Here is a 144,179-nt window from a genome sequence, read left to right as displayed (position 1 = left end):
AAGTGGTGATTTAATGGTATATCGTTTTTTCTCATAATTGGGGATATTTACAAGGAAATGTCATAGAGTGGCGCCGCACGCAATTTAACAGCGCCGCGTCATTTAAAAAGTGCAGGTATGCGCTGTTTTTACACTCCTGTGTTTCCCCTTGTGCTGACACTGAAAAAAGCTGCCTAGCGCCAACACAGACACCCTTGCACCATAGTGCAAGGGTGCTTACATTGCAGGAACAATTCCCTGCAATGCAGGCACCCTTGCACCATGGTGCGCGGGTATTTGTGTAGCAGGGAATTATTATTTATATGCAGGAAGGGACACCTTCCTGCACATAAGCAATCTTTAAAGGGGATCTGCTCCTTCTATGTGTGCTGCAGAATGCAGAACACTTAGGAAGAGCAAAAACAAGGAGAAATAAAAGTACTTCTCCTCTTTGCACCATTCTAACGCCTGCTATTCAGTGGCGTTAGTTTTTTGCGCTGCCTCAGATATACAGATCCTTGCCCGCTACGGGCAGAACGGCCATGGCAGATACTTGTGTGAAAGGAGATGATATTTACACAATGCCGTTAAGTGAGTTAGCGCCGCTTTGTAAATACCGAGCAGGGCACTGGGCACCGGAACGTCGGAAAAAGTGAAGTTCCAGTGAAGCAATGCCCTTGTAAATATGCCCCAATCTCTCCTTATTTGCTTCTGAAACATACATGACACATACAGCTAGATTCATCAAGCTTAATTGCACTCGCAAAGGGACAGATTCTGAGAATCTAGCCCTTTGCGAGTGCAATTTTTGCATTTGGGATTCATCATCCCAAATGCAAAATTTGCTAATAAAGAATTCGCACGTTTGCGTGGAATTGCATTTAAGGAATCTCTATTTGAGATTCCTTAAATGCAATTCATGAACCATTTTGAAATTGCGAAATCGCAAATTAGGACCGCTATTTACCACGAAGTCAAACCTCGTGGTAAATAGCTAAAGCTTAGAAAAATGCATTTAAATGCATTTTTCTAAGTTGCATGTTACACACACACATGTCCTTTGGACATGTGTGTGCGCAACACCTGTGTAAATTTGCATTTCAGGGGTGCTACAGGGTGTCCTTTGGACACCCCTGGCACCCTTGAAATCGCATCCTTATTTGCGATTAGCAAATTGCTAAATTTCAGATTAGCAATTTGCTAATCGCAAATAAGGAATGTGTAGGAATCGCAATTTATTTAGCAATTCCTACATGAATCCCGTTTTGCAAGTCCTTAATAGCGATTCCTTATGAATCGCTATTAAAGACTCGCAAAACGGCCCTTTCATGAATCTAGCTGATTATCCTCAAAGAATGACATACAATTTTGAAACTAAACCTTGCGTGCTTTTTAAATGTGTGTCATTACTAACCAAGATTTTGTGAACTATATGTTCACAATGCGGAGCCTTAAAATTTGCTAGAATAATGTTTCGAAATTGAAGGCACATGACTGTAAAAACTAACCTTCCAGCGACAAGGACACGCTTGCCGCACTGTAGCCACCCATCTATACTTGTTCTGCTGTTTTAGGGCTTGAAATTGGACATTAAAGGTCAGGTGAATAAAGAAAATGCATTGAACATATCAGTGCATTTGAGAGCTGTCGGGTAGTCCTGTAAAAAGCCTGCCCTATATTATTATGTTATTTCAGCACAATTGCTAGGGTTAATTAGATTTCCGACCCTTGCAATTTTAAGTGTCCCGGATGACTGGCTTCCAGCTGATAATTTTGTGAGAGAACAGAGTAGCACAAATAGACGGCGAGGAAATAAAATCTTCACATTCAATCTTCCTACCACTGAGAACTTGTCTGAAATTTAATTACAAATCAAAATGTCCACAGGTTCAGATCTGTAATGAAGCACTTTGCAAAACCGAAATGTCAAGTACAGAAAAGAACATTTTGCAAGGAGTATTTTTGCTACTGCAAAGACTTGAGACTTTATTTAAAGAAACTGACAGAGAAGAAAATGGTATGTAATATGCACACAGATGTAATTGATTCACCAAAATCAGACTCATGATTCTTCGAGAGCCTTACTGTGTGTAAAAGTTTCAAAATATTTCCTCCTAAGTCAAATTTAGGAAATGATCCTGATGATCCTCGCTCTGCTACCATGAATGCGCCTTGTATATCTGCTGTGGCTGGTTCGTTTTCATGGAGCACAGGCCTGAATTTTGATACAGACACTTCACTAAAATATTAATGCAATAGTCCTGTGGGACACTCTGAGCCTGAATTCACATAGATTGTTCTATGAGTAGGGTTGACTTCCACCAGTCATACTCCTAGATTACAGGAGTAAGAGGGCCATTTAAAGTTTGATGGAGCGGCTGGTCATTGGTGGTCCTCCTGACCTGCAGAACTTACGATTCCCCTGAGAGAGCGCAAACTGATTTAAATAAATGAGTACATCACACTTACCTGTAGTAAGCACAAATCATGAGGAGAAATGCCATGAGTGCTAATAGTATCTGCAATTATATTCTGAATGTATAGCTAATGTAGAGATTTAAGTAGAAGTGGAACTAATACAGAAATGTGTGACATTATATGACTTTATTAGACGTGATTATTTTTGAATCCATGTCGTGAAGCTGCTAAAACATAAGATGGTATGCGGTTAAACGCAGAACGTGGTAGGCCTCAGGGCCAGAGCTGGAGGGAAAGGGAAGGTGGTTCTTTTCACGACACAGATTGTATTAAGGTTTTTGGCCATTGCATTAATAGACCATGATTTATAGAAATGTTTACTTAATAATAGAATAAGAGTATTAACATGCTTTAATTAAATGAAGAAGTTGAATGTTATAATCATAATGAGAAATATTGTAGGCCTGAAATGTTTTAACGTTGATTTACACGTACATGTCTGGGCTGAGAAATGTTGCAAGCCTTTTTAGAAGTATATGAGAGTTGGGTTCTTGGCGGCAGATATCTGTCTGCAACAGGAAAGGGGGGATCCAATTATAAATGAATGAATAGAGGTCTGTTCAGTGGACGGCCCAGACATGGAGGAGGGTTCTGGAATGTTTAAGGGGTATCAGCGGGCCGGAGAAGAGCCTGAGAAGCAAGGTCAACTCTAACGTCTGAGGCCCAAGACAAAGCATCATGGAAAAAGCCAGAAGTTGCACCACGTGAGGGGCGTTCCACAAGGGGCGTCTCAAATGTTGTTGACTGTTTTGTATTAGGGACAGCACCCCTGGGTGGAGTTAGAGCAGAGACCTGAGGACCCCTAAGAGAGTGGATGGGTAGGCAGAGAGGGGTCATGACTGGAGAACTATAGGCTTTCACCAAGAGACTTAGAGTGAGTGACTTCCTTGGGGGTCATTCACTGCTGACACCTTTGTTAGGTTGGGATTTGGTTAAGTAGGGATACCATCTAGAACAGGGTAGGGACGCCTAACCTGTGTGTTTTTTCCTCCAACCTAAATGAAGGAGAGATATGCGTCTATGCTGATAGCTTTGCTATTCTTAGAACTTGTGTTAGTGATTTCTGTTGCTCGTCTGAGGGCTTTTCGAGAGCACATGTATGTAATTGGACCTGTGTATCTCGTGAATCTCATTCTGAGATGCCTGTATTTGCAGCTCATTATATCTTTACAATAAACTTTTGAAAACTAGAAGTTGTCCGTGATCTTTGAGAGTAGAGTCCTTTCTTGGGTGAACTAACTTGGAAATAGGTGCACTTTCTTTCCTTACAGACAGGCAATAAAGGTTCAGTCGACCAGATCGAGGTTTGGATCAATAGATATAAGGTATCGATCAAAATCTCGCCCTTTCAGTTGGTAGCAGAGGATGGTTGCCTTCTTGAGGACGGTGACCTAGGCCAGGTTAGCTTACCCCAAGGCCCCTAGAGATCGATGATTGGGAGAACAGCCCGCTGGAGAAGATCCGGATGACGTGAGACAGAAAAAAAAGCAGCAGTATCGGTCGAGAGTGAGTATAAAGGGTTATGCGTGTTAGATTGCGGTGTTTTGTATTGTATCTATGTTGTAATGTCTGGCGGAGCTGAATGTCTGTAGAGTGACTGTGGAACAGGTTGTGAGCGCGCGCAACCGGTGGAAATCTTAAGTTCAAGGAGAGCTTAAGTGGTTCGGGTGTATCGGACACCCAGAGTAATTGTCAACTAGTGTGAAGGGGGTCATGAGGTACCATTGATCACCCGAGAGACCGAGATAGGGGGAACGTAAGAGTGAGTGCGTGAGTAACGGACGCTGGTCGGAAGTTACTGTGTGTGTAAGCAACCTATCAGAGAGACGATAAGACATCTCGTCAGTTGAGTTGACAATTACAGATAGACTGTGGACGTACAGTCGAGAGAAGTGACCGCTTGGTCGGAAGTAGTCATTTTTCGGTGTATGAATGGGACGCATGCATAACCGGGAGACGAGTTGAGAAAGGAGGGGTGCTGCTGCGAAGCGGAGAAAAGAGACGTCAGGTGGTGTCGCGCAGTGATTGGCCGACCGGAGAAAGGCCGCGCTGTGATAGGCCAGCTAGCGAAGACGTCAGAACAGGGTCGCGACGTGATTGGCCGACAGGAGAAAGACCGCGCTGTGATAGGCCAAGCTAGCAAAGCCGCGACAGGATTGGTGGATTGTCATCAGGAAGTAAACAGAGTAGCGAGGCTGGATTTTGTGCGCATAATTATGAAGTGTTTTAAATGGTTGAAAGCGTTGTTTAAGAAAGAGAAGCGGGGATCGTATGAAGGGGAAGAAGCCCCGCCGGAGGGTACGCCAGCTCGTTATATGGCAGTAAATGTTGGGTTGCATACGATCCTTTGGATATCAGAGTGGAGTAAGATTACTGAAGGAAATGAGGAACTGACGTTCCCGAAGTACGGGACGTTCAGATTAGAGGTGTTACATCGATTAAAATCAGTCATGACCTCAATGAGACCCTTGCCTAGACCAACCCAGTTTGAAGCTCTTGATGCATGGCTTAGGGCAGCGCATGAAAAGAATATGAACAGACGACAAGAAAGGGTGAAACGATCGGTAAGGGCAGTGCAGGATGCCAGGTGGGATGCGGATGCTAAAAGATGGAGAGTGCATAACATGGAAATAAATAAACTGTACCCAGTGTTAGAGGCGCCAGTAAATAAAAGCCCCATAGAAGAAGATGATGAGAGCGAAACAGAGGATAGCCTGATAAACAGATTATTGACAGACAGGCCACCCCCGTATAATAAGGAAAGGGGAGAGGTCGAGAATACTGAAGGAGAAAAGGGGGGCAATGCAGGAGAGCATAGACCGCTTCCCAGTTCAGAGTGGGATCCTGAGCCAAAGAAAGAGCTGTCCCAGCCTAGTCATGTGCAACAGGTAGTCGGGAGGTTTGTGGTACAAAGAGCGCCGGAAACGGAAAGCGCCACATCCTACCCATTACCAGATGCACTACAGGTACCTGTTACCATAGGTCCTATAATATCGATATATGACCAAGAAAGAGCAAGAGGGGAGGAACGGGTACGGAAGGACAGAGAAAGAGCAGAGAAGGCAAGGAGGAACGATACCACTAATTCCCCAAGTCAGATGCCGATACCCAGAGAGTGGAGTACACCGATGCACACAGCAGGGGACCCGGGAGGAGATCCTGGGGGCCCTAGATGGCCGATGGATCTGAGGGGATCGGGACGAAAATCCTTTCAAGAGCTAAATGAGTACATGAAGCAGTGGGATGAGGCAGTGAAGGCTCAAAAGTGCATCAATGCTGCGGAAGCAGAAAGGGAAAGTCAGGACAGCAGAGCACGGACTCACTGCGGGGCTGGAGAGAGTAGCCCGGAGTGGGACTGTAGAGGGAGTAGGGGAGTCACCCATTGGGCCCGGAGTGGAGGTAGAACAGACCTGGAAAACGGGGGCCCCGGGAGTGAAGGGGTGGCGCGCCCAATACTCAGTGAAGGGGAGAGGAGAGCGCAAGAGTACAGAAACAGCTTTAAATGTCCACACTGTGTGCCCGGCACCAGAGAACTGAATGAGAGTTGTGAGAGGTCGCACCATAGTCCCTGTGATGACGGCAATGAGCGCAGCCCAGGGAACATGGGGAACCAGGAAGGATCGTATCGGATACTGAGCGATACGAGGCAAAGGGAGTGTAGCGACCAGAGGGAAAATAACAGAGAGATGTGCGGTGAGAGGAGAGAAGAAGAAGAGAGTGGGCAGAGAGAGAGTGGGGGTAACAGGCCCGTGTTCCATCACCTTCCTAGATCGGATGGCCGAGCATGGGACCTGGAGAGATGGGAGCGAGGGAGACCACCCATTAACTCTCCCGAGCCCAAACGCAGAGCTAGAAGTTGGGATGGGAGGGAGACCAGTGAACCCCCTCCGAAAGACATGTTGCGAGCTGAGATAAAAGCCAAGAGACTCGATGTCTCCAGTTTAAGGTCAGACCTGGATGACATGGTAGATGGTACCCTGCCTTTAGAAAGAATGGAAATGTATGAACAGGATGAAATACTGTATATGGCAAAGGACATTACTCGAAAAGCGAGAGCAGTCCATGAGAAGTTAGTCGAACTAGCAGGCAAATATATGGTGGATCTGTCAAGAACCAAGGCATTACAGGGTAACCACAGGCTACATTACTCAGATCGAGACCTAGATGAGAGGAGAACGATTGGGCTGAAAACACACATAAGGGAACTGATTACTGGAATAAGGACATGGAGAGCACTAGATAAATGGGAAGAGAGGTGGTCTAAGAAAGGGACCGGCAGGAGAAGCATGATTGGTATGACACCAGGACAGCAGGGAATAGAAGCTTACCCTTTGCGTGAAGTTGCAAATGGGAACTATGTACATGTCCCTTGGAGTAGGGGAGATTTAGCTGCTTTTACCACCTCTTTCCCCAAGTTACGAGAGAACCCAGTGGAGTGGTACAAGCAAGTGGAGAGATTTGTAAAAATCTCAAAGGTCCTTTGGATAGATCTGAACACGCTGTTTGACATTGTAGTACCAGGCGATCTGTGGACAGCATGCAAGGTTAGCGCTGAGTGGCCCACAACGGAGCCAGAGAGAGATGCCAAGACTAATGGGCCGTCCGAGATTGTGATGGCAAAATTCGAGAGAGTGATGACTTGGCTGAAAGAGAAGGTGCCAATGCAAGACATAGATTGGGTCAGAATAGACCGAACAAGACAGGAACCCAAAGAGACAGTTCATGAATATTACGAGAGATTGCTGAAGGCGTTTAAACAGTATAGCGGCTTGGATGTAATGGATCCAAAAGACATAGGGCAATTCGTGTCCAAGATCGTCCTGGGACTGAGACCGGATATTAGTTTAATGATTCAGCAACACTCGATTTGTTGGCAAACTAAACCCCTAGATGAAATATTGAGATATGCCAGGTACTGCTGTGATGAGATAGACTCTAAGGCTAAGAAACTAAAAGAAAAGTTGATGGTGGTACAGATGCAGGCAGCAGGAAAGGGGGGACCACAGCAACAGCAGCAAGGGACAGGTACCGGAGGAAAGAAGCAGTACAGTCAGAACAAGGGTAATGAGGAGAGTTCCACCTTTAGACCTAGAATAGACATAGCTACCTTGAAGAAAACGACTAGGTGCCACCAGTGCAACGAGTTGGGGCATTGGAAACGCGAGTGCCCTTACAATGTAGAGATAGGCGAGCAAGAGATAGAGGAGGAAGAGGTCCAGAGCGCACCTATGAGAGGGGCGACGCAATACCAAGGAAAGGTGCTCAAAGGGGGGGGGGCTCCTCCCCGAGCCCAGTTCCCGCAACCTCCTCGAGTAGGGAGTATGGGTAAGACCTATAGACAAATGCCCCTGTTTGTGGAAGGTGAAGAGTGCTATTATGTGGACCCATTAACCGGACAGAGAGTGGAAAGAGAAGACTGCACCCTCGGGGCAGCCTTAGAGGTAGATCAGAGGGGACCCTATGTGGAAGCAGAAGTAGCAGGGTGCCCTACGACATTTCTGGTGGACACAGGAGCCACTAGATCCACGATCAGATCAGCTGCAGTTCCAGACCTGCCCATGTCTGGAGAGACCATACAGGTGGTAGGGGTCGCAAACAGGAGAATAACCAGCCAATTGACAGAACCGGTGCAGGTGAAAATAGGGAAGTACAGCGATGAGCACCAGTTTGTGGTTTGCGATTCAAGTCCTGTGTGTCTGCTAGGAAGAGACCTGTTGTGTAAATTGAATTGTACTATATATTGTACACCTCAGGGAGTGGAGGTATTGACCAATGATGATGATGCAGATTTCAAAGTTGCAAACTCTAGAATATGCGTGGAGCTGTACCCTACTTTGACAGTAGATGAGCTCCCCTGGGACTTGAGAGAGACAGTGGCACCAGAGGTATGGGATTTCACTGGGGAAGAGATTGGATTGGTCAAAGGGGTGGACCCAGTGAAAATTGTAGTGAAACCGCATGCTGAGTTCCCAAGAACACCCCAATACAAATTGACTCCAGAAACGATTGCAGGCATAAAACCCGTGATCGAGTCCATGATTAAACAGGGAATACTGAAAGAAATCGTGGGTAGTCCATGCAACTCCCCGATTATGGGTCTACAGAAACCAAATGGGAAATTTCGGATAGTGCAGGACCTTCGAAAGATTAATAACATAGTCGTTTCATGTTGTCCAGTGGTACCGAATCCATCAGTGATACTGTTTCAGATTCCATTCCAAGCAGAGTGGTTCACTGTGATCGATCTTTGCCAGGCTTTCTTTTCGATCCCTTTGGACGAAGATAGCCATTTTCTTTTCGCATTTAAACTGGAAAATCGCGTCCTAACATGGTGTCGTATCCCTCAGGGGTATACAGAGAGCCCATCGATCTTTAATCAGCTTTTGAAGAGAAATCTTGAAAGTCTAGTGCTGCCCCAGAAGTCAGTTCTGGTCCAGTACATAGACGACCTCCTTGTGGCGTCAGAAACAGAAGAAGCTTGCAGGGAAGACTCCATTGCTTTGTTAAATCACCTAGCTGCCAATGGGCACAAGGTATCCCCGGGAAAATTGCAGTACTGCCTGACAGAAGTGCAGTACTTGGGACACAGAATTGAGAAAGGCAAACGAAAAGTGTCACCAGACAGGATAGAGGCGATCATGAAAATGAATGCGCCTCAGACCCAGAGAGAGGTCAGGATGTTCCTAGGGATGGTGGGTTATTGCCGACAGTGGATCGTGAACTTTTCACTGAAAGCAAAGCCCTTGCAAAAACTGACGCACAAAGAGGTGAGTGATCCGGTACCATGGGACAAAGACTGTTTGATGGCGTTCCTACAGCTGAGAGAGGACCTGTGTCGTGCTCCGGCATTGGGAATGCCTGATTACAATAAACAATTTTTTCTTTACTGTTGTGAGAGAGAAGGTTGCACGTTGTCTGTGTTGGTCCAAATCCATGGGAATGCCCGTAGACCAGTTGCTTATTTCTCGGCTACTTTAGACCCAGTAGCCGCAGCGTTGCCCGGATGTCTCAAATCCGTTGCTGCAACGGGTGTCAGCATTGAGAGATGTGAAAATATCGTCATGGGGCACCCGTTAGAGGTGTGCGTGCCACATTCTGTTGAACTGTTGATGACCAGGACCAAAACACAGCATCTGACCAACAGCAGGCTCACGCGCTATGAGCAAGTTATTCTTGCTGCAGAGAACGTGACCCTCAAGAGATGCTCTGTTTTGAACCCTGCTACATTGATGCCACTTCCAAATGATATCGATGATGATGATGAATATACAGACCATGACTGTCTCGATGTGACTGAACTATGCACCAAACCCAGACCCGACATCGTAGATGAGCCACTGACCGACCCAGACGAAGTTTTCTTTGTCGATGGCTCATGTGTAAGAGACGAAGTTGGGCAGTTGAGAGCAGCGTATGCTGTTTGTACAATTGAAGGAGTTGTGGAAGCAGGGTGCCTGGAAGGAGTAAACTCCGCTCAGGTAGCCGAGATTATTGCCCTGACACGTGCTTGCTTAGCAGGCAATCAAATTCGAGTCACCATCTACACCGACAGCCAGTATGGGTATGGGGTAGTTCATGATTACGGGCAGTTATGGTCTCAAAGAGGGTTCATGACTTCTTCAGGCTCTCCCATTCGCAATGGAGAGTTTGTGCGCCTGTTGTTAGAAGCATTGCAATGTCCAGCAAGTATCGCAGTTGTAAAGTGCATCGCACATACCAAAAATGAGGACTTTGTTTCGAAAGGCAATAGATATGCTGATGAAGTTGCACGGTATTGCGCGGAACAAGGTTACTCTTTCACAGAGGTGGAAGTGGGTGGAATAAATGTAAGAACTGAATTAGCCATGATACTGGAAACTGTTGATACTTGGGATGAACTGTCAACCATGCAAGAAAATGCTCCTGATTCTGAAAAAGAAACATGGGAAAAGGCAGGATGTGTAATGGGTGAGACCCATTTTTGGGTCTCAGCAGACGGCAGAGCAGTGTTGCCCAATGAGATGGTGAGTCCAATGGCTAGACTCATACATGGTCCAGTGCACTTAGGGAGAGATGCTATGCTGAGAGTGTTTAGACAGACTTGGTACAACCCTAAGTTTAGAATAGCAGCAGAAGCAGTGTGCCAGCGTTGTGTGACCTGCCAGCAGCTGAACGTAGGAAAAAGAACACCAGTTGCACTAAGTCACATAGGAAGGTCTGGAGGTCCATTCAATCGAATGCAGATAGATTTCATTGAAATGCCAAGGTGCAACCGCCTCCGCTATGTCCTGGTGGTTGTTTGTGTGTTCTCCAGATGGGTTGAGGCATACCCTACACGTAGGTGCGACACCCTCACAGTGGCCAAGTTACTGCTCAGAGAACTCATTCCTCGCTTCGGGGTGCCGGCCTTTTTGGAATCAGATAGGGGAACACATTTTAACAGCGAGCTTGTGAAGATGATTTGTGTTGCGCTAAATATTGATCAAAAGCTGCATTGCAGTTACCGACCAGAAGCCTCAGGAATTGTGGAACAGATCAATGGAACGATCAAGTCCAGAATAGCTAAAGTCTGTTCCTCAACGACCCTGAGTTGGCCTGATGCCCTGCCATTAGTCCTCATGAGCCTTCGCAGTACCCCAGACAGAAGAACAGGGTTGTCACCACATGAGGTGTTAATGGGGAGAGCAATGAGGCTGCCATCTATTCCAGCTACTGCACTGTTAAATATCTCAGATGATATGATCCTGGACTATTGTAAGGGGCTGTCTGACGCAATGCGTTCTGTGTCTCTTCAGGTACAGGCTGCCGAGGTTCCAGCGTGCCAGGGCCCTTGCCATGACCTGTATCCTGGGGACTGGGTCCTGGTGAAGAAACATGTGAGAAGAAGCTGCTTGGATATTCGTTGGCGTGGGCCCTTCCAGGTCATCCTGATCACCAACACAGCTGTAAAGGTGGGAGGCCTGCCCAATTGGATCCACGCGTCACATACGAAAAGGGTTCCAGCACCTCGGGAAGAAACAGCTCCTCTCTCGGATAGGCGTCCAGTAGAGGACCGAGAAGCCATAGAGGGGGCTAGCCAAGCTGTAGAGGTGCCAGCGGAAGCAGGGAACGAGTCTGACCCAGCTGAGGACGGTCAGTACAACAGTGAAACAGACGACGCTACAGAAGGAGAAAGCAGTTGGGAGTACGAGTCTGACCCTGACAGGTCTGAAAGAGAGCGAGAACAGACCAGAAGGAGAAGGAATAGAAGGGCACGTGGAGAAGCTAATTGGCCGCAAAGAAGGAGCTCTAGCCTGAGGTCAACTCCAGAGTTAACCCTTCCTCCGATATCAGAAGACTCAGACCCAGAAGAAGGTGCTCAGGGCGCTGAAGCACCGGACCGAAGAAGGTCAAGAAGAGTGCGTGTGCCTAACAGAAGATACTCCACACCTGAGTGGACATATCTGGCGACAAATGTCTGTGAAACCGGAGACAGGGAGGATCCGAGCGGTGGTGGTGTCCAGTTCTGAGCCCATTATCACCGTGGAAATACGACTGTTGGTACCCGGTGTCGAACAAGAAGGGTCACTAACATTCATGCTCCCCAGACCTCCCCGCCTCAGCAAGTTAAAACATATGTTTCTTACAGAATTGCAATTCCCCGACTTTGGTACAACGATAACAGCACATGAAGAGCACAATCTTCGCTTGGAAATACTGAACTATGCTATTGAAGCCGCAACCACAAATCTGATAGTAGATTGTTAAAGGACTTTGTAAATAAAGCAAGCCGAAAAAAGAAGATTACCTAGCGCCCAGGAAGCAGTGAATTGTAGGGAACTTCCCTTGAGTTGATGGAGAAGGGCTAGGGTTGTCTTTTTGAACTGTTGAAGGACTTTTGCGAAGAAGGTTGTCAGCCTCCAGGTGTGTGGATTCTAAAGACAAAAGGATTGAAAAGAGACTGTAAAGGAACGAGAGGAAAAGAACTTTTTGCAGAGATAAAGAGAGAACTATATAGTCTGACGAAATGGAGGCCGGCACCCCGAACCGCAGAGCTAAATGTATAATAGGTACACTAATAGTAGGAGTGATAATATTAATAGCTTTAGTGGTAACAATTTCTTATGTAAAGGGACATGAAGAAGAGGTAAAGGTAACTGATGTGAGTTCTGCAGGAACGCTTACACCCACTGTTGCTGGTGAGAAAAGGGAAAACACTCAAGAGAGAGCGTTATTGGCTGCAGAAGCCCGCAGGTTACATGTAGACGAGTCCCAAGGAGACTTTAGGTCAAATGCTTATGCTAAACTTTTGTATGAATACGTGGATGCCATGGAGGTTAAGGATTGCTATGTCTGCATGCAGTTGCCGGCATCTGTAGACGAGGGTATTAGATACCATCACCTCCCGCTGACATATGGCATTACATGTAGCTTATTGCTTAGTATATTTTATGAGAGAGATAGTTTTGAATACTATTTCTCTAATTATGATTCAGTGTTGCCAGAGGTCCCAAATTATAAGCAGATGAACAAATGGGACTACTGGAAGAGTGAAGACAGATTGGCCAAGTTCTTCATTCCTTGGATTACCTTAGATACTTCACATGCCCGTAGAAATAACCTGACATGCAAGGTGTCAGAAGTCGAGAAGAAGTTCATAGGGCAGGTGGATGATCGTTACAGGAGACAAAAGATTTTGAAAAAATCAGGACAAGGGAAAATAGATTGGACCGAGGAAGAGAAGTCACACAAGAGAAAGGGTAGTAGTGGTCCAATAGCTTTAGATAAAGCGCAGAGAGGAAAGTTATGTCTTCACCGAGCCAAAACGTATTATGAAAATGTATACGTGGGTGAAGTTGACTGTGAACATGCTTTTAATTTAGAGTACTACACTAAGGATTTCCTGAAGGGAATGCAAGTGATTCCAAATGTGTATTTTGTATGTGGAAGAAATGCTTACGTGAGACTACCTGACAACTGGTATGGATCATGTTACTTGGCAATTGTCTTCCCCAAAATATATCATGCACAAGACTTATTGATCATTGAGGGCCAGACATCATCGAGGGGAAGGAGAGATGTAGGTGATGCAGAAATGGTTGGAGATGTCTTTGGAGCTATGTTTCCTCTTTTGGGAATAATCCTTAATGATGTTAAAATTAGACGACTGGCAACAGTTGTCGACAGGTTGTCTGCCAGCACTGCTCAGTCCTTAATGCTGGTAGAAGGAGAGATGCAATCGATAAGGGCTATGGTTCTTCAAAATCGTCTTGCATTAGATGTCCTATTAGCAAAAGAGGGCGGAGTCTGTAAGGCTTTGAAGGTTCAGGAATGTTGCACTTATATTCCGGACCTTTCAAAACCCCTTGAGAAAGTTATTAAGAACATAACTAATATTCACAAGGAGATCGAAGACTTGAGTAGAGAAAATGTCTGGGAAAAGGTGGGCCACGGAATGAGTGCAGTTGGAGGGTGGTTTTCCACCTTAGGAAAAAGCTTTATATGGTATATTCTAAAGCCTATCATCATAATATTGATCTGTGGGATAATATTGTGGGGATTGGTGAGGGTATTCAAATGGTACAGAGCAAGAAGGTCAGAAAGGGCCCAAAGAGAGCAGCTGCAGAGATTGGCTGCCATACAAGATAATCAGTACAGGAGCCTGAGAGCTCTGGAAGCGCAGAGAATGCCAGCAATAACTGCAGTTTAAATGTTAGTGATGACCCCGAGAGGTCATCAAAGGGGGGAACTGAGAGAGCGCAAACTGATTTAAATAAATGAGTACATCACACTTACCTGTAGTAAGCACAAATCATGAGGAGAAATGCCATGAGTGCTAATAGTATCTGCAATTATATTCTGAATGTATAGCTAATGTAGAGATTTAAGTAGAAGTGGAACTAATACAGAAATGTGTGACATTATATGACTTTATTAGACGTGATTATTTTTGAATCCATGTCGTGAAGCTGCTAAAACATAAGATGGTATGCGGTTAAACGCAGAACGTGGTAGGCCTCAGGGCCAGAGCTGGAGGGAAAGGGAAGGTGGTTCTTTTCACGACACAGATTGTATTAAGGTTTTTGGCCATTGCATTAATAGACCATGATTTATAGAAATGTTTACTTAATAATAGAATAAGAGTATTAACATGCTTTAATTAAATGAAGAAGTTGAATGTTATAATCATAATGAGAAATATTGTAGGCCTGAAATGTTTTAACGTTGATTTACACGTACATGTCTGGGCTGAGAAATGTTGCAAGCCTTTTTAGAAGTATATGAGAGTTGGGTTCTTGGCGGCAGATATCTGTCTGCAACAGGAAAGGGGGGATCCAATTATAAATGAATGAATAGAGGTCTGTTCAGTGGACGGCCCAGACATGGAGGAGGGTTCTGGAATGTTTAAGGGGTATCAGCGGGCCGGAGAAGAGCCTGAGAAGCAAGGTCAACTCTAACGTCTGAGGCCCAAGACAAAGCATCATGGAAAAAGCCAGAAGTTGCACCACGTGAGGGGCGTTCCACAAGGGGCGTCTCAAATGTTGTTGACTGTTTTGTATTAGGGACAGCACCCCTGGGTGGAGTTAGAGCAGAGACCTGAGGACCCCTAAGAGAGTGGATGGGTAGGCAGAGAGGGGTCATGACTGGAGAACTATAGGCTTTCACCAAGAGACTTAGAGTGAGTGACTTCCTTGGGGGTCATTCACTGCTGACACCTTTGTTAGGTTGGGATTTGGTTAAGTAGGGATACCATCTAGAACAGGGTAGGGACGCCTAACCTGTGTGCTTTTTCCTCCAACCTAAATGAAGGAGAGATATGCGTCTATGCTGATAGCTTTGCTATTCTTAGAACTTGTGTTAGTGATTTCTGTTGCTCGTCTGAGGGCTTTTCGAGAGCACATGTATGTAATTGGACCTGTGTATCTCGTGAATCTCATTCTGAGATGCCTGTATTTGCAGCTCATTATATCTTTACAATAAACTTTTGAAAACTAGAAGTTGTCCGTGATCTTTGAGAGTAGAGTCCTTTCTTGGGTGAACTAACTTGGAAATAGGTGCACTTTCTTTCCTTACAGACAGGCAATAAAGGTTCAGTCGACCAGATCGAGGTTTGGATCAATAGATATAAGGTATCGATCAAAATCTCGCCCTTTCACCCCCATCATGTAAAGGTGGAGTAAGCACTGGCTTTACTAGTACCCTCAGCTGTCTACAACATTAGGATCCCTTGATGCAGAGATCCACCCACTTCTGGAAAACCAAGTCACAAAGGATAATTGCCTTTCCCTTTTGAGGGTGTGGCGACTTTGGGGCATATGTATCAAGCCCTTTTCCCGTTCGCAAACGGGCCGATTCGCATAATCCTCCCGTTTGCAAATGGGAAAAGGCCTTTTGGGATGTATCATCCCAAAAGGGCATCGCAAATTAGAGAATCGCAAAATTTGCGATTCTCTATTTTGCGATTGCATTTAAGGAATCACAAATTGCGATTCCTTAAATGCAATGTATGAAGCACAGAAAAAGTCCAATTTGGCCTTAAGAAATCGCAAATTACCACCAACTTCATGTTGGTGGTAATTTGCAATTTCTTTGAAAAGTTCACTTTTTTGCATTTTTCAAAGTGCCATGTGGCGCAGATACATGCCCTTAGGGCATGTATCTGCGTCACATGTGTACACATACATATTTCAGGGGTGCAACAGGGTATCCTTTTGACACCCTTGAAATTTCATTCTCAATTTTTGATTCTCTAATTGCGAATCGCAAATTGAGAATGTCTTCCCATTCATTGGTATGGGCCTTCTAGCCCATAGGAATGAATGGGATGGTTTTACTTAATTGCGAATCGCGATTTGCGATTTGCAATTAAGGAATAATAGGGAATCGCAATTATTATTGTGATTCCTACATACATAGAATTTTGTGATTCCTTAATAGCAATTCGCTAAAAATCGCTTTTAAGGAATCGCAAAAGGGCTTGCTCATACATATGCCCCTTTAACTCCATTGTCCTCCTTGGGACTGCAATGCAATTCATGGCATTCCCGGAAATGAAAATGTAAAATCTCCCTAATGCACAGAGAGAAACCTCCCTGCAAGTCGGAGACATTTTACGTTGCTTTTCAGCAACCAACAGGGTGGGCCAATACAAAACATTGAATACTGCTCAGCATTCACGTGTGAACAAAGTTCATCCACCGCACCTGCGGATGATCTTTTATCACATAGCTCCCTGTCAGGGAAGCCGGAAATATATTGGGCGGTCTAGAGGGCAGAGGACAGGGATTCCACTGACAATTTGGGCCTGCGGGTTACAAACCAAGCTCTGAATGAGATTCTGAGTCGCAGCAAAATCTTTACAACTCGCGCCCACCCCACAAATGCACCATTAAGATGATTCATTTAAAAGGTCATAAAACTGTGGAGTCCAATTCACAAAGTTATTTCTATGAGCAGTCACATTTTCTTACTGCCTTAGATGTGAATCACACCTGAATTTCAGGTCTGACTCCAGAGGATTTTGTGCAAGTAGTTGCTTCTGTTTTTTTTATACCTTTTTATTTAATCTTACATGCTATGCATGACGAATTTGAAACATAGATGAGACCACCTGTACATCTACCACAATTCACAGAATATACCATTGGTTCATGCCATGCACCACTATATCCAAGTATCACTCACAAAGTGAAACCAAACTTTCAGAATAATCAGGGTCACCAAGCATTGAAGACCACACCATGGGATCAAGTTTCCTTCCTCTATTTCATCCACCAATCCCACAATCCCACACCATCCCACACTCTACCATGTTTCCGAGGGAATTCTCAGGCCATTTTGATTGTACAACATATGTGCATACTCCCCTTCCATATAACTACTGAAGGAGGTGTGGATCTTCTTCATTCATGTTTACCAATCTGTAGTTCCAATCGTATCAATGCTTTTTGTACATGGGTAAAGCCCTCATAATGTTCTACATAGGTAAAGTCATTTTCGGTGTGATGTTTAGTACAGCCCCTAAAGTATCTCAGATATTGCACAAAAATGTTCTGGGGATTCTGCTGCTTCTTGTCATATGCAGAAGGTCTCCCTAAACTGTATCACATCTAAGGCAGTTGGGGGTGTCGCTTGTATTCACTCTCCATAAACAGTATGGAGTCCAGTAAATTCAGTGGAGATATTTGAACTGAGTCAGTATCTGGTTGAGATCGCTGCTTGAGGACCATCAACGCATATGTCCTTTCAGAATCCTCAAGGGGACCCACATCAGTTTCCCATTTGGTCTTCAGATCAGGGAAGGAGTGCGGTGTATGAATAACTAGTGTTTTGTTGATTGTGGAGGCCTATCCCTTTTAGGGTAGTTGGGATGTAGGTATTTTAGCTTCTAAAGGGTTAAAGATGCCTTAGGTCTGCGATATCAGGTGTTTAGGGTCTAAAGGGTTGCCTGAGTTGCACGTAGAATTAAGATTATTTAAGGCTAAAGTCAGTCTGCAATTCTTCAAAGGATTTCAGACAAGTGGGTTTAACGACTTTGCCTCAGGACTAAATCCCCAAGCAGTTCCACCCTTCAAAGCACTCCAGGGCATGGATCTGGGGCAATCAAGTGCCACACCACAGCAGAGTTTCTCCAGTGAGCTTCTTCTTCCACCCCAGTCATGTATGGGATACCCTCCATATCTTCAGTAAGGTCTCCATCAGATGGGACAACTTGGAGGGTCATTTTTTACTATATAAGTATTGTGGCGGGAGGTGTCAAAATTGAGCCATCACTCTAATCTATAAGGCGGGTTGTAAGTTGGAACATATTCAGTCGTTGATGAGCATAAAGTTTGATGTTCTATAGTAGGAGGCTATGTCAATCATTGCAATGCCCCCATCATATGTAGATATACAACATTTGGTATACACCACCTGGTGGGGACCCTGTATCAAATAACTATAGTGAAAATAGTGGTAAAAGATGCAATAATCGAGTCAGGTATAAAGAAGTGGTAATTCTGCACAATATATAGAATCTTGGGCAGGGTGATCATTTTCAACTGTGCCACCTTACCTAGTAAGGGCAGGCAAAATGTAGGTAAGTGCTGTTTATCTCTTTGAATGGGAGTCAGTAGTGGCACAGTGTTCATTGCCCTGGCCCTCGACAACATGTGGGTTGCATTTATCCTCAAATATTGAAAACCAGAGGTAGTGACAGTTAGGCCTACCAAAGCAGCCCATGCTAATGTAGTTTTGGGCCGTCTGATTGGAGAGAGCTGCATTTTGCTCCAGCTAACCCAAAGACAAAATAATCCCCAAAAGTGTCTAGAGTCTCCATTATTACAGGACTAGACATGTCTGGTTGGCCCACATATAGCAGGAGGCCATCTGCGTAAAGAGACACCTTATCCTCGTGGGTCTCTGACCATTCAAAATCCCCTTATATGAGCAACCTTCCTAAATAGATGTGGTAAGGACTCCGCAGCCAATGTTACAGCAGGGGTGATAGTAGACACCCCTGCCTTGTGCCTTTCTGAGGTACAAAGGAATAGGAAAGCATTCCCCCAACTTTGACCAGGGCTCCTGTGAGGTGCATAGGAGCTTAATGGTTGCAAGGTATATGGGTGCAAATCCTAGACGTCTCAGTTGGAAAACAAGTAATTTCAAAACACACTTTTTAGAAGTCTATTTGTAGTATGGCCAAGGGATCCGTGTAGCTGATCGCCCAATATAATGTAATTGTACCTACTGAGTATATTGTGCTGGATGGATTGGTTCGGCATGAACCCACTCTGATCTTTGTGCACTAAGTCAGAAATTCACAGAAGTCAGTAGTATGGCTAGAACCCTTGCTGGTATTTTGGTTGCACTATAGATTATGTGCACATTGGAGTGTTCTTATGTAGTTGTACAGGCTGTATATTAATGTAGGTGATGGATTTGTATTTAATCTTACCCACTATAATTTTATTGTCTGTTGGTGTATGACTTCATTGTGTGCTGGTGCATGACCCATTTTACTCCCCCTCTCTCATTGTTGCACTAACCCAGTTGGTGCAGTTGTCTCTATCCTGAGAAATACCCTCGGACCACTCTAACCAGTCTGTGCAACTACCTCAGTATATTATTTCCTCTTCCATCTCAGCTTTTGCATATACTACCACTCGCTTGAGCATCCATCTTTAAAGGCCCCTTCCTTCTCTCCCAATGCCTCCCTTGTTCCCACCCCTTTCATGGAAACATCCAATGCCATGTTGTTGAATGCCTTGCTAGCCCCCAAAGGAAATGACTTGTTTGTAATAAATTACCCCTCCAGCCTAACCAAAACTGCTAAGAGAAACCTCAAACATAACATTCTCCTCCTTAGGAAATAAATCCTTTTCACCGGGCCCTACATTTGCCACAACAAGGGTATCTTACTCAACAAACTCATCTTCTCCACCAAACGGCATGCCAAATGGAGGAATGTTCTCTCTTCCGCATATAACACCACCAGAACCAGAAAATCGATCATAGCCATATACTTACTATCTAGCCCTCTTTGCACTACCACAGCAATGCCACAATTTCCATCTACAACAACGGCCCCATACTCATTCAATCTTCAGAGCATAACCTGGAACTCTTCAGCAACCTCTTCTCCTACCTCAAGCACAAACTTGACATGGCCAATCCACTTCCTATCCTCTTGCCTGCCTCCTCTGACTCCCCCACTTTAGATAACCCCCCTCTCGCCTACTACTCTACCAGTCCACCATTCCTCCAACTCCCACCCCTCTTCCTGGGTGGCCATCCACCTGTCCCCAGACTCCACAGCTGCCCATAGCACCCCCCCACTACTGTCAGCTATCAGACTATGATATACTGAACCCTCAAGACTCCTTTAACCCTTTTCCTGCAGATCTCTCCCCACCCACCACCAAAATCGAGACTATTATCTCACACCCCTCCAGGTCATCCTGCCCCAAGTCTAGGGGCCAGATGTAGAAAGCCTAATTCCGGTCGGTAACGGCCGAAATTACCGAATTTCGGCCGTTACCGACCGGAATTAGGCTTTTCTGATGTAGGTGGCTAAATTGTAGGATTCGGTCATTTACCGAATCGGTAACTTAAGGATTCGGTAAATTACCGAATTCTTAACATACCGATTCGGTCAATTACCGAATCCTTAATGTAGAGAGCACTCAAGTGAGTGCTTTTTACATTTAAGGATTTGTTATTTACCACCAACTATTAGTTGGTGGTAAATTCCAAAAACCTTTTAAAAATAAATGTTGTGCTTTTTATTCAGTGCCCTGTGGCAGACATACATGCCCTTAGGGCATGTATGTCTGCCACATGAGCACCCATGCACTATTCAGGAGTGCAACAGGGTGTCAAAGTGACACCCTGCCACCCTTGAATGTCTTCCCCCTTTTACCGAATCGGTAAATCCCATTCATTCCTATGGGCCTGGAGGCCCATAGGGATGGGAAATACCAAATCAGTAAATACCGCTTCGGTATTTACCGAATCTTACTGATTCGGTAAAAAATACCTAATGATTACCTACATCCAATTTACCGATTCTAAAATACCGAATCGGTAAAATTCAGTATTTTAGAACTGGTAAAATAGGATTACCTACATCTGGCCCTAGGTCTATTAACGAATCAAACCTTACCAAAGGTCCCGTCTCTCACATGCCCTCTTATTCAGCCACCTTTAACACAACTCTGAAATGTGCATTACTAAACTGCTGCTCAGCTTTGAAACACGTGGCTGATATAGCTTGTCTTAGGCTCGACCAAGACGTTGACATACTCATGGAATCCAGGTTAAACGATTCCTCCGTTCCCGCCTTGGACATTTTGGTCCCCCACAGGTATGGCCTCATCAGATTAGATCGCCAGGATGTGGAGTGGCCTAGCCTGTATTTACAGAGCCTCTCTCTCTCGCTCTCGCTCTCTCTCTCTCTCTCTCTCTCTCTTTCTCACTCTCTCTTTCTCTCTCTCTCTCTCTCTCTCTCTCTCACTCGCTCTCTCTCTCTCTCTCTCTCTCTGTGAAACATTCTCAAACTTCATCTCTGTCCTCTTGTGAGTACCTTAAGATCAACATCTTCACCACCAGCAGCTCAAACTTCTCCCTCCGCATGTTCTATCACCCACTAGAGATAATTGCTCTTTCATTGAACAGGTCATGGACATTATCTTCTCTAACATTGATGATCATTCCAACTAGATCTTTCTTGGTGACTTCAACATTCATTGGAACAATACCAATGACCCGCTCACGAACTGTTTCAACTCCTTCCTCCAGAACCTCAACTTCATCCAAACCTGCAACAGGCCGACCCTTAAGATAGTAGGCAACATTGGCCTAATCATTGCTAACGAGAACACCTTACTACTTGACTCTATTCTCCCTTGCGATTGGATTGACCACCACTGCATCGCCTTCTTCCTAAATATGAAAGCAAACACCTCAAAGGGCTAACCAAAGAACTTCAAATACTGGATCTGTGACACTCACATTATTTACTCACTTTCTATACCTACTGTTAGTTATGCCTTGCTCCTGCCTTCCACCTTCGTTGATGCCCAAGACCTCACCGATCTATATTTTAATTCCATGTCAAGAAACATGGACACCATAGCCCCTAAGCAACTAAAGAGAATCCGGTCCAAATGATCCAACCCCTGGTTCAACAGTGATCGTAACGAAGAACGGTGACTCCTCAGACTTGCATGGAGACACAGGCCCTCCTTTGCCAACCTCAGACTCCTACTTCAAAGACGTAACACCTAAAATAGGCACGTTAGGAACCCGACAGCAGTTTTCTTTCAAAATCAACTTGACCCTGGTACTAATAGACCTAAGGAACTGTTTGAAATCATCAGAAACCTATCTACCTATAAGGGAGACCCTGCTTCCACAAGCAACAAAGCACACCCTAACTGAAACCTTTGCCTCCTTTTCACCAAGAAAACCTCGTTGATCAATAACCACATCCAGCCCACTCTCAATCTTCTTCTGCACCAACCTCTCCTACACACCTCCACAATGGATCATGATACTTGTCCGTTTAGCCGCCTCACCTCTCCAAAAAATGACGCCACCTGGTCTAACTTTTAAACCCTCAATGAGATTGGCGCTCTTAATCTGTTGACCTCCCTGAAATATTCTAATCACTTTATTGACTGCCTGAAAATACCCCTATCCATAAAAAATCCAACTCGACCAGTCCGATCTCAACAACTACTGCCAATTTTCCAACATCCCTACTCTAGCCAAACTCCTAGAAAATTGTGTGCACTTGCAGCTTCTCAATCACATTGACAATTTCAACTCCTAGACAATTGCCAATCTGGCTTCTGTTTGGGTCAGAGCACCAAAACCGCAATGGTTCACATTGTCGATGACGCCCTACACTCGCTTGACCAGAATGAATCGTGCTTCTTGATCCTTCTGGATCTGTCAGCAGCCTTTGACACCATCAACCATGTGAGCCTCCTAAACCTCTAGCACACAGGATGGGCCTATCTGGCAGTGAACTAAAATGGTTCTCCTACTTTCTACACAACAGGTCGCAGTGCTTCCTAGTTAATCACACTCTATCCGAGCAGGCTCCACTATCGCTGGGCATCCTCAGGGATCTATCCTCTCGAGACACTGTTCTACCTCGACATGGAGCCACTAATCGATATTCTCAAATGCTCCCACATCTCCTACCATATATATGCTCACGACAATCAACTCTACATGAGAATAATCTCCCTTGAGGACATCTACACCCTAAATAACACCCTAAAATTACTACAACAAATATTGACTTGAAAAGTTGAAATCGCCTCAAACTCAATGCCCTTAAAACGTAATTCTTATTGATCACTCCACCTACTACCACCTCTAACTACAAAGACCATCCCCCTCTTTTCTCTGCCCTGAACTGCTCCCCACACATCATCAATTCCACCAAATCATTAGGCATTACTTTAAACAAAGACCTCTGCAAACATATCAGCCATCACTAGAGGAGCTAACCATCAGTTGTATATCATGAGGAAACTAAAACCTTTTCTCCCCACAGCTGAATTTGCATCTATAAATCATGCACTTGTGCTTTCAAAGCTAGACTACTGCAGCGATACCATTGCAGGCCTCCTGAAACTTCACTTGCTCCTCTGAAGATTACTCTTAATGCAGCAGCTAGGCTCATTACGGTATTTTAAAAAAGTGATCACTTCACCCCTGACCTTCGAGCTCTGAATTGGCTACCAATTGAGGCCAGAATACATTTCAAAATTGTTTGCATGACTCATAAAGCACTCCACCACAACACCCCTGCCTACCTGTACGAGAAACTGACTCACTCAGTTGGTAACAGATTGTCCAAAAGTATGAGCTCCTTACTTCTCAAGCCCAAAAAAATTAAAGAAAACCTATAACCGACCCTTCTCTGGAATGGCCTCAAATATTTGGAACCCTCTCCCTACTGAGATAAGATGCAACCCATCCCCATCCTTCTTCAGGAAAGAAGTAAAAATCGTTCTATACATCAAAATCCTCTCACACTGAGGACTGGGCCATGCCCCGTTTCCTATTTAGACCCCTCCTTCCATTGTCCGCTTCATCTTGTCACACCATAACATGCTTGAGCCTTGGACCTAAGTTAAACTACACCCCCCACGTAAATCTATGCATCACTATATTGGGGAAAACTGTGCATTTACTCTCCCCACCCTTATCCCTTTTACAAGTACCTCAGATGTTTGTGTACCCTGTCTTTCATATCCCTCTTTGATTTACTGTTGCTTTGTATTTATTATTTACACTTTATGTAACTGGGGTACATGTTGCTATTTTCTTTACTTATCTCACTGCATTTTGTTTACTCTATTTTACCTTCATTATAAATAATTATCTACTCTCTTTGTACCTCATATTTTTGCTGTTGTACCTACTCTGTAAAGTGCTATGTTGTCATGAACACAAGTAAAAAGATGCCATGTTCCTACACTACCTTGGAGGAAAACTGTGCACCTACTCTCCCCACCAGGACAACTCCCTACCATAAAAACCTCCGAACTTTTGCATTCACATATCCTACTGTCTATCGGAGTCTTCTTTCTTATAATGTTGCCATGTATATTTATCTACGTTTTATGTATTTGCTGCTATTTTGTTTACATATCCCAGTGTATAGCATTTACTCTGTTTTCCTTGACCATATATTTGTATCTACTCTCTATATACCTCATGTTATGCTCTGTAAAGTGCTCTGAAACCTTCGAGTCAAGTTTGTGCTATATAAAATGCATAAACAAATAAAATGAAATAAACTAATACTGGGCCATGATAATACTGGGCCATGGCTCCGCAATGCCTTTTCGACTCTGGTGGAGGATGCATATCCATCCTAAATGTTACTTATTGGGTTAAATTTCTTATTACTTTGGTTTAGCCAATGTAACAATTTCCCAATGTTATTGCTATACTTGTATCAATGGAATTGGGAGGCCTGCCTCAATTTCTTGGCCTCGTGAAACTGAGTTTGTTGAAGTAAAAGTGTGACCATGCTAAGATTATGGAGAAGTGTATCGGATTTAGTCAGCTGTTAAGTATGTTGTGCCTCATGTATACCATCCTGCAGAATATCAAGTTTCTGCTTTTTTGTTTTGTTTTGTAAGTTCTCCTTTGAAATATTCCCACCCTTGACCACTGCCCAATACACCCCCTAAAGTATCTTTGGAGAGACAACAGAGCCATATTGTGTGGAAGTATCCCTGAGGCCTTTTCTGAGGTCTCTATTCGTAAGCCACAATGCATTAAGTCTCCACGGTGAAGGAGAACAGAGGAGTGCGTTATTCGTATTTGGTTTCCATGATGGCATGGTTGGACACTCCCCTTGCATGTAGAGTTGAGCTGACAATCTGGTTTGAATTGACATGTGGGAGAAGAAAGTAACTTTGGTGAGAAAAAGACCTGTGTGCCCCAGAAAAGAAACAGCTTCTGGATTATGCATACACCAAGCATTGCACAAGCCCAGGGCTGTTATAAAGGACTCAAGCAGAGTATGGGATGGGGCGATCACCAGCAGGGACCCAGCTCTGTAAGTGTCACATCTACAAGGCCATTGAAGTAACCTCCAATGATTGAAAGTCCTGGTGGAGCAGATAGAAGTAATTTACTCAGTTGGGAAAGGAATATTTGAATGAGTGGGGGTAGAGCATATACTGAGCAAATTACAATTGGAAGATCAAGTGAGTATCCACCAACAATATGTAGTGTCCCAGTCAATCAGATTTATCTTGTTTCACTTGTAAAGGTAGGTGTGCTTTGAGTAGTATTGCTGTCCCTCTGGGACCTCTTCGGAAATCTGTATTAGGGATCTAGTGAACACATACACCTGTAGGCATATACAGTCATTCCATTGTTAGTGGGTTTCATGAAGTAATATTACATCTATGTCAATTTGTTTAGCCCTCCTAATGACAGTTTCACATTTGATTTTGTTGAAGAGACTGTTGGGGTTGCAAGTGAGGCACTTGAGTGGGTTAGTTGTATCGTGCATGTGTGTGGTTCACAGCAGCGATGGAGGTGGTGTATACACATCATTGAAAAGGCATTCTGAAAGTGATGCCAGTCATATAACTGCCAACAAATAAACTAGACCAATTTCTCCACCACAAACAGTGAAGTACCTGTTGAACTTAACCTGGACTCCTGTCTCCCATCCTCATGGTCAAGATGGTGTGTGCATCACTGAGTTTATCCCAAAACAAGCCCCCCATGAAGCAGGTTATGCACAACCTGGTGTCTGTCAAAACTGTGATTACATGTCCCAGAAAGGAGTCAGACATTGTTTAGATGTTTTCTTAGGGTATACAATAGTTAATTAGTATGTGGCTCTTCCTTGGGCACAGATACACAGCTCATTCACTTCACAGTGCTTTTCTTGAACAGAGAAATATTATGCAACAAAGGAGCTGTGTAAAGTTGAAGCAGGAAATAAAGAGTGGAAGGGTATCCCAGTCCAATCCCCACCTCCTACTTCATTTCCAATGGTGGTGTGGGAGGGGTTGGTTGGAGCTAGGCTGCTCCACCCAATCTCTCCCCCACCTTCCTCCTGCTCTTCTCTGGAAAAAGTCTATCGCGTTTCTCCTCAATAACAGTGAGAAACCAAGGGCTGTAATTGCATATTAATCAGCCAGCCCAAAAGTGAGCACTGGGTCATGTCATTCAGGAGTCTGCTGGTGCCCAGAAGGGGTTTGTCTCTAGCACATTCCATCCCAACACCCCCACAAGAAAAGCAGTCAGGCAAAAAATTAAGAAACATATAAACGTGTTAAAGACGCCCTTACAACACCATTTCATGTTGCACATATATATCAATAGGCCATCAAAAGGGTTAAAGTGTTCTAAGAATTCTCCATACCTCTCATAAAATTGTACTAATCCTTGCTGGCATTGTGCTCCACCTGGATTATCACAGCAACCTATACACATGTGTTAAAGCCAGGGTAGATTAATCAATCACTTGATGGACTTCCCTGCTTGAGGCGATAGAACATTGACCTAGCCCACAACAGCCGGGGCACGTGCTAGTTCTACACTTCTCTGAACCCAGTTGGATCCCTCTGTCCATACATTCAGGACCCACTAAACTAGCCCATGGGGAACCCTTCTCTTTGCCTGCGGACCCCAACTGTGCAGTTTCTAAACTTACCTCGCTCACAGATGTGTCCCAGCAGGCAGTACCCGGGTGGCCAAAACAGTGGTGTGGACCAGCCCACCCCCGGGGTGTGATTCCTCCCCACCAGGACAGCAAGTCACAGTGGCCACTGATAGCCGTCAGTGATGAGAGCCAGGCCTCATCCCTCTCAGGGCTCTCTAACCTCTGTGACTTCTGAGGGGGGGGGGGCTGTAGTCCCAGGTGCTTGTCACCCATTGTCTACTCTTTGTCCTGACAGGTCAGTGATGGCCTCCTGACACTGGCCCACCAGCCCAGGGTCTGCACCCTGAGGCTGGACAGGAGACTGAGGTGGGCTCTCCCACATCCTTTCCTCCTCCCTGGGGCTCTGTACTCTCCAACATGGAGCGATACCCCCAGAAGACATACTGGTAGGGGCACTGCTAGCAGTTACCCTTCCATCCAGGTCAGGGGGACATCCTAAGCTTAGCGCTCCAACTAAGGGTCAGTACCCTGAGGCTGGATCTGTGCCTGGCAAGCTGGGACTTCCGGAGAAGTAACTCTACCCCTCTAAGGAAAATACATACCTCATTTGTTGTGTGAGGGTCTGCCGGGTGCAAGTCTTCAACTCCCTGTCAACCTAATAGTGCATGAAGACCTGCCAAGCCAGAAGTGGCCCCACCATGGTCAGTCATGGGGTGCTCTGACCTCAGAGCTGACAACCCCTGAGCCACTGGTCCTCCCACTGGGGACTGTCTCCCCCGCCCCTTTCTCTGGACACATGCACCCTCCCACTTGGATTGGTGCTTCCAGACACCAGAACTGGTGGGACGCTGACAACGTCTGCCCCAAGCTCTCCTGACACCATGGGATCCCTCTCAGTGGATGATCCCTCGGTACAGACTAGGCCCCACTCATAGAACCAACCAGGCTCTGGAACTGGGTTTCGGGCACCCTGGGACTCAGCCCACACTCACTCACTCTACTCAGAGACATGAAATGGGGCCCCTCACCCATCCCCCTACACTGGAACCTATCTGGGTCACTGCAAACTCCCCTACATCACCTGGTTGAGAAACACCTGTGCCACCTCCTTTAGGATCACTCCCAAAAGCCTCCTCAGACCATCTGGAATCCACCAAAGAGTCTGCCTTCAGTGCAAGCTCTCTGGGGTCAGAGACCAACACTCCACCAGGTGTTGGCATAGTTCTGGAAAACAGGGACTGAACCTATGCTCTCTAACAATTGATCACACAGCCCATTACAGGTGTTAACCAAGCTACCTTTCACCTCACAATCCAGTGCCTTGCAAACGTACCCCACATCACCGTCCTAAGACCGGTGAGACAGTGTCTGACTGTTTCTGTCACTCAGCCCACACTTTTCTGGGCGGTCCCCAAACTCACATACCAGGGCTTATACCATGGGAGAATCCCTCTCCCTGCACCGTTCATCTAGAGTTAGTAGAGTGTCCTTCCCACCACTAGGAATATGATCCGCTGTGCAAGTTCATCAAACCAACTCAGGGACCCTGCGCACCACATAGAGCTACCTCATAAACCTGAACCCCCTGGTGTGTGAAAACCCCTCCCATCCAGTCAGGCACCACATCTCTGGGTGTGTGTGTGTGTTTCTCCCTCAGATCTAGACATCACATTTTTGCTTCCACCATCTGAGCTGGACTCTGCCCTCATGGCTTCCACCTTCAGCCCAGCCAAGCTCAATTCCTAAGCAACACACATTTTCTTTTGCTTGGCTAAGGCACTCATGGCCTCAGCCCTCTCAACCTCCTCATAAACCTCTTTCAGCTACTGCTCACAAGCGAGACCTCACCTCTCTCTCTCTCTGTTTCTCTCACAGGGCCACTGCCCTCACTTTCAGTGAAGTCCTCCTCCTCAAAGTCATCTGGTAGTGTTGCCTTCCAGCGGGGCAGCTCATAGACAAATAAGGGTGTCTCAAAATCCACCCTGGACCTTCTCCTCACAGCCAGCTCCCTTTCCTTGCAGAAAACCTTTGGTTCCCTCGCTGTATAGATGAAAATGTGCTAGATGTAGAGTCCCATTCTGTCAAGACCTCACAGGTGAAACAACTTACCAGAGTCCCAGTATTAACACTAACTCCAGGAGGACACCAGAGAACACAAAAGGAAAAACCAGTAAGTGGTTGCATAATGGTCTGCACTCAATAGTAGTGTACACCAATTACTGTGGGTCAAGTACAAATACAAGTCCAAATCCTCACCGCTAACCACCAATGTTATAAATGGGGGTCTCTAGTTGGCGGTATGCACCTTGTCCAACTAGGGACCCTTGCTTCTAGTCAGGATAAGGGAGTTACATACTTTAGATAATACCCGCTCACACCCTTGGTAGTTTGGCACAAGCAGAATGGCTTATCCCAAAGGCAATGTGTTAAGTATTTGCACACAGACATACAGTAACACAATGAAAACACTACAAAAATACACCACTCCAGTTTAGATAAAAAAAAGTGTCATTATCTAAACCAAACAAGACCAAAAGGTAAAAAATCCACACAATGTAATATATGACTTTTAAAAGGTTTCAAGCAATTCTGTCCAAAGAAAACTATGGATGCATTACTTTTAAACTAAGGCAAAACAGCCACAGACAAGGGATGCATCAAAAAACATAATGATGTGTCAGTTCCTGAGTCCTTGGGGAGGCGATGCAACAGTTCTGCTGCACACAGGATAAGTGATGCATTGTGCATAGCAGACACAGCCTATTCAGGTGCTAGGGAAAACTATTATCTTTGTCAATCCTAATCTACAAACAGATCAGCTAACTCAAGAGAAGAAATTTGGAGGTAGATGCCTGGTTAGAAAGGGCTCCTCCCTCAGGAACACTTTCTCAATACAAAGTAGGGTGGGAGATGACTACCCTAAATTCAGGAAATGCCTAAAGATTCACCGTTGCACGTTGGCTTGTGGATCACTTACTTACTAATGCCTACTACCTAACCTGGGGCTAGATGTAGGTAAAAGGCATTTATCGATTCGTAAATACCGAATTTTACCGATTCGGTAATTACAAATCGGTAAATGCTATGCAAGGTATTTTTTCCGAATAATTTAACGAATCGGGAATATTCGGTAATTACCGAATTGGTATTTACTGATTTGGTAATTGCCATTGATTCCTATGGGCCTTGAGGCCCATAGGAACCAATGGCAATTTCCGAATCGGTAAATACCGATTCGGTAAAATTACCGAATTGACAAGGGGGGCAGGGTGTCACTTTCACACCCTGTTGCAACCCTGATTCAGGCTTGTGTGCCATGTGGCACACATACATGCCCTAAGGGCATGTATGTGTGTCACATGGCACAGGTGTACATGCACAGATGTGCATGTACACAGGAATTCGTTATTTACCATCAAATAGTATTTGATGGTAAATAACGAATTCTGAAGGGTCTGTGGCACTGTTTTCAGTGCCAGCTACATCACAAATTACCGATTCGGTAAATTTACAGATTCGGTAATTTACAGAATCGGTAAATTTACCGATTCTGTAACGTTACCGAATCGGTAATTTTAGGGCCCCCTACATCTGAAACTTCAAATACCGGTCGGTAACGGCCGAAATCGGCCGTTACCGACCGGTATTTGGTGTCCTACATCTGGCCCCTGGTGCCTTCAACCAGGACACTCCAGTCATCTCTGTCCTGGGCTGTTCTTTCAATCTGACTCCAGGTGTAACCCATCTCATGGCCTTCGGCTAGTCTAGTCACTTTTCACCATCCACACCCAGGTTGCCACAATTCCATCGCCTCTTCCAGCCTTCATTACCACAACGGGCATATTCGGAGGAGGGTGTTTCTTTGACATACTCCCTTTTACTGGGTTATCTTCAACCACCAGAATGTGCACAACTAGCCATATTTCGAATATTCTATTCCCCTTATGCAAACCTATTTTTAAAAGTGTCCTGAGGTCACCAAAAGGTCGACTGCATTGAAAAAAAACAAAATAAAATAAAGTAGCAGTGTCAGACAGAAAGGTATTTTTCAGATGGACATTAAACAAGCAAGACTGAATTTAAATTCTCAGGTATTCAGCAAATTTGTTCATTTCCTAATCCAGTGACAGCTCAGTGCCTACAAGAAAACATTAGATAGCCCCGGGGGCCCTTAGAATACAGTAAATAACGAGTTAGTAAATTGCAGGAAAAACAGTCAAGGGAAGCACCTTGCAAGGGCCTCTTGCCGTGTCCCTGTCCCTTTTGTTTGTTGGGTTTTTGCCCGCCAGCTCTTGTAAACACGATGCAGATGTCCGCCTTCTCTTCATCTTACATCCTGGCAAGGATTATTTTTCGGCTTTTCTGAGAGCAGGGTGAAGGTTAATTAGCTTTTGTGACCTGAAGAAGCTCGGAGAGAATCCCTGGCGAGTAACTAATTGCTGCTCGCTTCTCATTGCTGAGGGGACAAACTTCGGCAGAAATAATGGTGTTGTTGTACTTTGATTTAAAATTCCACACCTGCAAAAAAAACACAGGCTGCTTCACAGCAGCTGCCAGGGGCCATGTCCAACTAAACGTCGCTCAAATGAGAGACATTACTTCCGCAAAGAATGTTGTGCGCGCGACTCCCTCTTTGAGTTTGCTCAGTGCTCACCTTGCACTTTTCTCTTTTATCAATAAGGTATGAGTGACATTCCCACATTGAAAAGGAGACCCTCACTGAAAAACGACAAACAAACTATGTATGTGCAGTAGAGCACACATGGCAACACGTATACAATTTACATAATACAACCCTGGACACAAGTCCTAAAAAAAGAAATGGGGGGACCGACCAGGTTAGGCAGTGTGCAAGTGACATCATGACACGTGCCATCAAAGCACATGACGTCCGGACACGTGACATTCCATGTGACATCACAGGAAGTGACCTAATTGAAAGTGACATCACAAGAAGTGCCATCAGATACTAAGATCTCACACATATGTTTATCATGTATATCATGAGTACATTTAAGTGCACTTAACAAATGAGATTTGGAGTTGTAGTGTTCCAAGAAAGTGGCACAATCCTGACGCAAAATCTGGGTTTCAATGAATACATTTTTTAAAACCCTGCCACAAAGAAATTGGCAACAAGGAAAAGCATTGTAGTAGATCTGTTCTGCCTAATTGGTTGCAATGTCTGCATTTTAATATCTTTTATGGGGTTAGAGCATCTGATGCAGAAGTGTCCAGTAAATCTCAGGAAAAAATAATGATGAGATACATTTGGGGCTTAACGCATTTGTTGGAGAGATCTGTGTTTTGTATAGTACCTAATTACGGGGCCTATTAGGATGGCAGACGGACTTGCGTCCGTCCGCCACCCCCGAGGTGGAGGGACCGTCCGCAAGGGCAGCGGCGTTCCCTCCATGCCAATCAGGATGTGATCGCCACCCTGGCAGTCACATCCTGTATCTTTAACATTGCAGCGGGTGGTGCTTCAAGCAGCACCCGCCGCAATTTAAAAAATGCATGCATTGCATTTGCATGCGCAAAGCGGCAGGCACCGCGCGGTGCCTGCCGCTTTGTGCATGCAAATGCAGGGGGGTACCATAGGTACCCCCAATGTGCACCCCCCACCCCCAACACCCTGGGGGCTCACAACGGGCCCCCAAACACCAAAGACCACATGCTTTTCCACAGCGGAAAAGCCGCCGCGGAAAAGCATGTTTTCTGCCCCATCCGAATATGGCTGGCAGTGTCTGATAGACACCGCCACCATATTAGAGCTTTTCCGCCACGGTCGGAAGGTGACCGCGGCGGAAAAGCGGCGGACGGTCTTCCCGTCCGCCGATGACCCCCCAGCCATCCTAATCTGGCGGGGGTCTTTGTAGGCACCGCAGCGGTGAATCCTCATCCTCCGGGCCGGCGATTCACCGCAATCCTAATCGGCCCCTTAATTCAAAGTAGTATGGAAGATTAAGTTGTCTCCTGCAAAGCATAATCACCCACTGTTCATAGGGGAGGAGGGGTGTTTGGGGGTTGTGGAACCTCTATTTTGTTGCTACCTTCTTCGGGTTTGTTATTCTTGATATCGTAACTCCTATGGTGGGCATCTTATGCAATGTTGTGATCATAAATGTACCACATTCTGATAGAAGATAGATAGAAAAAGTTTATTGTTTCAGTTAATTAAAACCATAACACTACATTTTGTAAAATCAGGCACTACGAATAAAACTCTTAGTGTTTTCCTACATTTTGTTTCTCTAAACCATAAAACTTTCCGTTTCAAGTGCAAGAATTTTTTTAATTTAGTCATTTTAAAATACACAATGTACTATTTTAAAGCGGATCGGAAGCATTTGTTGGGCCATGTGAAGTGTTCCTCTCAATGTTCTGGTGTTGTTCTGTGTTGCGTTCGGGAGTAGACTCTACTACTGAATCACAGTAGTAGAGTAGGCACAAGGTTACATTTCAGTGCATGTGTATGAGCCAAAAGGAACTTTATTAGTTGGCAATTCAACGGGAGTGTCAGTTGGATCTAAGGTCACCATGATTGCCGATCTGCACATTCTTATACCACTGGAGTTCATGCCTTTTTTTTGGAAGATGTCTCGTGCATGGGATAATTCGGACAAATGCAGACAAGATGGATAAAGTCCTCCTTGCTACTCCCACATAGTCTGCAGTCTTTGGGCCCGTCGTGGAGCCAGGTTGGCTGGTACATGGTGGATGGGAATTTACCCAAACGTAGGGCCATTAGCTGTAATTTTCTGTGGACCGGAAATGTAATTGTTAAGTATGGAGCTGGAGTGAGTGATTTGTAATTGGATATTACCATCCAGGCATGTTTTCTCGTGCTAAAAGTGGTTTTGTCAGCTAGGAGCGAGTGGAATTTTGCTGATTTGTTTATGGCTGGCTTAAAGGCCGGGTAAGGCAGATTGGTTTCCCAGAGTTCTCTTGTGCAGGTGTCTGTTAAGACTTTCTTTAGGAATTGGTTGTATGGGGACTTTACATCATTTTCTATTTCGTCCTACAAGGCCTTATTCAGTTCCGAGGCTGCTATGTTCTGTTTCAAGCTGTACCAATGCTTGATAGTTGCATACTTCCTTCCCAGCGTTTCATTTAATACTCCAAATTCTAATCTGGTCTGCGCTGGTGAAGCTCCCTGATGAATTTGGAAGACTGATTTAAATATTGCCATCTGTACATTGTTAAGCAGATCCGCGTCTTTCCCATAGCGAGCTGTGCTGCCATATGATAGCGTAGGTAGCATTTTGGCTTTTATTGTTGCCAGTAGGGGTTTGTATGATTGCCCCTTAAGCTTTTTTGTTAGGGACCTGAAGGCGAACGATAAAGCGTTTGCGCTCTGGGAGATGTAGGCTTTTTGCTGCTGGTGATTGTGTCAATTATCAAAATAAAATCCCAAGTACTTGTAATTAGACACTGCTTCTATCTGTATCCGTCCAATTGGGTATGTTGATTGACCATCCATTGTCTGGTGATGAGCACTGTTTTGCTTTTTGTAGTGTTTATCTCCAAGTTGTTATTGGCTATAAATTCCGAGAATCCCACAAGTGACCTTTGAAGGCCGATCTTAGTTAGATTCATCAGTATGACGTCATCCGCTTGGATTAATGGGTTAGAGGTAAAGTGCCTAATTGGGTGGATGGGATGTAATCTTGTTGAGCCTTGGCACGAGGTCTGCCATGAAAAGATTGAAGAGATGAGGGGCCAGGACACAGTCTTGCTTGAGCCCTTTGCTGGTTTTAATCTTTCTTGATAGCCGTGCTCCGTTTCCCAGTTTTACTTCCATCCATGTGTTGGAGTATAAGAGCAATATTCATCTGAGTATTTTGTCCAGGATATTCCAGCTATGCAGTTTCCACCATAGGATATTGTGGTCTACGCTGTCAAAGGCCGCCTTTAAGCCTTTGTTTCCTTTGTGTATATTTGTCGGCTAACAGTGAGAGTGATAAAATGTTTGTCATTGTCCCACACCCTTTCCTGAAGGATGTTTGATTAGGCGGGATTCGTTTTGTACTATCGGACCAACTAATCAGATCTTCAAGGAGTAGTGATGCATAATACTTTGCCTCTACGTCCAGGAGAGCTATCAGTCTGTAGCTTGCTGGCGATGTTCTGTCTCCACCTTTGAAGACCGGTGAGATTATTGAGCCTTGCAAGCTTGATGGAATTTGATTTTCTCTCTCTGCCTCGTCAAACAGTTTTTCTAATCTTCCTCTCCAGACATCCGGGTCAGATTTAAAAACTGTTGGGGGGATGCCGTTTGGACCTGGGGCCCCACTGCCACGGCTCTTCCTAAGTATTCTTCTTTTGTCTTCCTCACTGAAGCCTGGGTGTCCGAGCGTGTCTGCTATCGTATAGCTCTCCGTTGATTGTGCCTCTTCTAAGCAGTGCAGTGTGGACCGTTGGCCCATATCTGGTGGTTGAACTGCAGTGCTTTCTTCTCTCAGGTAGGCTTCATCTGTGCAGAGCGTTATATGTCGTCCACAGGTTAGGGAGCTATTTGTTCTTTGTGTGGCCTTTTTGTTATTTATTTGCTGTTCAAAGCATGCTTTGGTCAAATCCTGCGTTCTCTGCCCCCATTCTAGATATTTCAGAGATATTGTGTCCGTAAATCTCTTTGTTATTAGTGCGACCCAGTCCGCTTCTTGGACATTTGATGTTATTGGGTTTGAGGGATGGTTTAGCCTGTTGATTGTTCTCCAAAATACACTTGAGTTGGTGTTCTTTGCCGTGCAGAGTAATTTTGCCCAAAAATCATCCATCGGAGTTCTTTTATATTCCCCCATTGCCTTATTGTATTTTTTCTTAAGATTCTGTCTTTGGTCCCAGTCTTTGGATGTCGTGGTTATTTTTTTTAGTGCTCTTGCATTTTTACTTATCTTTAGCTTGAGTTTGACCAGAACGTTCGGGTGTGGCATATTGTGTATTGAGGCCCTTGTTTTTTTATGAGAAACGGACATAATTGTTGTTAAGTCTTCCGTGAAACTCTCCCATTTTTGAATCTGGTTACCTGTGATTGTTTCACTTCCTATGTTATATTCCCTGAATTTTTACCTGAAGGTCTACAACGTTGTCCATTGTCCAATTCAATCATTTCAGGTTAGATGAGAGGGAACTATCTTCGAATGTCTTACTGTTTCAGTGTTTAATAGACTTTAAATTGAAGTAAATGTGCTGATTAGAATGATCACTTTTTGTTGTGAATTCAATTGAAAATTGCTGTACAAAGGACAATAATGGAAGTGATACTGCTGTGTAGTCAAGACTTGTTTTTGTCGACCCTCCCAGATGAGTATACTGTGGAGGTTTATCGCCTGGAGTTCTCCCATTAAGGATCAGTAGGCCCAAACATTCCAAGGTTGTTACCAGATGTTGCCCTGCTGGATCATAGCGCTCTGTTTTGAGTTGATATTGTGGTGTCATGTTCCAGAATTCATTGTCTGCAGCTAGCTTTTCGTCCTCATCTGGGGTGTGGATTAAATTTGAGTTGAAATCACCTGTTAAGATGACTTCCCAGGTAGGGTTGTTATTTCGAATGCCGTTGATTGTAGTTACTAGCTGGTTTAACTGGGCTTGCTTCTCTTTCACATAAGGATGTACACAAATGTTCACTAGTAATACAGGGGCTGCTCTGCCGGGAAGAGCCAGTTTTATTAATTGCATGTTTGACCCGTGCGGGGCTATTTGCTCTGATCTGATGTTAATGTCTGTCGCACTGTAAACTGATAGCCCCCTTTTTAGACAGCCATACTTGCAGTTGTTTTTGCTGGAGTGCTGAAGTGCGTGTACCCAATAAGTGGTAGCTCGTCTAATGCCCATGTCTCTTGGTGGGCAATAATGTCACATGATGCCCAATTACGGAGGGGCCAGCAGTCTTCTAGCCATTTCCTGGCACCGGCTATGTTCCATGATAATAAATGGAGGATGTCTTGGATGTTATGTGTTGGTAGATTTTGGCAGGGTCAGTTGTCTTTCTCTTAGCGTTCAAGCTAGCCAGCGCCAGTAGTCCACATCATCTTTTGTTTTCCTAAATTGTCCACAATATGTTTTGCCGGTGGTGAGCTGTGCCCTCTTGTATTCCGGAGTACTGAGTGTGCCTGCTCTTTTTTGTCTGGCATGCATGTCGCTTTGCCCTTCATCAGCGATGGTTCCCTGAGTGGACCTGGGTAGCGTGGTTTTCCCGGTCTTGAGAGTCTTATGCCCCATGTGTCGAATATTTTCCTTGAGGTCATTTTATTAGCTGTGTAATCTCCTCCATTCGCCATGTCGTAAGTGTTTGTTCCAGTGTGTTGTTTTCTTGCTTACAGAATTCCACTGAAAGTAAATCCACTGAGGTTAGGTGTTGTAACCCTGGATGTTGGCAAAGAGTTTAAGTATATTGCCACTGTTTAGAATGTCATGCATCCCCTGTGTTTCATATTCTGGAGTAAATAGCAGTTGTTTGAGATGTTGTTCGTCCTTCCTAGTCCAGCTTCCGGCACTTGTTTCTAGTTCAGTCCTACAGTCGGTGCTAACTTCGTGATGTGGCCCCAACGAGGTACATGTTTATGTTACGTGCTTTTCACTTGTCCATTTGTTGCTTGATTCAGCGTGTTGAGATGTCAATGGCCATTTGGGCTGATTATTCTCTTTTCCAGGGTCCCTGTTGGTGTTGCATTCAATCGGGGAATCCCTCGTATGGACTGCCTCTGAGCCTCCCCCGTGGAAGGCTTCCCCCTTGTTGTTAATATTTACACTTCAGCCTCCAAGATGTAGTAGCATCTTTATATCAGCGGTAGGGGGTGGGCTCCTGTCTGCCCCAACTGGGAGTTTCCGGATGTCATTTTGTGATGTTAGTTGTTTCCTCTTGGTTATTACCTGGGTTTTTTCAAACTGGATTTGGTCATTGTTCCCTCGTACCATACTTTGTGTCTTGCTTTGTCGGGGGTTTGATGTTTCTTTGCCTTGTGCAATACATGTTGTCCCTTCGGTCCGCTTTTCCAGTTTGGCGTTAGGTTTAGGCCCATACAGCATAGATTTTGTATTTTGCCCTTCCTTTTTATGTTGTGGGCTTACCTCAGAACTGCGTGGACGACCTGTGTGTTCGCTTTTTTGGAGGGTGCCCGCGTTTCCTTTGCGGGAGCTCTGTTGGTTTGATTTATGGTTTCTCTGTGTAGCGCAGCCCGCGCTCATCTTAGGGCTTGCTGCTCTATCCCTTCTTTCTCCTTTGGACTCAGCTGCGTTGTTCGTAAAGTGGTGATTTTCTTCCTTTAGGAGTAAATCATCCCTTCCTTTTTTTACTAGAGACTGCTTTTTTGGTGACTCGATCGATAGGTCCATTGGGTCCTCAGATGATCTTGTAGTGTTTAGTGTGCGACCCTTTTTTTTAGCTGTAGTGACTATGGGGAACATTTTCACCCCTTGCTCCGTGTTCCCTGCGGTTTGTTTATTCCTTGCTTTCCTTTCACGTTTTTTTTTTTACGTCTAGTTAATGTAGTTTGATTGTTTAGGACTGGTATGTTTGGCGTGGGACCTGCTTTTTCAGGGTTCTTCACTTTTTGCTTTTCTTTATCTGACTTTTTGAGTGGAGTACATTGTGTATTATTGTCAACTACTTTGTGCTTGGAGTGAAGCGCGCTTGATTCTCTGAATGCCAGTATTTGTTCTATAAGGTTAGGAAGGAGGCTCAGTTTGTCTATAATTGGGCCACAGGAACAGGGACTTTGTTCCAGTGTGTATTTTGATTGGGCTGTTATTATCACTTAATTATGAAATAGTGCTCTGATATGTGTATGTTATAACATGTGCCAACTGAAAATGTAATAAAATATTTTTTTTTTAAACAATTGTATCCTGCAAAGCTTATTATGTAACATGCAGATCACAGATTTTTATTTTATGTAGATAGGTAAGTGGATTACTGCTTTGAACACAGAGATCCTTTTGTTACTTGCAGCTAATACATTGTAATCCTTCTAGTAGACCACAGTGAGCTATGAAGGGTATTTGACTCCTACAGCTTGTAACACTGACTGTCTCATGTAACACATCTTCTACATTGATTTATACACTTACATGATTTATTTGGAATAGATAATGTGTATGTTATGTAAAGCGCTCAACACTCTGTATTGGGATGAGTAGCACTATAAAAAAAGAATATTGCTATTTAAATTGGTATTTGTCTAAATACTGGAACAGAACAAACCATCTGACATTCTTACAGTGCATGCACTTATATACAAGAAAGTAAAAAGCATGCATCTCTTAAGTACCTGTGAAAAGATAACAAGCTGTGTGCTTTTGTTTCCTCAGCAGTGTGTTTGCATTTGTGATGTTCCAGGACGCCTCCAGTCCATACTCGATCAAAAAGAGGCCTGATGGCCCCTTAACTTCTGTCTTTATCTTGCCCAGCTGGAGGTGAAAAAAAACCTTCCTTTCCGCCTGCACGTTGCTGCTGGAAATCAAACGCAGACAACGTGCAGGCGCTACTGAACATGTCACAGCGTCTCAAAATTACACTTGGACAAGTTCAACATATTTCTGTGGAGCCCAACTTCTTAGCAGGGTGGCCAGCGTCCAACCTGTGAAAATAGTGGGTGGACACTGTGTACCCACGTGTACCCCTGGCTCGGGCCCTGATCCCTAGGGGGCACTGGGTATTTCCCACCTGGATGCGCGCCAATGCACAGTCCTCCCAAGACGTACAGCATAGGGGCTTTGTTTTGCACAGACAAACCTAGAGACGGCAGGAGACAGCCAGAAGGAGGAGGACCGTCCAGACACGGCGAGAACGCACCAGGTTAGCCGCTGCAGTGGCCCGCTAGGGTGGGTGGCAGAGGGAAACTCCTCCATGCTGTGAAATCTGAATTTTATGCTGAACTCCACATTCCCAGCGAAGTGCGGAGTTGGCAAAAGTCCGCTGGCATGGCGGAGATCACCACCCGCCCTTAGATTAGATGTGATGTGGTCCATGCATTGTTCGTCACAAGACTGGCTCAACCCAGTGAGTAGCAAAAGATGTGTATTTTGGTTAAATCTCAGACAATGGAGTTTTGTTCTATTGTGAGGCACTGATAATTAGGGAGAGAGTCAGCAGCCACAACAAAAAGAGTTACGAGGGATCATTACAAATTCCACACCAGTTACCAAGGTACCAGTTCATTACCAAGTTAATGAGAGCTGTAGCCTCCTACGTCAGGGAGAGAGGAGAGAGGAGGATCATGTATCTGGACAATATAATCATTATGTCCCAATGCAGATCCACATTTTGCTGGACTTGTCCTTTTTTGTTTTTTTTTGTTGGGGTTTCATATATCGCAAAATAGACCCGAAGGTATCAGAGTGCCCTACTGGAGCAGCAATTGCATTACAGATGGACACATTCATTTTTGTTAGGCACGGGGATATTGAGTGATTTGCCCAGAATCACAGGATGTTGAGTGTACCTGTCGAGACTCGAACCCAGTTCCTCAGGTCTGAGGTTGACCACTCTAGCCATTAGGCCATGTCACTCTTGGAAGATTTCGGATTCATTGTCAATGGGGAGAAATCTGTCTTAATTCCTTCCTGGTCCCTAGAATTTTTGGGTTTCTCTATAGATACTGTAAAAAATGAATGCTACTTTTACCTCTAAGGAAGATTTTTGAGATCTGGAAAGAGATAAGGTTTGTCCTCAGTAGGAGTATTTTTAACATTACGGGAATTGACCAGACTACTAGATCTTCTTTCTTCATCTATCCAGGCAACTTTCCGGAGCCCATTGCATTATCGGGCTTTGCAGAGAATAAAAGCAAAGGCCCTTCAAGAAAGCCTATGGTATGGCCACAAAGTTTACCTGGATGAGGAAGCCAGATCAGAATTGTCTTGGTAGTTGGAGAATCTAGATGCCTGGAACGGCAGGAAGATATTTGGATGTTCCCCAGACTTTATCCTCATGTCGGATGCCAACTTGATATGCTGGGGTGCACGCTTTTTTCCTTCCAGCTCTACCAGGTCTTCTGCAAAACGCAGATGGGGTTAAACATCCTTTGGTGTTGATAGGGACTTTGAACCTTCTTGCTTTCAAAGTATCAGGAGATCTAGAGAAAAGTCAGTCCTTCGACAAAGGCTGATGAGCACTTACAGGGGTCCTGGGCTCCTGCTACACATTGTAGATACAGTGGAATCTGCAAGTCATGGATTCATTGGTGCTTGGATAGGGATCTGGATCCTGTGGAGGCTCCTATACATCTGATGGTTAATTTCCTTATGGAACAGTTTGATAGAGGGCTTAGCTATAGAACATTAAACTGTTATAGATCGGCAATACATCCAGGGCATTGTTTAGATAATGGCAGGTCTGTAGGAAAGAATGTTTTGATCTGGATTGTGCTTCAAAGCATCAGATTGAGGTAAGCAACAGGGTTTATGAAGCCTTTGGTGTTACCTTTGAGATAAACTGAAGTATGAAGTCTATGTCTAATTCCATATTTTATCCTGCCTTTAATTCTTGCAAAAAGATCTGTGTTGTGAATTGCATGGAGTAGGACTCCAGAATAAGTGAATTCAGACCGGATGGGTCTGATCAAATTCTTCATTTTTTTGTTAAACCTTTCAAGGTGGTTCCCACAGCTACAATTGCAAGGTGGATAAAATACATTATGCAACAGACTCGTTTACAGAAGATTCGTGCACATTTACTGAGAGGTGCAATGGCTAGTCAATTCTTTTTCAGGGGTACCCGATTGAAGGATATTCTGAAAGTTGCTGATTGGTCCAATTTCCACATTTGCATGGTTGAGGGGCTACCAGCATGCATAATGGTAGCCCCCAATCTTGTAAATGAAATAGCGATTCTCCAAATTTCATGACAAGTGAATCTGAATTTCATTAACGACACAGGGGCTGACATTATCCCTCACTCCTGCCCTGTTTATAGGCATAAATAATAATAATGAATAAAATATAATTAATAAAATCATAGCAAAGGTATTTATTGTACTGGAAAATGTTATTGAAATATTTGACAGGGATTAAAATTCTCTGTATTTTGATTACATTGTAATGTGTTTTTTTACATGAACATTGTTTGTTTCTGGTTAATATAACTTTTAATGGAACACTAATCTTTTCCTTTTATTCTAGAAAATACCCAGCATTTTGGTAAATTTATGGAGAGATCATTCCTTTTCAAGTTCAAGAGGATTTGTTTCTTCATTTAAGGGGATTTATTCCTTCATTCAGTTTGATGGACGTTCCATTTGGTATTTAAAAGAGGTATTCACTGCATGGACTTTTTATGTGTGCTGCCTATTCTACTCTAGAATGTTTTCTTTCTGATGTATAATACTTTCAAGTGCTGCATGGAGTAACATTAAAGGAATAATGCATAACCTAATATAGATCACATAGAAAACATTCCAGAAAAAAATAGTCAGCACACATAAGAAGTCCATGCAGTGAGTATTCTGCCTCTTTTAAATGCTGCTCCTCACAGATAAGTAATCCCCATTTGTTGTTGCTCTGATTAATGTATCTTCATGGATAATGCTTTCCTGTTTAGAGCTTAAGTATTTGGGCCAGTATGACCTGAGTATTTAGACTAATAAGACTTTTTGCTAAAGTGCTGTGTAGCCTTTTTTATTTTCCTTTTTTTATTTCATTCGTCATCACTGGTTCAAATTTACGGAAACACCTTGTTTCCTTTTGTTTACTGCGTCCTTTAGGATCTTTTGTGGCATTGATTCGGGACATGCTTTGTATGTCAGTGAAAATAATGGAGCAAGCCTGCTTCACTGTTTGAACTGCAGCCTACCTGCTCTCACTGCAGTGTGATACCCTCGCTCTGAGTGTAACAAAAAGCAGGCCCGGACTGGCCGTTGCGGGCACCGGGCAATCCCCCGGTCGGCCGCAAGGGTGGGGGCCGGTGTTGGGCCCTGGGGGCCGTTTTTGTTACAGAGCCGGTTTTGCAGCATAGCTGCAAAATCGGCCCTGTAACAATATTGGCCGAAAAGCGGCCCTGGCAAAGCGCTCGGCCCACGAGGGGGGGCCGGCCGAGCACTTTGCCAGGGCCGGTTTTGGTTCCCAGTCCGGCCCTGACAAAAAGGAAGGGTTTTGGAGTAAAGGGAAAATGGGCGCTCAGCTACTGTAAACGCAAGGTAAATAGGAATATAAATAGTAGGTGTTGGTGCACGTAGGCCAGGGGATAAGCCCTATAACCCCTCAAATGCGTGTGTTCCCAGAACAAACGTTACATACAAAAAACAAGATACCTATTGCGCACAACAAGAGAGTTACAAAGTAAATAATTTTCTATTTCACTAATCCGTGTCACAGTGGACACATGTTTCAAAAATTATATATGTATAGCTGTCAGAGAAACCACAATGTCTTAAGAGAACATCTTCTTTTAATGTCTTTTGCAGCCAGCTGACACGTGTTTCGTCACATAGCAATATGACTCCTCAGGGCTGTAAAGTTCAGGTGAAAAAAAGGGAAAGGTCGCTAAGCCGGTGATACTTCCAACCCGGCCGGGCTCTAGACCAGGTGAAGCGTGTGAGTCACGGTAGGCGACTCCAGGTTCCGATCATGAAACTCGGGTGCGAGTACTTGCTGGTTCAGTTCAAATTCCAGTGGTAAGAAAATGTTATCAATATTGGCGGTGGGGAGAATGGAGCTCAATAAAGCTAGCAAAAGGTGTATCCGCCAGGGGAATTCCACTGGCAGGCGCTAGAAGGGACGAAGGAGCGGGTGCGCTCCCTTCGATGAGTATCCGGATAGTGTTTCTTCCGGTTGTTAGCGAACTGCCAAAATGCCGAGCGGGATCCCGTGTTCCACATAAAGGTGGACTTGCAAGGCCCGAGTGTTCCACCTTTCACTCCCGTGATTGGGGACAGCGCCATTAGCGCCTGTCTTCCGGGTAACCTGGACAGGCTGCTATCCTTGGTAGGCCACATTGACTTGGATCTCATACTGCCCAAACAATTCATATACACTACTGAAGTAACATTGTCCATCTTTAACAATGCAGCTCTGCCTTGCAAACAATGTCTGAAACTCAGAAGGGCATAGAGACCTGCTGCCACTTTTAGATAATTTAAGTGATGCAGACTCTCCACATGTGACCACAAGCCACCAGTATCTTAAGCACCCAGGCATGCAACCAAACCTAAATCAAATATTAGTATACCGTTGTGAGGTGGTTCAGCTCCTGAGAAATTATCGCTGACTGTAATGCAGGTCCCTTGAGAAGCATGCTCTTTTGAGAGCAGTTGCCCTCACTCAACCGAAGGTGACATGCTTGCCTGGCAGGCCCAGCGAGTGGGCTCTTTGTCAGAGATCTTTTATTAAATATGCAGTTTGAGCACTGTAGGACAGAGGATGGTGTGTCCTACAATATGAGAAGATAGGTGAATGCGGTGAGAATAAAATCAACTGTCAACCAAATGTCATCAAAACATTTAATGTGAGATCCCTTGTTGATGTTGAGCTTAAAACAAAGGCAGGAAAACTGAGGATATAATGGTACCTGTCCCTGTAAGTGAGAGTGTAAGTCGGTCACTCCCAGACTAACTACTGCGCTATGATCTATGGAACAGGTCACCCTGTTTCATGCCTCAGGTAGCCATGGAGCAGTCTGTTGGCATTACATCAGGACCAAAAATAAATGATATGACCTAATGTTCTCGATAGAGTGTGGAGCTCTATTACTCAAAGCCCCACACTGTATGTGGATGATAAGGTGCCACTTGATATCTTACCACTGCTGTGGAGTGCTACACTAATACAGCCCTCGGTTTTGGATACCTCCTGAATATTAGGGCAGATCGACCTGCCGGGATACGAGGATGCCGGCAGAGCGTGACTTGTCTCTGTATGCCAGGCTCTCCTAGCACCTACCCCTGACCTCACCTATGCAGGGCATAAATATCTGTTGGGAACTCTAGATAATGCATGTGATCAGCCGCGGCCGCTGCAGGTAAGAGCAGTGGGGCCGGCTGGGGGTGGATTTCGAGAGAGGACCACAAGGGAAAATTCAATAAATAATTTTCCCTCGTGTTTGTCTCTCGAAATCATCCTTGGCCAGCCCCAAGCCCCAGCGATCTAACCTGTAGCGGCCGCGGCTGTATGTGATGCACTCTCTCCACATGTGACCACTTTCCACTAGTATCTTGAACACCCAGAAGTGCAAAGAGCCTGTCGAGCTGGCATCTGACTCAAGGATAAATTATGGGGAACATCCAAATATCGTCCTGCCATTCCAGGAGTCTAGATTCTCCAACCACCAAGACGATTCTGATCTGGCTCCCTCGTCGGGCAAACTTTGTCTCCATTTCATAGGCCTTCCCGAACGGCCTTTGTTTTTATCCTCTGCAAGGCCCGATAATGCAATGAGCCCGGGGAAATTGCCTGGATAGATAAAGAAAGAAGACCTAGTTGGCTGGCCAATTCCCACAATGTTAAATACTCCTGTCTGAGGACAAACCTTATCTCTTTGTGGATCTTGACAATTTTCTGGTAAACTATGGATTCCCTGGCCATTGGAGTTGTGAAATAGACATCTTTATTTCTTTATTTATTATTTATTATTTATTAACAACATTTCTAAAGCGCGAACAAAGGCCCGTGGGCATCTCGGCGCTAAAATATCTGCCGTATTTAAGCCAGGTCTTGAGTTGCCTACAAAAGGACCAAAGTGAGGGGCTTGTTTTGATCGAATGCGGCAGAGTGTTCCACAATTTGGGGGCTGACACCAGAAATCTTCTGTCTCCCCAAGAAACAGATTTGGTTCGGGAAACCACAAGATCATGTAGACTGGAGGAGCGCAGTGATCTGGGGGGACAATAGGGGGTCAGATTTTGAATGAGAAAAGCTGGTCCCAGGTTATGCAAGGCCTTGTACACCAAGCAGAGAGTTTTAAATTGTATCCTGTTTCTGATGGGTAACCAGTGTAAGTCTCTGATGGTTTCTGAAGCAGATTGATATTTGGGGATTCTTCCCAGAAGCCTAGCGGCTGAATTTGGAATAATTTGCATTTTGTTTAGGACTCTTTCTTGTGTGTTTAGAAACAGTGCATTGCAATAATCCAAAGTGGACAGTACCAGGGAGGTAACCAAGGTTTTGCCAGCTGTGTCGGGAAGGAAGGGAAGAATTTTTTTGATGAGTCTCAGTTTGTGAAAGGCGGAGGTGGTGATCTGGTTGGCATGTGGGAGAAAGGTGAGACGATCATCGAAGATAACTCCCAGATTCCTCACCCTGCTAACAGGCTCATGGGGAGGACCCAGTGACGAAGGCCACCAACGGGAGGACCATTCCGGCATCAGATGTCCGAAGATGACTACTTCCGACTTGTCGGAATTTAATTTTAGGCAGTTGGAAGCCATCCAGTTCCCAATTGCCAACATGCCCAATTTGAAGTTGTCGGCTATTTTATGGCCATCATTCCTGATGGCAAGGACCAACTGAGTGTCGTCTGCATAGGAGGTAAGGCTCATCCCATGTGCTCGAATGACATTGGCTAGGTCCGACACATAAATGTTAAAAAGTGTCGACTAAGGGATGAGCCTTGAGGTACTCCACATGGCAGCGACAGGGTGGATGACTGGAAGGAACCCATTGTAACCACCTGAGTCCTATCAGCCAGAAAGGAGGCCAGGAGTTTCTTGGCATTTTGTTGGACACCCATGTTTTCGACACGGTCGATCAAAATAGCGTGATCGACCGTGTCGAAAGCCGTCGATAAGTCAAGCAGTATCAAGACTGCTGTCCCTCCGGCGTCACGGATGGATCTAATATCGTCCGCTGCCTTAATCAAGGCTGTCTCTGTCCCATGGTATTGGCGAAAGCCAAACTGGGTTTCGTCAAGTAAATGATGTTCCTCTATGAAGGCCGAGAGTTGTAAATTCAGTGCTTTTTCGGCAATTTTCGCTAAAGCTGGAAGGCTAGTGATAGGACGGTAACTCTTAAGTTCTTCCATGTCCAGGTGTGGCTTTTTTAACAAAGGTTTGATGAGAGTTTTTTTTTAAAGTGACTGGGTAAATGCCTGTCCTGAACATGGAGTTGCAGATTGTAGTAATCACGGGAAGAACCACTTCAATAACAGGTAGAAGAACTTTAAGAGGACATGGGTCGAGTGCAGAGCCCGATTTGATAGTGGATATAATGTCCAAGATCTGGGGACTGGAGACGTCAGCAAACTGAGAGAGAGTGGGGCCGGTACAGGAGGTGGTAGACGAATTAGAGGGGATTTTAATATTGTTGGCAAAGGCCAAGTAAATGTCGTTGACCTTACTAAAAAAGAAGTTGGCCAGGGCGTCACAGAGAGATTGGGAGGGGGATGGGGTCAGGTTGGGTGAGTAGCCAGCTAGCTGCTTGGTGGTTTCATACAATGCCTTGTTGGAGTTTTTGGCTAGTTCGATTCTTTCACTATAAAAAAATTTCTTGGCCTCATTAATCAGGGTTTTATATTTAGCCACTGTTTCTTTATACTTAGTTTTGGCCTCTTCCGAGTAGTCTTTTAGGCAGTACCTCTATTTGTTCCTACACTGTTGTTTCTGTGTTCTTAGGATCTCCGAATACCAGGGGGCCAACGGGGCAGATCGGTTATGAGATCGTTGTTTAACCGGGGCCAGAGAGGTGGCCGCCGAACCCACCCACTCATAGAACTGTGTGGTGGCAATGTTGGGGTCAGCTGATAAAGAAGGCTTGGAATTGGTCAAAAGTATTTCCAGGCTGGAACAATCGATGTCGTTCCACGCCAGGAACGGCTGACGAGGGTTAGACGGTGACAAGGAGGCACCAGAGTCGTGGATGGTCAGTGAAGCCAAGATGGCATGGTGGTCTGACCATGTGAGGGGGAGGATTTGGGAAACATGTAAATCCACTAAATTAGTGAAAATTCCATCCAATATATGGCCCCCATCATGTGTGGGTGATTTGACCAACAGTGGGAGACCAAAGGTTGACATATCTGCTAGGAGAGCGGCAGTGTCTTTATCTTCGGATTTATCAAAATGAAAGTTGAAGTCACCAAGGATAGTGAGGGAACTGTCGAGGGCTGACGATTTCAGGATGGACCTAAGATCAGAAATTAATCCAGTCCTTGACCCTGGTGGTCGATACAGGAGGATCCCTTTAAAGTTCTAGGAGGGGGTCAACTTAATGGAGAATTGTAAGGCTTCGCAGGATGGTAGCAAGATCATGTTGGTTCTAACAGTAAATGCGTTGCGTAAGATGACTGCAATCCCGCCGCCTTTTTTATGCTGTCTATCCAGTCTATGGATGGAGAAGCCTTTAGGAACTGCAATCACTAAATCTGGAGCGGACGAACTGTCCATCCAGGTTTCAGTCATGAATAGCATATCTAAATTTTTGTCCTCTATCAAGTCAGCTATGTCCTGTCGATGTTTGCCGAGCGAGCGGACATTAGTAAGGGCAATTGAATAAGATTTCGGTGATTTATAGTTGTTACTGTGTGGAAAAGTAAATTTTGCCATGTTCTGTGTCCCTACATGTCATCCATCATATGTTATGTGTGCATGATTAAATATGCATATGCATTCCCTATGTTCGATTAATGACGCAATTACAGTTGTGTCCACCTCTAGTATGGCAGTTTCCAGTTCTCGTGAATACTACGAATATCAGGCCTATGTAAAGCTACGTTGCCACGTTTCTCAGTGTGCACGTTATTCCATTGTAAAGTCCCCGTTTCTAGGCCTCAAAAGGGCCCGGACACCAGATTCAGCTCCTGTCTCCTGTCTCCTGAAGCCTCGCGGAGGAGCGATACAGCCCCCACCTGTATCCTCGACCCTTCACTTACTTCCTGCCTCGCAGTGCCCGGTTCAGCTTGGCCCTGCCTCTGAGTCTGCCAAGAGTATGTTATGATTCCAGATTATCAGTCCAGCCCTCCTTCTCTGCATTCCTAAAGCTACTGAATCGCATCAATAGTTTCCGTCATTGTCTAGCCTTCACGTCTCCACGTTAGAGAAATACTGTATTAATGGTCATTTAATATTCTTCATCACGCACTACATGTAGAATAATGCATGGTCCAGTCTAGTGTCTGTTAGCCTTTCCCCTCCTGACTTCTAGTTTATATCAACATGTTCTCTAAACATCAGATACTAGATACTGTTTAGGTACATGTCGCCCTGACTCTCCAGACTTCAGTCTCTGCTCCTAGCACAGAGTTCGAAGCCCCCAGCTTCTCCTAGTAACACGTCATTGCTAGTTTGCGCGCACCATCAGGTTAGAGGTCCCGGCTCCTCAGGTAGCCCCCTCCATGGTTTCCGCCCCATTCATGACATATTCTGTTACGTTTGTATCACATGTCTGTATATACGCCCTGTTACACCTCTTTTCACCCTTATCTTTCGCGACTGCTACGCGTCACGTCTATTGCTCCACCCACTGCTACGCCCATTGCAATGTAACACTATGTGTTTGCGATATGTATATATGCTCATGTACTGTTATTAAAAGCTAGCATCCTTTTTCCCGATTCTGCCCCCGGCAGCGCTGCCATCCTATTCCTGTGCAGGTGGTCCTGTTCCTGTCCTTTATGCTGTAATAAACCTGCAAACTCCTACTACCTCGAATCTTGACTCTTATTTATTGAGCTATCTGTTATTCATTTATTCATTCAAAAATAGGGTATTATTTATTTATTTACCACATAATGGCGCCCGAACAGGGACTTGCCCTTTCCCCACGCGTCGGTGAAGCCACGCCGACCCCCTGACCCTCTGCAGTCGTGACGGAACTCTTCTGCGCACCGGCAGATATTTCTGCTTCAAGTATCCCTCAGGCCCACGGAGGAGACGGAGGAGGCGGTCCAGCATCCAGACGAGACGGTGGAGGAACGCGGCGAGTCCCGACCAGAGCCCAAGCCGAGAGTCCAAGGTCCGAGGTATCCGGAGGTCCACCCGTAACTGAAGTCCGAAGTTCGTCCGTCCGTCGTCGTAGCAGTCCAGTCCGATCCGAGGCCTTCCGTTCTTGCTGCCCGGTGAGTACCGTCGCTGGGGTAGTATCTAGACAGGGTCAATCTAAATTGACTCTGGTCTGTGGGTTGGTGGTACACAGACCCACAAACGAAGTGTTCACCTAGGTGGATACGGGTCTTGATGCGTCCCTTTATGGGACCGGTATGTTCCGTACTGTTTCAGCAGTACATCCAGTAACTCTAGTCTGTTCCGTTCTCGAGAAATTCTTGTGTTTCTGTTCTCAGTATTCCAGGTAATATTCTGTCCGAACTGTTATGTTATGATGTTGTTCAATGTATTTCCAATGTCGTGGTATGCCTGAATTGTTCTCCCAATTGTTATTGTTCCTCGTCTATTGTATTATGTTCCGATTCAAGTTTACAATGTCTCTCTTTTCGAGATTACGTCAGTTAAAAACTAGAAAGGGTTTGTTAGAAGAAGCAGTTCCAGTTCCGCCTAGGGACAGTCCAGGTCATTTTATGTATCAGAAGCATGGCATAAGTGCCATATTATATCTAGATTTATGGGTAGATTATACCAAACAGTTAGAAGAAAAGTATAGATGGCCCGTATCGGGTACATGGGATGCCGAGTGCATCATGCGAGTAGAAGAGGCATTATGGAAAAAGAAAGCCAGACAGTCACAGAAAGATGCCATCGAGTTATGGCGCAAAGAAGCTCATAAAAGAACCGAAAAAGAAATCAGAAAGTCAGAATTAAGTAGAGAATCCTTGGAACGAGCCCAAGAAAGGGAATTAATCGAGATAGGTGAACGAGTTAAAGCCGAACAGTCAGACAGACAGAGGCATGCCCTCATTAAGGGTATGTACCCTCTTCTTGCCGAGGGCCTGCCAAAAGCGACCCCGGAGGCATCCAGTAACTTTCCGCCACCATTAGTTCCGACCAAGCTACGTCACAAACAGACCGCAGCTGATATTTTCATTTCGTCCTATTTGGACGACACAGTCCCAGAATATGCAAATCCTGTTCGCGCTCCGCCAGTCCCTGTAAATCAGGCACTACCCGCTCCTCCAGACACCGGAGTACCTGTTACGGTACCCCCGGCCCAGCCCGCCATACCAGTTCAGCCCGCATTTCAATTTCCTGCCACACTAGTACGAAGAGGATCAGTCAACGACTCTAGTTTAGGGGCCGCAGGGGGAGGTACTCCTCAAACCCCGCCGCCACATAAGCGTTTAACGACAGCCGAATTACATATGCAAGCGTCACAGCGTACGCCCAGACATCAGTCTGTAGCAGAAATAAGAAAAACCCTTAATGAATGTGGCTATGATCCAGTCCCAGGAGAGGATAATATGGTTTTATATTCATTACGTGTAAGAAGGGTGGCCGAGTATCTAGTCACCCTACCGAATATGAAAGAAGACCTAGACAGAATATATCGTTTCATCCGTACAGGGAATGATCCAGAAAGCATTGGCGAAGTCATGTCTCAAAGAAAAGCTGAAGTCCAGCTCATGATATTAAAGTTTCTGATTAATTGTCTAATACGAGAACAAGATTATCCGACCAAAGATCAAGCCGAAATGAGAACCCTGACAAAGTGGAGTGATAATATAGCCGAGGGTAAGCACAGGACCATCAGTGCTATGGAAAGTATGTACAAGAAAATCCGTAAAGAAATAATAAGGTTACACGATCAACGTAAAGCAGCACAAGTAAGCGAGAAAGAAAGTAACTCTGATCCTGAAGAGTTAGACGACGAGAATCCCGACAGAATAGCGTATGTAGGAAAATCTAGATTTCCAGATCGCCATTTACGCCTAGAACACAAGTCTATTTTTCATCATCCAGCACCAGAACAAGGTTCTCTAGAACAAGTTTTTCAAGCTACCGATCACATTCTGAAATCACGAATCGGTTACAGTGAGTTAAGTACTATGCATGAACAAGAACTAGCCCGATCAGCAGTCCGATGGACTACTGATTCTACCACTTTTCCAGACGAAATAGTGGCACAAATGTTTCTGAAACTGCCCCCAGCCGAGCAACGACTGGCGGGTATGTATATGATTCAGCACCTCATTACATTGTATGAGGGTCAGCACTCTGATCCAGGCCCGTTACATGATATCCTGAACGAGTTACTCCAGTATAGATGGAAAGGTTTAGGTACCGATTTAATTAGTGTCGTTCTAGAACAGCGTCACAAATATAGAACGTTTTTGAACCCGCATTTTGTTCATGTCTCACCCCCAGAAAGTAAACCATTTTACATGGAGAGACAGAATCCGTTACGAGAAGTCCACCCAGTTAGAGGAACGGGTGGCGAACTAGAACGAGTGTTTGTTTACACTCCGATTACAAAGATGGAACTCCTAGAGATGAAGAAATTAATTCCCTGTCATGATAAAGATCCAGCAGGGTTCCACCGAGAATTAAAAGACATGCTCCGTATGGGAGAATACACCTATCCAGATATAATTAAAATGTTAAAGGTTCTGCTGCCCGCAGGGGTGTATGAAAAGCTCAAGGAAAAAGAATGGGAGGTGGGAGAGAAAAAGATCGATTGGGCAGTTCTAGAAGCTGAAGATAAGGCACGAGTACCAGGTACCGGTCTTGGAGCGAAATGTAAAGAATTACCAGAATTATTAATACAAGTTTTACCCAGATTATTGACAACTAGAAAAGAAGACTGGGATGCAATCTCAGCCTGTAAACAGAAACAAGACGAAGACATTAGTGATTTTTATTCTAGATTTGAGAAATGTTTTAGCATCAACAGTGGTCTCAAGACAAGTAGTGAGTCATACCCTCATCTTTTTGTTACTAAATTAGTCGAGAATTCAAGTCCACCAATTAAAAATCGAGTTTTGAAAGTCGAAAGTACCTGGCAAGCTAATACCCCGTCCCAGATGTTGCAGATGCTCCAATACCACCAGAATAGAATCAGGGAAGAGCAAGAACACGAGAGAAAACGTATGAAAGACACGAAAATGAAAGTACTAGTTGCACAATCTGTTCCTCAAGACAGTCAGAAGAGGGGTCCAAATCAAGCCAGTCATCCTGCAGCTCCCGTTAAAGGGAACTGCAATTATTGTAAACAGCCAGGTCATTTTATAAATGAGTGTGCAGTTCTGAAACATAACATAGCTACCGGTAAGACTAAAGAAAGACCACGTCCGCCTAGACAAGAACAAGTTTCACAGACTCCTCAGCCACAGAATGCGCCACAGACAGTTACAGCTCCGCAGCCTATCGCTGCAACACAGCATGTCACACAGCAGATGTACCAGTATGCACAGTCTGAGTATCCAGAGTACCAGCAGTACTCATGAAACAGCCTAGAGAGGGAGGTAGGCTTGCCTCTCATCGAGATACCTGTAGATCAAGAAGGTCCCTATGTTCACAGTCAAGTACTAGGGAAAGATAGAAAGTTTTTGATTGATACAGGGGCAAGTAGGACCACAATTAGCCATGCCGAAGTTCCAGGGGCTCCGCTCTCAGGCTCAAGAAATGTTTCCCTTGGATTTTCAGGAAAACCTATCGTAAATGAAATATCAAAGCCAGTTACTCTAGAAGTAGGTCCATTGTCCCGTACTACTGATCTGTTACTTACTAAGTCATGTCCAGAAAACCTATTAGGTATTAAAACACTGAAAGAATTAGGTGCAGTTATATGCTGTTCCCCAGAGGGAATACGTCTGTTCCTACGTGACTTCAAGGGTCACTATGTATTACGAGATTTTGATCCCAGATTGTCCAATGTTCCGCAGCATCTATGGGCGCAAGGTCCAACTGATGTTGGTTATATGCAAATCACACCCCATCGTGTGACTCTCAAGCCAGGTGTAGTGTTACCACGAATCAGACAGTATAGATTGCCACCTGAGGCTGTAGCAGCCTTATCCAAAATTATTGACGAGCTCATGGCTCAAGGAGTGGTTGTAGAAACTGACTCCAATGTATGCAATTCCCCGATCATTCCAGTCATGAAACGTACTGATCCAAATGCACCTCCAGTATATCGATTAGTGATTGACCTACGAGAACTTAATAAATGTATTATTCCCCAGTATCCAGTTGTCCCAGATATCTCTTCCCTATTGACAGCCATTGATTCCGAAGCCTCATTTTTCACTGTCATAGACCTCAAGAACGCGTTTTTCAGTGTTCCCATTCATCCAGACAGCCAGTTTCTTTTCGGATTCTGTTTAAATGGAAGAAGCTATATGTTCACACGAGCTCCTCAAGGTTTCACAGAAAGTCCTAGTATTTACAGTCAAGCACTCAAGAGACAACTAGACAACATTCACATGCCAACTGACACTGCCCTGCTCCAGTATGTCGATGATCTACTGATCACAGCCCGTTCTGAACGTGCTTGCGAGCGAGCATCCCTTACAGTCTTGTATTTCCTAGCCGAGATGGGGCACAAGGTGTCCCCTTCTAAGCTTCAATTCTGTGTCCAGCAAGTGGTCTACTTAGGACACTTACTGTCCAAGAGGGGTAGGCAGTTGACACCAGACCGTATCCAGTTAATAGCGAGTCTTCCTCAGCCCAAGACCCAGAAGGAGGTACGTGCTTTTATCGGCCTCACTTCTTATTGCCGACAATGGATTCCTCAGTATGCATTTCTAGCCAAACCACTGATACAGTTAACGACACAGGAGGCAGCCGTATCGACTGTACTCCCTTGGACATCTGAACATACACTCAGTTTCAATGAGTTAAAGAAAGCTTTATGCCAAGCTCCAGTTCTAGCGACACCGAACTACAGTAAGCCTTTTACACTTTTCGTCACTGAACGCGAAGGTACAGCATTATCTGTTCTCACACAAGATCAAGCAGGACAATACAAGCCTTGTGCTTATTTTTCGAGCACATTAGATCCTGTAGCCCAGGCTCTGCCTGCGTGCCTCAAGTCAGTTGCAGCCACAGCACTAGCTATCAGACAAAGTGATTCCATAGTCTTAGGACACTCCCTGACAGTACAAGTTCCACACTCCGTGGAAGTTCTTTTAAACCGAACACAGACTCAGCACTTGACAATTGCACGTTTAACAGGTTATGAATTGACACTGTTCCAGCCACACATAGAAATCAGACGCTGCAACGTTTTAAATCCTGCTACACTGTTACCATCAGTTACTTCGAATTCTGCCACACATGACTGTGTGGAAGTAGTTAACATTATGACCAAGCCAAGACAAGATCTGACAGATATTCCGTTACCAGATCCCGACCTGACACTTTATGTGGATGGTTCATGTATGAGAACAAGTACAGGAGAACTAGTCGCCGCGTATGCAGTGACTACCGACACCGAAGTTATTGAAACACACCGTATTGACACCCTGTCCGCTCAAGCAGCAGAGCTAGTTGCTCTGACACAAGCCTGCATACACGCCAAGAACTTGAAAGCTAACATTTACACAGATTCATGTTACGCATTTGGAGTTGTACACGACTTCGGAGTGCTCTGGCAAGAAAGAGGTTTCATGACTTCTCATGGAACCAAGATTCAGCATGGTCTCCTTATTCAAGCTCTGTTAGATGCCATACATTTACCGACATCTATCGCTATCATGAAGTGCAAAGCACATACGAAAGTTACTGACATTATTTCCCAGGGTAACGATCTAGCAGATCGCACAGCCAAGCTTACAGCACAGACTCCAGACATTCCAGTTAACATGACACACACTCCAGATCCGACTACATGCATGACAGTTAAGGACCCAACACAAGATGTCATAGATATCCAGTTACATGCTACTCCTGAAGAAATCAAGAAATGGTCCGAACAAGGAGGGGTCCAGACAGATCAAGGATGGTTAACGAAGGGTAGAGCCACATGGTTTCTCCCCGACTCTATGGTTCAAGTCATTATTAATACTGCACATAGTCCAGCACATTTAGGAGAAAAAGCTATGTTAGACAGTATCCAGAACATTTGGTTCAACAAACACTTACGAGCTGCAGCCAAGCAGAAAGTCCGTACCTGTATGATATGTTGTCAGTTTAATCCAGGTAAAAGTGTCCCGGTGGAACAAGGTGGATTCCAGCCTCCTGACCACCCTTTTGAAGTCCTCCAGATGGATTATATTCAGATGGAGCGATGTCGAGGTTTCAAGTATGTCCTTGTAGTTGTATGCGCCTTGTCCAGGTGGACAGAAGCATATCCAGTTTCAGATTACACAGCCGCGACCACTGCCAAGCAGTTGGTTCGTGAGTTCTTCCCCCGCTATGGACTCCCTAGAGTCGTATATTCTGATAACGGCCAGCCATTCTCATCTGAGTTGATGAAGCATGTTTCCCTTTTGTTAGGATACCAGTGGAAGTTCCATTGTGTACGCCATCCTGAAGCAGCAGGTCTCGTAGAGAGACATAACCAGACCCTGAAAATTCGCATCGCAAAAGTTTGTCGAGAGAAAGGTGTGGACTGGCTAGTAGCTCTGCCAGTCGCTTTGTTCTATATGCGCATGGTCGCACATTCTAGATCAGGTCTGTCCCCGTATGAGGTCGTATTCGGCCGCCCCCCTAACATGTGGGGTACTCCTAGACCCCGAAGTATTACCGATGTTTCAAGTAATATGCTGACAGATTACCTAGCTTCCTTGATGTCTGCCCTCAACTCTTGTCGTTCACAGGTTGCCGCCGCATTTCCAGACAACACCGAGGTGGCACCGCATGAAATCGTTCCAGGATCCATGGTCTTGGTTCGCAATTTTGACCGCTCAAGTCCGCTAGAGCCTCGCTGGAAGGAGCCCCGACAGGTCCTCCTCGCCACCCGTACAGCCGTGAAGTTGGAGGGTCGCAAAGGCTGGGTGCACCTTTCACATATAAAGAAGTTTTATGGACTGAAACCAGTCTTAAAGAACATTTCCCAGGATTCAAAGGACTGCCAAAGTATTATTTTTAAGGACTGTCCCGCAAAAGACATTGCTACGAACCCTTCCCCGTTAGAGAAAACTCCGCAGCAGGAGTATAAGTTGAAACTCCGGTCTAGTAAAATAAGTCAGCCAGTTTGATTGTCTAAGTCCTCCCCTAGGTGAAACGGTTAGACTGTTTCTGACATGTATAAAATAGACCCCCATAGTGAGAGAGTTAGTCAAAACTCAATTCGATGTATCGTTTTTCTATGTTTCATATTATTTCTCAGCATTATGATTTCCTGCACCAGTTATGCATTTTTCCTGTATTTCCCAGTTCTTCATGTAAATAAGTCTGCTAATGCTACAGTAGAGCATACGTTTAGTGATCTACCTCCTCATGAACTCTCTTACCGCCTCGCTATGCGAAATAATTCTTTCATCCGCATGTTACATTATTCACACCAGACCAGCAATGCCACTAATTGTTGGGTATGTGGTCGACTCCCCCCTTTCCAGACACCGAAGGGAGTTCTGCCACTCTTTCCTTATCCTTTTTCACATAATGGTTCGTGTGGAGCATGGTCCACGTTAACGTCATCCTCAACAGATATGTCTTTTCTTAACAGTACATGTTTTCCAGACAAGCAAGGTCTCCCCCACAGAACCGGGTTAGATCTAGAAAATGAAGTGTATAATTTAGGTAATTATTCTTCGAATTTCATGGTCTTGAATGTTCAGTCTGATTCCACTCCAGATTTACCTGCTATTTCAGTACTACCAGTCAAAGGCGAATTATGTGTCCGAAATAATGGTTCCGTACACGTAGGACATAGTGATTGTACTACTATTGTCAAGTATAGTGACAGTAGGAAATCTATTTTCAAAGCTTCACGCCATTCTTATTTTATTTGTGGTCAAACTGCATATGTTCGTCTGCCCCTCGATTGGGAGGGAACCTGTTACATTGCCTTCCTACTGCCACCAGTTTTCCTAGCCCCATCTGATTATCATAGAAACACACATCTAGTACACATTAGACATAGAAGGGAGTCCCCAATTGTCGATTATACTGAAACTGCTCTAGAACAGTATACAGATTTCAACAGAGGTTTCTTTTTCTTTATAGGACCTATCCAGAATAGTAAGCTGATCCGTAGGTTAACCAGAACCCTTGAAGCAGTAGTCAATGAGACTGCCTCTGCTCTAGGTAACTTAACTGAAGAGCAATCTGCTATGAGATTTGTCGTTTTACAGAATCGTCTCGTCCTTGACGTCATACTGGCCGATAGGGGCGGGGCCTGTAGAGTCATCGGATCTAGTTGCTGCATTTTCATTCCAAATAATGCGCCGTCTGTTTATTCAGCTATAACCAGACTCCATAAAATTGCCCATCTGTTACACCAAGATCCAGGCACCTGGACATGGTCCGGTTGGTTCTGGAATATAATTTCCGCCTGGGGATGGAAAGTCTTGTCCTTTCTAGGTATTGCAGTAGCGATCATATTCAGCTGCTGCCTCTGTATACAATGTGGCCCTGCGATTTGCGGCATTTGTGCTACCTCTTGTATTCCTAGTCCCAAGTCCCGTTCTAAATACCGTTCCAAGACAATTCGAGACGAGCAAATGATACTGTATGAAATGATAGATGGTATCATGAATATTGATGTTTCCTGATGAAACGTAGTGACAAGGAGGGAATGTGGAAAAGTAAATTTTGCCATGTTCTGTGTCCCTACATGTCATCCATCATATGTTATGTGTGCATGATTAAATATGCATATGCATTCCCTATGTTCGATTAATGACGCAATTACAGTTGTGTCCACCTCTAGTATGGCAGTTTCCAGTTCTCGTGAATACTACGAATATCAGGCCTATGTAAAGCTACGTTGCCACGTTTCTCAGTGTGCACGTTATTCCATTGTAAAGTCCCCGTTTCTAGGCCTCAAAAGGGCCCGGACACCAGATTCAGCTCCTGTCTCCTGTCTCCTGAAGCCTCGCGGAGGAGCGATACAGCCCCCACCTGTATCCTCGACCCTTCACTTACTTCCTGCCTCGCAGTGCCCGGTTCAGCTTGGCCCTGCCTCTGAGTCTGCCAAGAGTATGTTATGATTCCAGATTATCAGTCCAGCCCTCCTTCTCTGCATTCCTAAAGCTACTGAATCGCATCAATAGTTTCCGTCATTGTCTAGCCTTCACGTCTCCACGTTAGAGAAATACTGTATTAATGGTCATTTAATATTCTTCATCACGCACTACATGTAGAATAATGCATGGTCCAGTCTTAGTGTCTGTTAGCCTTTCCCCTCCTGACTTCTAGTTTATATCAACATGTTCTCTAAACATCAGATACTAGATACTGTTTAGGTACATGTCGCCCTGACTCTCCAGACTTCAGTCTCTGGTCCTAGCACAGAGTTCGAAGCCCCCAGCTTCTCCTAGTAACACGTCATTGCTAGTTTGCGCGCACCATCAGGTTAGAGGTCCCGGCTCCTCAGGTAGCCCCCTCCATGGTTTCCGCCCCATTCATGACATATTCTGTTACGTTTGTATCACATGTCTGTATATACGCCCTGTTACACCTCTTTTCACCCTTATCTTTCGCGACTGCTACGCGTCACGTCTATTGCTCCACCCACTGCTACGCCCATTGCAATGTAACACTATGTGTTTGCGATATGTATATATGCTCATGTACTGTTATTAAAAGCTAGCATCCTTTTTCCCGATTCTGCCCCCGGCAGCGCTGCCATCCTATTCCTGTGCAGGTGGTCCTGTTCCTGTCCTTTATGCTGTAATAAACCTGCAAACTCCTACTACCTCGAATCTTGACTCTTATTTATTGAGCTATCTGTTATTCATTTATTCATTCAAAAATAGGGTATTATTTATTTATTTACCACAACTGGAAGGAAAATTCAGATAGAGGGGTATCGACGATTTACCATAAGGATTTGAGAAAAGGTCAAGGTGCACCACATAAATGTTTTTGAAAAACTGTTCTCTAATAAGGTAAACAGTAATGATCACATCAAATTTTTCTTGTGTTCTTGAGAGTTCTTTATTCAATTCAGTTGGTAAAAAATATATACAGGATCTACAGCCGACGCGTTTCGTCCTCAAGGGACTTCTTCAGGGCTAGATAGTCACTGGCGGTGATGTCCCTAGATCTTCTCCCGTTGTTGTAAGATGCGTAAATATATCCGTATGGTTATATTATAGAACACGTGGCATCACGTCTTTCAGACACCTGTCTGATTGGGGTTCTGTTCCAACAGATCACTTATTGTTGATAGCCGGTAGATATCTATTAAAAGATTCAACTACAACCGAATCACACCCGTGATGTGAGGTGTTTCAATATTGTATGTTCAAGCCACATCCAAAAATGAGGATAGTAAACCAACAGTAGTGGAACCAGAGTAGAAGGGTAATGGGGACCTCCGTTTATCGTCTTGATAAACTGTGCTGCAGCATCCCCTGGTTCCTGCTTGGCTCGATGAGACAAGGTGAAAAACGACGTCCCCCTCCGTCAAGTACCGGCAGCTGGGGGACATGTTTTGAACCTACACTGTAACAGTGGGTGTTTTGAAGTGTGCACACAGACTGCCCCATGCACTAGAGGGTGGGCCCATAAGAAAGATCTTTCTTGGAGAATATTTGACTAGGTGCTGTTCTCTTGGGAATCTTCCACTGTTGTCTTTTCCTCTAAACGATTTACCATAAGGACAAAGTTGGGCAGAGTCTCCAGCAAGGAGCAGTGGATCAAGTATAAGGCATGACTGATGATATGGGGGACGCAACTGCAAAGGCTGATTCGCCGTATAAGTGCCTCGTGGGGCTAAGGGATGTGGACCAGGGGGGGTGGCCCTTGGCCCGGTCCAGGCACGGACGGGCGGGTCTGTTGTTTATATCCATAATTGGGAGGGTGGGAGGAACGAAGAGCTAGAATGCCAGCCTTCCCCTGCCCAAGATGGCGGCTTCAGATCTAATTTCACTACCCAATCTTTGCTCAACAGCATATGCCTCAGAAGATGGATACCTTCCACCTTGAAATGTGTGTACATCTGTTGTGCAGTGAAAAGGTTACCTGTCTTGGAGTATCTTGAACCCATGGACAGTTTCCAAGACCCATGGATACTGTTTTATAGTCTCCCAGATGTGGGAAAAAAGTGTGAGGCGATCCCCTACCTGTCCTGGTAAAGAAGGTAAAATTATAGTAATCACTGTGGTATACAGTCGAGCCTTGTGCTCTTGACCTATTTCATCTACCCCGGTGGGTGCAACCTTTCTGGGGGTAAAAGGATCTAGTCTGAAAGGTTTCAACTTGGTAACCTCTTCTGAAACCTCTTGGTTTTCTGAAGTTAAAGTGGGACCTCTGAAGGCCACGGCCGGCATAAAGTCCTCTTCTGCTGGCCCATCCAAAAACACTTGAATTAAACACTCTGAGCATATTACTCTGCACATTATCAAGAGCTGTGAATGTAGCCACAAATGTTTGCTTATTGTTTTAATCATGTCTTCCCCAGATAGAAGACCTTTCGGGTTCTCGGATGGTTCTTTCTCTGCCAGGTCATCAAGTTTAGGGTTTATTTTCATCAAAAACAATTTTGCTCCTTGCTGAATTTAGTGCAAAGTTAGCATTACCTAAGAATACCATGGCACTTTGACTACCCCGTAGGAGTTAAATGTCCAGAGGTAGGTCATTGATGTGAGCCTCCTCCACCATATCTGTAATTCTTGCCAGTAGCCCACCACATCCAGTATGTGGTCCTGGAATGATTTCAGGGACCTCTCAGACTCTTTCTAGGGTCCTGATCTAGTTTAAACAAAAATGTATTTTTGGATCAAGATTAAGGATAAGACAAACCTTGTTCTGAATTACTGGACTTCAAGACTCTGCCCTCAAAACATTCTGTGACCCTTAATCAAGTGGTTTCCATATCCATCGTTTTATAACTTTAGCTTTGTGGTATTGTGTAAGCCTGAGCGGAGTTTGTGTATCAGTGCTATACAAATCTCCATAAAGTGGTAAAAAACCTCTGCTGCACTACATGGAATTCCACAAGCTGGTGGAGTTGCTTGTTCCACCCGTTTGTGTGACGTTTTCCCCGTTCGGGGGGGGGGGGACATTGTGCGAACCGCACCACGCGGCAGCGCCCATTGGTTTCTTCTCTGTTATGTTGCTGGGGCCTACTTTTTGAATCCTCTCTAAATCTTTTCAATCCTTGTTTTCCAAAACTTTTTTCTGATCTTTTTTATTTATTATCTTTCCCTCGGTCATCTTAAGTATACATTCTGCATTTTTTCTACTTTTGTGTGTTTTTCTTTTACTTCTTTCCTTCTTCTCCCTGTTTTTTTAAAATACTTTCTACATTTTATTTAACACCATTCCCCCCAGCATCATTGCAGAGACCTGTACCACGAAAAAGGCAGCAAAGAAGAGCCACCTTCCTTGTGGAAGGCGGCACCCAGAAGGGGTGCATCCCGGGCCTTGTTTTCAGAGGTGGAGGTGGCAGCGCTCAAATGATTTGTGCAGCGCCACCTCCCCTCCTCCCTGGCAGCAGGCGGTAGGCCTGGGTCCGGGTACGGAATCCGTGGGGCACCAGCAGCGCTGGGCGAGGGTGTGACGGGTAGTGTATCACTGCTCTGGGATACAGTGCACCCACAATCAGCTGACGCACTGGTGGTGTGACATTCTGACTGAGGGCAGGACCTGCTGGACCTGCTGAGGGTTGAGGTTGCGGGGCTTGGTGAGTAGCTAATTATTAATATTATTATTACTTGTGTGTTTTTGCTTATATTTTTTTCCTAAATAGCAAGTATGCTGCTCCCATGCAGGTAAGTTACGTTTACAAATCTTATATTATGTGATTGTTATTGTAAACAGGTGCTCGGCACTACCTAAGTGTACTTGTTTGCGACTTTGCGCTCTCTTGGGCTGATCATGTAAGAACTTAAGTAATGCAGACTAGAGATAGACTCCTTTTCTTTGTCCTGTCACTAAGATAGTGGTAGTTAGTATTAGTAATTTAGCGGTGTGCGTCCTCTCACTGGAGTTCTTAAAACCTTTTTGTAGCTGGTACAATGACAAGCAACCAACCAATTTGGTGTATGCATGCCTCCATCTATGCATTTAAAGACAAAATGCAGACTTAGTGAATTGGCCCATCAAAGATGGTTAAGAATGATTGCGAATGAGATCAGAACTTAGAAGCAAATATAAATTGTTGTAATTTATTCCAAAATCTTTGGAATAGAGGGGCTAGGTTGGTTTAAGAAATATAGAATGACTAGATAGGATGGTCTGTGATACTTTGTCTCCTGTTAGTCAATCTGAATTAGGAAATCTCAATGTTGTTGCAATTGCTGTTTCAGTCCAAAAATCTTTTTGGAGAGATTATTTAGCTATAGCAATTATATTTAGTCTCTTTAATTATGTCTTACATCAGCATCAAGGGGCAAAAGCTCATCCGAGGCGGGTGCGCGATGTGGAGGTGCCTCTGGAAGAACGCTCCTCGGCCGATGGCTCTGCTGGCCCCAGTAAGTCCTCCTGTAGTTAATATTAATACATATTTCCCTAACTTTTACTGCTCCTTATTTTTAACTATTTTCTACCCGTTTCCTAATTTTATTTTTCCCCAAATTCTCTTTGATCTATCCATTTAAAAAATCTTGATAACCCTACATTATCCTAATTACTAAGTTATTTTATATTTCTAGTGTCTGTATTTTACCTCAAACTGCCTCTGTCTGTACAAGTATGTCTGTAGCTTCCTTTCCTCTGGTTTTTCAGTCAGCTTTCCCTTTCCCCTTTTATATTTTGTAGACTGGCTAGTGGTGGTACTGTAAGATTCAGAGAACCCATTGGTCATTGTCACTTACTATACCTAGTGCTAGTACTGCTACACTGACGTGCAGATTGCATGCCCAAGTAAGATATTCTCTTTCTTTTGCTTTCTCATGGTCAATCAGTAAAAGGAGGAGAATGGCCATGGTCACGTTGGACATCCCAACGTTGTGTATTCTTCTTATCTACGCCTAGCATTATTAGCAGTAGTTGATTGTGAACTAATTACCATGCACCATGGCTGGAAGGAAGAATGAAGGGGAGGAGGACAGCACTATTACTTTATCCAACCAAGAAGACCTTTTGTCCGATTGTCCACCTAGTTGGACGCTCTTATTTCTTTTTATAAAACTCAGAATCACAAACAAGCGATACCTCTGTGCTGACCTATATTGATTTTGAAGTGACCTAGTTAGGTTCTAACATGCCATCTCACCCAGCATCTGTCCACAAAACACCAAGTATAAACAGAAAATTGTATTCTTTATTTTATTGTATCTCTGGCATACATTCTATAAATATTAAAAAACTATTTTATAAATGTTTTTACTTTTCTTTTTTGTGTACATTTAATTTGAAAATACATACATATATACATATATCATTGTCTATTCATATAATAGCTTCAAGATTGTAGCTAACACAACTTAGATTGCTTTAAATACATGCAGATATGCATAACCCCACAGCCATATTCAACAATGCATTCTCACCACACAACCACTCATTCAACCTACAGTCATACTTAACCAATAACCCCTATGAGAAGTGATCCTTGAGAGACAGTCCCATCAGAAGCTGTTGGTGTTTGGGACTTAGGATTGCCATACAATTGCTCTCTATAGATCATCTTTGAACCCTCATAGGACTGAATCTCCTGTATTCTTTTAAGTATGACTGTAGATTGAATGAGTGAGGTTGTGGGTAAGATATCACTGAGCTTCAGCAGAGAGTAGCTGATACCGAAGCTCATATGAGCCAAACATTGAAACGTACGGACACACCAAAACTCAAATAAGATTTATGCAGATGAAGGTCAAAGATTTGGAAAATCGACAACGACGCAATAATGTTTGGGGTGCCAGAAGGAACAGAAGGAATGGACTGTCAAGTTTACATGGTTAATCTATTTCAGAAATATTTTCTAGATCTGGCTGACTGGGATTGGGATAACCAAATCCAACGGGCTCATAGATTACCATTGATTACTAACAAACCCCTGGTCGTATTCCTAGATCCATTCTAATCTGTCTAGGTAACTTTTTACTAGGGCAATTGTTTTCCATCAAAGCCAGGCCTACTACTCCAGTACATACTGAGTCTTTTTCCATGTTTATCAGATCAGACTTCTGTAACGACACTATGGATCGCCACTGGAAACTTCGGCAACTTATTGATCCCCTGAAGGCAGCTGGGCCGCAGGTTTATCTTCAGGAGCCTGGGCGTCTAAAAAGAATAAAGGATGGCTACACTAAAATGGCATTCTCAGAGCAGGAGGCTCAGGAAGTTTTCAAGTCTTGGATACAAGAGCCTGGGAAATAGTCTGAACGCTTTTGTGTATTTTTATTTCCCCTCTTTGGTGTAGTTCATTGGAGACAGTAATGTTTGCTATGCATACTTTTTGTCATTCTACATGCCTACATGCCTTTGAAAACATGTTGGGTTTTTCTATTGGGGCACTCTGCATCTGAACTTCCTAAAATGCTCTCTTGCAGACAGTAATAAGGGGGTGATTCCTTTCTCAATACACAGGGTGGGTGAGAAGGGGGATTGGGGGGAGGTCTGTTGGTTATAGGGCATAGGCAAGGGATTTAAACAGGACATTATTTTTTTTCGGTGTATTGTTTTTTGGACGGGTTTTAAGAAAATGTGTACTAAATGAGGTATTTGTTGTTATATTCTTGTGTTGGAATGTATTTGGGTTGAATACCACTCTTAAACGTCAACTTGTTCACGAAGAGTTAAAGATGTATCGCCCTCATTTTGTCTTGGTAACGGAAACTCATATAGCGTTCAAGGATCAGACATTACTTAATCAATTAGGGTATAAAACTGTCATCTGCTCATCTCAAACTGTTTTAATAAGGGGGTGGCTATTCTAGTTAGCAAATTTCTGGAGTATAAAATTGTTCGGGTTAAGGCTGATGTGAGGGGAAGATGGGCTATTGCCCAACTAGTGATTCATGGTACAAAAATTGTTTTAGCGATGATCTATGGGCCTAATATAGACGACCCTGCAGTCTTTAATTTGCTCCTGCTCAATTTATTTGAATTCCAGGGAACTCCAATGGGAGACTTCAATTACATCATGAATCAAACTTTAGACACAACTTCTCGACGCCCTGTTGCAAGGATGTTGAAAGTAAGGACTTCAATATTGGAACTTGCAAGGTTGCATGATATACAAGATGCTTGGCGAGTTTTATATCCAGATTCCCCGGGCTTTACATTTTACTCTTGTCCACATGGGCAATACTCGAGACTGGATATGGCTTGGGTTAGTAATGCAGTCCTGAATACATCAAAGATGGTGATCTGTCCTAAGATCACTTCAGATCATAATCCAATTTTATTAATAATCCAACCGACAATTGCTGTTAAAACAGGTCAGTCTTTTTCTTTTCCACAAAAATTACTATCTGATGTTGAGTACACTTTGCATGTGGGAAAGCTGTTGGCTGAATTCCTGAGTTTTAATATTGGTACTGCCTCTCCCTATATGATCTGGGATTCTTTGAAGGCATTCATCAGAGGTATGACTCAGCAATTTATACTATCTGAGAATAAGGCTATTGTTAAGGCGACTCTCAGGACTTTAACTGGGTTAGAGCTCTCTCATGCATAATCTGTTGGAGGACAGGATGAGGACCAATTATCAATTTATTTTAAACTAGTAGAAGTGAAGGCATTAGGGATTATTAAGGAAAAAATGGCAGTTGTCTTCAATAAAATTTGCTCTGAACAGTATGAATACAGTGAACAAGTGGGGAGAGTACTAGCCTATAAACTTGCTGATAAAATGTCTAAAAGCAAGATGGCTCAGATTAAAGGAGCGGATAATGTGATACATACTGGAGCTAGGGCGATCTTGGAGCAATATGCTCTTTTTTTACAAAGATCTATATGCTCCTTCACATCCAGTAGAACTAGGGGAGGTTTCTCAATACTTAGATAAAGCTTGAATATCATTGCTAACAGCTCAGGAGGCTGCCCAATTGGAACAAGAGTTATTGGTAGAGGATATATGGTCAGCTTTGGCATCTCGCACCATGGGTAAGGCCACGAGTGAAGACCAGATGCCGATTGAATTCTATAAAGTTTTTTTAACTATCTTAACCCCACTGTTTGTAAGAGTCATTAAAGAAATAGGGAAAACAGGCATGGTTCCTCCTTTGTGGGATAACACAAATATGTTTTTTTTCTTAAAGAAGAACAAGCCATCAGCAGTTTGTAGATCTTATCATCCAATTTCACTTATTAATGCTGATGCCAAACGGCTTGTAAATATTCTGGCTAATCGCCTCTCTCCATTTATGGTCAAATTGGTCTCGGGGCAACAGCATGGCTTTATTAATGGAAGAGATACGACCACTCACATCAATACTGCCATTATGGCATTTGAAATGGCTGAGCTAATTAATGTTAAGCTGAAAATGATACTTCTGGATGCAGAAAAAGCGTTTGATCAGGTGGCCTGGGCTTATCTATGGCCCACCCTCTCAGCAATGGGAATCTCCGATCGTTTTTTGACATGGTGAAAGGCACTTTATCGCTCACCCCAGGCTAAACTAAGTTATGAGGGTTTACAGTCTAGGGCTTTTTGAATAAATAGGGGTACACAACCGGGGTGTCCTTTATCTCCCCTGTTGTTTGCCCTATACCTTGAACCTTTTATTCGAATACTTATGATGAATGAGGGCATTTGGCCATTATCTTGTGAACCTAACAAGCTAAAACGTAATGCCTATGCAGATGATATCGCAATTTTTACAATAGATCAAGCCCAGTTTGTAGAATTAATTAATTAAGAGGCTAATAGATTTGGTACCTTCTCTGGTTGCAAATTGAATATTGATAAGACTCAGATTTTCCTGAACTTTACACCATAAACCCCCATAATGGGACATTGCCCAGAAACTACATCTTGGCGTTCATGTCACTCCTCAGATCCAAAATAGTATTACATTAAATTATGAAGCGCTATTGATTGATACCGCTAGAAAACTTAAGAATTGGCACAAGCTTCCTATTAGTATCATCGGACGATGTAATATTGTCAAAATTATTATTTGGGGGTATAGGCGTGCACGTTGGGCTATTAAGTGTTTAAAATATCCATTCAACCAAGGCGGTTTTGCACTTCCTGACTTTACACTATACTGTTGGACCGCATTTACGAGCAGACTCTGTAGTCTTCTTTCCAATAAGGAGCAGGATTTTAGCCATAGGCTTTTGCTAAACCAGGACAGTAGTAGATTTCTTTATTAAACACATGACCCTAATTACTTTAAGAGGGTACGTTTTAAGACCCTGAGGGGCATAGCTATGGTTTGGCGAGAAATGTCTACCACGTATTCTTTGCTGATTTATTTTACTAAGCTTCCGCTGTGGGATAATCCATCTCTACCAAATATATTTCAGGATAGTATAGCCAAACATTGGGCCAGTTTTGGGGCAGATAAACTGGAAGATTTGTATGATATGAAGGTCTTTCATACTTTCCAAGATTTTAAAGATTCTTTATCTATACCACGCCAGCATTACCATAAGTATTTCCAACTCAGGGATATTTTTTGAGATCACAAGGACTCAAGGCGTTGGAACCCCACCAATTACTGACTTTTTTTCATGAACCTTTGCAGGAAAAATTAATCTGTGCTGCGTATCGAGGGGCAGATTTATGATAACTGGCGCATCCCCAGGGATGCGCCAGTTATTTTGCGCCGCTGCTCTGCCACCCATGGTGCGCCGCATTTACAATGCGGCGCACCATGGGGCAAAAACGGCACAGATGCGTGACGCATCTGTGCCGTAAAGGTGGCGCATTGCTGGAGTTGTGTCGCAAGCGCGACGCAGCTCCAGCAAGGTTCGGGGGTGCCCCATCTTTACAATGCTGCGTCAAGACCTACGCCTGCTTCAAACAGGCACAGGGTTTTGACGCAGCATTGGCCTGAAAGTGACTGAGTGAAATCTTATAGATTTCACTCAGCCACTTTTGCGAGGCGCACCTGCCCCGGAACGCCCACCCTGCGCCGGAACGCCCACAAGTGGCGCAGGGCTTTACAACGTGACGCATCTGCCTAGATGCGTCACGTTGTAAATGGGTCGTAGGGATGCGCCACGTTTACGCCGCAGTTGCGTGACGCAAACGTGGCGCATTCCCATCATAAATCTGCCCCCAAATATTTAGTCAGGAAAGACTGGATCCTATTGACCTTTTAGCTGAGAAATGGAGTGTAACGCTTCATGAGGAAATATCTGCTACAACCCTAGAGGCTGCACTCACTACAGTAAAAGACACAGTATTGTCTATTAACTTAAGGCTCCAACAATTTAAAACCATATGTATGTTGTATTACCCACCAGACAAAGTTGCTAGAGTGGGGAGAACAACTACTCAGCATTTAAGCAATAGGACGCTCTGTCTTTAATATGGGGAATATGGAGTAAATATTGTTCTTATGTTTGCTGTGTGCCCTATGTTAGCAGTGTTTTGGCAATAGGTCTTAAATGCATTAAGAAATTGACTTGGATTGGACGTGGCTCTTACCACAACTGAGATAATGCTGGGTTACAGAGACAATGCCATTAGAGTGAAAAAGGCTTTAATAACTATAGTCATAGTCTCTACTAGATTAGCTATAGCCTGGGCATGGATCCCTCCAAAGCTATGTAATGTAATAGAGTGGTAGAGTATTTTTATTGAAGTTTTTGAGCGCGAAAAAGTCCCTACTGAAAATGCAATAGGTCGGCCTGTAGTAATAAATTTTGTTGTTGAACAACAGGAAGGGAAAGATTGAGTCATTTATTGTGTCGACTAGATTTCTGTTTGCAATCTTTGCATTATTTAAGGGCCTGGTTGAGTTGAGTCTTTGAGTATAACGCATAAAACAAAGCAGTGTGGACAGTGGAGTGGACCTTCTGAAGGAATCTCACTATCCTATCTCTCAGAGGGGAAGGAAAAAAATGACCTTCAGGGGAAAATTATTATTAGCCGTCGGTAGGCCTCCAACATTGTGAATCTCAATCATCACTAACACATTAAGTGTAACAAACTCCCAGTCTCACACTGCCTGCCACCACATGAATCATCTCTTTCTTAACACACATGATAATGACACATCACTACAAGTTAACATCACACCAGACAACAATCATTCAGCGTGCAATGCATGCCAGCATTTACCTGTTCTTCCGGTGTGCTCACCGTGATCGGCTGGTGGTACATTGCAGAACGTAGATCCTTCATTTGTTCATGAAGCAGAGAATTTCCAGTGTAAATCAAATTATAATGATGTCACATGTGGGGCAGTGCCTGTAGGGTCGGAAAGGATGGATAGTCACAGCCCAGTTTTGGAGGCAGGCACATATTTGTTTATATTCTCCATCCAATGTCTGACTCGAGGGAAAAGGCTTTAGCGGGTTAGCACTTCTTCACTACCCATAGTTGCATTTCCAATCCGGCAATACAATATGTCTAAGAGTAAGACGGCGAGGAGAAATCGGTCAACCAGACACACACAAATAATAAAGTAAATAATATTCACTAGTTATATCTTTTTTTGGGGGGTGTTTATGTCAAAGTAAGAAAGAAAGCCTAGTAAGCAGAGCAGTAGAGCTTATCCTTAAACTCTGGAGGTTCACCCAGAAGTAGGTCATCTCACACATTATTTCCATGGCCTGGGTCTCCCTCATCTTCCTCTTGTGGTACTTCATGTATGGTGTAATCCGGTGGTATAAAGTGCTGATTCATTTTGATCATAGTTAATCTTTCCATGTTTTGGAGTGAGAGGCTGGCCGTTTTCACTGTGACAATGGTACCAGCAGCACTGAAAACACACTCAGCGGAGACAATGGCTACAGGGAAAGCCAGATAGTTTATTTCCAGATTGCTGAGTACTGGCCTTTGGCGCCTCTTCTCATGCAAATACAGCAATGGATTTTGATCAAGGTATACCACTGTTGCATCATCCAGATAGGCCTTGACCATTCGCTCAATATTCATTACTGGTGCTCCACTTTGCTCAACCTCTTTTGCCTTCTCCTCACCCTGTCTTGTTGTTGATGGTGTTCTTGTTGTTGGTTTTGGCTGCCATGAGCCAACAGCATTGTCCTTAGGCTCCGAACTTGAAGGCTGCCCCAGTGGACTTGTGCCCTGGGGCAGTGGGCTTCTACTTCCCTGCCATTCTTTTTCTAGCTTACTGCCTTACTCAGATATCCATATTTTGTATTTTCTAATATCCACATCTGAAAAAGGAATTAAAGTGGACGGTAATGGTTTGTACCGTAGTTCAAGAACTGTGGCACAGATGTAAGGTTTGGAGGACACAATATTTCTTTGCACCCTTGTATTAGCAGACAAGCAAAGGATTAAGCTCTCCACCAAGTCATGTGCATCTTTTCTCCCTCCACACATGTGTACATTGCAGTCACCTCCTTTAGCTGTTCCTGTAGGATGTACAAGAACGGGATAGCTTGTCCCATTGTACTGTCCTCTACTGACTTCCTGTGTGAGCACCTCAAAAGGAAGTAGCATCTCTGTCAGGCATTTGACTAGGCCCCATTTGGCCATCTCTATGATCATGCCTTTCACAGTTGCATCCCCTCTTTGCGTGACATATTCATTGATAGGCCTATACTGCTCAAACAGGCAGTCAAGCATTACTAAGTGGCGGTCCAGCGTGTAGGCACCTCCTGTATGAGTGCTTTAGCTGACATTCTATTATCACGCCAAATGACCCTTAGCTGTTTCCGGGCTTTAAATAAATGGCTGAAATGAGTGCAGATTCATCTGCAGGTGGACATGAAGTTGCTTACTTGGTCTTCTTTTTTGAGACAGTCTTGGACAATTATGTTGATACAATGTGCCAAACACAGGACACTGAAATGACCACCATTGGCCATAGCCTTAACTATATTACTGCTATTGTCTGTAGCATCAAATCCAATGTTAAGCCTTCTTGGTCATAGCAATTCAAAAACCTTGGGGCAGATTTACAAGCCCCTTGTGACACTTTTGCACTGCTGTTGCGTCACTTTTGTGACGCACAGATGGTGTAAACAATGTGCCACTTTGCAACACAGTTACAACGTAATGCATCTAGAAAGATGTGCCACCTTGTAAAGTCCTGCACCACATTATACCTGCGTCAGGTATAATGTATGCAGGGTGGCCATTTCAATGAAAGAAAGCCTCGAAAAGTGACGTAGTGAAATCTGCAAGATTTCACTGCGCCACTTCTACGACACCACTGCGCGAAAACCTTATGCCTGCTTGACGCAGGCATAAGGAATGACGCAGCATAATAGGTATTGGCCTTCCTAGGCATTGCTGGAGTTGCGTCGTGCTGACAATGACTCCAGCAATGCGTGACCTTTGTGCCAACAGATACGTGATGCATTTGTCAGTACTTGCGCCATGGTTAACCACATAGTAAATGCGACACATCCATGGTGGCCCAAGGTCTTTATGCACGACCCAAATAAACTGATGCATCTCTGCTGTGATGCAGAGATCTGTCAGTTTCTTGTAAATTTTCCCCCTTGTTTATTAACAATGGACAAAATGTTTGCATCTGTATGGGATTTCTCTATTGTGAACATCGCGACTGTCGCATACTTCCAAGCAGCGTTGAAACTCTCCGCAGTGTCAATACATGCAGATATTTTTCTCTAGCCTTCACAAAAGAGATCCATTGAGCAGTGACGAACATGTAATTAGATGCTTGCCAACTAGTCCACATGTATGTTGTCAGGTGGCTACTGTGGACAGCACTCTGCTGCAATGCAAGCAATTCAAGCACATCATGATGTAGTGTTGGAACAACAACTCTGCACAATATGACTGGCTGGAAACCTTTCATTTGGGGCAGATTGCTGCGACAAATCCGGGAAAACCCTCCCCTTCAACAAAAGAAAAATGGGGGAGGTCCAGTGCTAACGTTTTAGCCAGCTTCGCATTGAACAAACATGCCACTGGGTGGTTGCCCCTCTGGTCTAAAGATCACAGAAATTCTTTTTTTCTGGTGCCACTGATGCAGGTGACTTCTTGAGGGCAGGCAGTGGTAGGCTCACTGTAGTTTTCAGCAGAGGCCGTCACTGCCCTCTGTGGACTTGGTGTCTTGACCTGAGTCTTTTGCCATAGCTGTGTTGCTGATGTGGGGGATACGACTGCACTGCTGGGAAGAGGGCTGCTTTGTGTAATGAAGATGTCTTCCTCTTCTTCACCTTCCACCATGATTGGATCGGATTCGCATTTCCTGCTCAACTGGCTTTCACCCCCTTCACCAACACGTGCAGTTTTTGGCCACTAAGGCGTACCTACCAACTGATCGTATTGTGCTTTCTCAAATGGGCTGTTCACTCCTGGAACCATAGTTTGTACCAAACTTACCCCGACAAACAGTTGCTTCACAAAGGAAGCAGATGGCAATGTTTGCCTCCTTCTGGCTAACCGAAAAGAAGTCCTAAACTGGGAAGCCCAACTTTCTGATGATGGACGTTGTGACATTTGACTCTCTGCAGTACCTACTTCTACTGAGGTGGTTGTGGTTGTAGGTCACTGGCAGGACTTTGCAAATGTGGCAGCTGACGGTGGTTTGATCTGTGGTGCCACTGCTACATCCACCCGGGAAGTTGGGATGGGGTAACGTTGGTCTCCACTGGGGCTGGGCTAACATCCATGATGAATGGCTCGTCATCCTCTGCTTCTACCTCTGCCTCTATAATTCTAAGGCTTTCTGGAACCTTTATTTTCCCTAGCCTCATCTGGGTCGTCTCATGGCGTGTCTCACTCTTAGACTGAGGTGGGATCCAAGTGGTGTCTATATCATCAGAAGGGGTGCTTGAAGAAGAAGATGATGCACCACTAACCCTCCATTTTGTAGCTGGAAATCTGGAAGACAATGGATCTTCTATAACCGATTGTTCAACTTCCTCAGCATGAAGCTCAATATCTTGAACTGCTCCTACTTCAGGCGGAACTACTATTGGTGGTTGTGGCTGTTGTTGTTGTCCACTTCTCTGAGTTTCCTGCATTGATTGGGTACTACTTTGCAATAGAGATAAGTCAATGTCACCATCTCTGCTCATCGGCATTGCCGTGATTATAATGGCTGCCTCTATGCCAGACATGGGCTTTGACTTAGATTGAGGTGGGTCCACTGATTTGGGGGTGCTGTTTCCCGGAGACCAGTGTGGCAGGCACAGTTTTTTGTTTTCCAAAAAACAGTTGGAGTGGCATACCAGTGGTGATGGTAGTGGCAAGCTCCTTTTTCTTCTCACTGGCCACTTTCTTGGTAGCAGTTTCAGCACCTTTCTTTGGGGCCATCTTGAAGCTGTCTGTTAGCAGTGGCTTTTAGCTTCACAAGTTAAAGAGATGTCTGATGTGTGGGTCACTCATGCCTCATGCCGTGCACAGGCCTTCTTTCTTGCAGTACTGTGTGTGATGTTGTCTCTAGTCTTATTGTGCACCTAAAAGAAAACAAGCAAGAAGGGCATCAGTGAAATGTGGCATTGTTGCTGTTCAATTAGTAGTATAAACAAAACAATTCTATTTAATGTGGTCACTGGTTACTCCCTTAATTAAAAATACAGAGTATATCTATTCGTAAAACGGAAAACGACACCAACATAATCTTTCATGGTGACTGACTGACCACTCAGGAAGAATAAGAGAGAGCAAAAACAACAGCAACATAAAGATGAAACTGTTTGCTTTATGTGCACTCACATGTGATGTGGCACTCAGGGAGGTGCAGCTGGCAAATGACAATGGAAGGAATAATCCCTAGACAGTAGATGCTGTTGTACATCTATAGCAGACATAGGGTTGATTGGTGTCAGTGGTAGTGGAAAATGGCATGAACAAAAACACACAAAATGGAAAACATTTAATTAAACAAAGTAAACATTAATGAAGTTATCCTCAAATTTATAATGATAACAATACACATACTTCAAAGGCATTACACCACCAAATACTATACACTGCAATGAGAAAATGTCGTAAACTGTGAAACATTTTTTCTTTACAAAAGAAGAAACATCAAATGCAAAGAAATCAGTGATCACTAGGCCTCTTCTGAAACAACAGCCCCATCACAATACATTTTAAAACTCCCTTAACAGTACAAATAAATCCAGGTGCATTGCCCCAATCAAAGGAACAACACCAATTTTTAAACTTACTTGTGAAATCTCAAATACAAAAGGCCTTAAGAACAAAGCAGTGTTTTACTCTCTGGCTTAATATTGTGTCCACCATTCAGCACTGTGCGGGTGCCTCTTATGACCTGGGGAGAACAGTTCCCTCCTAATGGGTACTTAATGGCAACTTTAAAAGTAGAGGGGGAGTCTAACTCCGTAAGAGGTCGTCTTCATCAAGATCATCTTCATCTAAATCTAAAATACACGTCAATGGGCTTCTCGTTAAGGGGCTCTTCATCCCCAATTTAAGAAATGCAAATGTCGTCTGTGGCATCTGTTTCCTCTGTGCCACTTCAGGCACTCTTCATAATTGTGTCATGTAAGACACCCAGGCTCTTTGAGTTGCTTGGACTCCTGATCTCTATGAGGTGCTTAGACCTCCCAACCTCTGAGGTGCTTAGACCTCCCATTTTTTTAAGAAGGTGTTGCCCTTTTGTGGATATGTTTACTCTTTCTTTTCCTTTTTCCTCCTTTGCCAACCAGAGACAAGTGTTCACCTGAAAATGTTTCTCTTTCCTGGTCACCTTGACTACCTCTTAATGTCATAGCCTGATCAAGGGTCGCTCTCAATCATGACCGCATTTCGCTCTGAATTACTCTTTTAATCATGTCCTCATAAAAATTTCCCAACTTCCTCTCAAGGGTCTCTTCATGATCAGACACGATGGGGTTTATATAGATATATGACTAACCCATATAGCTAAAAACACTCCCAGGGGCTGTTTGAATTAATTAATGGGGCAGATTGTAATTAAAATATATATATTTTGTCGAGTGATAAGCGAAGATCAGAAGGTGGTAGGAATACATTGCCACTAAAATGAAGGCAGATAAAAAGCCTTCTTGAAGTACTGAGTGCATATATCAACTGTCAGCTGATTGCTATAGATGGGGCACTGTAACCATCAACTATCAGATGATGCAATACAGTGACCACTACCAGGAACATAGGCGTCTTGTGAGATTACCGCTCAACTCTCAAGTCAAAATGGAACTGCACAACATGTCGAGGTCATTGCGGTGCGCATTTCTTAAATGTTGACACATCAATGTGGCCTACTGTGGATAGCAGCCTACAGCAGCAGGAAGCATAGCCAGAGGGGTGCCGCTGGGGAGGTCCTCCTCCCTGCAGCGAGCAACATCAATCCCTATAGTGGGAAGTGGGGCAGTAGGTCCATGCAAGTAGAGCCTACAGATGGTGGGCATCGCACCGCAGCGAGATCAGATAGGCTGCGTTTCAAACAGTGAAGCTGGTTTGTCCCATTATCTTCATTGACATGCAAAGCAGGTCCCAAATCACTGCCACAAAAGAGCCTGAAGGATGCAATAAACAAAAGAAAACAATGTGTTTCTGTAAATTGGAAACAATGATGACGAATTAAATCAAAAAAGAAAATTAAATAAGACTATGCAGCGCTTTAGCAAAAAGTCATATTAGTCTAAATACTCAAGTAATATTAGCCCAAATTCTTTAAGCTCTAAACAGGAACACATTATCCATGAAGAAACAGTAAACAGAGCAACAACAAAAGGATGTTACTTATCTGTGAAGAGCAGCATTTAAAAGAGGCTAAATACTCCCTGTATATACTTCTTATTTGGGCTGACTATTCTATTCTGGAATGTTTTCTTTGTGTTGTGTAATACTTTCAAGTGCTGCGTGGAGTAGCATTAAAGGAATAATGTATAATGGTAGACACCGGTATTGTAATGAAATTAGTTTTGCTTACAATTGAAATCTGTAAATGTCTACCCATGTCTTGGTTTCCACAGGTACCAGTTTGGAGTGAGGACATTACCTCGCCCATCTTTGGGTCCAGTGGAACTTCATCTGCTGCTCTAATAATAGATAAACTGGCATAACAATGGCCCCTGCAGCCCCCGTGTTGCAGTGGGCCCGAGCTCCAGTGAGCCGCCTCTGGTACTATGCAGGGCCATGCCTTGGAGCTCCTTACTGGGTCTGGAGCATGGGGGGCCCCCTCTATGTACTTTGCACGGGGCCCTACAAGTTTTGTTACGCCGCTGTACGCTACTACACAAGGTCCTTCATAGTCATACCTTGGATTCGTTTCTCAACGTCTTTTAATGCTTCTCAGATATGTATGGTCGAACACAAAACGCAAACTTGCCATTTACTCAGCCTGATTCAGGAAAATAGGAAGCAGAACCCTTAATGTGCAGGGTTCCTCACCATAAAATGTCCTATTTGTACTCCTGAAGCTAGAATGAGACTCTCTCAAGTCCTGTGAGGGGCTGACGACTTTGAACCTTTGAATTATACTGATAAATGTCTGGGCACATGTTATTGCTATATGTCCTTCCAAACATGTTACATTAAACCTTAAAGATTGCATTACATAATTTCTGTTAAAAGAGAGTTAAGGTTACAATCCAAAATCTAAAACAAGACTATGGCCTTATTTACAATATAGTGGACGTGATACTAAGTAAAATAAAAAAACGTGGCGGATATTACCGTCCACCATATTATAAGTGCCTTTGGTCTATACCTCTGGTAATATCCACCACTCTTTGGCGGAATATCCTGTCCGCCAAACTCTAAATATGTCCTATGTGTTTTTCTGAGGGTCGCAATGTACAAGGTTTACATTTTGCATAAACAGGAGAAGTCAGGACTTTTGTGGAGACAGGCTTACTCATGGCCCATTTATTATTCCCAGCTGTAAGAAGTCCCATCGGAACCCATGCTGCAGGGGTGCACATCCACCGCTGTCACTACAGTGGAGAACTACAATGGCTTCTTCCTCATGAGTTACAAATTTGCCCTTCAGGCTACCTTAAATCCCACACTGAGACTTCTGGCCCTATGAAAGTGAAGGTATTCAGCTCATTGGGAACATAGGCCTAGATGTATCAAGCCTTTTGCGATTCGTTAAGGCCAAAATTCGCAGAATTTCGGCCTTAACGAATCGCAAACGGACATTTTGCACCTTTTGGAATGTATTTGAAATTAGCAAAATAAGGAATCGCTAAAAATTGCGATTCCTTACCTTGCTTAAGCATTTAAGGAATCGCAATTTTGCGATTCCTTAAATGCCATGTATGAAGCTTTTTTAAATTGCGAATTCAGGTTAAGGAATCGCAAATTAACACCAACTTGAGGTTCGTGTTAATTTGCGAAATCCTTTCAAAAACCAAAATTTGGCAATTTTGAGGGTGGCATGTGACACACATACATGCCCATAGGGCATGTATGTGCGTCATATGCACACATATGTAAGTTTCAGGGGTGCAGCAGGGTGTCCATGAGACACCCCTGCACCCTTGAAATAATTCTCAAATTGTGATTAGCAAATTGCGAATTCGCAATTTGAGTATTACTTCACAATCATTCCTATGGGCCTCCTGTCCCTTAGGAAAGCATGGGAAATTATTCCTTATTTGCGAATTCGCAAAATGCAAATTCGCAAATAAAGGATAATAAGGAATCGCTAAAAAAAGCGATTTTTTTACATACATTCCATTTTGCGAATTCTAAATAGCGATTCGCTAAAAATCGCTATTTAAGATTCGCAAAATGGAATCTTGATACATCTAGACCATAGTAATCCGAGGATGCAGTATAACATGCTTTAGCACACTTGCAAATCTACAAAGCAGCAGGAACGTTCTCACTACAGTACATTGCTACTTTGCTACATTAAATAAAAACCTTGTCAGCTTCCCAAGTTCATGGCACTGTAGCCTGGAAGAGTTTCAACAAATATTGTGCAAAGTTGCAGACCCTCAAGCTACACCACTTCACACAGCCATGACTGAAAGACCTCACTTCAGAACAATTCATTCACTTGTCCGATCAACCCCTAACAGGACAGGTAAGATTATTGTTTTGATGTTTATGTGGCAGTATTGCCTCTTCTGATTTGCTGAGGATGTAGAAAGAGAAGTATCCAGATGCTCACATATAGTCCAGGCAATGGAAGAGAGAAAGTATCCCTTAGCCTATGTTTGGCCCAGGGTGCTCTGTTGGCAGCTACCACCCTTTTTGGTTTGCTGGTTTCATCTCTATTTATCAGTTTCTATCTGGATTCCCTGGCCAGTCAGTTTGTATTTGAAGAACATCTCTTTAAAACAACCAGAAGCACCAAATACATAGCGGGAATGTAAACTAGCCGGGTATGCATGGCATGGTGCTGTAGCCTAGTGTAGTATATACTCAATCCCACATACATTGCAGGAATGTAAGAACAAGACGCACCTGCATGGCATGGGGCAGTAGACCTAGTGTAGTATGTACTCAATTCCACTTACATAGCAGGTATATAAGAGCTAGCCACACCTGCATAGAATGGTGCTGTGATGTGGACCTATCGAACTATGTGCGGAATTCCACGCACATAGCAGGAATGTAAGAATTAGCCCCGCCTGTATGGCATGGTGATGTGGACCTATTGCACTATGTGCTGAATCCCGTCACTGTAGCAGGAATGTAAGAAGTAGCCACGCCTGCATGGCATGGTGCAGTGGACCTAGTGTAGTATCTAGTCAATCCCACGTACATGGTAGGAATGTAAGAATTAGCCACGCCTGCATGGCATGGTGCAGTGGACCTAGTGTAGTATCTAGTGAATCCCACGTACATGGTAGGAATGTAAGAATTAACCACGGTGATGTGGACCTATTGTACTATGTGCTGAATCCCGTCACCGTAGAAGGAATGTAAGAACTAGCCACGCCTGCATGGCATGGTGCAGTGGACCTAGTGTAGTATGTGCTGAATCCCACGTATATAGCAGGAATGCAAGAACTAGCCATGCCTGCATGGCATGGTGTAGTGGACCTAGTGTAGTATGTATCAATCCCACGTACATAGCAGGAATGTAAGAACTAGCCACGCCTGTATGGCATGGTGTAGTGAACCTAGTGTAGTATGTGCTGAATCCCGCGTATATAGCAGGAATGTAAGAACTAGCCACACCTGTATGGCATGGTGTAGTGAACCTAGTGTAGTATGTTGTCAATCCCACGTACATAGCAGGAATGTAAGAACTAGCCATGCCTGCATGGCACAGTGCTGTGAAACTGGTGTAGTATGTACTCAATCCCACGTACATAGCAGGAATGTAAGATAGGCATGCCTCTATGGCATGGTGCTGTGATGTGAGCCCAGTGTAATATGTACTGAATCCCACGTATATAGCAGGAATGTAAGAACTAGCCATGCCTGCATGGCATGGCACCGTAGAGCTAGAGTAGTATGTACTCAATCCCAAGTACAAAGCAGGAATGTAAGAGCTAGCCACATCTACATGGCATGGTGCTGTGATGTGGACCTATTGTACTATGTCCTGAATGCCACGCACATAGCAGGAATGTAAGAATTACCCACGCCTGTTTGGCATGGTGTAGTGAACATATTGTAGTATGTGCTTAATCCTGTGACCAAAGCAGGAATGTAAGAGCTAGCCACGCCTGCATGAAATGAAATAAAATTAAACATACATTTGTAAAGCGCGATTGCTGCCCAGGGGCATCCAAGCGCTATGTGATCTGTTAAGTTGCTTAACAACAGTATGAAGCTAAGGAAAGGATTAATGGTGAACGTTAAAAAGGAAAGTCTTTAATTGCTTCAGAAAAGAGGACAAATTAGGGTTAGACCTAATCTGGAGGGGGAGCGCATTCCACAGCTTGGCAGCGTTGTAAGAAAACATCCTGCCGCCAGCCCTTGCTCTTTTTATTCTAGGGACTATTGCCAGAAAAGCCTTGCTAGTGCGAAGATTTTTACTAGGGTGGTACTGTGTTACCAGCTCACGGCTTATTGCCGGTCCTGTGTGCCAAAAAGCCCGATGGGCTATGCACATCGCCTTAAAGGCAATTCTCTGCCGTACCGGCAGCCAGTGCAGGCTGCTCAGCCCAGGTTTGACTGACAGTGTACGGGGCACCTGAAGCAGTGTGCGGGCCACACAGTTTTGGACTAGCTGCAATTTACGTAGTGTGTACTCAGGGGCACCTAGGTACAAGGCATTACTGAAGTCCCGTCGAGACTGGATCAGGCCCTGTACAGCCACCTGCTTGTCTTCCATAGGTAGAGAGGAAGAACTTTTCTTAACATCCTAAGGAGACCAAAGCAGGTTGCCGAAAGTTTAGTGGCCTGGGTGTTAAAGTACAGATCTCTATCCAGCCAGACCCCCAAGCTTTTTATGTTATCCTTGGGTGCTGGGGGGGTACCTAGGCATAGGGGCCAGAGGGAGTCAAAATGAGTAGGGGTTGTTGGGCCCAAGAGCATCAGCTCCGTTTTATCCCCATTAGGTTTAAGGGAGGATGTCGTCATCCAGCCCTTTACTTCCTCCAGGCATTGCATTAGCCCCGATGGCGAAGATTGGCCATTCTCCTGCGATAAGGAGACCACTAGCTGCGTGTCGTCCGCGTATTAAATGATTTTAATACCAAACGGACGGGCGACCTCAGCCAGTGGTCTCATGTAAATATTAAATAGCGCAGGGCTTAGGGATGAGCCCTGAGGGACCCCGCAAGTCAGTGGTCTACTCTCAGAGACCATGTCTCCCTCAAAGATCTGAAAAGACCTGTTACTCAGAAATGATTTGAGCCAACGCAGAGCCCTGCTTAATATCCCAACATCCGCAAGGCGGCCCAGCAAGTTGTCATGGCTGACCGTGTCGAATGCTGCACTCAGATCAAGGAGGACCACTGCCACTGATCCCCCTTGATCCAAGATCCTTCTGGTTTCCTCGGTGACTGCTAGCAGCGCGGTCTCCGTCCTGTGTCTAAGTCGAAAGCCCGTCTGGGTGGCATCCAGCAGTTGATTGTTCTACATCATGCATGACATGATGTAGTGAACCTAGTGGAGTATGTACTGAATTCCCACTTACATGGGGAATGCTGATGTTTGCTTTACAACAGCTGCTGCAAATGTCAAAGTGAAAATATGATGCTGACCTTAAACATTAGACTGATTATGCATATTCACGCTTGAATTATTAAAGAACACGAGAGCGCTACGAAAATTGGCCAACATATATTACAAACACTTGTGAGTTTGTCAAATGACCTTCAGCACGCCATGACCTTTTAGCCAGAAGCGAGGTGCGATTTGGGATTTTAGTTTTCTATGTAATTATGAAGATACTTTGCAAAATTCTGTTACATCCGAGTACAGAACTAGGTTGTTTTTCCAAATTGCTGAATAATTTCGGTCTATGTTACAACTGGTATGAGTGGAAGAGCTTTGCCAGGTTGTACAGGCATAGTTTTTGTAAATAAAAAGGACTTGTGTAACTTGATTATGTTTTGGTTACAATTAGGTCAATACAATGTACATTAGTGTTATATGACCTCTAAGGTGAACCGTTAAGCATACTGAAATGCTTGTTTTGAATTATGGATACCAGTCCTGAACTAAGCATATTCCAGGCATTTTTCTACAATTCTGTCCCACCTTTCTTTCTCTACAGCAGTGACCCCTTAAAATCTTTGAAACCACGTCTATGTACATTTAAGGTTAACCTCTGCTGGTCAGCCTTGCATGATCCCCTCATTATTCAACATTACCATAGACTTTAATTGTAAACTTAAGTCATGCACCAAATTGAACTATTTTTTTGCTAATTACCTTAGCGTTAAGTGGATTACGCCAAGCTACTGAATAGCTGAAAACGTATTTTGAATAAACTTTACTGATTACTAGAGACACAAAAGAATTCTTCACTCATTTACTAATTGTTTTTAGAATATGTAATTATGTCACATACACACCACTCGTTCCTCAGTATGGCATTTGAAATATTGCCCTAAGATTGGGTATGTGTTAAGCACATATGTGTGTCTTTATAGTGTCATCAGTCACTGGAAACAGTATGTGAATTCACTTACTTAAAAATAGTGAAATGGTTTTCAATTGTTTTTGTTCACTTGCTTCCCTTACTTCTGCACCCACTGTAACAAGCCAGAAGAAGCTCAGGGCACTGTCTGCTGACCGAAACATGTTGGTTGATTTTTTTTAAATGTGTTAAATAAAACCATGCATCTCCTACATGAGTCCTTGTCGTGGGAGCATTGTCAAACAACAAGTGGCAATTCACAAGAAGAGGAAACCTGAAGAGTTTGAGATTACTTGGACGTATCTAGAGATTTCTGGTAGAGACTGTATGATTTAGAAGACAGAGATAGGGATACTCGGAGGACATGGAGATAGATTTGTTACATAAATCTCAAGGCAGAACCTTCATACCGGTGTATTGCTGATAGGGACAAGGAATTTCCTATAGAGAAGTGGGAGATAGACTCTGTAGATGCCGGGATCACTTGGCGGGATCTAGCGATGTCTGATAGACTCCAGAAGATTGACCCACAAGTAATGGGACTACATGAAGAGGCCTGCAGATTTCTTATAGTGACATTGAAACGGATCCTGCAGAACTGTGTTTGCTTGCTGGGATCTAGGGATTTCTGATAGAGAATTGAGTTGGGGATACATGGATGCGACAGTAGATATCTCAGAGCAGCCCAGTTGAATGACCGTACAGAAGTGGGGAAATAGGTGAAAATGCTGGCATTTTTTATTTTTTTGGGAAATGTCACAGGACGTGAGAGACCCTCTACTGAAGATGTCAAAAATCACGGGCCACTGGAGATGAAGACATTTCAGCAAAATTCTGCTCACAGTGATGCAAACCCTTCAAAATAATACAAAGCTGTCTTGAGATATGGAACAGAGAACATTTCAGAGCAAAACGCAATTATTTATAATTAGTCTACCAATCAGAAGACCCAGGTAAAATATCTTCTAAATGTTTTTAAAATCGCAGAAGGGGATAGTGATTTATTATTCTTAAAACTGTTCAATCGTTATTTAATTTCCAAACGCATTTGTTTGTTTGAGTACTTTTCTTCATTCCAAACTAGAGTGAAATGCTGATTTCCATAAACAAGACTAATGCAGAATTTCTAAAGAAAAACCTATTAAATGTTCACAAAGAACTGCTTGCGCACTCGGTTTGTTCCATAATAGATGTCCAGCTGCTGTTCTGGAGATGCAGATCTGTTGACCTCATTTGCATTGCCTGACGCTTCCCCTGTTCTGCCCCCTGTGCTGGCACTTAATGAGCACTGTAGCAGTCACAATGTTGCATTCACAGCACCCGTGAAAGTGAGTAAATCAGAAATGGATGTGAGAGCTGATGATGCATCGCTCCTGCAAATGTTGGTTGTGTTTGTACTGAAGAGCAACATAAGAGTGTGTGCCCTTAGCTCACAGACAGCTAATGAGCACTTTTAATAGGGCAGCTATACCGCAGACACAGCAAACCACAGACTCACAGAATACTAGGCTTAGCACTGGCAGTAAAGCAAATAGTGTGAGGCCTGGTAAATTGACCCACAGTGTTAAAGTTTGTTAATTTGCAAGAATACCCAAATTCCTTTGCATAATTATTGCTGCTTGTGTATTAGACAACCAGGAATTGCTTAGTACTGTGTTTCACATGTTTTCCATGTTTATTGTTTTTCTGGCTGTGCCATAGGAAAAATGATTCGAAATGGGGTAATTTCCATAGGAAGTCCATCTGCACTGGGGCAAATGATGTCAGTAAATGTGGGCACTTGGAATGGCTCCTAAAATGGGTAGCCAATGGCCCTATAATTGTCTCACGACCCTCTATGGGGGTGTTTACCAGCATTTGTGACTCAATATACTTATGTTTTCGAGAAAGTGCTTCTCCTTTAGCATGGCAGTCTTTCATGAAGTTAACTCTGCTAAATATGCATACGATTTACATAAATTATGCATTTTGGAACATTCACCGAGTTCCATAATAGTATGCCTTTAATCTAAGCAAATCAAAATTTCACAGCACAAACGTTATTTGTCCAGTGTAATCTAGTGGACTGCCAAAGTGACAGGGAATCTGCTATGGGTTGTGTAATAGAGTGAATCCTTGTTTCCCCTGATTTCAAAAGGGGAACCCAGCTACAGATCAGCTATTCTGCAGGCAAGATCACTTTTGGCAAGGAAGTCATACTGTGAAACAATGTTTCAGTGACTTCTCAGAGGCAGAAAGGTTGTCTACTTGTGATGATGTTGACTAAAGAACAGCATCCTTGTCAATACTTTCAATTCTATCATTGCACGAACAGCTGAAACTGAACATCACAGACTCCACAGAGACCTCTAGGATAAACAATTTCCAAAAAGTGAGAGAGGTAGATTTTGTTTACTAGTCTGAAGCATAGTTGACGTCTTCATTAAGCATAACACTACTTCCAGTGCATTGTGTTAGAAGTCTTGGTTTCATTTTATGCCACAATCTATCTTTTAAGCCACATCTGACACCCATCTGTTTTCTGACACATAAAATATTAGCAAAAACCTCTGTCTTTAGTATCTGAAGCCTGAAGTTAGACCATTGGCCATCTAACGGTTCATTTACACTATGATTATGGCATTTATATTTGCTTCTTGAAGTATCTTAAGAAATTGCAATTATTTCAAAAGGCAGCGGGGCGGCCATGGCTTATGCGCCTGAACAAGATGGCGGCGGATTGCTAAACTCTGTCTCTTCACCGAGCTTACAAAGTAATTTTCAGCCACACCGGGAACTCGTTCAGTGCTCCCTAAATTGGTCCTATGCTTCGTAGTGTGGCAGTACACTTGTAAGCCAGCGGGAGAGCTTACAAACCCGCCCTTTATCTGACTTCACCGCAACAACGCTTTTTCACAAATGCGAGTGGCCGCCATTTTGTTAGCATACCGCTCACAATATTTCTACTCAGGTTTCTTACGCTACATACAATGCTTGGGTGAGCTTCTTTTCAACCTATATACTTACTTATCGAGAACTTTTATGTGATGGGAGTTGCCATGAATTTATAAATATATCCAGAACTGGATGTCCTCACTGGTCAAGACAGGCAGGTTGACTTCTTCAGAAGTTATTTGAATCTGTGCCAAACATCATCAGCACACATGCAATAAGAAATATGAGCACAATTCAGCAGATGCTCTAAGAGACACTTTTGTAGATGGAAGAAGTGACTGTCTGTTCTAGGAGAACAAAGAATGACATTGTTCCCAACCTTCATTTGCTTGAGATGGTTCACTAAATTGTCATGGATCCTTATGGAAAGAGGTGCCATTTTGTTAGCGCTCTGCCCATATACTTTCTCTTCTGGTATGTAATGTGGCAAACAACACTTGGAGCCCCTGCAAATGAAACATCACTTCCAGTTTACTCTCATACCTCTGTGCCTAATGACCCTAATATATATTAATATATACTTTTACCGTACATATATATCATAACGACACTATTGATTTGGTCCCACTTTCTCCTTCATGAGTTTGAGCCTGTGAATAAGATCACACAAGTTACAGGCTATATCTTAGACGTCATTTCACACCCTGTTTCCTTACATGTTTACAAGCCAGTGGAACACTCTATAATTTTCTGCTTCATAGCTTGCTTTATTGTTACATACCTGGTAGTAAAAGGCACAGCCCCCGGCTCTGGCACAGCAGATGTGGTAGACGTGGCCAAGGAGAAGGCGGACTGAGCGGTGGAGCCTTTTAGGTCTGTGGAATTGAATGCAGCTGTGAGACATACCGGTTAAGTCATCATTCAATAAAAAGATTATTGCCCTGCTTCTTTAGTTAATGTACTTAGTTCAGGTACTAGCAGTTAAGCTGTTGGCATATCGGACATACATAAACATTAATTGTAGCATGGTCATATGAAGAGAACCCTAGCATTGGCAGAAGACAAGCTAAATATATAAGGGAACATTAATTTTCTCCACAGGGATTGGGAAAGATTTTACAATCTCTAAAGAAGAGAGGGGTCCAACACTTCAAAGGGAAAGGACACCACAAAGACCGTTAAGTCAAAAAAAAACTCCCTTTGGGGTATTATATTAGCATACCAATAATACATTCACCACACACATCCTGCTCAGACACACTCGGGTCAGTTTATCAGTAAGCCAGCAAATCAGATCCAAATCCACTTTCTACAGAATTATATATAAACATTTTTGATTTTATTAAGTTGGTTCAAAAAATTGTATATATTAAAACACCTTTTCATTTTAGAAATAATACATCATAGTACACATTAAAAACACAATAGATTAAAAAAAGTTTAAATAAAATTGCATCTACAACCAATACAAAGATTCAAAATTACAATGCCAGCCTAGCCTCACTTACATTATGACCAGTAATTCTCAGACTTTCCTGCTTTTCCCATATTTATGCCATGTTTTCCCCCCAGCAAACTGGCAGAGTTTCTTCCCATATGCAACTTGACAACAGGCAATAGGCAAGATGTCTGTCTCTAGATAACTTTTGTTTATTAAACAGATTTTATTCATCAAATACACGTATACAGCAGGGCTCTGTAACCCAGAGACATCTGTACAATAAGTACAAAGCTTCATGACTTTGACTTTTCAATAATAAGATCAAGAAGAAATGGAAAGCAATAAAGATTAAATAAACCATATCCTTTTTGAAAGCAAGGCACAAAGGCACTTTGACATCCTGCGGCGTCAGGACAGCGGACCCAGCAGCCCGCCCTCAGACCTCACACCTCTCGCCTCACCCGCTCCGCGGGTGCCGCGTCGCGCTGTTCCAAGCGCCAGCTGCTGACTGAGGGCTTCAAGGCGGCTTAGGGTGAGAGGCTCGGCGGGGCTGCGAGCGTGCGGGGACTCGGATTACCAGGAGTCCCTGCGAGACCGGGGAAGAGCATCCGGTCCGCTCTCCCTGCCGGCCCGCCCCCCGCCTTTTGTAGCTATTTAAGGCTCCTCTTTCCCTTCTCCATCGGGACACCTATCCTTTTTGAAAGCAAGGCACAAAGGCACTTTGACATCCTGCGGCGTCAGGACAGCGGACCCAGCAGCCCTCACACCCACCTCTCGCCGCACCCGCTCCGCGGGTGCCGCGTCGCGCTGTTCCAAGCGCCAGCTGCTGACTGAGGGCTTCAAGGCGGCTTAGGGTGAGAGGCTCGGCGGGGCTGCGAGCGTGCGGGGACTCGGATTACCAGGAGTCCCTGCGAGACCGGGGAAGAGCATCCGGTCCGCTCTCCCTGCCGGCCCGCCCCCCGCCTTTTGCAGCTATTTAAGGCTCCTCTTTCCCTTCTCCATCGGGACACCTATCCTTTTTGAAAGGAAGGCACAAAGGCACTTTGACATCCTGCGGCGTCAGGACAGCGGACCCAGCAGCCCTCACACCCACCTCTCGCCGCACCCGCTCCGCGGGTGCCGCGTCGCGCTGTTCCAAGCGCCAGCTGCTGACTGAGGGCTTCAAGGCGGCTTAGGGTGAGAGGCTCGGCGGGGCTGCGAGCGTGCGGGGACTCGGATTACCAGGAGTCCCTGCGAGACCGGGGAAGAGCATCCGGTCCGCTCTCCCTGCCGGCCCGCCCCCCGCCTTTTGCAGCTATTTAAGGCTCCTCTTTCCCTTCTCCATCGGGACACCTATCCTTTTTGAAAGCAAGGCACAAAGGCACTTTGACATCCTGCGGCGTCAGGACAGCGGACCCAGCAGCCCTCACACCCACCTCTCGCCACACCCGCTCCGCGGGTGCCGCGTCGCGCTGTTCCAAGCGCCAGCTGCTGACTGAGGGCTTCAAGGCGGCTTAGGGTGAGAGGCTCGGCGGGGCTGCGAGCGTGCGGGCACTCGGATTACCAGGAGTCCCTGCAAGACCGGGGAAGAGCATCCGGTCCGCTCTCCCTGCCGGCCCGCCCCCCGCCTTTTGCAGCTATTTAAGGCTCCTCTTTCCCTTCTCCATCGGGACACCTATCCTTTTTGAAAGCAAGGCACAAAGGCACTTTGACATCCTGCGGCGTCAGGACAGCGGACCCAGCAGCCCTCACACCCACCTCTCGCCGCACCCGCTCCGCGGGTGCCGCGTCGCGCTGTTCCAAGCGCCAGCTGCTGACTGAGGGCTTCAAGGCGGCTTAGGGTGAGAGGCTCGGCGGGGCTGCGAGCGTGCGGGGACTCGGATTACCAGGAGTCCCTGCGAGACCGGGGAAGAGCATCCGGTCCGCTCTCCCTGCCGGCCCGCCCCCCGTCTTTTGCAACGCCCATATAACATTACTAAACTCCCGCAGCGCGGGACGCAGCGCCGGGGCGAAGACCGGGCTAAGACCGGGCCGTTTGAGGCCGTTCGAGGTCTTGGAGGTCAGGGCAGGGCCACCCCCCTTGGGTTTTATTCATCATTTGTATTGTTACCTGTGTTAATCCCATTACGTACTCCTGTTTCCTGTTGTGTCAACGATGTGTTCACGGGGAAGTCGGAGCAAAACTGCCATGGGTCTAAAAAAACCTAGTGGGACTTTGGATGATTTTCTCACAAAGACTAACTTGGCTATTGATGCCGAAATAAATAAAATGCAGCACAGGGTTTCCCTTGAATTAGACGCTGCGCGTAAACTCTCTATGGACATTGCTTCCTCTAAAAAATCGTCTATAGGAAAGCTGGCTTTAGCCTTAACTCCTGAGCGCACATCTGGTCCCCGCCCCTTGATTATAAAGGCTGATATGCATCACCCGCCACCTACATCTCCTCTTAAACAAGTTAAGGATTCTTTTCCAACTACTATAGAGGTGCCTGTACCATCTATCTTTGTGGCGGGCAAAAGATCACCAAGAACAATTGTTATGCCCAAGTCCGCTGCTATCTCTAGAAAGGCAGCCCTTCAGCGGAAAAAAATTCTGGCTAGGTCTGTCTTTGCTCGTAAAAAGGCAAGGATTGCCCGTTCCCAGTTTTTTAATAATCGACGACCATTGGGTATACCAGGGACCGGGAATGTTAAAGATAAAGTTGACTCAGCACCACCGAGTAGTGACATTAGTCTTGCCCTAAGTGATGTTGAGTTTAAATCCCTAGTGGTAAACTCCCAGGACAACCATAAAACAGTACAAAAAACGTGTAGATTGAGCGAGGCTGAGGGGGATAGAAGGAGTGACGAGGAATTTTTAAAAATAGTATGGGACACACTCAAAAAGTTACTTAATCCCCTTGAACTGAGACTTTCCCGTATGGAAAACCATTTGTTAGAAATGGACAAAACTATAGTTACATTGGCTAGCTTTAGTCTCAAGCAAATGGAAGCGAGGGTCACGCAGGATGAGTGCTCAACATTACAGCCACTAGTGGTAGACCACCCGGCCCCCCTTATCATAAACTCCAAACCTGTACCAAAACCTCGTACAATAGTTGGAGATAGTGCCATTAATTCTTCTAATCTTAGCCTCTGCTCCCTGCCCCAGGACCCAATACAACCCAAACCCACACAACAAGCTTGCCCTGCCAAACCTACAAATCCATTAAAGGCGAGGGCTCATATTAGCTCACAACAGAACACAACAGGTCTTAAACCCAGGCTTCAACCTGTGGTACTACGTTCTAATCATTTGATTAACAAGTATCGGCCACCCTTAGAATTCAGTCGTTCAAATTTTCGTGGTGGCTACATTGATCTACCTCCTGAGGCCAGTTCATATGTCATCATACTTACCGGTGTACCCACTCTTGACCATCAAACAAAAGAGGACCCTTGGTCTCTTAAAAATAAGGTCATTCACTGGCTTAACAAGAATAGACAGCTACCTAGTCACCTAAGAAGCCAGGTCTTAATGGTGCGAAGAGTACCATGGGTTGGACGCACTAATAAAAACATTTCCGGTGATTGTATAGTGGTGTCATTTGCTGATCCCAACACAGCACAGCACCTTTGTTCATGGGCCTCTTGTGAAGGTGATCAGTCAATCATTGCTAGACCCCTCACCTTTTTTTATCCCCCACAACGGCAATTTGACATGGGAGGGTCTTGGACGACAATCCAAAGGCCCAGGTACAAAGGTTTTGGACATGGTGGGCCCACACAGAGCACTGGGTGGCAAGGTGTGCCTACTTTCAACATGTTTGGCTGTTTGGATGAGGTCGACTGACTTGGGGGGAGGGTTGCTTTGAAACATCTAGTCGATCTCACCTCGCCCTCCCGGGTACCACTTAGTATAGGTTGTTCCATGTTGCCATCTGGCATATTACCTTTAGTGGATTCTGCTGGTGATGGAATTTTGATTGAGTCTGGAGTTCCGGGGAATATTGATATCTTTAATTCTAGTGATCCAGCTAATGTAATTAACTTGGCCTCCTGGAACATAGCAGGCTTAAGGGGTCGCCTGGACAACGACGATTGGGTTGATTTCATCACTACTCAAGATATCATCGTTTTCCAGGAAACCTGGTCAGTTGATCCCCTGTTCAGAGTGGGCTTTCTAAACTTTTATACACCTGCTTTGCAGGGTCTTAGGGGCAGGCCATCAGGTGGGTTAACCATATGGATAAAAAGCTCACTCGGCTTTAGTGTGAGGGAAATCCAGGTGAAGAACCCCGATCTCCTTTGTCTATTATTAAGTAAGGAGAATTGCAAGGATATTCTCTTAATTAATATCTATGCCCGGGGCTGTCAGGGTGGAAAAAAACAACCCATCCTTAATGACCTGGATGCCCTCCTAAATGAGCAGAAAAGTGACCATCTCGTTTTAGTGGCTGGCGACTTGAACTGCTCATTTGAACCCATTATGAATCTTGTGGAGGATATAGGGCTGGAGGATGATATTGTCTGGAACATTCCCCCACTGGCTATATCTAAGGGTGTTAGGAGTACGGAGGCTGCCTTTCACTGGCTTGGACTATGTCTGGAATGGGGGCTCCGGGCGGTGAATGGGCGTTGCCCATCTGATAAGACGGGCAAACCAACCTTTAATAAAGGGATTGGTGTGAGTCGTATTGACTATATTTTGGTCAATATTGATTCCTGGGACACAGTAGTGGACATGTCAATCGGAACAAGGCCAGAGAGTGATCATGATCCGCTCTTATTTGTATTTAAGGTCCCGGGTCTAGGGCCCCTCCAGGTAGAAACAGCTTGCATTACATCAGACCTTGTTTTGAGTGACAATAGAAGACGGGTTCAATGGCCGAGGGTCATAGCCGATCAGGAGCTCATCAGTCAAATAGAAAAACTTGTCCTCGAAACCAGAGACAAGATGTGTGCATCTTCACCTGATGACAGGGCAAAACCCACTATTGTTGATCTCCACGAGGCATGTTTTCTGGCCATTAAAGAATTGCTCACTAGGCCTTATAGAAAACAGAAAGTGAAGCAACCCAAAGGTTGGTATAACAAAAATTGTAGAGCGGCCCACAGTACCCTAATTGCCGCTGTCAAATCAAGAAACACCCTAGAAATTAGGACAGCGCGACAGGCTTATAAGCATATTATTTGGGAAGCAAAAAGGGAATGGGACGATTCATATTGGCTGGAACTCCTCAAAGCCTGTGAATCGTCTAACCAGATTAAGTTTTGGGAGTTGGTGAGGTGGGGTCGGGGATCTGACTCACTTACTCCGGAAAATTATGTTTCTTCTGCTGATTGGGTGGAATTTTTTTCCTCTCAATTTAAAGACCCAAACATTGTTCACTCAGTTGTTGAGCCTGGAGTAGGGATCTCATCAGTAGTTTATGGGGATATCCTTAACTTCTGTACCTCTGATACTGAACATGCTTTACGCTCAGTCCAGTCCGGGAAAGCCCCAGGCATAGATGCTGTTCCTGCGGATCTTTTTAAATTAAATCTAGAATTATGGGTCCCATATATAACAGCTTTAGCAAATTCTATTGCAGCGGGAGCAAGGGTGCCACAATCTTGGAAAGGGGCCGAAATACTTCCGGTACACAAGAAAGGGGACCGATCTTCTCCGAAAAACTATCGCCCCATCAGTTTGATTGATACTATTCAGAAAGTGGTATCAAGAATGGCCCTAGTTAGAATTCAGGGGTGGATGGAGCTGAACAATGTACTCTCCCCCATGCAAGCAGGATTCAGATCAGGTACTAGCACCCTAGATCAGGTGTTCCGCCTTACCATGTTATATTGGAAGGTGGTCCTTCTGGGTGGAGGTGTCATGTATGCCGCCTTTGTAGATCTCAGGTCGGCTTTCGACCTGGTTCCAAGGGCCAAGCTATGGGATGCCCTTAGAGTTATGGGCCTTCCACTGGAACTTCTAGAGCTGGTTAGGCGTCTACACGAGGATAATTTTGCCCGTGTAAGATGGGGGAAACAGGGCCAGGTAACTGCTAACTTCCCTGTTGAACGTGGGGTTCGGCAGGGTTTTGTTTTGGCACCCACGCTATTCCTCCTGTTCATTAATCGGGTGGTTGCTTTCTTTAATGAAACACAAACTGATGCACCCACCCTGGGGGGGGCCAAGTACCCCATGTTAATATTTGCCGATGATACCTTGCTCCTTTCGAGGACTCGGAGTGGCCTCCAGGCAGCCTTAAATAGATTCTTAGAATTTTGTACAGAAAATGACCTTCAGATTAACGCTGATAAAACCAAATTTATGGTTTTTAATAAAAACAAACAAATCACAAGTTCATTTTTATTAGGAGGTGTCCCTATTGAACAGGTCAAAGTCATGTCCTATTTAGGCGTGACTCTTGACCATCAATTAAATTGGAATCCTCAGCTGGAGGTTTTAATTTCAAAATTTGTCCGCCTTACTGGCTGCTTGTTAAAAGAACAAAAAAAAACCTTGACAAAACGCATTACACCGGCGTTAAAAATCTATGAGGCCAAGGTCAACGCAGCCACTTTGTATGGTGCAGACATTTGGGGCTACAAAAGCTTGACAGCATTGACCATAGCACAGAATAAGTTCCTTCGGAGTCTTGTTGGGCTTCCGCAATCGACACCTATAAAACCATTGCTCATGGATTTAGGCTGTAGACCCCTGGATGAGATGGCACAGTACCGGCTTGTCGCTTTTTGGCGACGACTCTGGACGACTCAAGAGCTTAGTCTCTTTGCCCATGAACTGTGCGAAATTAGATCATTGTGGGGAGCCAGTAAAATCCCTTGGTTGCGGGAGGTCAAACAGATTCTGTACTCCATGGGCCTTCCTGAATTATGGTTACATCCTGAATGTGCTAGGTTCCCCTCCAAAGTAGAATTTAAAGAGCTGTTTTGGGCTACAAAGAAATCTGCATTGGTTTTGCTCTCATCAGAGAATAGCCTAACGGGATTGTTTTTAACACATAAGATTATACCATCCCTTGAGCCTTTTTGGGATTTGATATGCAAAGCCCTTGACCGCAAGCTGTATTTCCAGGTTCGGGTGGGAACGTTGCCGATCAACTCCTTTACTGCAAAATGGACTAAGTCTTCTACTTCCAAGTGTCCCTTTTGCCCTGATCAGGTTGAGAGTATTGGCCACATATTTTTTGCTTGCCCAGCATATCGCTTGCCTCGACTAAAATGGCTGCAACCAATTTGTAAAACTTTAAATTGTGTGGAGAATCGCACTGCCCTGTTGAAATTACGCGACATGCGCAATGAAAAATCTGTGATTTGTGTTGCTAAATTTCTGGGGTGGATGTGGCTGATACGTGTAAAGAACGTGTAATCCTGTATTAACTTGTTTTTTAATCTGTTTCTAAATTTTGTATGCTGCTCTTGGGCATTTTCTCTTTTTATAGTTGGGGTTCCTTGAAATATGTAAAAGTGTCGATATTTTGTAAATGTTTTTATTTTGTGGTCTTTTATGAATTTTATTCGAAATAAAGACTTATGAACTTGAACTTGAATAAACCATATGTAAACCCCCACCCTAAACCCACCTCCCCCCGGTCGCACTAATGGCCTCCCACATGGATGTACGTTGTTACCACGCGATGTATTACATCGCGGTACTTTACAACGCGTCTTTTACAACGCAAGTCGTTACCACGACTTGCGCTGTAGGGTGCTGGATTTAGGAATAGTTAAATTTACTATTCGAACACCAGCCTACGTACAATAGGGAAGGTGTTGGAATAGTCAATCTACTATTCCTTATCCTAGAGCGCCCTCCAGCGCAAGTCGTGGTTACGACTTGCGTTGTAAAAGACGCGTCGTAACTGCACTGCGGGGTAACATCCGCGTTGTAAAGGATGTTCCCCCTACCACATATAGCCTAGCTGTGCCTTTTGCACCACCACCGCATGCTCCAATAAACTGAAATGGAAGAAACTACAGCTTACACCAGCAGGGTTACATTATACTGGATGGAGGAATCTAGATAACTTTTAAACAATTCTTTGCATATTTGAACTGGGTGGTTGTTAGCAATCATTCATTTATTTAAACAGCTTAAAGGGTGTGAAAGTCCCAATTTTAAGATGAAACCCCACATGAAGAAAACTTTGTCAACTATGGGTAGTAGTCATAGTACGTTGCAGAATGGCAGGAATTTCAGGAGCGAAAAAACGAGCATCATCCACCACCAATTATCACACCACCTTCCTGCAACCTTGGAAGGAACATATTGTGTGGGTGTTTGAAACATGTTCCCTCAACTTTAAAAATTAGACTTACCACAGCATCAATTATTAGTACAATATTTCATGCCATCGCCTACATCATGCATATTTAACAACTCTACCATCTATCTAGCTTTTGAAAATATTAGGAATTATTGTAGAGAAGCAGCACAAGCCTGTTCTCCCACTGAAAACATAAATAATGTTCAGAGAACAAAAACACTCTTTGGCTTCCGATCAAGTCCCAGTTTCGTGGAGATGTAAGGCTTGGTTTACAAATTGATGTTAATGGAAAATACTTAGGCTAGAAGTAATAAATCCATTGAAAATCTGAACATTTTCCTTTGACACTCTACTCTAAATAATGGTGTTAAGTTTGCTTGAAATTTCATTCAATCTGAGACAAGGACATGTTCCCACAAGCAGAGGTATGCCTAAAATTAGTGCTGGAAAAGAAGTGGCACCAGTTCCCAGGTGTGCAAGAAGCCCTCTGCACCTACCTCAATTAAAGCTGACTTTAGTGGCCAAATAGGGTAAGGAGAGGCTATTTAGCTTGTTTACATTAGGGAAGATGGCCCTCTTGCTACCTACCCAGAAGAATTGTACAATACCTAAAATATAGGGTTTTGGGAGGCGCAGGGAGCACATAGATGTTCTGCAGCTATGTTACAGGGCATCATACAGAGCCACACCCATAAAGATATGCCCTCACAAGCAACATCATGTGCCAACTCATCTAACATCAAACATCCAAATGCATCCAAATTACCTGCATGTGTTCCTCTTACACTTACTATGTTCACTTGTTCCCTGAAAATCTTCTGTTCCCTCCCCATGATCTGCTGGGAAAACTGTCATTCAATCTATAATCATCTGTCAGCTAGACTATAGCAATTCTCTTTCCCACCGCCTTCCTAAGGCATTGATAACCCATCTTCAAGTGGTCCATAATGCTGATCCCCATGTTTTGTATAATGGATTCAAAGGGAATCATCTGTTTCTTATCTCTTGCCTAAATTACAGTGGTTGCCTACTGAGAAATTGATCACTTTCAAAGCACTCTATGTTTATCATCTGATCTATCAGATTGCCAAGCCTGTCTCTCTTCCTGATAACTGCATAGTGCTAGAACAGCTTTTGGGGTAACAGTCGTGATCTTAACATTTCTGCATAGATATAAGTCAACACAAACAAAGTCCCACATGAACATACCCATCTCAAACAAGCACATCCACCATAATATGCCACTCTGCTACTCCATCATATACCTAACACTTCCATCATCATATTTTTACAGAGCCCACATCATATGCCAACACATACACCATCATTCTAAAAAAACTGTGATATGCTTATACACCCACTTTTATTTATCACGATACCCACCACCCTCAAAACCAACATCGTACAACACTCGCATTGTCTTCCCTTCACTCAATGCATGCAGCCAACATCACGCTGTGCACGGCCTTCCGTCTTGCACAGCCGGGGTTTGGCCACAGTGCCTGGCCCTGGGGAACTCATGCCCCTGGGCCATATATATTTTAAAGGGGACATAGCTGCATGGCCCCCTCCCCGAGTCTCATTAGGCCCAGGGGACCCCATCCCCCAGGGCTTTATTTATTTTAAAGGGTAGGGAGGCCACGTGGCCCCCTCCTGGAGCCTTGTTAGGCCCTGGAGACTCCATACCCCAGGATCACTCCTTTAAATAAAGGGGAGGAGGACTGTGCACCCCGAGGACCCCACACCAGGACCATTACAACAATGTAAGGGATGGGAGGCACGTGGTCCCCCTCCCAGAGCCTTAAAAAGGCACCCATCTTTCAGGGCCATATATTTTTAAAGGTTGGTGGGCTGGTGCCCACACAGGGCACCTACCATGTACTCGTTGGGGGCTGTGTGGAGATCCCCAAGACCCCCACCAGCCCTGCCTGCTCTCCAGGTGCACCAGGAGCCGGCATTACTCCACCCAGAAGGAGCAGCTACTAATGCTGCTCCATCCAGACAGGAGTAATATTTGATCTGTTTCCTTGCTCGCTTCAGTGCTCCATTTTCAAAGCTCCCACCAGCTGCAAGCAGAATTTGTGTTTGCTCCCATTTGGCATGAGTTTTGAAAATTTTCCCACCAAGAGGGAGCAAAAACATGTTCCCTGGGACATAGTTTCTGAGCTCGCCCTGGACCACCCTCCCTTTCAGTTACTTTTGGGGCCCTTGGGGATGGGGCCCACTGTGCCTTTAGAGGCTAGGGATGGGGGCTGTGTGGCCCTCCTCCCCTTAAAAAATGACACCTTGCTGCAGGTGATGGGGTCCCCGGGGCCTGAAAACAGCCTGGGAAGGGGAGCTGCTAGTCCCACTCCCCTTGATAACACACTGGGCCCAACCCCTTAAACAAAATGTCGAGCCCCGGGAGATAGGCTCTCCGGGGTAGAAAGTAGCCCGGGGAAGGGGGCCATGTGCCCCCTTCCACTCATTAAAACCCCTGCACCCGGGGATGAAGCTTCGTACCAGGGAGGGGGGATGGATGCATCCCTCCCCAAACAGGCCCCAGAAAAATTAACCCCTAGTTTCACCACAGGACCTTGCCCGCGGAGGGGGTTTTCAAAATCAAATAATTATGTACAGTCTGGGTCCAGTTAATGGATGCAAGTGTTTATAAAATGCATGTGACCCTAGGTGTATAGTGGCATTGAACATGTTATAAATGTTTACATTGAAGAGTGACCCTGTGTGAAGGTGACAGTTGACAACTTGTGTTCATTATGTTCCACACTTGTTTTTTAGGCTTTGCAGAAAAAGCTTGCAACAGGGCAAAGATTCTACATACAGCATACAAAGTAGAGTAAACAGCCATGAGTTATAAGACAGAATCGCCTCAGTACAACAATTTCTATGTAACATAGAACACTGTGTGCACCAGGTATTAAGCTATGTACATGTGCTTGTTTTGCTTCAGAAGATTGACTATTTGTACATTCTTCACCACAGTATGAAAGCTGCAGCTAGTATAATCTTTAGCACCTTCAGAAGTTTCTTATTTTAAGAGAATACTGTCTTTTTTGCCAAGTGTTGCATAGAGAGTACACTGTTCTCAGTAGATACTTTGTAATACTCTGTAGTGTACTTACATGAGACTTTTACTGTCTACAAACAGCGTGGCACAGGGCAAACTCTCTCAATAGAGGCAATACTGTTTACTTTACCCACTTCTCCACTCATATTAACCTTGTTTCTCAATGTAGGTTGAGTGACTGTCAGGGGTTTGAAACAGAAAAAAGCTGTTCTGTATTTTTAGGAACTTGGCTTTCTCTTTTTTTTTCTTTTTTTATTTATACCCAGAGAACATCATATACAAGAATAAATATCAATAGTTCATTTGAATGATAACATTCTGAAAGGTTAGTGCAAATACAAATAGCCCACTTAAAAAAACACCAGTCCAGGATAACAGTAAATTGAAATAGGGAGCCTACCACCAACCGCCCCCCCCCATTTTTAAAGCACCCTAGCTTCTCTACACCACTTTGAGACAAGTGACCAAAATTTGCCCCCAAGGATTCTGGCCTATCTGCCCATATATATGAATACGTTGCCGTCTCTTGAACATATATCCCTAGAAGCCAAGCTAGCCACATCTGGAATGTAGGGGGCTCTGCATCCTTCTAGCTGGTGCCTACATTTATCCTAAATACTGCTTTTCCCACAAATATACAATATTCCTGTGCAGTATTAAGCTCCAGAGAACTATCATATCCCAAGAGAAGCAGGGCAGGGGTCACATTAATCCTGAAACCAAACAGTCTTTCCCAGAAGTTGAGCACCCCATTCTTCAAATGAGTTAGTTTATCACACTCATAAAAGATAGGGTCAGTGTGGTTGGTTCGACCCCACACCTAGGGCAGTATCATCTGCTCTTTTACCCCAGTCAAATAATTTAGCGGGTGTAAAATATAAATTAAATACAGTTTTATACAGTTGTGCCTTTAAACAAGTAGATAAAAGTATTTTAGCAGTTAATGAAAGTATCATATAGATATCACCATTAGAGTTGTTCTGCTACCTTGCCCAGCTTATCTCGGTCATTTCTAAATCATCTGGCAATTCATCTATCAGCAGGCTATAAATAATTTTAATTCTACCAGTCTTCCTAATAATTCTAGCATTAGTATCCTATCCAAATTTAAAGCTGGTCTACATGTAGTGAGGCTGTCCAGGATCTGCACATATTTAAAATAATGATTGTTTGGAATCCCGAACCCTTGCTGTAATCTGGAAAATTGAGAGGCTTGTTCTCCCACGTAAAGATCTCCCACGGTGACCAAATCTAGCTCTTCCCCTTGTTTGCACACACCTAATATATAATTTGTGTCAGTATGCATTTGGCCATCATTCTTAATTGAAGATATTACATTCTGAGCTGTTTTCTGTCGGGTTCGTATGGCTAGTCTCCTCCCCACTAGTTCACCATAATTAGGAGTTATTTTGCTGGGTCTGGAACTCTTCTGACAATTTCTGAGTGAGCCAGATGTTAATTTCTGCCTTAAGGGCGATTATTTTATGTTGAATTTGAGCCACCTCCCGACCCTGAACTATTAATAACACATGTTCTTCTTCTGCTTCAAAACCTGCAGTGCCATTGGGGAGTGGATGAAGGATCTTGAGTGAAGGATTGTTACCACAGAGTCCGATCTCACAGCCACTCAAGCATTAACTAAGTCCCATGAGTCCCAATGAATCAATATACAATGGAAGCTGGAGGAACACAAAAACCGCCAGAGATGCAATAACATACAGGTGCATGGGGTTCCCGAGGTGGTGGAGGGGGCAGATGCTCACTCGTATGTTGTGGAATTACTAAGGGCTGCATTCCCGGAGTTAACAGACTGGAACTGGGCTCAAGGGGTACAACACGCTCATCGTGTCCCATATGTACAAAAGCAGCCACTAAGGGAAGGAGCAATGCCACGAGTCATTCTAGTATACTTCAGGGACATTTTACTGTGTCAAGCAATCTGTGAAAAAGCCACACCCAAAGCAAGGTGGACCAGGGGTGGAGTCTCCTTTTTCGTTCGACCAGACATTTGCCACACTACCGCCGAAAGGCGCTGGCAGCTATGGTAACTGACCAAACCTTTCCAGGACAAAAACGCACAAGCCTTCTTGAACAATTCAGCTTGGCTAAAAGTGATCTGGGGGGGGCACAAACACGTTTTTGTATCGGAAATTAAAGCTAAAGAATATTTGTATAGCCTTACAGTTTAGAAATGGCTAGACTAATCTAACCATAAGAAAGCAGTTGATTATGGAAGTTTATATAGAAGCATAAAATCAAAGTGGGAAATAAGTGGTTTGAGCCGGTAGGTCTTCTCTCTTAGGGAAACGTCTATTTTTTTGTTGGGGTGAGAGTTATAGGGCTCTCGGTCTTGCGCGTCACATCCATCGCGCACAGACTGCAGTCTGAGTGCTTCTAAAGGATGGTGGTGGCAACCGCTACATTAGTTGATAGACACAGTCCCCAGGACTACAAAGAAATGGGAGAAACTGGCACAAGGGGTTAGGTTGACTGTACCCTGACCCCATGGGTGGGATATAGGGGTGTTTCTGGGACACAGTATGGCCAGAAAATATTGAAGAACAGGTTTTTCCATGCTACATGCGATATTCGTAAATTCACTGTGACGCTCAGCATGGACCCCTGTGTGATGTTTTGACTAATTTTAAATAAAACAAATAGCACTCTGACAGAGACTGTCTTGTAGTCACTCACATATCCACTCAGACACTTATGCACTCAGTCACACACCCACACACACACTCCCATACCCATTCATAAACCCACACTGACACTTATGCACCCACTCCAAGACCCACTCAGACTCACACATCCATTCACACACCCACTGAGACTCATGCACCCACTCAAAGACTCACACACCTACTCAGAGACTCACACACCCACTCACAGACCCACTCAAAGATGCATGTACCCACTCACCGACCCATTTAGAGACTTACGTACCCACTCATACACCTACTCAGATACTTATACACCCACTCACAGATCGACTCAGAAACTCATGCCTGCACTGATAGAATCACTCAAAGACACATGCAACCACTGACAAACCCAATCAAAGACTCATGTGCCCACTCACAGACCCACTTAGTGGCTCATGCACAGAGCTACACAGGTACTTACAGACCTATTGAGATCCTCATGCTACTCAGACACTCATACAGTCACTCACAGACCTTCTCAGACAGTCTTGCACCCACTTACAGACATACTCAGAAATGCATGCCCCCACTCACAGACCCTCTCAGACATTCATGTACTCACTAACAGACCCACTCAGACACTGATGCACCCACTTGGAGATCCACTTAGAGACTCACACCCAAAGACACAACTACTCAGACACTCATGCAGCCACTCACTCACTCAGTCATAGACTCATCCATCTACTCACAGACCCAGTCAGAGACTCATGCATACACTCACAGACACATTGACACACTCATGTACCCACTCACAGACCTACTGACACTCTCATGCACCTACTCACAGGTGTACTAAGACTCTCATGCACCCAGTCACTGTGGGTATCACCTAAAGACTCATACATCCACTGACAGACCCACTGAGGTATGTATGCACCCTCTCATAGACCCAGTTAAAGAGTCATGCACCCAATTGCACACCCACTGAGATACTAATGCACCCAGTCACAACTCACTGAGCAACTCATGTACCTATTCACAGACCTACTACAAAACGTATGCACCCACTGAGGTACTCATGCACTCAATCTAGTCACCTGACAGACAAGTAGTCCTTTAAACATGCGTCAGGCCTTCTACTACAGTCTGTCTGCATCCTTTTAGACACAGCTCAACTTGGCATGAAAATCCATTTGTCAAGAGTTAAACCCACCTTTTAGTACACATAACTCTCCTTTTAGATAGACTGTATGTATGCGATAAAGCATGGTGCTTTGTGCTTAAAAGATAAGAGATTTGTTTTTGTTTCACATACTGGCACATGCATCAGCATAGGCTTTTGCGATTCCTTAATTGCGATTATTAAGGAATCGCAAAAGCCTATGCATGTAGGAATCGCTATAAAAATAGCGATTCCAAAACATTCCTTAATTGCGACTCGCAAATTGCAAGTCACAATTAAGGAATGCTGTCCCATTAATTCCTACGGGCCTCCAGGCCCATAGGAATGAATTGGAGATTGCATGAGCAATTTGCGAGTACCAGTAGGTACTCGCAAATTGCTCATGTAATTTCAAGGGAGCAAGGGTGTCAAAATGACACCCTGTTGCATCCCTGAAATTGATCTGGCACATATGTTGCACACACATTCCCTAAGGGCATGTGTGCGGGCAACATGAAACTTTGAAAAATGCACAAAAGTAAATTTTTCAAAGTTTTTCAAATTACCATGAAGTTCAACTCCTATTAGCGAAATCGCTAATTTTTTTACTTTAATGCATTGCATTTAAGGAGTCTCAATTTGGTATGCCTTAAATGCAATGTCACTTTAAAGAATCACTATTTAGAGATTCCTTAAATTGTGATTTTTGCATTTGGGATGATGAATCCCAAATGCAAAAATACCGGTTGCAAAGGGGCAGAGTCTGCGAATCTGCCCGTTTGCGGACGGTTTTTTGTTTGATGCATGTGCCTGTATGTTATTTGTGAGTTTAGAGATCCTTTATACCAAGTACTACATAGAGCCTTCTGCCCATAAAACACGTTACATACAAAACATACAGCCTCTTTCTCACCCAGTCATACAGCAACAGAGGCACTTTGTACATTCACTCACATAACCAGAAACTAGTTATGTCTCCAGCAGTATCAAAGGCAGTTGCAGACACACTTACATATTCCTCTATTCACCAACACAGGCACTCACCTATTGGTTCAAACTCTTCATACACATTTTAGAGAGCCATAGAGTGACTAAAGAAAGAGTCATATACTGACATACTTACTTAAACATATGATGGCACTCCTACAGGTGGATTCCTACATTCACTCAGATATACAGCCAAGTACTGACACAAGCTAGTTGCCCATCCAGACATGTAGTCATTTAAACATGGGTCAGGCCTAGTATTGCATAACCTGTGTGTGCACTTTTAGACACAGCTCAACTTGACATGAAAACGCCCAATACCAAGCCATAAACTCTCCTTTTAGTACATATAACTCACCTCTGAGCTAGGCTGTAAATAAAACAGAGTGCATTGTGCTTAAAAGGTATGAGATGTCTTTTGAGTTTCACTATGTTACTCATGCTCTTAGAGAGCCCTATGCCAAGTACTACATAGAGCATACCACCCATAATGCAAGTGACACAGATGCTTTTGAAAACATAACGCCTCTCTCTCACCCAATCATCCAGTGACAGAGGCACTAATACATTCACTCACATACTCAGAAACTAGTTATTTATAGGCATGGGTAGTAATCCAGCAGTAACAAAGGGAGTTGCAGGCACACTTACATATCCCTGTATTCACCAAGACAGCCACTCAACTATTCGTTCAGTCACTTACATATACATTGGGAAAGCCATAGAGTTACAAAAACAGAAAGTCATTTATCAGCATACTTACTTAAACATCTGATGACTCCTACAGTTGAACTGTTACACTCACTTAGATATGTAGCCGAGTAGTGACACAAGCTAGTCACCCATCCAGACTAGTAGTTCTTTTAAACATGGGTCAGGCCTACTTCTGCAGAGCCTGTCTGTGCACTTTTAGTGACAGCTCGACTTGGCATGAAAAAGCCCTTCCCCAAGCCTTATACCCTGCTTTTAGTGCATTTAGCTCACCTCAGAGATTGCTGTAAATATGCCATATTGCACAGAGTTTTCTGCTTAAAAGGAAAGAGATGTCCTTTTTAGTTTCACTAAGTTTCTTGTCTACTTGCAGACCCCCATGCCAAGTGCTACATAGATTACACCTTCAGTAATGTAAATGATACACATGTTTTCAATAGCATAGTACCTCTGTCTAACTCTCACACAGACAGTGATAAAGACACTTATACATTCACTCACATACTCAGAAACTATTTATTTGTCCAGTAGTACCAAAGGTATTTGCAGACACACTTACACACCCCTGTATTCAGCAACACATGTGCTATTCGTTCAGCCACTTATATACACATTTAGAGAGCCATAGCATTACAAATACACACAGTCATTTACCAGCATACTTACTTAAAAATCTGTTTGCATTCCTAAAGAATGAGGGCACTGTATATGGATTTGTATACTGTATGGATATGTATACTGGTAGTGAGACAAAATATCGAAATTAAAATATCGATATACAATAATATCGATGTTTTAATTTCGATGGTATAGAATATCGATGTCCAAAATATCGACAGACAGAATATCGTTTTTTTAAGTTATGTATGTTACTAATATCGAAATTTACTAATATCGAAATTTTGTTTAGTGTTATGTATTTTATTATGTTGTTTATATGTTTGTTAAATATGTTTTGTAATGTATGTTTGAAAATTAGTAAATTTGTTTCCATTTCACGTTTTAGTATCAGAGCGGGTTGTGGGTTTATAGGGGAATAGGGTGGGAAGTAATTTAATAATAATTAATTAATTGATATATTATTGTAAATATTTTTAATTAATTGGTAATTAATTAATATTAATTAGTTAATTACATTAATTTGAGTTAATGTTTTAATATATATAATTTTTTTATTGTTAATTAATTAATTGGTAATGAAATAATATTAATTAGTAAATTAACTTGATTAGAGTTAATGTGCTGATATATTAATTTTTTTGTTATTGTTAATTAATAATTAATTGGTAATTAATAACTATTAAGTGATTAAATGATGTGATTTATTTATGTGTAGTGGGTTGTGTGTTTATAGGGGGATAGGGTGTGATATAATTAAATGTAATTAATTAAAGAGATTGTATTTATTTGTTGGTATTTATTGTTAATTAATTAGTAATTAATATGTGTTAATTAGTTCATTTATAATTACATCCATTTAGTAATATTAATTGTTATTAATTGATTAATAGAAATTCATAATAATTGGTTTTTTTGTATGTGTAGTGTGTTGTGTGTTAAAGGGGGAGTAGTGTGGGAAGTAATTTTTACCCCCATGCTATCCAACGCTTGCCCTACTGTTGCACCCTCTGGAGTGGGAATAGTAATTTAAACCCTACGCTATCCAACGCTTTCCCCACTGTTGCACTCTCTGGAGTGGGAATAGTAAATTTTACCCCTACGCTATCCAACGCTTTCCCTACTGTTGCACCCTTTGGAGTGGGAATAGTAATTTTTACCCCTACGCTATCCAACGCTATCCCTAGTGTTGCACCCTTAGGAGTGGGAATAGTAATTTTTACACCTACGCTATCCAACGCTTTCCCTACTGTTGCACTCTCTGGAGTGGGAATAGTAAATTTTACCCCTACGCTATCCAACGCTTTCCCTACTGTTGCACCCTCTGGAGTGGGAATAGTAATTTAAACGCCTACGCATATCCAATGCTTTCCCTACTGTTGCACCCTCTGGATTGGGAATAGTAATTTTTACCCCTACGCTATCCAACGCTTTCCCTACTGTTGCACCCTCTGGAGTGGGAATAGTAATTTTTACCCCTACGCTATCCAACGCTTTCCCTACTGTTGCACCCTCTGGAGTGGGAATAGTAATGTTTACCCCTACGCTATCCAACGCTTTCCCTACTGTTTCACCCTCTGGAGGGGGAATAGTAATTTAAACCCCTACGCTATCCAACGCTTTCCCTACTGTTGCACCCTCTGGAATGGGAATAGTAATTTTTACCCCTACGCTATCCAACGATTTTCCTACTGTTGCAATATGTGGAGTACGTATATATATTAATTCATATGTAGAGTTTTTAATTTATTTTAAATGTATATGTATTAGTTATAAAAAAAATTAATATGTTTTAATGTTTTTATTTAATATTTGTAAACTTATATGTATTTTTAAATTATTTTTACATTATTATTAATACATTTAAAAAAACAATATTTTTAATTTCGATATTTTTGTACTACGACATTACATTTTCGATATTTTTGTACTTACCTTTATGATGATATAACTCCGATATTTTTTACTTCGATATTTTTGTGTCGATATTTTTGTATGTAGATATTCTGTCTGTCGATATTATGTCATAGATTCATGTATACTGTATGAGGAAAAGAAGCCAAAAGAAAAGACTTAGCAATAAAGGTAATGTTTGAAAAATGTTCAGCAGTGAACGGAGACATACTTCTGGTAAAGAGCGTTTTTTAATGAAGAATGTTACTTCAATGGTATAATATGAAAGATGATAGTACAATTCCAAAAGAGGTATCTTGAAATGTAGAGGAAGTGAAGCTGAAGAGGTACAGGGAAGGTGTAAACAGGCTCTTGTATATAAATGGAACTGTTGCAGTATTTGTTGCATTCGGCAGGAAGCTATTGACATACTGAGAAACTTCCTATGTCTGTTTCCCTGCAGAAGTCTGAAACTGAAAATAATCACTTTCAAGGATTAGATCAATGCAAAGTAAGGAAGTATACTAATTTACAGGGACACTCACTGGCATGTCTATCAAAGAAAGTGTGCCAAAGCACATTTCATTATTTCAGGATGTTATCTGTGCACCTTTTGAAAATGTAAACTTTAGCTAGGAGGCTTTGCTATGTCAAAACTCCTGTGCTACGTTTAGGGGAAATGGATAGAGCTCTTTTATATGATAAAGTAGCAGAGGTAGAAAAAGTTTGTGCTTATAGTCAGTTTCATTTATTTGGTCCTGAACAGGAATGTAGGGAAAATGAGGAATTGGTATCTGCAGGTGTAGAGGACCATGACACAAGGACTTCTGTTGCTAACGTTTGAGAAGAATACATTGCAGACTTGGAATAAAATCAAGAAGAACATACCAAGGATTGGAATTTGGACTCTATTTTTGCTTTGATTTGTGTGCTGTTTGCTCGGGCAGCCAATTGTTTATCTTGTATTCTGAGTTGACCCTTGTCTACAGCTTACAACATGGGGTGGTCGTTGTATGGTGACCCTTGAGCAGCAGCATTTAAAAGGATATATTTCTAGTTACTTTAATCACTTCCCTGTGCAGATTTCCCCTACTACCTGTCATGTTTTTTCTAAAACTTTTGAGAAGCAATTTACAAATTTTAACACAGTTTCTTCACAGAAACTAAACTGTGTTTGTATATGTTGTTGACACACTCACTGCAAAAGTCAAACTCGTTATGTTGTTCTGTCTTCAAAAACTGAAGAGGAGAACAGAGATAAGTGGCAAGAATTTGCAGTCTATTTATTTGTAGAGTAACACTTTGATTGTTCCACACAGAAAATTATATGTAAGTACTGTTATGATAAGTTAGAGCACAATAAAATGCCAGCTCAGGCAGTACATAACAAGTTAGAACTAACTTCAATTCCACAAGAACTTCAAAATTTAAATCAATTCTTATACAATGTTTACATCCATTTCAAGATAAAGTTCATATGGAGCCAAAGACAGGGAGGTTACCACCAACCAACAGAGCTACAGAAAGGTCTTTAATGTAAAGTTTTGTACTTGCCATTCAAGTTCAAGCAGAATATTGAAATTATAGGGGTGCAGAGAAATGTTGATGAATCACTTAATTTTCCAGACTATGGTGTACCTACCAAGAACAAAAAAGTATGGCAAGAGTTAGGGGATCCTAGTAAACTTAAAAAAGCAACATTATATCTAGTACAAAATAATATCTATTATAAAAATGCAAATGTACTTCAAGATATAACACATAAGGAGGATAACACATCACCATGAGAAAAAACAGATTGAAAAGGTGGATCTATCCAGATCAGAAGAGTGGGATACCTTCCTGCACACCTCCCTGCACATAAACAATAGTGAGAGGTGTTTTCCTCTTACTATGTGTGCTGCAGAATTAAAGAAGGAAAATTAAGGATATTTCTCCTTGTTGCACCTCCCTAATGCCACCACTGGAGTGGCGTTAGAATCTGACACATTCCCAGGTTTATGATTCCTCGTAAATCTGGCAATGTTTCTCATTCCATGGCTGTTGTGTGCGATCATCCACAGGAACACCCATGGAACGTCCATTTCAAGCAGTGCTCTGTATGAGAGGAGCACACATTTAGAAGCCCATGAAAAGTCACACAAAGAGGCTTTGTGTAGCCTTGTAAATATGCTGTGGCACATTACGCAACTGGAGCATCAAAAAAGTGACACTCTGTTGGTGCAAAAGTGCCACCAGGGGCCTTGTAATGAGGCCCACAGTATCTAGCAGAATTTGATCCGGAAAGTAGAGACATTCCTAAATCTAACATTTTGCACAAACAGGTAGTGAGTTATACTCAGCGCATAGCCCAAGCAGCAAAATTTATAGGACAAATTATTCATAGGTTGCATCAAGGGAAACCAAAGACAGCGACCACCTAACGCTGTCAAACAAATAACAATAGTACAGCAATTGTTATTATAACAGTGAACAAAAGGAGGGACCACGAGCACTTAAAAAGTATTCACCAATATAAATAATGAGTTTTTTGTTCAAATCGATTGTCCATATACACACATTTGTATTAATCAGTCCTTTGTCTTTTATTTTCTTATTTCAGAGATGTTCATGAAGACTTGTTGAATTGATACTCATGTTGAGTCTTGATAATACACACAACAGCCAATAGCCAACACATGTTTCGTCAAAGGGTGTGGTCCCTCCTGTTGTCCAAAGTCTAACATGTTGGATATATTCTACCCAAGAAGGAATCAACATCTTCAAAACATGAGCCTCTATGAAGTACTTCAATACTAAACATACAGGTGTAACCTAAGTGAAAACATAGTGTAGTGTAGTTCCTATATTCCCAATAGGCTCTGCGCATTGGAATAATTTAAACAGCAGTGTAGACATAGGGCTGAGGTCGACTAGGTCTCTACTGACTATATTAGACTTAATTCGTTTTGCCAGCTAGCTCAGAGGTCACTAGAAACGTTCTCGAATAAACAAGGAGGAGTTTAACTTCCCTGGATAGACAAGAAGGATTTAGCTTCTGACAACCATAAACATGACAACTTTGCTCCCTCAGAATAAGAGTGTATCTCTAGAGTCGTGTGAAAACAATAGACAGCTATTTTACTCAGTCAATCATGCATACTTAGTTTCACCAGAGTGCAGAGAATAGAGAGACGGGCGTTTTCAATAAAAGGTGTTATTTATTGAGCAGTCTTCTTTCTCATGCAAGAGAAATGAATTGCCACAATTGCAATACTTATAGCAAAGTAAAGTGCGTACAGTAAAAGGAGTAATATGAAATAATACTGTAAAAGCATTGATATGGTTTCTTAGCCATATGATACTTTAAAATAGATAATAATATATACATACATAAATACATCAACTGGTGCTTCTAAATACGCCTAGCCCGGTGTACCTGACCTAAGCCTAATACGTGGGAAGGAGTAAGTAAGTAGCAGTTTAAGTTAAGTTGGTTTTTGCCAAGAATCTGAAGCAAGAATTCTCTTAAGGGTTTAGTCAGCTCCGTACCTGGGTAATAGAAAGCAGGAGGTCTGGTATCTCTTTCTCAGGACTCGATATCCCAGCAACCCGCAAGGGCGGCTGAAAACACCGGAGCTGGATTTCTCGGCTGGAGAAAAGACAGCGTCTCTCTCAGTGCGTCAAAAGGGAGGGGCGGCGCCCGTGGGCTCTAGCATCAGCTGGGCTCTCGGGCAAGTAGATAGCTGCTCTGCTCCAAACCACCGTGTGTTTGTTAAAGGCAACGTTGGAATATTTATACCTGAAAGGTGCCGGGTTTGACGTAAGGTTGGACATAAGACGTCAATAAAGATGTCACTGAGAACTGGCCGTTCTTTCAGTGCTCACAGGAGTTCTAGGACAAATCAAAAAAAAAGCAAGGGGAATTACCAGGTTGCTGGAGGTTTGGTTTGTTTAAAGAACGCGTTGTACTTTCTAGGAGTCTAGGGGAGTAGCCTTGCCGTATTTGGACTGCATGGGTTATTACTAAATATGGATATGATTCTTATGACTTTATAAGGATATTATTTATATTAGCCATATAAGGGCATAAATCAGGAATATTGAATTAGGGTCCTAGATAGAAATACAACACCCACTCCACGATCTAATGTCCCTCATTACTAAAACTAAGCAATAGTAAACATATAATGGTGCATGTGTTTTCCAACCCACCCCAAAATACATACTTTGCATTTGAAATGGTATATGGTAAATACACGAAAATGAGTATTGGTACTGTACGCTTTTCAAGCAGTGTCATCATTCAGTTAAATGCATATATATTTCAGCTGAATGAATTGCGAAATTTACACATGAAATGGCTCTGAATACAGAAAAGAAGGTCGAGACCATTCCATCACATATTAATACAAATTCTGTACATGTGCTAGAGGCTGAGGTAAAATATTGTCTCTAGAGTTCCTAAAAATAGAAGCTCTGTTCTCTAAGAATAGTTTTACTTTAAGCAGAGTACATGTGCCAGAAAAAGGTAAATATTTTGGAAGTGAGAAAAAAAATAATCTCGCTCTCAAGGGGAAAAATAGTTCCAATTGTTTTCAGTAGCTTTTGTTTTTCAAAGCTGAAGGCCAAATTCAGAGTTCAGGGAACGCTGTGTGCTTGTTGCTTAAAAAGGTTTTCTTTCTGTTCAGGGGAGAACATCATTTCAGACAGACTCGCAAAAAATTGGTCTACGACATCAGGTTAAAGTTCGACCAAGTTTGAAAATGCCGAAACAGTGCATGTGTGAGAATGATTGCTATCATCGATGTCAGGATCAGCAATGCTCACAGAAGGTTGTACCTGTGTGATGCTGCTCTCATCTCGTACTCCACTGCCACATACTCGTAGTGGTAAAGTCTCAACGAATGCCGTCATCAGAATGGGTAGCTGCTGGGGACAACGCGATGCATGAGCCGTTACAGGACCTAGCAAGGTATCTGTATCCATTGGTACTGCTGATTGTAGTGTAAGACAGACGTCCAACACGCATTCTTCTCCGCATAGCATACATCGAAGCACAGGTAAAATGCAATTTTGCCAGATAGGTCTGAATGAAAGAAACCAGGTCATATTCAGATCTCTTAGCCGGACTAATCCAAGGACTTTAGTTATGCGGTCCCGGTAGCGCATTGCAAGGATCGTTTCTTCCATTGTTGCTGGAGTCTTGTCTGCGGCTTGGCTTGCCATATCGGAGCAGAAGGATCAAAATTAAAATTCCTGCCACGAGTCCCAAAAGTAGAAGTAGGCCCCCAAAGACAGAATGGACAAAATTGGGAAAAATGCCCAGAACTGTTTCGAAGGGTGTTAACAGTCCCGAAAAAATTGTCTTACATACATGTGCGATACCACTGGTGTCTGACATGTTTAAGATTTGGCTTAGCATTTCTACGAAATGCACGGGGCAATTTGTTGATAAAAGGGCATGTATCTCTGCCGTTGTCCTTGCAACTTGCAGATCATACGTTTCTTTGGACGAGGTGAAAGGCACAGTTGTCTGTAAAAGAATAGACTTCATTCTGCTTAAAGTATCAATTCGAATAGAAGAGATATTCAAATAAGGCCATAATGCCGCCTCCATGTCTGGAGTGCTGTTTGGATACAATACTTGCATACAGCAAGTGACCATGGAACTCATGCTTACGAGATAGGCTTTTCCTGGCACCATGCCACAACTGCTGTGGTCATTTATTAGAATATAGCTCCCGTTAGAAAGCTCTCTAAAGAATGGCTCTATCTGTGTTGCAGGAGTGCCGTGCAGGTGACATGAAAGGTTATTCAAAGACCCTTCGCAGGCCCCATGCAAGTTAATACCTTGACACAGAAGTGTACCGCTTAGTGATCGTTTACAGTTTTCACCACTAAGAAATACATTCTTTTTCTTTTCACTGTAACATGTGTGTGTATAAGGTAATTTCCATGTTGACTTGATGTACCCTTTCCCCAACCTTTCATACTGGCCTGCTGGTATATACTCTTGGCAATATTTAAATTGGAAAGTTCTTATCGGGATTGTAATTATTCCGTGTATTATCCATTCAATGACCGGTCTTTCTGATATTGACAATGGTAATCTCTCAAGTTTTTCAATGCTCAGAATCGTATAGTCTGCTCCTTTTTGTGCCAAACTGATTTGTTTATCAGTAAGGTTAAAGATAGAGAATAATGACGTTACGTTGATTAAAGGCCATGGCACGTAGCCTGAACGCAGATTTTGCAACGTCCAGCCAAGCTGTACAATAGAACGTAATTGGGACTGACCATGTTGTAACATTAGTAAGTCCTGCTCTATTATATCAATAGCAGATGATACAATGCTGTCCAGTGAATATATTCTGGAGGACAGAGTCGTTAACCCATTGTCCACAACACAAAGTGATTTTTCCAAATTAATACGATCAATTTCTCGTATTTTTCAATTTGCATTACTTTCCATGCTTCGTTGTACGCAGCGTATATACCGGCCGCTATGAAACGTTTTTGACGCTGTTTGCGTGGTCCCAGTATGAAATCACGCAAGTGAGCACCGTCTTTAAGAAAAGTCAAGTGTTGCTTAATTTCAGCCAGTGTGGATTTCTGTAGCCATTCGAGGCAGAGTTTCCCTACACTGTATGTTGTAACTATCCCTGGATGTTGTCTCTGGGAGTATCTTGGGTCTGGCCTGTTCAGTTTTAACCCCTGTATTTTGTTCAGGAATCTATCTTGACAGTTATTTGTGTCTGTGGGCCAGATCAACCATTTTTTCCAATCAGGATGTGTTCTGTTTTGGTATAAAATATGGGATACGTCTATCTCCATATCAGTAGTGATATTACTATCAGGTATGGGCTTTGGAATAGACGGTTTGTTTAAGTCTTTAAGTTTGGCTAGGCCAAGACAGGTTGTCTGTTGAATGGTGTCATTCAAGAATATTATTTGTTCTGGGATCATGCAGGCTCTAAATAATGCTTCTAAACCTTGGACCTGCCATTCTTTTGTACCCCAGATGGTTTTTGTTTCAATGTTGTTTTTCCAGAAATCAAAACCAAATGTAATCATTTTTTCATAAAATGTTTCAGAATAGATCAATTTAGTATTTGTCAGCATTGTTTTCATTCCTGTCTTATTTAACATTTTTTAAATAAAACATTTCTGCATCACTTGTGTTAAACCCTGAGAAGTATGGGAAAAACGTTTTTGAGCTGCTTTTAGGTGGTGTTGCACAATGTTCCCATTGATTATAACTAAAAACATTTCTAGGCTGTGCAGATTTATGCAAATAGTGATGACCAAAGTGATTATAGCAGTACATTTCTTCATAATTTGATGAACCCTGTAAATAATCATGTTTTGTAAATTTTGTTGACATTACTAAATCTGACATCATATTATTAATATTTTCAAAGTCCCAATCATCAGAAAAAGTACTTGGTGTTACAAAGTCACTTAATGAAAGCTTGAACTGATGAGGATATTTCAAGAACTCAATCGGGCCAAAAATGTCAAATTCAGTTCTGTCACATGCTACCCCACCGGGTATTTGATTGGCTGTGACGTTTACTGATGATAGTTCTCTTTTCTCGATGTGAGATGACTTGTGAGGCTTTAGGACCAAGTTGATGTTCTGACTTGCTGTGTCCATTGTACTATATTTTCCTTTAATGAATTTTCCCAAACAAAGAACCATGATGAGCCAAAGCAGGAGGAAAAGTACACCTAACACAATCCAAAATTCAATCCATGGAGAAATCAGATAGGTTTCTTTGAGTTGATGAAAGAGTTCAGTTACTTTGTCTTTGAAAGTTTTTGTTGCTGGAGTTTCTTCAGGTTCGCTTGGATCTTCAAAAAAGTCATCGAAATTGATGAAGTAGCCAGATGCAGTTCTGTCAATTGTTGGAATTGCTTCCGGATTTTCATTTGCTTTTGGATTTTTCTTTGTTTCATTAGCATAGTCTGAGGCTACATCGTTGAAGACTGGTGTTTCTTGACGAACTGTTAATATTTGGGTTTCAAGAGGCATAAGTTCCATGGCTTTGTTGCATAGTCCTTTTTTATTCACTGCAGGTTTATCAAAAGTGATTAGTCTCTCAGTTTGAACCTCTTGTTTTGTAGCAAATGTTGGTGTTCTGCTATTTCTTGGGAGTCCACTGGGCCTACTACTTATTATTGGCCACATGATTGTGGTTTTACCAGGTCGATGGATACAACTCGGTTCTCCTTTTTACCAGCAAGGGGCGGTAGTACAACGGATCTTGTTCCGCTGACAGCAAAGACAGGTACTGCTTTTCTATAAGAAGGCCCAAATTCCTTCTTCACTGCGATCTTCTCTCTGACAAGATCCCCAATCTTTGGAATCCAGACAGGTCCTGCTGGGACAGGTGGTTTTTCTTCAGTGGCTGTTGGCTGTTGCTTTAACTTTATGTTGCTCAGGTTTCGTCTTGTTTCATTTAAATCCTGTAAAACAGCCAAACGGTCTTTGATATCAAAGCATTTTTCTTCTACCACTGAAGTGTGACTATCAAGGTCCTGAATGTGCATTCTAGTACCAAACAATAGTTCGTACGGACTGAGACCTTTTAGAGAATTTCTTGGCAGATTATTAAGACTACGTTGGACACTTGTTAAATGTTGGACCCACCCATCACCCGAACCTAATACCCTCGCCGTTATAGATTGCTTTATGTCACGGTTTTATCTTTCCACTACCGCATTTCCCTCAGGATGGAATGGACAAGAGTACCGCAATGCAATGCCCATGCTGCTCATGGCCTCCTTATAAGCTCGAGAGCTAAAAGCAGGACCCTGGTCAGAATGTAGCATGCCAATTGCGTATGTGCCGATAAAGACTCGCAAATCTTTTATAACAGTTCTGGCGTCAGCCGAGCGCTGGTGTCTACATTTTAAGTGAATCTAGTCTTAAACATTAATGGGACGCATTTCTCCTACTGGATGTCTGCATATAGATAACCTTACGCTTTCTAAAAGAAGGGTCCTGGCAATACCCCGGTCGGTTCACGACTGCGATCTCTGTTGCAGTTTGGACAGCCCATTGCAAATTTGTTATGTTGCAGGCTCATCCCCGGCCACCAGTATTCTGATTGTAATTCTTTTAGAGATTTCGTGATCTCCTGATGTCTCAGACCCAATCCCATATGTGCGTCTGCTATTAAAAAGACTCTCCTGTTCGTGTTTGGAATTACTCTATCCCCCACTCCAGGGATTTGAGCAAAAGGAACGGAGTTTGCATCAATTATGTATGTATAAGTGAGTGGATAGTTCAGAGGTAATGCTGGGATAGTCGCCTTTTAAAGACGCTTTCGCCGCTAGCATAGTTTCTCCGTCTATGTGTTTTTTAGAACGCTTTTTTGTGGCTACGGAAGCCGGTTGGACCGCTTCCGCTGTGGCTCTGTTAGCCAATGAATTCCCTGCAACATGAACGCCATCATGTTGATGACTCAGTGTATGTATCACGTGAGTCTTTCGTAGTTCTTTCTGCAAAAGAACTACTTATGCTTTATTGTGGCACCTGTGTCATCTTTGTAATCCTTTTGAACCCAGTTCTGCAAGTCATTATTGTATGATTTGATGCAGTAATGCGAATCGCACACTATTAGTGTGGGGAATTCGCAATCGGCATTTTCAAGCGCCATCTTTAAATGCTAAAAGTTCAGCTCGCTGAGCTGTACAATATCCTAGAGATTGGGTTTTAGTGACCAGTGGTCTAAATTTTCCTTCGTGCCAAAGACCTTTAACAATCGCGCACGCAGCACTGTAAGCTAGTTTACCCCCAACTGCGGGTTGGGCTGATCCGTCTGTATATATTATACAGCCGTAATGTTCTAGAGGCAGGATTTTGGTCGGCAGAGGACATTCATATTCATATTGTAGAAATTCTTGTATTTTTAAATTAGGATCAAATTTGTATACTACGTCTGTTGCAGCAAGATAATTAACCCATTGTATCCATCTCAGATGTAGTGCTTTAGCATTTGGAATGCTTGCTTTTGTTACTGCTTCTAAGGCAGGTACTGGGGTAACGATTATTATTCGTTTACCTTGTGCTAGGGCTCTTTCTTTCGCTACATCAGTCTGAACCGCAGTTAGAATTTTTTCAGTTGAACTGAATTTCATTTCAGCTTGTGTGTACAAGTGTGATTTGTAAGCTATTGGTACCGTTTCTCCCTCATTAGAGGTCAGGTACGTGAATCCGCATCTTCCTGGGATGACTCGGATTACAAGGTTGCGTATGTTTTCGCGAGTTTGTAATTTTGTTTTAGCTAACATGTCTGTTTGCAATGATCTTAAAATTTCTGTGTGTTTCTGAGTCCAATTGATTGGTTTGAAATCAGGTTTTATTAATTCATAGAGAAGTTTAACCCTCTCTGCATAATTTAGAATGTATGTTCTTCCGAAATTCAGGAAACCTAGTATTGATTGTAAGTTCTTCAGCGTTTTAGGTGCTTGAAGTACAGCACACTTCTCTAAGAAGTTGTCTGCTTGGCTTTTGCCTTCACTTGATAATTCATATCCTAGAAATAGGACAGTTAGATGGGCAATTCGTTTATTTTTAAAGTTGAATTTGTAACCCTCAGCTGCGAAACCAAGTATTATGGTGTTCACTCTTTTCAAGTGAGTCTCCAGGTCATCATCTGTTAGATAGATGTCATCAACATAAGATAATGCTTCATCATCATATATTTGTAGTAACTCTGTCACTCTTGCTGAGAATAATCCTGGGCTATTCTTGAATCCCTGTGGGAGTCGACAGAAGTGTTTCTGTGACCCCATTATTGAGAAAGCGGTCAAATACCTGCTTTCAGGTGCAATGTTTTGACAAAAGAATCCATTAGAGATGTCTAATGTCGTTTTGTATTTTTTGCGCACCATGTTATTCATTAGTGCTGCACTGTGTGAGTTTTGTACTGCAAATGTTTTGCAACAGGAGTTTAAGTGTCTGTAGTCCAAAACTAGACGATATGAATCGTCTGGTTTGGAGACAGGAAATAAAGGATTGTTCATTTGTGAGGTGCATGTTTCAATCACCCCCTGATATTCAAGTTGATCTAAGATCTCCCTGGCTTGTTTTTTAGCTTCTTGTTTAACTGGGTACTGCCTTTGTGCAGTGGGTTGACATTTTAACTGGATTTTGGGAGGAGGAGAGTCCTCATCCCATCCTACATGATTTTTATATAATGCAGGAGCTTGGGCCACTGCCCATTTTCTTGCAAGTGTATATTTTTTATGAATTGGTATATGATTTGAGAAGGCAGGCATAATCATTTCTTCGCCTTGAGGGCACTCCCTGACAAACTCTGGTGGCCAGTCTTTCTCAGCTAACAGGATGTCATAGCCTTTCGAAAGGTTATCCCAAAAGAGACCCCTTACTTTCCTAGTCTTATCTCCCTCTATACGTAATGTTATTTCGTATATTTTATGAGGTTTGCTAACTCTGGTATCTGCAGTTTCCACTTGAATGTATTAATTCGTGTCCACTGTCTCCAGAAGATTCATCAGGATCTTGCGAGCTATGGTCACTTCTGCTGCGCTGTCTAGCATTGTCTGGGCCCACTCTCCTTTTTTAGTTGTGTCCTCAGTATCCTCGGCATGTTTAATTATTTTAATACTGGCTACCTTCTTTCTTGGAAATTGTAATTTTTTACTTTGATGAGCAGGTTCCTTGTCTTTGGACTTGACGTGCTCTTCTTTGTGTTCTGACCGTCCTCTTCTTTCCGATTTCTGTGAGGAAGTCTGAAAAGATCAAGAGGGACGTGTATCAATATCTTGATATCTATCAGGTTTTCTCAATTTATCCCTATCTCTAAGGTTGTATCTTTTCTCAGAGGGCTCCCTCTGGGGGGACTTGTTTCCTTGGTCCGGAGATCTTTCTCTCCGCTGAGGAGACCTTCCACTGGACTGGAATCGTTTTTCTTTGAGAGTGGATTGTTTATTACCATCCCAACACTTTTTTGGAGTGTTTAGATTATTTTTAATAAATGTTTTTTCAGGTTTTTCAGTTAGTTGGGGTTTTACTGGTTTCCCACCCAAACTATCTCTACCTAGTTCTTCATAGGATTTTTCTATGATTCTGGCAAGTTCAAAAGGTTGTTCTGCTATATCTGTTTCTTTCAATTTCTGGCGGATCGCCACAGATGCTGCTTCTCCTTTTATGTTGGCTAATAATATAGCCGAGACCTGCTTGAAGTCTTTCAGTAATTTCATACCCAGAGTTAAAGCAGGTTCTGGACCGTATTCATTTTGAATCTGTCCTAGCACATCTGGTATAACCGCCATGGACGGAACACCATGTGTTTTTGTGTAAATGGAAGCAAAGACTGTACCCCAAGTGTCACAGTCCTTCACATGTGGTGCGATCCCCATTGGAAGACAGATAGTCAGAATTCTGTGTTTCTCAGTAGGTGTAGTATCAGGAAATACTGCCTCTATTTGAGTGATTTTTTGTGCTAACCAGAATGGAATTTGTTCCCGTTTTGCGGATGTTTTACCAAGACATGATTGTATGTTCTGTGGTGTAATTTTGTTTGTGTTCCCCTGATGAGGGGTCAGCTGTGGAATGTTGATTGCTGGTTGGACCGTTGAAGTCCGCATTACATATTGGACTAATTGTCTATGTATTTTAATCAGTATTTTTAGCTGAGCTAAAAGTTCCTGGTCTGACATTTTATCAATGTCTGAGTGTGGTGTGTAGCTGGCTAGAACCGGCCACATTGCTCCTGGTCTACCTAGTGGGCCGAGCCTGGTGATGGGATTTTTATGTTTTAGGGTGCTCTTGGTAATTTAGTGGGATTTCAACCTCCTCGAAAGGAGTGTATTCGTCCGGAGGTTCCTCTATTTTGTAATAGTGGAATTCTTTTGTTACAGCGTTTGCTGCTGGAAAGTGTATGCATGAATAGAATACCTCTGCCTGCTGATATTCATGGACCTCTACCACGAATATGACTGTACCACCTCGTGATGATAGTCCATTTTCTATAAGTTTAATAGTTATAGTTTTCCTTACATTTACCGGAATGATTATAGCATTCGGGTCATTGTCTTGGAGACTTGTGTCATCCGCTAGGAGTTGAGCTGCTATTCTAGCTGCCTCCCTTTCATCTTCACTTTCTACCATTTTTAATGACAGAAAGTTTTTTGTTGCAGATCAAGTTTCAAGCTAAACAAAGATTAGGTGCACAATATTTTGGAACACTGTATCCTTCAACGTTGACTATACCAAACTCTATACATAGGAATCTCTTCCTACTAAGTTCTGGCGGATTTTAACCTTTTACCCACTCCAGACGTCTTTTGGAGTTTTTACGGGAAAAAGGGTTCTGTGTGAAAAAGCACGACTGAGTTACTCTAGTGTCTTGCGTTAGATTATCACCTTACCAAACGTTGGGCGCCATGTAGTGTAGTTCCTATAATCCCAATAGGCTCTGCGCATTGGAATAATATAAACAGCAGTGTAGACGTAGGACTGAGGTCGACTAGGTCTCTACTGACTATATTAGACTTAATTAGTTTTGTCAGCTAGCTCAGAGGTCACTAGAAACTTTCTCGAATAAACAAGGAGGAGTTTAACTTCCCTGGATAGACAAGAATGGATTAGCTTCTGACAACCATAAACATGACAACTTTGCTCCCTCAGAATAAGAGTGTATCTCCAGAGTCGTGTGAAAACAATAGACAGATATTTTACTCAGTCAATCGTGCATACTTAGTTTCACCAGAGTGCAGAGAATAGAGAGACGGGCGTTTTCAATAAAAGGTGTTATTTATTGAGCAGTCTTCTTTCTCATGCAAGAGAAATGAATTGCCACAATTGCAATACTTATAGTAAAGTAAAGTGAGTACAGTAAAAGGAGTATTATGAAATAATACTGTTAAAGCATTGATATGGTTTCTTAGCCATATGATACTTTAAAATAGATAAAATATATACATACATTAATACATTGAATAACGTACTCAACTGGTGCTTCTAAATACGCCTACCCCGGTGTACCTGACCTAAGCCTAATACGTGGGAAGGAGTAAGTAAGTAGCAGTTTAAGTTAAGTTGGTTTTTGCCAAGAATCTGAAGCAAGAATTCTCTTAAGGGTTTAGTCAGCTCCGTACCTGGGTAATAGAAAGCAGGAGGTCTGGTATCTCTTTCTCAGGACTCGATATCCCAGCAACCCGCAAGGGTGGCTGAAAACACCGGAGCTGGATTTCTCGGCTGGAGAAAAGACAGCGTCTCTCTCAGTGCGTCAAAAGGGAGGGGCGGCGTCCGTGGGCTTTCGCATCAGCTGGGCTCTCGGGCAAGTAGATAGCCGCTCTGCTCCAAACCACCGTGTGTTTGCTTAAGTCAACGTTGGTATATTTATACCTGAAAGGTGCCGGGTTTGACGTAAGGTTGGACATAAGACGTCAATAAAGATGTCACTAAGAACTGGCCGCTCTTTCAGTGCTCACAGGAGTTCTAGGACAAATCAAAACAAAAGCAAGAGGAATTCCCAGGTTGCTGGAGGTTTGGTTTGTTTAAAGAACGCGTTGTACTTTCTAGGAGTCTAGGGGAGTAGCCTTGCCGTATTTGGACTGCATGGGCTATTACTAAATATGGATATGATTCTTATGCCTTTATAAGGATATTATTTATTATAGCCATATAAGGGCATAATTCAGGAATATTGAATTAGGGTTCTAGATAGAAATACAACAATAGAAGAAGGAAGATATGCAGTACTTGGATGTGATGATTGTTTGGTGAGACACAACAAAGGAAATCAATTTTTTTAAATAGCTAATTTGGCAAAATCCAGAGTGAACAACTTTTTTCTACTTGCCACTCTTGCAGTTATTGAATCAATGGTGTGCTGAATCAGATTTACTTGGACACTATGACTGTTATGAAGACTCTTTAAATGCTGTGAAAGACAGACTTGAGTGTTCATTCTTGCCAACCTACTTATAAATTTTGAAAGTTGCGATTTAACAGGAAGAAACCATTGCTGCTGAGATAACCAAGGATAGTTCACAAAGTAGCCAAAGTTCTGGAACACTGCCTCAAGATCCTCTTGGAGAACCAATAATTGAAAATGAAGCAGCTATAGCTTTGAATGAGGAGTAGAGTACAATGCAGCAAGCAAGAGAAGAAACTATTCATTTTGAACACTTAATAGAACAACTGAATGATAAACAGAAAGAAATTTATATTGAAGTTAAAGATAAAATAGAGCATGTATTTTTCCATGAGCAGAAACAATGTGAATTTCCTTCATTTAAACCAATACTATTATACTTCAGTGGTCAAGCTGGCACTGAAAAAAGCTTTCTAATTAAAGTTCTCACCGGTTATTCTCAGAAGAATACAAAATCAAATTTGTCATATGTAGTAACAGCACCAACAGGATTAGCTACACATGTCATTAAAGGAATTACTTACATTGACTACCTATGCTACCTGTTGAACATGACAATAAACTGGAATACTAGAAATCTTCTGGTGAACTTGTCCTGGTGTATGAAGAGTATTGAAGAACCTGAAGCCTTTAATCATTGATGAGGTGATCTTGGTATCAAACTTAATGCTTGCCTTCATACACTTAAGAATGCAGCAGATTTTAAAAACAACCTATAATGTTCTCTTTGGAGGAAAGCCTTTGATTTTATTCAGTGACCTACTGCAACTTACCCCCGTAGAAGGTCAACCTGTTTTAAAAACACTTATCCATAACAAAACAAGAAATTCATTGTGGAGTTTTGGCACTGTAAATTTTGGATACATTTCGAATACTAGGAATTAGTGAAAAATATGCATCAAGCATCTGATGTGGGTTGTGGAAATATTCTTAAGAACATTAGAATGCCAGATCCAACAAAGTAGGGCAAACGTGCTGTTGAACAGAATTCTTTAGTCTGTTTAATGCCTATACTTCAAGAGTGCTCCAAATTCAACATAGAATACTAAAACTAGAGAAAGAAGACATTTTAGAAATTACAGCTATTGATAAAATGAAACATCAAGGAGAGACAATACTGCTCACTGAAAAACTAAAAGCAAAATTGGATCCTTTAGAGAAGTCTTTGCCCAGGACTGCAGGATCAGAAAAGTGTTTATGCGTGTGCAAGAACGGTCAAGTAATTTTGTGGTATAATTTAAATATTGAAGAAGGGTTAGTAAATCGTGTTGTAAAGATCACTTGACAGTGGTAAAGCGTATCCAGAAGTTTATTGTTGTTGAGAAAACACCTCCAGCAAATGCTTGAAGTGGGGTCGACTACATAATAGTCGATCTAGATCTGTGGTATAAGGTACATGATATGTCCATCATACCCAGACATGAAAGTGATCACAGTGCACTGGTTACTGGGCTAACTAATATTCCCTATCTGACAAGCTGCATCGATAGAGTGGCCCTGCCCATGATTACCACAAATAAGGACAGATGGATTAAATGGAGCCATGAGATAACAGACGAGAAGTCTTTAGCAGCTATAAATGCAGACATAGTCCCAACTCTCCTTATCCTATGCAAATCAGGGTGCAATGACTTAAGAATTATGCTTAGTTTTTCTCACCTGCTCAATGCAATTAAGAGTCATTTCTGTGGAAAATCTCAAAGTATTTGTGTTAGGCGGAACAGAGTAGAAAGGCCTATAGGAAGGCCCAGATAGAGGCCAAGAAATAAAGACTGTAAGTTATTTTGGCACTTACTTGTCAACGGAGCTGTATATATGGTAAAAAATAGGACTTCTTTATTCAATCACATGTCTGGGAAGAACATTTTACCGATTTGTTTTCAAGGGAGGAAAGTTAAATAGATACTGAGATTGCTAAATTTGGGCCAAATGAACCAACTGAAATAGAAGCAGACAAAGTAGTTACTTTTATATTGGAAGAAACCATTTCTGCAATTTGCATCTTAGGGAAAGGGCAAAGCACTAGGGCTAGATAGAATATCTGGAGCTCTCTACCAATGAGAGACCATCATATGGGGATCCGTTTATCATTCAGCATTTAATGCTGTTGCCCGTGGGCAGGATATTCCTTGTACTTTGAAGGGCACTGAAATTATACTGATATTTAAGAAAGGGGGTAAAGGGGACCCATCCAAATATTTGCCAATTATTCTTTTGGATACTGCACAGAAATTCTTTTGCAAACTAATTCTGACACACTTACACACTTGGATTGAGGAAAATCGAGTGTATGACATTACAACGCATACATTTACTACACATGCCTTTACAATGCAGATTTTACATCTCAACATCTTTTACGATGCATACATTTACAGCGCATACCACTACAACAATTTTTTTAAAACTTCATTTACAACGCATTCCATTACATTGCATTATACCTTTACAACGCCTACCATTACAACGCATACCATTACATTGCATTTAAGGTAAGTGTTGGATAGTGTAGGGGTAAAAATTACTATTCTAACTCCAGGGGGTGCAACAGTAGGGTAAGTGTTGGATAGTGTAGGGGTAAAAATGACTATTCTAACTCCAGGGGGTGCAACAGTAGGGAAGGTGTAGGATAGTGTAGGGGTACTATGCGTTGTAATGGTATGCATTGTAATGACATGCGATGTAATGCCTGCGTTGTAGTGACATGGGTTGTAGTGTCATGCGTTGTAGTGACATGCAATGTAATGGATGGGTTGTAGTGACATTCGCTGTGCAGGATGTTGCGATGTAATGACTGCATGGTTTGCTACAACTCAAAATGCGCAAGCACCAAGATAATTATGCCCAGGTTCGGTGGAACCAAAGTGGCGGACTCACTGAGAAAATAAAGGTCTTAAAGGAGTCTGCTAAATTTGTGTTTTAGCCCCAACCTTATCTACTTTACATATAAATCACCTTATCTCCCCAGCTATTGAAATACATTGAGCTAGAGGTTTGGACGTTGCCCTTTATGGTGCTGAATTGTGGGGTATGGAGCAGACAAAGTGCCTAGAGTGGGTAGAAAATAAATTAATAAGATTTCTACTAAATCTTTCAACTAATACCCTGCTATTACCAGCATGGCTAGATATTGGGCTAAATGGCAATAAGCACATTTTGGAATTGAGGCTTTGGTGTTCTGGGATAGACTATGGTCTAGCAAAACTCAGATCCCAGTTAAAGGAGCCATAGCTGAAGTACAAACTCTCGACAAAGCAGCCCGAAGAATGAAGTGGTTCAGAGAGGTTAGGCAATGGTTGTTGAGAATGGGGCTGAGGGACATGTGGGAGGATCCCAAACCCCTGACGAAAGAAGCAGGCAAAAACTGGAATTCATATTCCTGATTTCTGTCTTAATGATGCAGCACTGGGCACCTTAACTGGAAAGTTCCTACAATTTAAATGCATTTTTTTAGTTGAAGCTGTTATGGATGAGATTGAACCTCCTCATGCATGTGCCCTGTATCAACAATTAAGGTACAGAACTTTGCCCCTGAATTACAATAAAAGTAAATGGAAGCAGGCTACTGTAATCCCACAGTGCCCTGTATGCAACCTTAGCCCTGAATCAGTAGACCATTTCATGTTTTTTTGTCCCTCCTATGCACAAATCAGGAAAAAGTAGATAATACCGGTTTGTCTTCTCTTATCATTTGTGCATCCAACTGAAGCTTTGTGAGTGCTAAGATCACGTACAACAAAATGGATAGTGTTTGCATTAACATGGTATTTGCTTTACGCCTTGCTCACTAGGATGAAGTCATTAACTAGACTAAGTAATTTGGTCTCAATATGATGTTGTCACGAGAGGTTTTTTAATATGGTCTTAATTGTAGGGTGACATTTACCCAAGAAAACAGTCATATGATGTCAAGACAACACACTGGATGATTTAGGAAAAGGGTCCATCTGTCAATTGACATCTTGGGCCTCATTTATGAGAAATGACGCATCGCTGCGTGAAAGCAGCGATGCGTCACTTCTCAGTGCGCACTCCTTGCGACATGATTGATGCGTCATATTTATGATATGACGCATCATGTCGCAAGGAGTTACAGATACGTCACTATTTCTGACGTATCTGTAAGCGCAAAAGTGACGCATTGTTGGAGTGTGTCACAAAAGTGACGCAACTCTAGCAATATGTCCTTTCACATGGGGCAAACCCCATGTGAAAGGGCCTGCGTCAGTCCTACGCCTGTGAGGCAGGCGTAAGAAATTAACGCATTTGTGTCCTAGAAGTGGCGCAGTGAAATGTTCTAGATTTCACTGCGTCACTTTTAAATTCTTTAGTTGCTGGCTCCCTACCTTTTAGAGAAATGAAAGGTGTCTTGCTGGTCAATTTGTTCAGCTCTTTCCTCCATGACAAACCATTTGCCAAAGACAACTAAATATTCTCTACAATTTAACGATTGATATGTTCGACCAATCCATGGGCCTGGAGTCTATATAAGGCAAACCTTTTGTGTTTAACCCCCATTCTGCTCAATTGAATGTAAACTGTACTCCGTTATCTGATAGCAGTACTCTGGATATTCCTTCATCCTTAAACACCCTCTCAAGAAATGCAATTGCACTTTCAGTGTTTATGGATTCAGTTGTCTCTGTGATGAACCATTTAGTGTGATATTCATTAAGAACTATCATGTACCTATTTCTTTTACCTAACCTGGCTATTGGATCCAAGAAGTCAATAGCCACCTTCACCCAAGGTCTATTGAATAGTTCTACCATGTTCAAAGGAGCCTGTCTGACATCCCTAGACTTGTTGCTATTGGCACAAGGGTAACATTCTTTCACTGCTTCCTCAATGGCACTATCCATCCCAGGCCATCAAAAAGACTGACAACCTTGTATTTTAGTTATGTTGCGGCCTCGGTGACCCTCATGTGCAATTTGGATAACTTTTCTCTTAAGTCTTTCAGGTGGAATAATCTGGTTCTCCTCATTAGTTTTCTACCACTCATACTCAATTTATTCTTCACATGATAATATGATTTGAATCAGTCATAGACATTCCTTTAGTGTTCCAGCATTCAGTCACATATTTCTTTAAATCTGGTAGAGTAGTATCATGAAACATTGCCAAATCCCAGTCTTCCTTATTGATGGCTGACTCCTCATTTCCCATCCATTACTTAATCCACAACATCATCTACCTCCTCTTTGTCCCGACAATCTAGATAGACAATCAGCCATCACATTCTTTAACCCTTTGACATATTCTACTGTAAAATTGTAACCCAAAACAGATAGCATCCACCTAGATATTCCTAGGTTTACCTTTCCTTCAAGTCCTTTACCCCCCCTTGAAAAGATACATCAAATGCTTGTGATCTGTTTTCACTTTAAACAGTAATCCCCACACAAAATATCTAAAATATGTAATCCCCTAACAGCATGCTAGGGATTCTCTTTCAATAACAGAATAATTGGATTCAGATGTTTTGAGCTGTCTAGAAGCAAACCCAATTATTCTATCCTGACCATCTTTCACTTGCATCACAACTGCACCAATTGCCACATTTCTGGCATCAATCGTTATATATGTCCTTGAAGTGGTGTCAAAATAACCTAAGGTTGGTGCACACAATATACCATCTTTTACACAGTTAAATGCCTTATCATAATCTTTACTCCACTTGAAGCAACACCCTTCTTCATTATTACTCTAAAAGGTTCCATAATATCAGCAAAATTTGGCACACATTTGGAACAATATTCTGCCAGTCCTAAAAAAGACTTCAGCTGATTTTTATTCATTGGCTTGGGAGCTTTTCTCCCCGCTTTGACAATGCTCTTCTTTGGTTTAATGCCACTTCCAGTATCTCATGTCCAAGGTATGTAACATTGGTCTTCTTCAACTGGCATTTTTCTTTCTTTATTGTCAAACCACTCTCTTTTAGACTCAATAACACCTCTACCATCAAATGAGCATGTCACTCCTCATTTTTGCCTACGATCAAGATGTCATCGTGAAAACATAGGATCTGATTAAGGTTTCCCAGAATGTTAAAAACTCTGGATACCCCCTCTCTTAATCTTACTCTGGATCTACTTAACTCTTCCCTCAGAGAAGCCAAGGTTCCCTCCGCTTGGAAACACGCCATGATCAAGCCATTATTTAAAAAGGCTAATGCTGACCCCAATAACCCATCCAATTTTCGCCCCATTTCTCTCCTCCCTGTTTTTAAAAAAATGCTAGAAAAGCACATTATCACACAACTCACCCGGCATGTTGAATCGAATAAGATCCTCCACCCATCTCAATATGGTTTCAGATCCGGTTTCTCAACGGAATCCACCCTGTTGGGGGTTTCAGAAACTATCCGCTGCCGAGTGGATGAGGGGGAGACCGTGGCACTCATTTTACTTGACTTGAGTGCCGCTTTTGACACGGTCTCCCACCCCATCCTCATCGATGCCCTTAGATCATCTGGCATCACCGGCCCAGCCCTCAACTGGCTCATTAGTTTTCTTTCAGGCCGTACTTTTCAAGTTTTCTCCCCTTCCTCTGTTTCTCAAACCTATAAATCGGCATATGGTGTTCCCCAGGGCTCTATCTTAAGCCCTTTACTTTTCAATCTGTATGTCAGCTCTCTGGCCAACATTGCAGAACAAGCAGGGCTAACCATCTACTCATATGCCGATGATACACAGATTATTTACTCTCTCTCAACGGGTTCCCATTCCACCCCTTCTTCTCTCTGTGTCGGCCTTAGTAACATCGCCAGGTGGATGCATGATAACAAACTTAAGTTGAACGGTGGGAAAACAGAACTTCTCTTATTCGGTAAGAACACTACTCTGTGGGGCCCCCAACATTGGCCCATACAAATGGGTAAGCTCCTCGTTCCATCTAAAACAGTTCGTAATCTGGACATCACTTTTGATGATCAACTTTCCATGAAACATCATGTGGTAAAGATCTCTTCCACCTGCATTACCATCATCAAGTGGCTCCATAAGATCATCTGGATGCTCCCCCAGGAGACCCAGAAAACCGTAGTCCAGGCCTTAATCACTTCTAGACTGGACTACGGTAATATTCTTCTCCTGGGAGCGTGCAAAGAGGTAACCCGCAAACTACAGACGGTCCAAAACATGGCGGCTCGGCTACTCTGTAAACTACCCTAAACATCCCCCACTTCCAACTCACTTCGTAAATTGCACTGGTTACGCATCGAAAACCGCACTAAATTTAAGGCCCTCTGCTACATGCACAAGATAAATACAGATCAGGCCCCATCCTATCTCAGTACCTTAGTGCATCGATACAACCCTGCTCGGACCCTTCGATCTTCTAACCAGCACAGGTTTCAAGTTCCTAGGATTAGGAGAGCCAGGATGGGTGGTCACTCCTTCTCCGTCCTGGCCCCTTCCCTCTGGAACTTTCTTCCATTATCTCTCCGCACGGAACCTTGTTATCTTAAATTTCGTAAAGAAGTCAAAACTTGGCTATTTAATCAATAGCGTTCATTTCAGGTTTTAAGGTGTTCTCCCCCTTACCTCTGGTCCTTAGCGCCGGGAAACCTCCGGGTAGCTGTGCGCTTTATAAGCTTAAATATAATAATAATAATAATAATTGGTGCATGACCCTTTGAAACACCGCTGAGGATGATGCCTGTCCAAAAGGCATTCTGCAAAAGCGGTATGCTCCCAGCTGTGTTACAAAAGATGTGAGGTGTTTTGAATCTTTATGAAGATCGATCTGGTGGTACCCAGCAGACACGTTAATTACACTGAAAATATTCCCTCCCCCATTGCTGTTAACATTTCAGAGTTGGGGTGGGGCAACCTAACCACCCATATGTTCTTATTTACGTCTCACAGATCTATACATAACCAAATTTTTCCTCCCTCCTTAAGTGCCACTTCTATTAGCACCAGCCACTCAGAAGATTCTATCGGCTCTATTATCCCTTGTTCCAACAACGTCTAGTACTTTCTTCAGTGGTTCCCTCATTAGATGAGGACCATTTCTTACTTTGTGTACTACTGGAACAGTATTGTTCTTTAGGATAATCTTAATGGAAAACCCCTTGAGTTTCCCAAGCTTATCCATGAATACTTTTGGGTACTTCTTCATCAAATATTTAATATAAAGCTCCTGACATTCCCTTCCTGTTCCCACACAGTGCACCCCAGTAGTTTTGACTGGTTTCTCATCATGGGATTCAGTATTATGTTCAGATCACTTTGATGGCGCCACCCTAATACATTAGTGCCTTGTTTGGTTATATATACTTTGCCATGTACAAGTTCTCCTTCAAAATGTATAATCATTCATCCATTTCATCTCTGTTATATCATTGAGAGTTCCTCCATAGTCCACTGCCTTTATGTCAGATTCATTCAATTTGTTACTTTACATCCAATACTTGTGAAAAGTGACTTGGGATAACAAAGTATTAAGGCTTCCGGAATACGCTAACATCTCCACAACGAGTCAGTCAATATACAAATTGCAATGGGGAGAGGGGTTGGTCTAACGGCTAAGGCGCTCGACCTCGGACCTGGGGATCTGGGTTCGAGTCTCGGTAACGACGCCAAAAACCTCCTGTGATTCTGGGCAAATCACTTAATCTCCCCGTGCCTAAAAAAAAAAAAAGGAAAGTGTGTCTTCATGTAACGTAACTGGTGCTATGTAAAGCGCTCTGATACCTGATTCGGTTTGGGTCTAGTTCGCACTATATAAAACTATAAAAAAAAAAAATAATTAGGTTTCTCCTGTTTGTCTTTACTTTCCTTATTCAATCCTCCAGTCTGTAAGATAGTTTGCATAGTTTCACATGCATCTTCCAAACTAGTATCAGTTCTTGTATATTCTCACTGACATCATTGACTTCTTAAAACTCTGGTTATGCAATTACTTGACCTACAAACACTGGCAAATTGACCCCTTCTCCCACAGTTACAACATAAGGCAGTTCTTGCTATACATGTTGTGCTTGATCCTATGTGGTTCCACGCTCCACAGCGATAACATGTAAACATTTTGAGGCTGGTTTTCTGCACAGGTAGCTATACTTCTTCGTCCTTAGATTCTCCATGCAAGCAACTTTTTTCAGATAGTTTAGTCTTTCTGACCTCACTTATTGGCCCACACACTTCTGAGATACTAGGGCCAGATGTAGGTAATCTCGATTTACCTATTCTTAAATACCGAATCATACCGATTCGGTATTTAAGAGTAGGTAAATGGGATGTAGGTAATTTCTCTTTTTAAATTACCGAATCGGTAAGATTCGGGAATTACCGAATCGGTATTTACCGATTCGGTAATTGCCATTCATTCTTATGGGCCTGGAGGCCCATAGGAATGAATGTCAATTACCGAATCGGTAAATACCGATTCGGTAATTGGGGGAAACATTGAAGGGTGGCAGGCTGTCACTTTGACACCCTGTTGCACCCCTCAATCGTGTATGAGTGCACATGTTGCAGACATACATGCCCTAAGGGCATGTATGTCTGCAACATGGCAAAGTTTGAAAAGCAAAAAAAATGTTTTTTCAAGGCTTTTCATTATTTACCACCAACTTCTAGTTGGTGGTAAATTACGAATTCTTAAAGCCCTGCAGCACTGATTACAGTGCTACCTACATCTCATAATACAGATTCGGTAATTTTACAGAATCGGTAATTTTACAGAATCTGTAAAATTACCGATTCTGCTAAATTACCGAATCTGTATTTTAGGTGGCCCTACATCTCAGTATCCTATTACCTGTCGGTAACGGCCAAAAATCGGTATTTTCAGCCGTTACCGACCGGTATTTGGATACCTACATCTGGCCCTTGCTCTTTAGTTATATCAGAACTACTTTTTTCTCCATTTCCTTTAGCCATTTATTTTAGCCATAAGCTAGCATGTTCTAAACCTTTACCAATATCTATCACCTTTTCCAATGTTACGTTCTTTATCAACAGTTTTTCTTTAATCCTCATGTCACTAGTACACTCACTATTTGATCTCGTAGGAGAGAATCAGTTAAATTTTTGTGTTGACATGTTAAAGATAATCCTCTCAATGCTGCCACATAGGACGTAATATCTTCATCTGGCTTTTGCATCTTGGAGAAAAATGTATCCTATATTTAGTTTTGTTACAAAACATATCTCAAACATATGTAGGCACATATCGTAGACATTACTGGGTTGTCCAACACCTACCCATAGAGAGACTTCTTGGCGATCCTCATACAACTGTCATGATTCAGCAGTTGCAGTTCCTTCTATAAAACTAATCCTGAATGAATCCCCCCAAAAGCACTAATCCAAAGAACTTTTCCCTTCATGAAACCCACCCCTATCCCGTGCATCCAGCACTCCAGGTATGTTCATGTAACTGTAATGTGCATTCTGTGAATTGTGTTTTGTTGGGAACTTGCCAATGCTTGTTTGGATACGAACGTTTCTATACTTGCTGTTTGGACACGGAGTTTGAGTAGAGTAATCTCGCCACTGTGTGTAGTTTGTAGAGAAGAATTGAGTATAGTGATCTCGCCACTGTGTGCAGATCGTAGAAAGGAACCGGAATAAATAAAAAACGAGATGCGTTTAAAAGTTGCACACGTTCGTGTAAAAAAAAGCTCTCGCGCTGTGTGCAGTTCAACACAGCGTGAGGGCAAAGTTGACGCATGCGGCAGATAGGACGTCCCGGGGTGTGGCAGGACTATAAAAGCCAGAAGGTGCTTAGCCTTCCGGATTCTTCAGAGGAGCATCGCGCCAGATGAATACTTACCGGAGATCCTAGGAACGGAATCTTGGCCAGATTCTTCAGTCTTCTGAAATCCGTGATGCATCTGTTTTCTGCAACAGAAGGAAAGAGCTAAGTAAAACTTCTTTTGGGAAAGGAGCCCACCGCTAGCAAAAGACTAATTGTCTTACATGAAAGAACTATAATTTTTGGACACTCTTCTTAACGAAAGAGGAGCTTGGACACTAAATAACTTTGAGACTTCTTCAAGGTGTTAATTTACAGCTCTATTGAGAAACTGTGATTTTTTTTTAGAATGTTTGTTAATTCTTTATTTTAAAAGTGAGAAGTCATTTGAGAAAACAAATTGGAGACTGTCAAGTGAGTATAATTCAAGGTAGTTTTGATAAGGTTTTTATTGGTAAACATAAGAGAAAGTGCAAATGATTTATGCTGTTGTTTCACACAGAATAACCATATTTTCGACATAAAGATCTGGGGGCGGACAGTTCAACTACCTTCGGACTCTAAAGAACAGCGTCTCCTCAACCAGACTTCAAAAAGACAACGACTTCCAGGATGCGAAGCCTAGCTTAGTAGATCGCAGGTAGGAGCTTAAAGACTTGTCACTAGAATTAAGTTAAAAGTGCTCTAAAAGTAACAACTTATAAAGGATAATGTTCTAAGGAGTTTCTTGTTGCTTCGCAGGTCGACTACAAGAATGTAAATAGCGTCAGACTCCGGCCTCCCTCCCTGTCTGCTATCCATCACCCAAGTGTTAATTAAAAAACCACAGGTTGTAAGGTAGGGTTTCTGGGAGTTTGGCTCATAGCGTCTCTGCAAAACCAATAAAGCACCATACAGGTAAGGGATCGTGAATACACAGGTAAGAGTGCTTGATCTACCTGACAGAAGGCTAAGCCCACAAAATTAGTTTTGCCCAGACGCTATGGATGAAACTTCACAGATATCTTTGCAGGATAGAGCTGCAATGTTATTAGAAATAAGATCAGAGAATGCAGATTTGAGAAGAGATGTAACAGCAATTCAGAGTAGATGACAACCTCCTAGTCCAACAACTTGGACCTTCACCTCAGACACAAAATCCTATGTTAAACCTCCCATTTTTCAACCGGCCATGCAAACTTTGTATAGTGGGAACACTACACCTAATACCTCGGCTAATACTCAGATCCAGGTTACAACTCCAATTACAGTACCTTTAGCACCCCCAGAGAGATTTTATGGAGACTGTAACAAATTTACAATATTTTTGAATCAATGGCAGTTACATTTTGTGGCAAAACCCACTACATTTCCTGATGATTCCTCCAAGGTTGCCTTCATTTTATCATATTTAGGAGGAGATGCCGCTTTGTGGTCTGTACCATATGTAGAGAGAAATGATCCGATTTTAAATGATTTTAGACGGGTTCAAAAAGGCCATGAAAAGGTATTTGCCAAACATGTCTTCGTTCAGACAGCGGATCATGAACTGCTTAATTTGAAGCAGAGTTCATCAGATCTGTTACATTATATTTCTACCTTAAACAGACTGGTCATAGAAGCAGAATTGCCAGAAGAAAAACGTGTGTCCCTGTTCTATCGCAGTTTATGTGATGAATTAAAGGATATGATTACACAAATCTTAGATCCTCCATCTGATTGTGAGGAATTTATTGATTTAGTCGCTAAGCTCAATCATAGAATTTCTGAAAGAAAGGGTGAAAGAGGAAAGTCAGATTATAGGATGATAATGTTTAAAGAAAGGGGAAATTCTAAGATAGAACCGTCCACAGCTAAGTTAGACCCTGTAGAACCTATGCAAATAGGGACCATTAGAGGACCTCTTTCTAAGGACGAGAAGGAAAAGCATAGGAAATTAAACCAGTGTATGTACTGTGGAAAAACAGGACATTTTGTAAAAGACTGTCCCACACGACCTGTAAGACCAAAAACTAAAACTACTGATGTTGCCGCCATACAGCAGTCGGAAAACTAAGAAACTCGGTAGACAATGAGGTCAATCTATCGAGTGCACATACCAGTTTGGCCTCTTTAACACCAACTGCCTCTCATTGTCATCTCAGTATGCAGATTCTGCTTCAATCACAAGAAGATAAAAAACGATCTTGGTCTATAGATGCTTTAATAGATTCTGGAGCTACTGGCAATTTTATTGTCACTCAATTATTCGGAAAACTGGGTTTGCAAAAGGTAGTTAAAGATTCGCCGGAAATTGTTAGAGCAGTAGACGGAAAGGAACTCACCTCAGGACCTATTCAACATCATACTGAAAAATTAAGAAAGACTTGTGCTGAGAAACATGTAGAGGAAATAACCTTTGATATAATCGATGCTCCTCAATTTGGTTTAATTCTGGGCATTCCTTGGCTTGTACTTCATAATCCTTACATCGATTGGACAAATAGAACTATACTTTTTAAATCTGATTATTTATTTATTTATTTATTTTATTTATTAACAGCATTTATAGAGCGCGAACAAAGGCCCAAGGGCATCTCGGCGCTAAGATATCTGCAGTATTTAACCAAAGAGGAGGAGACTGAGTTTACTGATTAAAAAGCCAGGTCTTGAGTCCTTTACGGAAAGACCAGAGTGAGGGGCTTGTTTTAATCGAGTGCGGCAGGGTGTTCTATAGTTTGGGCGCTGACACAAGAAATCTTCTGTCTCCCCATGAAACATATTTGGTACGAGGTACCACAAGATCATGTAGACTAGAGGAGCATAATGATCTGGGGGGACAGTAAGGAGTAAGATTTTGAGTGAGAAACGCTGGTCCCAGGTTGAGCAGGGCCTTATAAACTATGCAGAGAGTTTTGAATTTTATTCTGTTTCTAATGGGAAGCCAGTGTAAATTTCTGATGGTTTCTGACGCAGATTGGTGTTTAGGGATTCTTCCCAGAAGCCTAGCGGCTGCATTTTGGATAATTTGCATTTTGTTTAGTACTCTTTCTTGGGCGTTTAGAAACAGTGCGTTGCAATAATCTAGTGTAGACAATACCAGGGAGGTAACCAAGGTTTTGCCCGCTGTCTCAGGAAGGAATGGCAGAATTTTTTTGATAAGTCGCAGTTTATGAAAGGCGGAGGAGGTAATCTGATTGGCGTGAGGGAGGAAAGTAAGGCGGTCGTCAAACATAACTCCCCAATTCCTCACCTTACTAACCGGTTCAGGGGGGGACCCAGTGACAGCGGCCACCTAAGGGAGGACCATTCCGGGGTCAGATGTCCGAATATGACTACTTCCGACTTGTCGGAATTTAATTTCAGACAATTGGAGGCCATCCAATTCCCTATGGCCAGCATGCCCAGATTGAAATCATTTGCTATTTTATGGCCATCGTTCCTGATGGCGAGAACCAGCTGAGTGTCCTCTGCATAGGAGGTAAGGCTCAACCCATGAGCTCGAATGACGTTGGCAAGGTCCGACACATAAATGTTAAATAGTGTCGGACTAAGGGATGAGCCTTGAGGGACTCCACATGGCAGTGACAAGGTGGATGAGTGAAAAGATCCCATAGTGACCACCTGGGTCCTATCCGCCAGAAAGGATGCCAGGAGTTTCTTGGCATTTTGTTGGACACCCATGTTTTCGACACGGTCGATCAAAATGGTGTGATCGACCATGTCGAAAGCCACCGATAAATCAAGCAGTATTAAGACTGCTGTTCCTCCAGCGTCACGGATGGATCTAATATCGTCCGCGGCTTTAATCAAGGCCGTCTCCGTTCCATGGTATTGGCGAAAGCCAAACTGAGATTCATCAAGTAGGTGATGTTCCTCAATAAAGGCTGATAGTTGAAGGTTCAGTGCTTTTTCGGCTATTTTCGCCAAGGCTAGGAGGCTAGCGATTGGACAGTAACTTTTTTGTTCTTCCATGTCGAGATTTGGTTTCTTAAGCAGCGGTTTAATGAGGGTCTTTTTTAGGACGTCTGGATAAATGCCTGTACTAAACATAGAGTTACAGATTGCTGTGATGGCAGGGAGAACCACTTTAATAACCGGGAGTAAAACTTTTAGAGGGCATGGGTCTAATGCAGAGCCCGATTTGATGGAAGATACGATGTTCTTAATCTGAGAACTGGAGACATCTGCAAACTGAGAAAAAATGGGGCCGGTGCGGGAGGCGGGTGATTTAGTAAAGGTATTAGCATTGTTGGTGAAGGCCAGGTAGATGTCACTGACTTTACTAAAGAAGAAATTGGCTAAAGCGTCACAGAGCGATTGGGAGGGGGGTGGAGTCAGATTGGGTGAGTATCCTGCTAGCTGCTTGGTGGTATCATACAGTGCTTTATTAGAGTTTTTTGCTGATTCAATTCTCTCACAGTAATACTTTTTCTTAGCCTCACTAATTAGAGTTTTGTATTTAGCCACCATTTCTTTATACTTGGTTTTGGCCTCTTCGGAGTAATCTTTTCGCCAGTGCCTCTCTTTGTTCCTACACTGTTGTTTCTGAATTCGTAATGCCTCTGAATACCAAGGGGCTGACGGGGCAGATCTGTTGCGAGATCGTTGTTTGACCTGGACCAGGTCGGTGGTCGCAGAGCCCACCCACTCATAGAATTGTGTAGTGGCAGTATTAGGGTCGGCTGATAGTAGAGGAGTGGAGTTGGTCAAGAGTGTTTCCAAGCTGGAGCTATCAATGTCACCCCACGCCAGGTACGGCTGACGAGGATTAGGGTGTGACATAGAGGCACCGGAGTCGTGAATAGCCATTGATGCCAAGATGGCATGGTGATCTGACCAGGTGAGGGGAAGGATTTGGGTAACTTGTAAGCCCGCTAAATTAGTGAAGATGCCATCCAGTATATGGCCTCCATCATGAGTGGATGACTTAACCAGCAGTGGGAGACCAAAGGTGGACATGTCAGCTAAGAAAGCGGCAGTATCTGAGTCTTCGGGTTTATCAAAATGAAAGTTAAAGTCGCCTAGGACAGTGAGAGAGCTGTCAAGGGCTGACACTTCCAGAATGGACCTGAAGTCGGAGATGAATTCAATCCTAGACCCCGGTGGTCGATAAAGGAGAATCCCTTTAAAATTATAAGATGGGGTCAGCTTGATAGAGAATTGTAGGGCTTCACAGGAGGGTAGCGAGATCATGTTGGTTCTTACCGTGAATGCGTCGCGTGCGATGATTGCAATTCCACCACCTTTTTTACGCTGTCTATCCAATCTGTAGGTAGAAAAGCCTTTGGGAACTGCAATCACTAAATCTGGGTCGGACGAGTTGTCCATCCAGGTTTCAGTCATGAATAGCAGATCTAGGTTTTTATCCTCTATCAGATCACATATGTCCTGTCGGTGTTTGCCGAGCGAGCGGACATTAGTGAGGGCAATCGTATAGGATTTCAAGGATTTATCCTTGTTACAGGGAGAGGGTTTCAAAGTGAGTGGTATAGAGGTTTTACAACATGAACAAAGTTGATCAGAATTTCCAGCAAGTAACAGTGGATCAAGTGTGAGGCAGGACTGATGGTAGGGGGGCGCCATTGTAGGAGCTGATTCGCTGTGTAAAAGCCTCGTGGGGGTAGAGGGTGAAGACCAGGGGGAGTGGCCCTCGGCCCGGTCCAGGCGCGGACGGGCGCAGACGGGCTTGCCTTTGGCGCGCCTTTGGTACGCCACTGGCGCGCCCGCTGCGCCCACCCTTGCACCCGCCCGCTGCGCGGACGGGCGGGTCTGTTGTTTATAGCCATGGTTGGGAGGGTGGGGGGAGGGTGGGAGGAATGATGATCTATACCGCCAGCCTTCCCCTGCCCAAGATGGTGGCTGGAGTGGCTAGATGAAGTTGCCAGCCCCTAGTAACGGCGGCGCTGTGTAATGCGGTGGAAATCAGCCTCGGGCGATGTTAATCTCGCACCAAGGTGGGGGCTAGTGGTTAAATGCTAGCAATTAAAATATATTACAAGTTTTAAAAAAAATGTGTTATTATTACATCAATAACAACCACAATGTCAGCATGTTAGGCAGAGCACAAGAGAGCGCAGAGTTCCCCTGGCTTCCGCATCAGAGGAGAAACAAACAAATACCTTGGGGGAGGAGATCGCCACACCTTAAATATCCTGGGAGGGCGGGAGGAACAATGATCTATACCGCCAGCCTTCCCCTGCCCAAGATGGCAGCTGGAGTGGCTAGATGAAGTTACCAGCGCCTAGTAACGGCGGCGCTTTGTCATGCCAAGTGTTTTCAACAATACCCAGGTTCTGAATTGTTGATACAAGGATATGATTTTCCAAAAGAATCTAATAGTGTCTTGGTAGTTGCTGGAGTTCCTGAAGAATACCATGATTTAGTGGATGTTTTCGATAAGAAGAAGGCCAACACCTTGCCGCCTCATAGAGATTTTGATTGTCAGATTGATTTAATTCCTGGGGCGACTTTACCTTGTAGCCGCATCTATGCGCTAACAGAAAAAGAAAATGAACATTTACGTACTTATCTTGATGAATATCCAGCTAACGGATTTATTAGACATTCTAAGTCTCCGGTCTCTTCTCCTCTCTTTTTCATTCCAAAAAAAGGGAGGAGAATTGCGCACGGGCATTGACTATCGAGCAATTAATAACGTGACAGTAAAAAAACGATATCCACTACCGTTAATTCCAACATTACTGGACCAGATCAAAGATGCCACAATTTATACTAAGCTGGATTTGCGTGGAGCATATCATCTGGTACGAGTCCGAGAGGGCGATGAATGGAAGACAGCATTCCCTACAAAATTTGGACTATACGAATACCAGGTTATGCCTTTCGGACTCTGCAACGCTGCAGCCGCATTCCAGTTTTTTATAAATGAAGTGTTAAAGGATTTCCTGGATATCTGTTGTATCGTCTATATAGATGATATTCTCATTTAGGAGGAGGAGTGTGGCTCACTGATTAGAGCAGCAGACCCTGATGCAGAGGTCTGGCCCGGGACCAGGGTTCAATTCCCGACGCAGCAGGGTCCTGACCCCGAAAATGTCCACGGACTCGATAATTCTCGCCTCGGTGCCTATTCTAATCATGGGGTCCCACGCTGCAACTCTTGGCAATAGTTGCTTAATCTCCACTACGGCGGCCCACCCGCTGCGGGATGCCTGGCTTTCACCCTGGGGATACCCAGTAGGGGTTATCTCACAGGGAAAAGCCAGGACGGGTTCCCAAAGCAAGCGCCTTGATGCCTTCGGGTGATACGTGCGCTATATAAGTCGCAATACATACATACATACATTTACTCAAAAGAAAAATCTGAGCATGTAAAGCAAGTATGAGCCATTCTGCAACAGCTTTTACAACATTCTTTATTCGTAAAATTAGAAAAGAGCTTGTTCCATGTTACCACAGTAGATTTTTTGGGATACATCCTTAGTCCAGCTGGCATTGAAATGGACCCAAAAAAGGATCAAGCAATAATAGAATGGCCTAGTCCTACATCAGTGAAACAAATCCAAAGCTTTTTGGGGTTTGCAAACTTTTATAGATGGTTCATAAACAATTTCTCACAAAAGGTAACTCCTATCACTAAATTGTTAAGAAAAAACATGAAATTCGAATGGACCTCAGAAACTGAATTGGCTTTTCAAGATTTAAAAAATCAATTCATAACAGCCCCGTTATTAAGACATCCTGATCCCTCTCAACCTTTCATTGTGGAAGCAGATGCCTCTCAATTTGCAGTTGGAGGCATTCTATCCCAAAGAAGTAAAGATACTGGACAAATGCATCCAATTGCACACTATTCCAGAAAGTTATATCCCACAGAACAAAATTATGCCACAGCCGATAGGGAATTATTGGCCATAAAAGCTGTGTTCAAAGAATGGTGACACGACTTGCTGGGGGCTCGTCATCCTGTGACCATCTATACCGATCACAGAAATTTGCAGTCACTTAGATCAGTTAAAGCTTTGTCCCCTCGCCAATTGCGTTGGACTTTATTCTTCAATGATTATGATTTCATCATCACGTATCGCCCTGGGAAAGATAACACAAGGCTGACGCATTATCCAGAATCGGACTAAGTGATGATTTGAATGTTAAACAAGAAACTGTTCATCCAATTATTCCAGTCGAGCGCTTTAGTATAGGACTTATTGATTCTGAAGTTTTGTCTGACATTGAAAAAGCTCTAAAAAATCAATCAAAAGAAGATTGGAACAAGGTTTATCCGTTATTGCAATGGAAAGAAAATGTTTTATGTATGAATGATCAGGTGTTTGTTCCCAATGAACCTTTACAGGAAAAAGTGTTACAAATATACCATGATTCCTTTCTCTCAATCCATCCTGGGGTAACGAAAATGTACCAACTAATTAAAAGGCGGTTTTGGTGGCAAACAATGCTCAAGGACATCCAAAATTTCGTAGATACTTGTACTATCTGCAGTCAAAACAAAGCAATTCATCGATCTCCAAGTGGTCTGCTTTTGCCCTTACCAATACCGCCACAACCATGGCATACTGTATCACTCGATTTCATTGTAGAGTTGCCTCGTACTAAGTCTGAATTCACCACCATTCTAACTGTTGTGGATCACTTTTCTAGATATGCTCATTTCATTCCCCTAAAAAAGCTTCCTTCAGCTATTGATTTGGCTCACATCTTTGTAACACAGATTCTCAAATTTCATGGAATTCCTTCAGTAGTACTTTCGGACAGGGGTTCTCAGTTTGTTTCGCATTTTTGGCAAACCTAGGAAAATCCTTAAACATGGAAGTGCGCTTGTCATCCAGTTATCATCCAAAAACTGATGGATTAACTGAATGCACAGATCAAACTATAGAACAGTTCTTGCGTTGTTTGTTGGCCACTTGTGATCAGGAATGGTCTGACATATTATGGACTACAGAATTTGCATACAATAATTCCGATCATTCCTCAATTGGTATGTCTCCTTTTTTTTGTGTACATGGCTTCCATCCAAAAGACATGTTAGGTGTAGGTAAAAATGTAACTGTCACTCCAGCAGTCACTGATTATGTAAATCATTTGGTTTCAGTTCAACAAAAAGCTCAACAACATTTAGCTCATGCAAAGGAAACTCAAAAAACATTTGCAGACAAACATCGCTCTAAACCATAACATTATTCAGTAGGTGACAAGGTGTGGTTAGCAACGAAAAATCTAAAATTAAAATGCCATAAAACCTTTCGTCCACGATTCCTTGGTCCTTTCACCATAGAAAAGGTGATTAATCCTGTTAGCATGAAATTGTTGTTGCCAGCTACTTATCGAATCCATCCGGTATTCCATGTTTCCTTGCTTAAGCCATGCAACCCAGAAACTAGATTACTGAGTCATCCCCCGGCTGTAGAGGTGGAGGGTATGCCTGAGTATGAAGTAAAAACAATACTTGATTCTAAAAGAGTAAAAGGCAAATTGTTCTATCTTGTAGACTGGAAAGGATACGGGGTAGAAGACCGTTCGTGGGAACCCCTTGCTAATTTAAGAAATGCTCCACAAAGCCTAAAAACCTTTCATAACAGATATCCAGAGAAACCAAAACCAGTCCCTATGGTATTAGGGGGGATTCTACGGGGGGGGGTACTGTCATGATTAAGCAGTTGCAGCTCCTTCTATAAAACTAATCCTGAATGAATCCCCCAAAAGCAATAATCCAAAGAACTTTTCCCTTCATGAAACCCACCCCTATCCCGTGCATCCAGCACTCCAGGTATGTTCATGTAACTGTAAGGTGCATTCTGTGAATTGTGTTTTGTTGGGAACTTGCTAATGCTTGTTTGGATACGTACGTTTCTATACTTGCTGTTTGGACACGGAGTTTGAGTAGAGTAATCTCGCCACTGTGTGTAGTTTGTAGAGAAGAATTGAGTATAGTGATCTCGCCACTGTGTGCAGATCGTAGAAGGGAACCGGAATAAAGAAAAAACGAGACGCGTTTAAAAGTTACACGCGTTTGTGTCAACAAATGCTCTCGCGCTGTGTGCAGTTCAACACAGCGTGAGGGCAAAGTTGACGCGTGCGGCAGAAAAGACGTCCCGGGGTGTGGCAGGACTATAAAAGCCACACCCGGGATTCCAGAAGGTGCTTAGCCTTCCGGATTCTTCAGAGGAGCATCGCGCCAGATGAATACTTACCGGAGATCCTAGGAACGGAATCTTGGCCAGAGTCTTCAGTCTTCTGAAATCCGTGATGCATCTGTTTTCTGCAACAGATGGAAAGAGCTAAGTAAAACTTCTTTTGGGAAAGGCGCCCACCGCTAGCAAAAGACTAATTGTCTTACATGAAAGAACTGTAATTTTTGGACACTCTTCTTAACGAAAGAGGAACTTGGACACTAAATAACTTTGAGACTTCTTCAAGGTGTTAATTTACAGCTCTATTGAGAAACTGTGATTTTTTTTAGAATGTTTGTTAATTCTTTATTTTAAAAGTGAGAAGTCATTTGAGAAACAAATTGGAGACTGTTAAGTGAGTACAACTCAAGGTAGTTTTGATAAGGTTTTTATTGCTAAACATAAGAGAAAGTGCAAATGATTTATGCTGTTGTTTCACACAGAATAACCATATTTTTGACATAAAGATCTGGGGGTGGACAGTTCAACTACCTTCGGACTCTAAAGAACAGCGTCTCCTCAACCAGACTTCAAAAAGACAACGACTTCCAGGATGCGAAGCCTAGCTTAGTAGATCGCAGGTAGGAGCTTAAAGACTTGTCACTAGAATTAAGTTAAAAGTGCTCTAAAAGTAACAACTTATAAAGGATAATGTTCTAAGGAGTTTCTTGTTGCATCGCAGGTCGACTACAAGAATGTAAATAGCGTCAGACTCCGGCCTCTCTCCCTGACTGCTATCCATCACCCTAGTGTTAATTAAAAAACCACAGGTTGTAAGGTAGGGTTTCTGGGAGTTTGGCTCATAGCGTCTCTGCAAAACCAATAAAGCACCATACAGGTAAGGGATCGTGAATACACAGGTAAGAGTGCTTGATCTACCTGACAGAAGGCTAAGCCCACAAAATTAGTTTTGCCCAGACGCTATGGATGAAACTTCACAGATATCTTTGCAGGATATAGCTGCAATGTTATTAGAAAGAAGATCAGAGAATGCAGATTTGAGAAGAGATGTAACAGCAATTCAGAGTAGATTACAACCTCCTAGTCCAACAACTTGGACCTTCACCTCAGACAAAAAATCCTATGTTAAACCTCCCATTTTTCAACCGGCCATGCAAACTTTGTATAGTGGGAACACTACACCTAATACCTCGGCTAATACTCAGATCCAGGTTACAACTCCAGTTACAGTACCTTTAGCACCCCCAGAGAGATTTTTTGGAGACTGTAACAAATTTACAATATTTTTGAATCAATGTCAGTTACATTTTGTGGCAAAACCCACTACATTTCCTGATGATTCCTCCAAGGTTGCCTTCATTTTATCATATGTAGGAGGAGATGCCGCTTTGTGGTCTGTACCATATGTAGAGAGAAATGATCCGATTTTAAATGATTTTAGACGGGTTCAAAAGGCCATGAAAAAGTTATTTGCCAAACATGTCTTCGTTCAGACAGCGGATCATGAACTGCTTAATTTGAAGCAGAGTTCATCAGATTTGTTACATTATATTTCTACCTTAAACAGACTGGTCATAGAAGCAGAATGGCCAGAAGAAAAACGTGTGTCCCTGTTCTATCGCGGTTTACGTGACGAAATAAAGGATATGATTACACAAATCTTAGATCCTCTATCTGATTGTGAGGAATTTATTGATTTAGTCGCTAAGCTCAATCATAGAATTTCTGAAAGAAAGGGTGAAAGAGGAAAGTCAGATTATAGGATGATAATGTTTAAAGAAAGGGGAAATTCTAAGATAGAACCGTCCACAGCTAAGTTAGACCCTGTAGAACCTATGCAAATAGGGACCATTAGAGGACCTCCCTAAGGACGAGAAGGAAAAGCGTAGGAAATTAAACCAGTGTATGTACTGTGGAAAAACAGGACACTTTGTAA

Source organism: Lissotriton helveticus, chromosome 7, assembly GCF_964261635.1.
Source record: "Lissotriton helveticus chromosome 7, aLisHel1.1, whole genome shotgun sequence".
NCBI lineage: Eukaryota > Metazoa > Chordata > Amphibia > Caudata > Salamandridae > Lissotriton > Lissotriton helveticus.
Note: the sequence above shows the minus strand (reverse complement) of the source record.